The 144,179-nt window shown below is 47.4% G+C and overlaps 1 protein-coding gene across 1 annotated transcript; it reads right to left on the reverse strand.

Annotated features, from left to right (window-relative positions):
• Positions 1 to 13,658: 13,658 nt before the first annotated feature.
• On the reverse strand, positions 13,659 to 85,326 carry EMC7 (ER membrane protein complex subunit 7). Its single transcript, XM_085627469.1, has 5 exons — positions 84,906 to 85,326; positions 66,923 to 67,042; positions 55,183 to 55,321; positions 26,682 to 26,762; positions 13,659 to 14,098 (listed from the first exon to the last, which is right to left on the reverse strand). The coding sequence occupies exons 1-5, from the start codon at positions 85,103 to 85,105 to the stop codon at positions 13,946 to 13,948; spliced, it is 693 nt and encodes a 230-aa protein (XP_085483595.1). The 5' UTR covers positions 85,106 to 85,326; the 3' UTR covers positions 13,659 to 13,945.
• Between the last annotated feature and the right edge of the window lie 58,853 nt (positions 85,327 to 144,179).

Here is a 144,179-nt window from a genome sequence, read left to right on the forward strand (position 1 = left end):
CAAGCCGAACAGTAGCCCGCACGATGAACTAGAGACAGGCTAAGGTAGCAAACCTCGTGGAGGTCGGTTATCAGGTACTTGGCTTGGCAAGTGGAAGAACTGAAATGGAGTCCTTTACATTATCAGGACATTCTCAACGGAAACCACAGGAGTTGAGAGGCTGTTGATCAACCCGGAGTAGAAGGAACACAACAGTGGAGACCGATGAAGAGCAGGATTATTTTTTAAGAACGGACGAGGAACGGATCCGAAGGCCAGTTGAAAACACCACGTGGCGTTGAACTGGAGCTCACTTCAACATATCTGAACCAGACTGCAGAGTTCCCCCTCACTGGCTAACAATTGGCAAACAATGGATGCCCATGTACAATACTACTAGCATGTTGAGTCACTAAATTGTGACTCCAAAAGACTTACTATGGGGGGGGGGGGGAAACAAGCTGTACACGTCCAGGCCCAATACTAGATGGCAGAAGTATGCACAGCATGCGTATCTACAGACACATGCCACCAACATAGATGAAACTAACCAAACGGAGGCCAGTGCATAACAAGAGTAGGATCAACGAGAACATAGGCACATTAGGGGTCTTATAGGAGTAAAAGGAATAAAGAATCCACATACACAGGGGACTCCACCGCCAGCCGAAGGTGTGTATCATAATCATTTCTTTACAAGAGATGTCAAGATTGGAAAAGGAGGCGGTCTACAAGGTGCTAGACGCTTGGGGCTTTACCTGGGAAGTATCGCCATCATTTGTTCCATTTCTTAAACAGAGAAATGGAGACACCTTCTGCCTTGCGAGTTGAGCAGGCACTCAAATATAGATTTGAGAAAGCATCTGGCGGTTTTGAGATGTAAGACTGTAGGTGCAGCAGGAAGCGTCTACCGTGTGCCATTTCTGGTGGGTAAGAGCAGAATAAATCTCTCTTACAGACAGCTTTTACTTGTGGGTTGTTGAAGATCTATTGTGAGCAAAACCAGAACTTGCAGTAGGCTTTGGGTCAGACTATGGCTTACCATTGGTTAGCTTTCGGCTAAAACTCTTGCTTATTTCTCTGGTTGATAGCTTACCTTCTGCCTGTTTTTCCCTCCCCCGGAACATAGCATCTTTATCACCCTTTCAAATAAAGACTTGTATCCTTCTTTTACCACTTCATGTTAAGGCATGTGTTTTCTTGTCCTCAGCCTTGTACTGCTTCCCCACTGAAATCTCCCTATTCGCTTGAACTGTTCCCCTCCCTGTTGGTTTTTACTGACCCTTCCATTCTGTGTCTCCAAACCTATCCATGTTGCTTTGCCCTTCTCCCTCTCATCTGCTGCTTTTACCAACATTCTTGGTTTTTGATTTTTTTAAATCCTCTCTTCCCCACTGAGCTCCTGTACTCTTCCTCACCTGCTCCACCTCAGCCGCTCACTTCATGCCATATTATTTTCAATACACTTTTTGGGAGGGCCCGCCAGTTGCAATTTTTGACCTTGACCCACAATTCTAGAAAACAATGTACTTTGTTGCACTTGTATTTAATTATTTTTAAAAAAAGGAAAACGCTACTTACCCAGTAAGCATCTGTTCTGTAGAGCTGTAGATTCACATGTTTTGCATACTCCTGCCGTCTAGTATTGGGTCTGGATGTTTGCAAGTTATTTTTGTTCTAAGAAGTCTTTCCAGTCACAAGGTAGGTGACTCCTTCCGGTGATACTGCGCATGTGCCTCGACTCCATTGTTAGATTGTTTTCCCCGCAGAGGGTGGGAAATAGAGTGAGGATGTGTAAAATAGAGATGTCCATGCGTTTGAATGTAAATTAAGAAATTCAACCACTACAGGAGACCGGGGAGGTGGGTGGGTGCATGTGAATCTACAGCTCTACATAACATGAACAGATGCTTACTGGGTAAGTAACATTTTCCGTTCGAGGTATATGAGCTGTAGATCACACGCTTTGCATAGACTACATTGCAGTAATCTCCCAAAGCCGTGGCTTACCTGTAGTGGAAGAGGTGTGGCACAGCGGCCAGGGCGACTAACTCTGGAACCCGGAGGCTCGTGGTTCGATCGCCGGTGCCGGTGGCAGATCAGCCCAGCACCATGCGACTCTGGGCAATAGCTCACTTAATCTTCCCAATGGCCCCCAGCGCCATGACACCTTCGGGTAATTGTTCGCACTTTACAAATACTGGACATTTACATTTAGTAGCTGTAGTTATTTGAAACAGTGTTTCAAGTATTGCTTGGCCTACATTTGCCTGTTATCTTGACAACACATCTACACAATAGTGTTTGATGAATGTGTGCGGTGTAGACCATGTTGCCGTCTTACAAATGTCATGCTATGGGGATATTTCCCAAGGCCATAGTAGCCCCTATTGTGCGAGTGGAATGCGCCCAAGGGGGTACTAACAAAGTTCTCTTTGCTTTAGTATGACACGTTTGGATACATTTTACAATCTATCTTGTAATACCCGACTTAGAGATAGGATTGCCCTTGTGAGGGGAGATAAAGCAACAAATAGCTGTTTTGTTTTCCTGAAGTCTTTGGTTCTTTTTATGTAGTAAAGAATATCTTGCCTAACATCAAGTGTATGTAGAGCTCGTTCTGCTACAGAATCAGGTTGAGGAAAGAAAACAGGTAATTCAACTGATTGATTGATATGAAAAGCAGAAGCTACTTTAGGGAGAAATTTAGGGTTAGTACGAAGAACCACTCTATCCTTGTGAAGTTGAAAGAAAGGCTCTTGTATGGTTAATGCCTGGAGTTCACCAACTCTCCTTAGTGAGGTTATCGCTATGAGGAAAGCGACTTTCCATGATAGGAACTGTAGTTGACATTTGTGCAATGGTTCAAAAGGTGGACTTATTAGCCTTGCAAGAACTGTTTAAATTCCACTCTGGATCAGGTAGAATCCTTGGAGGTATTACTCTTTTAAATCCCTCCATGAATGCTTTAATACCTGGTACTCTGAATAGAGACAGATGCCGTCTGTTTTGTAAGTGTGCAGCTAACAGCTGCTAGATGTAAGCGAATGGATGCGTTAGCTAATCCACATTATTGTAAATGCAACAAATAATGCTTTGTACAGAAGCATCAAGTGGATTGATAGGATAGTTGTTACAATAGACAACAAACCGTTTCCACTTGGCTGCATAACATGCACTAGTAGTCGGCTTTCTAGCCTCTTTGAGAATATTCATGCAGTTGTAAATAACCAAACTCCATGACTTCAGGAGCCAAATTGCTAGGTTGAGTTCTTTGGGATGTGGATGTCTGATCTCTCCATGGCTCTGAGTGAGGAGAGAGGATGTGAAATGTAATTTTTGATGTGGAACCACCGAGAGTTCTAATAGGGTGGTGTACCAAGGTTGACGAGCCCAAGTAGGTATCAATGTGAGGGACGTTTTCCTGAGCTTCCGAACCAGAAACGGAATTCGAGGGCGAGGCGGAAAAGCGAATGTAAATATCCCTGACCAATTAATCCAGAGCATTGCCCTTGGATGCTTGATGTTGGAACCTAGATGCTACGTTTGGGCATTTTGAATTGTATTCTGTGGCAAAGATACATTTTGTGATGAATCGCCCAATTCCAAATGCTTTGTGCAAGGAGCAACAGTTGGAGAGAGTGTGTCCCTCCCGATTTCTGTAAGTAGTACATTGCTGTCATGTCTGTGCAGACTAAGCCTTGCCTACAACTTGGGTGAGAAAAGCTTTCAGTGCTAGAAACACTGCTAGCAGTTCTAGATAGTTGATGTGAAGGCATTTGCGATTGTCCGACCACAGCCCTTGTACTGTGTGATGAAGATGGGCACCCTAACCAGTTAGACATGCGTGTGCTGTCAATACAATCTGTGGAATCTGGTCTATGAAGGCCGCCGCCTTTCCTAAGTTTTGAGGCTTCCACCACTGCAGAGAGCGATGGGTGCGGCTGTCCACCAACACTGGATCGGTTAATAGACCCTGTGATTGATTCCACTGACGCACCAGACATTCCTGCAGAGGACGCATGCGGAGTCTTGCATGAGGAATAATTGCTATGCAGGAAGCCACCATTCCCAGGAGTTACATGAAGACTCTGGCTAGTAATGCTTGACTGGGTTGGAAAAGTAATATTGTGGCTTGAATAGTGTGAATTGTGGCTACATTGGGATTGGCCAGAGCTTGGAGAGAAGCTCCTAGATAAGACTGCACCTGTGCCGGACACAGGTGAGATTTTTGTGCATTTATTGTGAACCCCCACTAATGAAGTAGATGTACTGTGGTCTGAGTGTGGAACATACAGGTTAGGTAACTGCTTGCTTTGATAAGCTAGTCGTCCAGGTAGGGGGAAGACGTGTATACATTGTCTTCTGAAATGAGTGGCTACTGCAGCGAGACATTTGGTGAACACACTGGGGGCTGTGGTGACGCCAAATGGAAGTACTTTGAATTAGTGATCTTTGCCTCCTATTACGAATCGGAGGTATTTGCGATAAGCGGGATGAATTGGAATACGAAAGTAGGCGTCTTTCAGATCCAGCGTAGACAAAGTCACTCAGCTGCAACAGGGGAAGTACTTGTTGAAGAGTGACCATGTGCAAGTGTTCTGACAATATGTATTTGTCCAACTCCTTGAGATCTAGAACAGGTCTCAGAAATCCGTCCTTTTTGGGGATCAGAAAGTAAAGTGAATAAACCCCTGACCCTTGGTGCTGAAGTGGGACTGGTTCTATAGCCCCTTTTGCAATAAAGAAAGCACCTCTTGCTGAAGTAGGTGTTGATGGTCTGGTGACATTTTGTGGGATCGAGGAGGAACGTTTGAAGCATTGTTGGCAAGCTCCAGGCAGTGGCAATGTTGGATAATTCCAAGCACCCATTTGTCGGATATTATTAACTTCCAAATGGGGAGAAAGTTTTGAAGTCTTCGGCCGACAGGTGTGGAAGTCGTCGTGAAATGTTGGGAAGTCACTGCTTGTTTGAGGGAGGGGAAGTGCAGGGTATGGTGTTTTTACCTCTGCCCCTACGACTATTTCTCCTGTAACCCCCTCTGTAAAATCCTTTTGTAAAGGAGGATTGAGAATTGCCTTTGTAGGAGGAAGTGCTCTGGTCAGTACCACTAGATTTGGACCCTCCTAAAGAGTGCCAAAAGAAACCTGTTTGAGGGAGATTGAAGTGCTCCCACTCATTTTGCCGTATCAGTATCCTTTTCTCTTTTATGGAGTGCTAAATCCATATCAGAGCCAAAAAAATGTTTATCAAATGGTATATTTAAGATGGATTGTTGGACTTCATGCTTGAATCCTGAAATCTTTAACCAAGCATGGCGTCTTAACAAGATGCTAGTATTTACTTTTCTCGCTGCAGTGTCCGTATGCCTCAACATACGCTTTTATCATGGGGAGTGTTTGGTTAGATTTATCTGTACCTAAAGTGTCAAATAGAATATCTTCTTCTAGAGACTCTCTACGAAGCTCCACCCAGTGTCATTCTGCTGCCCTGGCAATAAGTGGTTGCTATGACAAATTTTGGCATCCGGTGGAGATGGCCTAGCAGGATAAAGAGCAGGGTCTGAATCCTGTGGAGGATCAGTAGTGTAATCCCTCCAAGGATCTGATAGTGGTACATCATCCTCAGTGTCACCGGTATCAAGCTGAGGTGAAGGAGAGGGGCTCGGTGTAATATTTAATGGATCAAGCTGTGGTGGAGAGGGAGGAGGTGGAGATGGAAAAGTATGGAAAGGGCACGTGCCTACGCCTTTATTTTGCTAAGGAATTTTGTATGGACAGTCCTCATCAGGAAGCTTGTGCTTGGATGGTGTTTTGGCATGAACGTGTCCAGTATCTGGATGGATGTACCGTTTTTTCTATTTTGGATCCTATGCAGGAGGTACAGTGTCTTTATTTGGATCCGGATGTGTTGCAGGCAAGTCTTTGGATTTCGGCAGAAAAGCTTTCGGAGCCCAGCTGGAAAGTCCTTTCGGTGCTGAGGATTTCAACTACGAAGGTTTTTTAGGTTTAGAAGATTTTGATTCCGAAGATTTCGGTGCGGAACCAATCTTGGGTTTGGAGACTGAAGATTTTGTCTCAGAAGTGGGCTTTGGCCGACTCGGTCCCGAGCCAGAAGGCCTTTCTGAGTGTGTTGGTGGCGAGCCATGAGGCGGTGCGTGAGAAACCTTTTCTCGGTGCCGACCTTGGCCTAGATTTTTTGGGGGGGGTATTTTTAGTACTCCTGTCCAATTGTCCTTGTAGTACATCGTCGTCTTCGAGGTCGACCTGTAGGTCCGACCCAGAGTCGGATGGAGAGGAAGCCATCTCTTCTTTTGCCGCCAATACTTCTTCCTGCTCAGATTCTCCACCGAAGAGGTCTGGTGTGACATCTAACCACTGCATCTCTCGACATCGAGCTCGACGATCCCGGAAAGTTTTTTCGACCTGAAAGATTGGCACACGTCTCAGTCTTGTTCCTTGTGCTCGGGGGACAAGCACAAATTACACAACTGATGAGTCTTTGCGTGGATATTTTGCGTGACACAGAGGGCAGAATTTAAATGGAGTCTGCTCCATCGACGAGGAGCCGAACGGACGTGGATGGGCCGGTAAAACCACCCACCGATGTTTCAATCGAAATGTCGAATATTAGAAGTTTGATTCGAACCGTGAAGATAGAAGTGCAATCAAGAACAATACTGTTGAGGTAGAGACAGATACGCACCGAGGGGGAACCAGAGGAATTATTCCGAAGCAGAGCACAGCAATACCCGTCCGAACCCAATGGAGGAAAAAAACTATCTAGCAATGGAGTTGATGCCCATGCGCACTATCACCGAAAGGAGGAGTCACCTACCTCGTGACTGGAAAGATTCTTTGAACAAATCAACTTGCAAACTCCGGGACCCAACACTAGATGGCAGGAGTATGCAAAGCATGTGATCTACAGCTCACATGCCTCGAACATATTTACTGTTCAAAGACTGGCATGATAATTCAAACAAAAATCAAAATGTCCACAGCGTCATGACACACGCATGGTGGCATTATGGCTGCTGTAACGTCTTTATGCATACACATGAATCCTAGTGCTTTGCTTACCAATGCTGAATTGAATCAACAAAAAAGTATTGACCAAGTCAATGGGTCTGCATTGGCAAAGACCAGAGGCATGCTTTACTGGAGAAGCCAGTGCTTACTTGGTACTGGTGGCCAATCTGACACAGCATGAAGGGCAGCACTTGCAGGTGTGTGTCTGGTTTCTAGGAGGCTGGTAAGGTGGGCGAACCACAGTATAGGCAGGGAGTGACCAGGGGGTCTGCTTCTATCATATCACAGCAAGAGAATCTGTTTAGGTATTTAAGAGTCCGATTTAGCCATTGCTTGATTGTTCTGAGAGGTGAAGGTTTTCAGCCCGAATAAACCTTAGGTTTTGACGTCGTTGGCTAGTTTCGAAGGAATTGCATCTCTTGATGGTTATGCGCCAAAGCAAACTTTTGCTGGGTGAGATTTTGGGGTGAGAAGGCAGCATTCAGCCCTCAGGGTTCTATGCTTTATAGGGTTTGTCCCATCCCCTTAGGAATGTGCTTCAGAGAATATCTAAATGTGTAGACACATTTTGGGGAGTCCAAGTGGAGATTCATAGGTCTGTCATTCGCATACTATCACACACCGTCAGCTAGCCCATCACAGAGCAATGAGCTGTATCCCAAGACACGACAACCACCACTCAGGTGTCATCACACACTACACTTCCCACATAGGATCAAAACAAAGACAGCACCCTTCCATCCCCTCACCCTAACCAGTCTAGCTCCTATCAGTGTACAAATGCTACAATACCGATGGAAGTAGATACACTGTGACTGAACCCTCAGGGACTCACAAAACAGAAGTGAAAAAACAGAGAAAGAACACCTTACCTCCAAGATGTAACGTACAAACCAGAGACAGAACAGGTTACCTCAGACATGTAATGTACAAATCAGAGACACAACACCCTACCTCGAAGATGTAATGTAGAAATTGAGAAAGAGCACCCAACCTAAAAGATGTAACGTACATACTTGAGACAGAACAATTGGTGCTTGGTCCAACCTTCTCCTGACGTCAGATGCCAGTCCTTGGAAGCCTCTGCACATGGTCACCATCTTCAGATTATTTTTCTGGCGATTGGCCATTAAATGTTAAGGAGGCTTCCTCTGGACTTGTTCCTCAATTATGCCCTTGTTTACTTTGCCTTGCCTCATTTCTGTGGAGTTGGGTGGGTCACATGTAAATCCAGAAGATTCTTCAATCTGCAACACCACTCATACTGGTAAGTAACCTTTTTGTTTTGCAGCATTTATCATTTCTGGATTCACATGCTGTGCATCGATTTCGCAGTGGTTTCTTCACTGTGGTGACTAGGTTGGCGATCAGGTTGAACTTGCAAATAAATGCCTCTGTACTCTTTCCCGACTTGTGCTTCCTGGTTTACCTAGATGTCGATTTATCCATATTGCGATGGTGTTCTTGGTGACTGGTTATCCTTGGTTATGTCTGCAAAGGATACAAAGAACTGATACAAAGAACCAGTTCCCTCTCCAGATAGGTTTTGTTCTTTCCAGGTAGTACATTATCGCTGCGGGTGTCCAATGTATGCAGTACTTTTTCAGCCTGGCTCTTTGGTTCTTGAAAGAAATTAGAAATGTGGATTGTTTAATGTATGTGGAAATGGGATATGACATTTTGTAGGAAGTGTGGGTTGGTCCTCATGGCAGCCCTATCCTTGTGTATTTGCAAGTATGGCTCTGGTATAGTGAGTGCTTGCAGCTCGCTTACCCTGCGAAGTGATGTCATTGTTAATAGAAACGCTGTCTTGAGCATGATGAATTGTAAGTAGCCCTCTAGAGTGGTTCATCAGTTGGGTAAGCACCACCTTCAGGTTTCCTTGGCGGAGCTCTCTGGCCCCTTCTAGGAACCTTTTGATTACAGGTGCAGAGAAGAAGCTCTTCCTATATATCCCCTTGTGCAGGAAACAATTGCTGCTTGATGTACCTTTAGTGACGCATCGAATAGACCACTGTCTAGCACATGTGGAAGATATCTGATGACCATGCCCTTCCTGGAAAAGGCCACATAAATGGAACCATCGTGTGGAGCTCTCCCATTTGGCTCTGTAGCATGTCCTTGTTGTCCGTCTTTGTTTCCCTGAGGACTACCATTACTTTCTCCGGAAGTCCCAGATGACCGAACTCTATGGCCTCAGGAGCCATGCAGCTAGACGCAGTGTATTTGGTTCCAGGTGGGGACTTCTCTACCCCCCCCCCACAACACCACTGCATGGAACGCAGGTTGTGTGACGTTGTTGTGTGCGACCTCTATCAGATCTGAGAACTAGGTTTGTCTTGCCCACTAAGGGGCAATGACTACCAACGCCATCCATGACTGTCTGAACTTGCAGATAAGTTGTAACAGTAGGTTCGGGGAGACAAGCGTATGCAAATTTCCCTGAACAGTCTATCGACAGTGCATTCCCCAAGGAGTGGAAGTGTCCGTATCTAGATGAGAAGACCTGACATTTTTAGTTTTTAATATTGTGAACAGGTCTCCACTTTTTGAACAACTTCTCAATCACTGCCCGACTCCGCTTCCACCTGTGTGAGGTGGATGCTTGTGTCATCAGTTTGTCCGCTTCTTCATTGTCTACCCCTGGTAGATGTAGCAGCATTATGGTCAGTCTCTGTAGATGACCCACCTCCATATCTCCTGTGCTAGCTTTGATAGGCGAAAGGACCATGTTCCCCTTTGTTGAGGAAGTACATGGTTGGTGTGTTGTTCCTTTGAACTTGAATTGATTTGCCCCATAGCTGCTTCCGGAAGACTTTTAAGGTTAGGACCACAGACCTTAGTTCCATAAGTTTATGTATTTTATTGCTTGTTCTGGTTTCCGGATTCCTCAAATGTGGAGGTCCCCATATGAGCCCCCCCATCCCATGTGTGAGGCATGCGTGGTGACGGCCACAATTTGAATTAGTAGCATGAAGGCTCTTCCTACAGTTCTATTTATCTTGTTCCACCATGTCATTTCATCCTGTACTCTTTTCGTGAGGACCACTAGATCTTCCAAACTCCCCATTGCTTGTGACCATTGGCTCCGGACCCATTTGCGGATCAATCTCATGACTAGCCTTGCATGTGGTATTAGTGGTATGCAGGAAGTCATCATTCCTAGCATATTCCCCACAGTCCTCACTGTCGGACTGAACCTTCTTGTAGTGGCAAGCTTCTCGCTTAATCACCAGTACCCGGTTTCCGAATGGGAACCTCCCCCTCTTGCGCTGTGTTAATTCTTGCTTCCAAGAAGAGCTTGTCTTATTCTAGTATGGGCGGTGATTTTTCCCAGTTTATGGAGAATTCCAGACTGGAGTGCCGTCCTCACTGTCTTTATGCTGTCTCTACACTTGCGGAAGGAATTCGTCATTACTAACCGGTCGTCTAGGTAGGGTTACAGATGTATTCCTGTTCTTCTCAAATGTGCTGCAACAGCCACTAAGCACTTTGTGACTAACCTGGCTGCTGATTTTATTCCACATGGTAGCACCCTGAATTGGTAGTGTGTCTTGTCCATTACAAGCGTAGAAACTTCTTGTGTCTGTGGCTCATTGGGGGGTGTACATATAAAAATGTGTCCTTTATATCAATGGTCACAATGTAATCTTCCTGCCGGAGCTGCGGGTCACCTTCTTGTAGCGTTGTCATTTTGAATTTCTCTTTTTGAACAGAGGTCTAGTGTGGGCCACAACTTCTCGTCTGGTTTTGGTAGCAGGAAAAATGCTGAGTCGTCTCCCTTAATGATTTCCTTTAGGGCACTCTATTGCTTTTCACTGTAAAACTTTTGGCAGTTCTCGTTGTAGAAAGTTTGTTTTTTCTCGTTTTGTATACTTCCTTTTCTGTGGATCTCGACTCGCCGGGTGTTATACCAGTTTTATGCAATAAATTTGTTGTATGAATTTCCACCGCTTTGCTCCTGAAGGAAGGCTTCTATTTTCCCTCCCTTTCTGGGCAGCTGTCCTCTGCGGCACTTGATATTACCATTGTTGCCTCGCTATCTGCGCGTGGCTTGTGTATTGTGGCGATTTAAAAGCCCCCTTTTCCCGCCTGTCTTCCTGTGGGTGCGACTCCCCGCTCTGTGAACTGCCAGGCTCCCATCAACTTTGCTTTGTCATTGTCTTTCTTTAATTGCTGCAGTGTCATCATTTGCACTGCCAAAAAGGTGTTCCTGGTTGAAAGGAGTGTTGTTGATATTGGCCTGAACTTTACTTTGAAGCCTGAAACCCGCAGATTTTAGGTAAGTGTTTCAAATGTTCTTCCCTTCTTCCACGAGGGTAGTCACTCTTTTGATCTTGCTCTGGCAGAGATTTCATTATTTCAGCTATCTTCTCCCATTGTTGGTAGGCAGATCTATTAAGCAGGGCTTTCGAATTTGCAATGAACCATTATGTTGCAGCTTCCCTTTTAAATGTCCTCTCCACCATTTTCGTTCTTTAGCACTTGATCTGGGAGATGGTCTGGAGGGATTCGGCACATCTGCTCTTTTCCTGGTGGTGTCCACAATGAGCCTGCTAGCGCATTACCATGGATATAGGCGGGATCATTCGAAGAGTGCTTACATTTCCTTTCAACGCAGGGTGTCAACGACATTCAGGTAGCTGCCTCTTTGAAGGATTCTGTTCCCCGTCTAGGACGCTTGGAAGCATGGGCTAGTACTGGCTCTTACTTTGTGAGGGTAGCAGTCTCCAGCAGAAAGCACGTCTGTGATCTTCTCACCTCCAACTGCACCCCATAATTGTCTGCTGCTCTCTTTACTATTTGACTGTACATGTCTTCTGGAGGCGAAGGCCTAGACTAGTATCCATCTGCTCCCTCCTCAGGAGAGCCAACATTGAATTGAAATCCCTCGATTGCTCCTCGATGCTTTCCGAGCCTATGATGTCTTGGAACAGACCCTGTGACTCTGGGTCCTCTTTCTCATAGAAGATGTCCTGTTCCTCTTTCTCCTGTGGTTCTAGAGGCATTGGGGGTTCTACTTACAGCAGAGTCCTTTTCCTCCTGTGTATATTCCGTCAAAGGTCTTGACAGAATCCGGAAATTTCAGAGGAAGGCATCGAAATCCTACTACTTTTGAAGGATTGTGGCCATGTCAGACTAACAGTCTTTTCTTCCGCTCCACTGCACGTTCTTAAGCATAGTGTAGCCGCTGGTCTCTTTCAGCATCAAGGTCTCAGCGGCCCTTTTAGGTTTCTCTCAACTTGGGTCATCTTTTGAAGCCGGCTTTTTATCCAAGGATTGTCTGCCTGCGGTGTCCTTGGTGTGGAACCCTAGGGGCTCTTTCATCCTCCCTTCGGTCAGTGAAAACTTTAGCACAGAGGCAGCCTTTTGGGCTTTAGAGTCCTCTGTTGTGGATTCGCTCGCACTTTTTTTCTTTAGCACTACCGGTGCCTGCTTTTCCTTGTGCTCCCGCTCAACATCTGAGCCCTCTCTCGACGGTGTTGTCCTCCTCCCTGCTCGACAGTCCAAGGCCCCTCAGCAATGGAGTTTCCTTCTGTCACTGCACGGTGTAGTGTGCCTGCCTGTGCTTCACCCTAGCTTTCAGTATTTTGGGCTTGAACCCTACACAAGCCTGTGTTGTGGTCATGCGATTACACACCTGGTGGTTGTCCTTCTGGGCAAACTTGTGGCAGAAGGGCGTGTAATACTTGTCACCCAGAGCAGAGGCGCTCCCCCTCCCCCCATGCAATCTGCGACCATCTCTCGTCAGATGTCCACGTGCTCCCCTTACTACTCCGGTGTCCTTTGGTGGAAATCGGTGGGTTCTTTTAAACCAAACCCCTCTCTGACTGCTGCAATGTTTCTCCTCTAGAACTCATAATTCCTCTTCAATGGTCTCATTTTATTCTTCTTTCTTACGACTATTGGAGAACCTTCGTCAAGGCTTCCAGACCCAGAGGCAGAAAAAGAATCTGAAGATGGCGACAACACGCAGAGGCTTTCGGGGACAGGCATCGGACGCCAGGAGAAGGTTGGACCAAGCACCAAATGGTGAAGACAGTTTACACCCTGAAAAGAAAAACAAAAAGACTACTACAAGAGGAGAGTTCCAGACCCAATGAGTAGATGGCGGAATAATGCACAGCTTAAGAAATGGGACGGTTACAGCTAGTGTAGATGATAACTCCATGGTACGCAGCTTCCCTGAGGCGTGTCGGGTGAGCTCACAGTACAACTCATGGGGTGTTAATTTTACAGCTAGTGTGATAGTTAACCCCTTGGTACATTGCTTCTCGGAGGCGTGTTTGGAGAAATCACAGTACAACTCATGAGATGGGAAGATTACAGGTAGTGGGAATGTTAACCCCATGATGCACAGATTCCCTGAAGCTTGTCAAGTGAGCTTGCAGCACACAGCTTAAGAGATGGGACGAGTCAGATACTTTGAAAGGTAACCATTGATTACCACCTCTTCAATGCAGGAATATTAGGATACAAGGTTTAGTAACTCTGTAAACCATTAGCTGGGTGTCCATATGAGTGATAAATAAATGACATTCATTAGGTGTCTGTGTGCTGGATAAATATGTTACTCATTCAGATCACACTGCCTGGACTCTCACCCTTCAATCCCTTCCCAGCTCAGATAACACATGGACAGGGAGCAGTGATAAGATTCTTGTTTATTACACATCCAGGTACAATGTTCATATAAGTTAATTCCTTGTGCATACGTATCTATGAACCGTGAGAGACACCCACTGCCATTGCAGTCCACACGCTGGAGTGGAGAGCGAAGTTGGATGCCCACCACCATCTTAAATAAACTAAAATCTCCGACCGTATCCCACAAAGTCCAAATGAGCCCTTACGCGACAAGATGAGTAGAGCACCCCTTTCAGGTCCGGTGCCGCTCCTACATGCCCACAGGTGCTCGCACCAGAACACGCGACTACCTCCGCTTGCCCGGACCGCTCTTGCTCACTTTATTGGTACTGCTACTAGACTTGCTGGAGGACTTGGAAGTGAAGAGCTTGGTCATGAATTCCGACACATCCGGGAGTTCAGGGTTCGAATTCAACATGTTCATCGATTGCTCCATTTCCTAGAAAAAGTAAGAGAAAAATCATTACAATATTGCACAAGAAGCCACGAAAACAGTCCATTAGGAAGGACTAGCTGCTCATCCCACTTAAGGCACCTTGTTAAAGTCAAGCCGTACTCTCCACAGTAAGAGCACCTTCAGTGTCCCTGAGTCACGACTAGTGGGCTCGCCACATCCACATCACACACGTTTCAAGCTTCGATGGACTCTTCCCTTGTTGGGCCCATCTAAGCTGCTCATGCCTTGCCACACAGACCCAACACGTTGCATGTGTGAGTCTTAGACAGTTACTTCACCCTTTTTGTCCCGGGCCACTGAATTTATTCCTATTACACCCACCAACAATCCTGCTGGAGACAGTCCATGCATTCCCTTCCATTATAAATTATTGTAGTGTTACTCCTGAGCCTCTCCCCTTAGTAGTATCTATAAGTAGTAGCTGGGTAACAAAGAGACCCACTGACAGTAGCACAAAAAGCTGCAGAGCTACAAAGAGAAGCACAACTCCAAACACAGGATGCAGCACACTTGTCCACCGAGTAAGAGTCTCCATATTGCATGAATGTTTTTATGGAACACACCGTTGAGTGTCATGGCATTGTTAGGTGGTTGGTGTGTGCTCTCAGGGGTGAGTAGACCGTGTGACTCAACCTGTGTCTTCATTCAAACTCTGACGTCAGTGGCTCCATCTGAACCACTGTCCATGTTTTGTGCTTCGGTCTCTGTACCACTGTCCCTCTTTCGTGCTTCAGTGTCTGTGCCTGTACCACTGTCCCTCTTCCGTGCTTCAGTCCCTGTGTCTGTACCACTGTCCCTCTTTCGTGCTTCGGTCTCTGTACCACTGTCCCTGGACAGTGGTACAGGCACAGAGACCGAAGCATTAAAGAGGGACGTGGTACAGAGACCGAAGCACAAAGGAGGGACAGTGGTACAGGCACAGAGTCTGAAGCACAAAAGGAGGGACAGTGGTACATTTTGTGCTTCGGTCTCTGTACCACTGTCCCTCTTTCGTGCTTTGGTCTGTGTACCACTGTCCCCCCCCCCCATTTGTGATTTGGACTCTGTGCCTGTACCACTGTCCCTACTTTGTGCTTCGGTCCCTGTGCCTGTACCACTGTCCCTCCTTTGTGCTTCGGTCCCTGTGCCTGTACCACTGTCTCTTTCGTGTTTCGGTCTCTGTGCCTATACCTCTGTTCCTCTTTCGTGCTTCGGTTTCTATGCCTATACCACTGTCCCTATTTCGTGCTTCAGTCTCTGTGCCGATACCACTTTCCCTCTTTTGTACTTCGGTCTCTGTGCCTATACCACTGTCCCTCTTTCGTGCTTCGGTGTCTGTGCCTGTACCACTGTCCCTCTTCCGTGCTTCAGTCCCTGTGTCTGTACCACTGTCCCTGTTTCGTGCTTCGGTCTCTGTACCACTGTCCCTCTTTCATGCTTTGGTCTGTGTACCACTGTCCCCCCCCCCCCCCCATTTGTGATTTGGACTCTGTGCCTGTACCACTGTCCCTCCTTTGTGCTTCGGTCCCTGTGTCTGTACCACGGTCTCTTTCGTGCTTCGGTCTCTGTGCCTATACCTCTGTTCCTCTTTCGTGCTTCGGTTTCTATGCCTATACCACTGTCCCTATTTCGTGCTTCAGTCTCTGTGCCGATACCACTTTCCCTCTTTTGTACTTCGGTCTCTGTGCCTATACCACTGTCCCTCTTTTGTGCTTCGGTCTCTGTACCACTGTCCCTCTTTCGTGCTTCGGTGTCTGTGCCTGTACCACTGTCCCTCTTCCGTGCTTCAGTCCCTGTGTCTGTACCACTGTCCCTCTTTCGTGCTTCGGTCTCTGTACCACTGTCCCTCTTTCGTGCTTCGGTGTCTGTGCCTGTACCACTGTCCCTCCTTTGTGCTTCGGTCCCTGTGCCTGTACCACTGTCTCTTTCGTGCTTCGGTCTCTGTGCCTATACCTCTGTTCCTCTTTCGTGCTTCAGTTTCTATGCCTATACCACTGTCCCTATTTCGTGCTTCAGTCTCTGTGCCGATACCACTTTCCCTCTTTTGTACTTCGGTCTCTGTGCCTATACCACTGTCCCTCTTTCGTGCTTCGGTCTCTGTACCACTGTCCCTCTTTCGTGCTTCGGTGTCTGTGCCTGTACCACTGTGCCTCTTCCGAGCTTCAGTCCCTGTGTCTGTACCACTGTCCCTCTTTTGTGCTTCGGTCTCTGTACCACTGTCCCTCTTTCGTGCTTCGGTCTCTGTACCACTGTCCCTCTTTCGTGCTTCGGTCCACATCTGCTCAATTAGCCGGAGGAGATGCAACTGCAGCCTCGCGGACTCCTAATGAGCGCTAGGTGCACCTCCCCGGGGCCAATCCAGGCACTTCTCTCAAACTAACATAGCAGCAAGGGAGCAGCACCTGGATTGGTTCAGGATACACCGCTGGGACTCCCCTCCAGTGGTCGGAACATGCCCAATCACTGTACGACTTCTTATAAAGCCATGCAGTGACTGGCCCTTTCTGTCCCTTGCTTTCTTCCCGCTTTGCGATTGTGCACAATGTTGGAGACGAGACTGGGGGGATTGGTAATCTTTCTGATGCCATAACTTTCTTGTGGAGAGCGAGGAGCACAGCCATAGGAAGGAGTCTGTAGAATCTGGCGAGCTCTCCTTCATGTGGCCCTTCGCTGCAGCATAAGTGTACCTTTAGATTTTTTCGGTCTGCCACATCAATGTGGTTTGCCAGTCATAACATTTGACTGACTGAAACCCTATGCGAACAGGGAGGAATGGAAAAATAAAGCAGTGTAAAACGCTATGTATATCTTGCAAACGGATTAGCCATGTGACATTAAATAAGTAACTTTGTTAAGTGCCAGCAACACATCTAACTCTTTAGAACAATTATAATATTTTATCTACTGCGCCTTCATAACCTCTATATTTGTTGTTAAGTAACATGAAAAGTATACTGTAAAATTAACTAATTGACCCTGGTTTTAATAAATTCCCTGGGTAGGAAGATGAAGGACAATTGCCGACCCTCCAAGACGAACACCGAGGAAGAGAGTTGGATCATTGGCTTTGCTCATTTATAACAATATGAGGCAGGTATTACGCCTCACCACTTTCAAAGTTCACCAGCCACCACTGAAATGGATATCATAATTATACCCAATTAAATCTTAAAGCTAACGAAGACAGGTGCAGCTACATTCACATGTCGGTATGCTCCTTCTAAAGGCAAGAGGAGGGGAGTAAACAGTGCCTATACCTACCTGGGGTCGACGAGGCACGGCTTTGGCTCTAGCTCTTTGTTCATCTTGAAGCCAGAGTAAGTGAGAAGGACATTAAATTGCTATGCTCGCGAACAAAGTTCACTCTTCTAGCTGCCCAAAGAGGGAAGTTCCTTTTTCTTGAACTCAGAAATAATGCTCCTATTACTTGTAAACTGTCCGGTTTCTCCCTTCTAACCTCTGAGAGGGTAAATGACCCACTATTCTCTATCAAATCAGGCTCCCCTCCCTCTGTACTTCATATGGCTTCAGACAGGGTCAGCACCCTTTTGGCCCCACTCCTGAATAACATTCTTAAGTCAGGTATCTTTCCCACTTCTTGTAAGAAAGCTTGTACATGGCCCATCTTAAAAAAGACCCTCACTAGATCCATCTGAAGTCAAAAATTATAGACCTATATCTTGCTTACCCCTCACGGCTAAAATTCTAGAAAAATCTATTATTCACAAGCTGGCATGCTACCTCGCATCCAATGACCTCCTAGACACCACCCAACATGGCTTCAGACCACTTCACAGAATCAGCCTTATTCAAGGCCACCAAGGAGATACGCGAACAGCTGGAAAGTAGGGGGGAGGGCCGTCCTCATCCTACTGGACCACAGCAGCGTCTGATCCTGTTAACCATCGGGTACCAACGCAGAGGCTGAAGTTAGTCTGAATTGAGGGGACGGCTCAAACCCTGCTCACATCCTTTCTTAGCTCTAGGGAACAGAGGTTGTGCTGGGGTAACCTTACATCGGAGGCCTTTTCACTCCCTTGTGGAGTTCCTCAAGGCTCAGCACCCTAACCGACCCTGTCCAACATCTACATCACTCCTCTGGTAAGCTGATCAAAGCACATGGGTTCTCGTTGACGTCACTCAGATAGTCTTATCTATAGATTCTAAGGCAGAAATAGTGGCTAGGATGTTTCACATCCGTCTGAAGCACATTATTGGGTGGATGCATCAGAATTATCCTACATTGAACACAGATAAAATGGAGGTGGTGGAGCTCGGAAAGGGACCATCACTCTGGAATCATTTGTGGGGCCGGCAGAGGCAGAACATTGTCCTGACCCCACAGAAAAGGTCAGAAGCTTAGGAGTCCAGTTTGATGATCAGCTTCATTTTGCAGGTCAGAACAATCTCCTGACCTCCTCGTGCTTCTTCCTCCTAAAGATCCTGGGGGGGGTTGGGGAGAGAAGTCTCTCCCATCGGGCAGCCAAGCTCTGGAATACGCTGCCAGTTGTAACTAGGTTACAACCAAATAGACTCCTGTTTAGGAAGATGCTTAAGACCTGGCTATTCCTGGCCAAGAAAGAATGAAATACTTCCTTTTCTGAAAAAGCTTCTCGCTACTCGTCACAGTTAGCGCCAAGACGACTCGGCATTTTCGCGCTTTACAAATGTCTTACATACTTGCCTTCGATTGAGAACTAGAATTAGAAGGAAAGTTTCTTTCCCCACTGTGGGATATTCACCAAAGTTCATGGATAGTAAACAGATCAGCAAACTCTCATCCCGGCGCTAGGAGAGTAAAGCAAAGGAGCCCATGAGAGATTCTCGTGTGGGTTTATGTCCGGCACAAAGGAGGTCCAAAGGATTTGTAATACAACATGAAGATCGTACAGAGGAGAGGAGCTCCTTCTGTATCGCTACAAATCCTTCACTAAAACCCTCACTAACTAGTAAATCACTGTGGTCAGTAGAACAGTTAACAAAAGCATGTGGGTTGGGCTTTTCCTGTATGATGCAATGGAGGCTGCGTGCTTAAAGTGACCTGAAGGCAAGACTTACGGCAATGCCATTTCTTCTTCACACTTCGATGGAACAGAGGCAGAATATCATGAAGGGAGAAACTCTGAAGGCGGTCTCTTCGATAGTTAGTGAAAGCACACACTGTTCTGCTAGAAGCTGGAGTGTCCGCTCCAAAGTAATTCAGGAAGCAGAAAGTTCAATGATGAAACTTTTGCGTGGAAGATCTTCCCTACAGTTCCTGTGCGGATGTTCTAATAGGGAAAGCACATCCATATATGAGTCGGCAATTGCCGGTCTATTCCAAAGTAAGCAATATTGCCTGGGATACTTGCGCTATACAATCACTTTTGATCTTTGAGGAACCGAAGGGAAAACAATTAATATGTCCCTAACCAATCAGGGTATGGCCACCAAGACTGGCACTCGATGCAGAGTTTAGAAAGTGGACAGGTTCTATCACTGCAATTGGTTCTATTTTGGGTTTACCCCAAAGGTCAATTAGCCGACGTCATCATCGAGGAAGTATCCCTCTCCCCCAAAAGGTGAGCTGGTGTTCCTGTAGCGGAGAGCACGTGTTTACATCGGAAGGGTTACGGACCTCATACTTCCTTTAGTATTCAATTGTGCAACCATAACAGTGTCCGCTTGTAAGGAAATGCCTATTTTGTATAGTTACTCCCCTGTTAATCAACTGATGATGCTGGTTTTTTGACTGGCTATACCCAATTGGAAACTACTAACTTACCTGTAAGTCACAAGTGAATGGTACCCTCGTACCCTGGGCATGCAAGATAAAGGGTTACCCCCGGGCACGCAGCACTGATTGTGCCAACGAGGAGGTGGCCCAAGTAAAACAAGTGCCCCAGTCCGCCACTGCAGACTGGTAGAGCAGTCGGTCACTGCTAGCCCGACCAATAGCAAAGCCACCTCTTCCCCTGAACATGTGTGTAAACCACCCCTCTGGCAGGGTTACTGAGCCCTAAAAGCCAGGGTGCGACTCATAACAAAGGCAAGACATATACATTACATGTCCTGAAAGTAAAACATGTAAAACAACTATTTTGTACTGTGAAAGGCGTGGTCGCCCGAGTGGCGAGTACAGGATTACACACTGACCCTTCAGGTGTGCTAACTCCTGAAAGGTGCGACCAAAGTGGGTACTCCAAGGTATCAAACAACTTGTTACATTAAGCCCGACATGTAACTCAATTCGAAATTAATGTAACTTGTTTCAGTGTGCAGCTTTTGAAAAACTGTCACTTTCCTGCCTTTAAAACTCATGTGCCTTCCCAGGAACACATGGAGCCTGCTCCATTAGATAGATTTCGGTCCTCCTGGAGAGACGTGCTAATGACTCTCAGGAGGGGGAACAATAAGGGGTTGCAGGCCAGTGAGGTCTCACCTCTTTCCCGCAGGAAGCCACTTAGGTGTTAACCCCAGAAAGCAGTCTTCAAAGGTGAAGCTGCTTTTGGAGGGTAGATGCGAGTCACAAGGGGGAGGGCTTTCCCATTGTTGAGGCTGGCACAGGAGGAAGAGAGGGGAAACCAGTTGCCAAACTGGATTCCCCTGGGGCATGTAGCCCTGAGGTAGTCACACCCTGGAAGTGGGCTAGTGAGGTCTGTACACAAGGAGAGGGGGATCACACCACCTCTGGAGTAGGCAGAATTGTGCATCCTGAGATAGCCAGATGCCACACTCCACAGGAAGTGGTCTCCAAGTGGGAGGAAACCTGGTAGCCCTTTGACTACCAACCGCATCCCTCCCTGGGGGACAATTCCAATCATAAAGGTGGCACCCTTGGCACTCAGACTTCAGATCTCGACAGATTGGAAGAAGGACCAAAGAGGGACTGTGCCTGCTGCACCAAGGGACCAGCAAAGAGATGCCGCACCGACGAGGATTGACTGCACCTGCTGCACCTAGGGGTTAGCGGAGAGAGGGACTGTACCTGCTGCACCAAGGGACCAGCAAAGAGATGCCGCACCGACGAGGATTGACTGCACCTGCTGCACCTAGGGGTTAGCGAAGAGAGGGACTGCCCTGCGTCACCAAGGGAGCAGCAAAGAGATGCTGCACAGACGAGGATTGACTGCACCTGCTGCACCTAGGGGTTAGTGACGATAGGGACTGTACCTGCCATGTCCTGCTATGGGAGAAGCTGAAGTCAGAGCCCAGTCAAGAGAACTCCAAGGGCCGGCCAACTGACCAGTTCGCAGCACAGATACACAACAGCTGAAGAAACCTGCTGGGGCAACTTGGTAGCCAAAGTCTTCAAGCTTCTACCACCACCACTGTGCAGCACCTAGAACCAAGAACCGACACACAGCTGCACGCAAGTTTGCTGAGCCATGGAGTCCTGTCAGAGTTGCTGGGACCCTCAGAAGGAAAGTTATCGACCTGGGAAGGAATGGCCGTGACTGCGACAATAAGCGGCTGGTGGTCAGGCGGCGACAGGACTTTGGCCAAACCGGAAAGGAATTTGTGGGACGTCAGGGCTGCAATCAGGACCCCCTCCCCCTCTACATGGACCAAGAATCCCTGCGGGAAGACCCTGCGGGCTGCATCAGATCCACTGCATCCTTACAGCATCTTCAGCATTCTTCATCCCTTGCATTTGCAGCGTTCCCTAGGACTCCACGAGCTGGAACTGTTGGAGGACGGCGTCCACTCTGAAGGGAACTGTTCTTGAGGACCTTGCCTCAGCAGGCTCCTTCAGCGGTTGTGTTCCTGAGCTGCGAGCAGGAAGCCAGTCAGCTGGCCCCTGGTGCTCTCGTGGTTTGACTGGGCTCTTCAAGGGGACTTCTCCTTGTGCAGGAAAAGGCAGGCACAGCCTCTCTGTTCGCTAGCCACCCGGTGCAGCCTCTTTGCTGGTCCCTCAGTGCAGCAGGGCAGTCCCTCCTAGTCAGTCGAGATCGGAGTTCTGGGTGCCAGGGGTGCCCTATTTATCTACAGAAACTGTCCTCAGGTTGGGATGAGGTTAGTAGCAAATGGACTACCGGGTTCTCTCCCTTGTGAGGACTACTTCCTGGGATGTGAGGCATTTGGCTATCCCAGGATGCATCATTCTGCCCCCTCCCCAAGATGGCAAAACTCTTTTCTTGACAGATCTCCTTAGCCCACTGCTAGAGGACTGGCTACCAAGGGTCTACACGCGCTGGAAAAAACGGTTTGACAACTGGCCTCTCTTCTCCTGTCCCAAGTGCCAGAATGTCTACCTCAACAATAGAGCAGCCCTTCCCAAGTGCCAGAATGTCTACCTGAACAATGGAGCAGCCCTTCCCCAAGTGCCAGAATGTCAAACAATAGAGCAGCCCTTCCCAAGTGCCAGAATGTCTACCTGAACAATAGAGCAGCCCTTCCCAAGTGCCAGAATGTCTACCTGAACAATGGAGCAGCCCTTCCCAAGTGCCAGAATGTCTACCTGAACAATAGAGCAGCCCTTCCCAAGTGTTCTCCATTGCCTTTCAGTGGCTACTTCACCTTTGAATCTCACCTTTTGGCTATTCCTGCATGGGGGAGGGAACACATCCTCGGAAGACTGGCCTCTATTGTGTCCTTTCCTATGAGTCGTTAGCACATCTCCCCAGGAGGGCTGAAAGCCGCCTGCAGGACAAGCCCCGTGTACATCAGTAAACGGGCACTGGAAACTGATCAGCTTTAGTGGCAACTACTAAAGTAGCACTTTGCTCATAAGTGAAATTAAATTTGATTTAACTGCTATATCGGATTTAATTCACTGATTCTTTTGAAACTAAATAGTACCAATCTTAGTAGTCCCATTCAGAAGTTAGCAGGGCTGGGGTGCCAGCCTGTAACTCTACTTGCCAATGGGGCTACTAGCCTTTCCAGAGTAAAAAGGACAATTTAGGGTTTTTACTGCTGGAGCATGTAGGATTACATGTTCCACCTTTAAACACACAGCACCCTGCCTTGAGGCTCGTTAGGTCTGCCATAGGGGTGACGTACGTACATATATTAACAAGCATTGGCATAGCCAATAGGTCTCACCTTTGGGACCTTAAAAGTGTTAAGTAATGCAGCACAATATCCTTGGTGCAACAACATCAAGTGTTGCATGGCTAAACACTTATAAGGTCCCAAAGGCGAGACCTATATGGCCAATGCTTGTTCTTTCTACCTATCGAGAAACATTCCTGAAGCATTGTTTGAGGAATGAGCTTTTGAGATATTTTTGACAAAAGCGGCCTTGACATAGTCCTTTTAAGTCGTGCCAAAGCCTGACCAGACAGCACTGGGTGCAAGGCTCCTGGCTGAGGACGTAACTGTTGCCGTGGCATTTTAGGAATACATTGCACAGATTTTCAAGGCAGGATTACGTTGGTTTCTTTGCGCAATTTTGCACCAACGTTTGACGATTACATGCCACGCACTGGTTGGACAGTTTCATTTCACTGAATTTAGGACTAACTGACAGGTGCAAAATGTAGTCTTTTCAATGACTACTCAGTGCAAATCATCGCCACTCGAGCATGGCACCAGTGCAATCACCGTAGTCTAGGAATGAGGGTGCAAAGTCGCATCATCACGAGTGTTTTTTTGTAATACAGTCCCAGGAAATGTTTGTTGTTTTAGCACGTTCATGCTGCCACAATATTTAGAAATGTTTGTAGATGGGGCAGCCAGCCCACCTATGATGTAATTCTCTCATTGAACAGTAAAAACATGTTTTATGTGGAAATAATTTTTTGACTCGCTAGCAAATTCCGTATTCAGATCCCTGGCTCTTGGAGCGGGCCAGTATATTTTAGTAAACAAGTCTTCCAATTACGGAACTGTTCACAAAACACGAGTCGGCATCGACCCGCACTCGGGGGATGGTGCCAGACGAGAAGCGGGAGACCTGCGTTACTTGGCACAGTTGCTCACCGTGGACATAAAAACAAGACTCATGGTTGACTAATCTCTGGCAGGAGCGCCCCTTCCGGCACCAGTTAATCTGCTGTATAGAGAGGCTGAGCGAAAGACTGACCGTTGTTTATCAGAGTCGAACTACTGTCTCAGGCTGAGAAGCAAGGAGGAAAAAAAAAACTACCGCCCTCGACACCTCGCGGAGCTGTTGGTGACTGCTTCATCCGGTTTGGATGGCTGGCACAGACTGCTGGGTTTTTTTCAGGTCTGCAGTGCCACATTGGTTTGCGGCAGCGAATTTGCCAAACTGTGCAGGGGGAAAGGAAATGCATGCTCACCATCCTCACACGGCTCTGATTAATTACGTTAAAGTGAATGTGACGTAAGAAATGTATGGCACAGAAACCCAGCAATGTCTTCCTTCACATCCTGTATTCCGTGTTCACGAAACAACCATTGGCAAAATGGAGAGGATTGAGAGCAAGACCCCAAAAATATTTGCAGGGATATGTATAGATGAAGGGAGGAGAGAGAAAAGCAAAGCGAGATAAAGAGTGAAACGGGGGGTAGGACGAAGGGGGCAGAGGGCGAAGGAACAAGGGAGGAAGAATATACAAGGTTTAGTACAAGAGGCGAGCTCGGGAGATGGAAGAGCAGAGAGCCAACAGAGCGCGAGAAGGAGGAAAAGAGATTATAACAAGCATTGTACGCGCGGCCTTGAAAGTGATCGCGCGCTGTAAGGTTGCCAGCGAGCAATGCGCGGAAAGCCAGATGGTGCCTATGCGCATAACTGTGTGCGTAACTGCACGCTCTAGGCCACACAAAAAGAGTGTGGTTAGATTTTTGAAGCCCACTAACTAAAAGTCTCGCCAGAGCAGCACATGTGCTGGCTCAGGCGAGACCTAAAAAGGGAGGTTTGGGCTTTACCATTACCTTAAATGGCAAAGTTGAGTTAGCAGTTTAAAACTGCCCTTCCAGTCCGCAGTGGCAGACTGGGAGCCATGTTTTACCTGTCCTCATTCACGGTGGCACAACAATTGCTGCAATCCCCGGGGGAGAGTAACTTACAGGTCCTGGTCAGCAGGGATCGGGGGCATTTCAGAGCCATTACACCAGTACCTACTAATCAAAATTGAGGGTAAACCTGCAAAAAGCCTGTTTCCTTACACTTAAGACATGTCATCGATTCTGACTGGCCGAAAATAACTCCTTAGCCGCTTGAGTTTGGCAGGAAATAACCAGAACCCAAGGTCTGCATTTAGTCATTTACTAGAAGTCTCTACAAGCTGCAAACCTATGGAATCTACAGGTGTCAAGTGAATTTTTAAAACATCTCAACCGTTTGAGCAAACCCCTCTCTGTGGAAGACAAAGCAGCCTTGGAGAAGATGACCACACCTGGTAAGTTATTAACTCATACAGGTCACTAAAACCCCAGCCCAATTTCGATCATGGCTATTCACACCACAGGTATCTTGCATTTACAAGACTCTGCATAGGGGTCCAACTAACTCTGGATTCGGCCTCCCTGTGGTTAACAACAGTAGGAGTAGAAGGACGCAGGCTCTGCTGCAAGGGAAGAGAGTCCATGATGCACAACATGAACGAGGAAAGCTGCTGGGGGGGAGGGGGGGGGGGGGGGTTACATTCAAGCCAAATTATGAACTTGCAGACAATCCCTCATTTTAAGGCTTAACCCGGATCACACCTGATTGAACACAGGTAGTAAAATGTGTATCATATTTGAAGCAAGAATAAAGGCTCATATGAGGCAGTGCAATCTCTCCCTCTGGAGGAGACATCTTCCTTACCCAATGGCCGAGCACAGCCATTTTAGCTACTTCTGCACACAGTGTAGGTCACTCCTAGAGTACCGCTCACAGATGGACACAGGGGCCCACTATTTTACAGAGCCGGTACTTGACAGTTGAGCACTATGGGTGACTCAATCCGCTCCTTGCAGGTCTTTGGTATTGGCGCACTTTATGACATTGACGCATAGAATTTATATAATGCAGATCTGAGGAATTAGAAAGTATTGCTTATTTTATGTCTTTTTAGTAATGCAAACATGTGTAATAAACCTGCTATTTTAAAATACTCTCTATTTTCTTTGCAAGTGTAATGGTTTTAATTTACTATGCACTTTAGTAATAAACTTGAATTTGAGCACAATGAGTGCATGAGAGCAGGCCAGGTGCTTCTAGGAAGCCGGGTACTGATAGGAGAATGTCAAGTTCATGATAGCATAATTAAACTAAAAACAATTTAGTAAAACGTACAAACTATTGATCAAAGAGATCTTTAAATGGTCTCAAAGAAGAAGGGACCTGCCGCAAGTTGTACAAACAAAAAAAAAAAAACAGCCTGACACTTCAAGCAGACAATCTGTGTAATGGCTTCACAAATGCAGACCTGAAGTAATGAGATTTCAGATTAATACTCACAATCAGTTATTTAAACCTGAAATAAACAGAAGCACTGTTTACTAAGCAAGACACAAGTGAATCTGTTACTACCAACGCATGGCTGGATACCTCAGTGAAAGTCTGGAATTACTCAAAACCAGCAAATGAAGATATTGTACTGTAGTGCCTTTGAAAGGGTCTTTAGCCAAGAAGAATCGTGCGTTCATAGCAGACCCTTTGGGCGTAGAAGGAGCTTCTACAATACTGTTCACTAAGACATTGAGGACTCACCCGTCTCATCTCAGGGTCACTGGTGTTCACCACTTTAGGCAGCAGCACGAAGATGAGCAGCGGAAGCACCATCATCATAACCTGCCGGGAGAGAAGAAGAGTGATTCCAGGCGTCGCACAGGCGCCACACCTTTCATTCTACGGAGATCATACAACATCCAGGATAAAGAGAACCACAACTACAGCCCCAAAGAGGAGAGACAGGGAGAGGCTTCTGGAGGCTGCTCAGGCAGCAGGGAGCACGCTGGAAACAGCAGCATGCGCAGGGCAGACAAAGCAATCGGCTGCGAGCCGGGATACAACAGCACCACGTGACAGGGAGAGGACAGGTAAAACAAAGGGTTCAGTTGGGAGTCTGGGATACAACACCACCATGTAATATGGAAAGGGCAGGCAGAACAAAGGATTATGATACCACACCGCCATACAATATGCGGAGGACAGGTAGAACAAAAGATTCAGTTGGGATACAACACAGCTATGTAATATGTGCAGGACACACAAAACATAGGATTCAGCTGAGATACAACACAGCCATGTAATATGTGCAGGACAAGCAGAACAAAGGATTCAGCTGCAAATCAAGGATACAACACAACCATGTAATATGCGCATGACAGGCAAAACAAAGGATTCAGATGGGATACAACACAGCCATGTGATATGTGCAGGACAGACAAAACATAGGATTTAGCTGGGATACAACACAGCCATGTCATAAGGGCAGGACAAGCAGAACAAAGGATTCAGCTGCAAATCAAGGATACAACACAAACATGTAATATGCGCATGACAGGCAAAACAAAGGATTCAAATACAAGACAGCCATTTAATAAGGTCAGGACAAGCAGAAGAATGGATTCAACTGCAATCTTGAATCCAACACAACCATCAACAATCCGTTCAGGCAAAAGAAAGGATTCAATTTAAATGTAACTTTATTCGGTCATATGACCATTAAAGTACATAGTAATAAGTACATTAAAACATATTAAAAAAATGATATTCATATTAGAAAGGATTCATGTAACATGGGCAGGAGAGGCAGAACCTACGGCTCAAGCTGTGGGTAGATCCCGTTATCAGCAGCTAGGCTGTGGTTGCGATATGGCTTGTAGTTGTGATTTAATTTAGACATTCGGAATTCAAGAGCAGGAGGCTTGAGGCCAACGCAAAGGATCCCACAGGTTACCGTCTCTTCTAGAGGCAGGCCACGTGAGGCTCAAAGGGTCCCACATTGTGCCACTCTTTCTTGTCCTGGACTACTCTTGCTACTTTGATTTACCACCAGTAGGGGCTGAAAAACACTTCTTCTAGAGTCTTTGTCCACATGTTAGCAATAACTGAGGCATGGCAATACCAATGACAGGACGAGGTGAACTAAAATCCTAACACTGTTGTGACTTTGGTAAACCTATGAATAAAGGGGGCGAGCGCTCCTTGTCACTTCACTCACCTGGAGTGATCAAGAGTGTAGGACCAAAGAGGATTTTTAGGTTCTTTTAGTCTGGGAACTGGGTCATAGCATGGGGCAGCTGTGAAGGGGGTTGGCATGGATTTAGTTTACACAGGGGAATAATCTCTGTTTAGAAAGGAGAGGCCGCTTTCCCTCATCCATTCCAATTCGTTGGTGTGACAGGTTGCAGAGCCTTCCTCAATGGATCATGGCCTGTGCAACAACTGTGCGGGTCTGACTTGGCATATTTAACTCATCAATAACATCCAGAAGAGGGTTTAAGTATGCATTCTTAGAAGACCCTGCACAGTATTTTGTGGGCTGCCAAAGTAAACGGATCCAGTCTTGCAGTGTACAATGTAGGAATACATTAATCTATCCCAGCGCAAGGACTGCAACACATGTGGTCTTTAGGGCAATGGAGTCAGGCACAGTAACAGCTGAACTAATGTAAGGTGCTTTGATCGACAGGCACCACTTTTGATACCCAATCGAAGATATGAGACAAGAGTTGCGGCATAAACCTCGTCCAGAGAAGCCGGTCTCTTAGTCACCATACTTAGTATGACATACCAGAAATCAAGAAGTGTCAGTTTGGCCCCATTAACGGGTTTACATACAGACTGGCTAGGACAAACAGCTGGTTTGTTTTTGTCCAAACCTTAGTTGTGTGGCTACAAAATTATTAAAAATCTTATAAGACAGATCATCTGGAAATGAATTAAAAATTTGGAAAATAAAGTGAGCATATTCCTGGAGATCACCCCTTCCTAAAGAAGAGGTTTAAGAGACTGCTAACAGGGAGGCTAAAGTCATAGTGAAGCCTTTAAGCTGCCACGCCGGTGCAGGGCCAAGGGAGGCCATAATCGCCTCAGGGGATTTAGAGCGCAAGTTCTGAAAGAGAAAAATGTTTGAGATCCTGAAAGTGATTGACGTTTATCAGCCACAACAATCTTTTGCTAATTTTCTCCAATATAAAAATCAATAAATAAGGTTCTGGAGTTCTTTCAGAGACGTTGAGTGGATGTGAAGACTGAGTAAGATTCAGAGCAGATGAGGGAATACTACAAGTTCTAAACCGAATCTTTGCTTTTTTCGATCCTTTTGCTACAGTGGCCCCATATGTAATTATTACATTTCATGATATAGCTGGTAACCCCTCACTCTAGTGACATTTATGAAAGTTTAATATATAATGGGATTATACATGATCGGTGACACTTCATACACATACAAATATTTTTATATTGGAGAAAATTAGCAAAAGATTGTTGTGGCTGATAAACGTCAATCACTTTCAGGATCTCAAACATTTTTCTCTTTCAGAACTTGCGCTCTAAATCCCCTGAGGCGATTATGGCCTCCCTTGGCCCTGCACCGGCGTGGCAGCTTAAAGGCTTCACTATGACTTTAGCCTCCCTGTTAGCAGTCTCTTAAACCTCTTCTTTAGGAAGGGGTGATCTCCAGGAATATGCTCACTTTATTTTCCAAATTTTTAATTCATTTGACTTACAAATATAAATTCTCCGTGAGCATGGGGAATTAGCATATGGCGTTGTACCAATGGAAAAGCTATTTGAATATGTAATGATATTTCAGATGTATAGATGGATATTGCCTTCCTGTTACACTGCTGAAAATTCTGCCAGAGTTTTCAATTTGTATGTGTATAATTATGTAAACGATGGGATTGTTGCCCAGACAGGTATGAACAGCACATAATGGTTGAGATTTATGCTCCGGGGGTGTGGTTGTTGCCTGTGGGAGAAGTGTCTGTGCTACCTACTACAGTGAAATTCAGTTTAGAGGAGGACATCCGTCTCCATATTCACACACCAGTCTAAGATGGTGCGCACACAGCGCTTCTCATGGTAGGTCAGATCAACGCAGTTTGGTCTCTATTCCGTGTTAATGATTCTCGAATTAATGACGTCGTAGTAAGACGCGATTCCTGACAATTTCTGACTCTCCGCAGCGAAGTTCAGCCATATCCCTATACCAGAAAGAAGTTTACTTCTACACGTTTAGATGTTTATCTACATCAGAATGAGGATTCAATGTTTAAATTTCGGATCCCACCTCTTCATACTTTAGGACACGGTGGGGAACAGGAGAATACTGCGTATTAGGCAGTAAATACTCTTATAACCGGGAGCGTGGTTTTGATTGACCCTACAGAAGGGAAATAGAATTGAAGAACACCATGGATGGACCGGGACGGAATTACAACCGGCCGCCAGGTATATATTCAGTATTAAATATTGGGCCGGTTGGCCCCTTAATACGCATTCGTATTGGATTACTGAAATTGCAATGGTCCTTTTTCCAGATCAAAGTTCACTCGGAAGAGATTGACTGGTCTGAGGCTCTCTTTCGGCACACTAGCTCTAATCATTCTTGCGGTTATTACTGACTCTTACTGTAGAGTTCGCTTAGGGTTGGTAAAGAAACAAATAATGGAGGACAACACGGTTCCCAGGTGTAGCTAATCCTTAGGACTTTCCACCAATGATATGGTGTATGATGATATAAGTAATGGATCTGTGGAATAACCCATGTGAAAATATGTAGCATTAGAAATACTGCTGACTTTGCATTGGCCTCCACTGAAGTGTCACCGATCATGTATAATCCCATTATATATTAAACTTTCATAAATGTCACTAGAGTGAGGGGTTACCAGCTATATCATGAAATGTAATAATTACATATGGGGCCATTAGCTGTGTGTTTGTTTTTTTTTAGCCCTGGCGAAGTCGCAAGATTATCCCATTCAACGACGAAACATGCGTTTGCTCTGTGACTAAGAATAAAAGATCTTCCTATATAGTGAATGCCATGCTTTGTGTTCATGTCTATTCATTATATTATATTTTTTTTCGCTCACATACCGGAAGGAGACTCCCCTTTGCACTCGTTTTCAGCACGTATCATGGTGCTGAGTTGATGGCTTTATCTGCTTTGGGCCACCTTAATTGCATGTAACGAGGCGGTTTACTAATTTTCTGATACACTGTGGAATTCCAGCATCTGATACTAGGATATAGCTGTTACAATTTTTGTATACCATATACAGAGTGATCCATCCGTCCCATTTCCAGTTTTATGATTATACACTGATCATCTACATTTGCCAAAGATACAATGGCTCCATATATATGATGACTTCGCATATGCCCTGAAGAAGTCCAAGGTATTGGACGAAACGCGTTGGCTGGTCTACTCTACATGTTGCACGATATGTTCAAATCAAACTGTGATTAAATAAAAAAGAGGATTTGAAGAACAACTTTGGACACAGACCTTGCAATTTGTTAAGATTGTTCAGGTGGTGGTGCACCGATTGCTCTTTCATGTTAAACATATACAGAAAGATATTTAACTCAAACCAGTGTTCCAGGAGTTAAATGATAGCCGTGAAAGGACAGCACTGTGCACAGGCTTTGCTACTTGTAGCACAACTGTCAAAGTGGAAAATCATTGTAACTTGGAGTCCACAAAGGAATCATTGGTGTTTCTTCATTGGCTCTACTATTGCGATAACGGAATATGACCGTTGTACTGTTGTGATAAATGAATTGGCGTTTACTAGTGCACATGTTCGAAGTTATCTAGAATGGGACCACGCTGGTATTTCTCTGGTAGGAATGAATCTGTGTTTATTAGGACACGTGTTGGATATTATCTAGAATGGGACCACTCTAGTTTTTCTCTGGCATGAATGTCTAAATTGGCTGTTGAAGTCACTGTGTGGTTCACTTCCAGGAATAAGCTTTTCTACAGATCCAGCCGTCATTCGGTGAGAATCTCCCTTTGAAGCTCTGCTGTGAGCTTAGAAATGTTTCATTTGGGCCTCTGTGAAGAAAGGATGGTTGTCAGAAAAGCATGCAAATAAATCTTAAAGTCCCAATCCTTTTACATTTTTCGGATAACTTTATGTGAACTTTCTAACAAGTTCTCGCTAAAGGCTTAGGGGTTATGATTAGGGCTCCCGGTTATATGGTATTTTTTTTTTTGTAATTTCCATCTGTATTTATCCATATTTATTGGTTGTCACGTTTATCTGTATTTATCTGTACTTATTATGGGTTTTGTGAAAAAAAGTAAAGCTGATACTGGTATATTTCCATATTTATTTAACCAATAAATATGCGCTCATGCTTGAATGCCTGCCATGTTTCAGTGAAATTAACACCCGCAGAAGAATAGTCAATGCACTTATATGAAAATATGCACATTTCAGTATCGGCCTTGTGCATAGCCACCGCTGTTTAAGCCTCTTTACTAAGATTCCTTTCTTTTTCAACTCCCTTTCCTATCCATCCACGCAGTTATTCGCCTGGCAGTCATGGCAAGTGTGTTTAGAATCACTCTATCACCCAATTTCCGTTTTTATCCACATTTAAAAATAAATGCAGACTAGGAAATAAATGGTTTTCTGTCTGTATTTATTTCTAAAAATCAGTGAAAACGGGGAGCCTTAGTTATGATCAGTGCAGTAGTGACCCTTGTTGTTCCACATTCATACGGAAACAGTACCATAGTTTGATTTTGGAAGAAACCGGGCTTTAACCGGTTTCCCTCGTATCCTTTAGCGCCATCTCCTCCTGTATTCATGTGGTATATCATTGATGATGCTGATTGCGGGCACTCACGCCTCCAAACAAGTCACACTCGCCAATAAAGCACAAGCCTAGTGTGGAAAAGAAAGCGTGCACCGCAGTGGGAAGCTAAGAGTGCAGCAGCAAATGCCGCTCAGTGCTCACTTTTTCTGCCTGAACTATATATAATAAGCCTTCTTGGTTGCACCGATCCAGTATTCAAGCATGCGCTCCACTAGTTGCTTCTCTGAAGCATCCATTCTATCGTTGACCTCCTTGGTATCTTCAAGTTTATAAATATTTGGTCCATCAAGCATCGCCGACGAGGCATACCAGAGGTTGGCACAAGTGTCATCCTTGGCAGTTCTCAAAGGTCTTCTTTGTTTCGGAGCTTACGTAGCACTCAGTCCTGCGGGTACAGTGGGGACTCTATTGTAAGAATCTTATGATGTTTTCAGTGCACCATAAATGGTAAGGTAGGCCAGGCCACAGCAGTAGGGTTTCTGGCAGTAAATAAGCACGCTTACCGCAGTTTCAGTTGAAGCATTATTTGGGGAGTGTCGCAGGCAGCTCGTTAGTCACTAACCAACATGAACTGTCAGTCTAAATCCTACCCGTAGACCAGTGGGGTATTTAACTAGAGAAGTGGTGTGGGCCAATGAGCTGTTTGAGTTGAAGATGGTGCCAGGGTTTTAACTTCCTGAGCAGTGGTGCTAGTGTGCCCATTACTATAAGGACATTTAACAAGAAGAGAAGCGATGTTGTCTAATCAGCTGTTTGAAATTAAGAGGGTAACCTGGGTTTTAGCTTCCTGAGCAGTGGTGCCGGTGTGCCCTGGACCAAGAGGACATTTAACTAGCAGAGAAGCGTGATTTTTCTTCCCATGATGATTAGGATTTCCCTTTTGTCTCCTTTTAGGTGGAATAGGCTTTCTTTTGCCTAATGTTGGATGTGGTGTGATCTTGACAGTTCCAGATATTTGATGGCAACTCTAAAATAATTTGTCAGACAAATGGTTTGGGCGTCTTCTGTGTGCGTCTGGCATGGTCTCTCCGGTTCAAGGCGGACCGCAGTCGGAGCCAGATTCACAAAGGTAAACTTACACCCTTGTGTAAGTTTATGCTTTTTCAGTGTTCACAAAGCTGCATTTTAACAGTAAGTTTAGAAGTACAGAGACTCTGCAGTTGGCGCAGAGAACTCTGAACATAAAGAGATGGGACCGGCCTCAGTAGTTGAATACTAAGGGACACTTCACAGTGATCAGTGTTCATAATGGAGTGCGCTCACAGGTCAGTGAGCGGATCAAATGTAGAGTGCTCCAGATATCCATATCTAATATTCCAATCTCCCCAGGGCTGTCAAAAACACTACTGTAGCAAAAGGAACGAAAAAAGCAAAGATTCGGTCTAGAACTTGTAGTAATCCCTCATCTGCTCTGAATCTTACTCTGTCTTCACATCCACTCAACGTCTCTGAAAGAACTCCAGAACCTTATTTATTGATTTTTATATTGGAGAAAATTAGCAAAAGATTGTTGTTGCTGATAAACGTCAATCACCTTCAGGATCTCAAACATTTGTCTCTTTCAGAACTTGCGCTCTAAATCCCCTGAGGCGATTATGGCCTCCCTTGGCCCTGCACCGGCGTGGCAGCTTAAAGGCTTCACTATGACTTTAGCCTCCCTGTTAGCAGTCTCTTAAACCTCTTCTTTAGGAAGGGGTGATCTCCAGGAATATGCTCACTTTATTTTCCAAATTTTTAATTCATTGCCAGATGATCTGTCTTATAAGATTTGTAATAATTTTGTAGCCACAAAACTGTAAGGTTTGGACAAACCCAAACCAGCTGTTTGTCCTAGCCAGTCTGTATGTAAACCCGTTTATGGGGCCAAACTGACACTTCTTGATTTCTGGTATGTCATACTAAGTATGGTGACTAAGAGACCGGCTTCTCTGGATGAGGTTTATGCCGCAACTCTTGTCTCGTATCTTCGATTGGGTATCAAAAGTGGTGCCTGTCGATCAAAGCACCTTAAATCAGTTCAGCTCTTACTGTGCCTGACTCCATTGCCTTAAAGACCACATGTGTAGCAGTCCTTGCGCTAGGATAGATCAATTTATTCCTACATCGTACACTGCAAGACTGGATCCGTTTACTTTGGCAGCCCACAAAATACTGTGCAGGGTCGCCAGTAGGTAGTTATAGTTAGGACCACGTTTCCATAGGAAATCCGCAACATTCTATTTTGAATAACTTTGGCGCCGGTCGACGAATCCTCGCGAATTTTTCAAAATAGGTGGGGCGCTATGCTCCGCTCCTACCCTGAAAGTCTCGGGGGGATTCGTCAAGCGGGGGCTGAGATAAAAGGGGGGTCCCAAAACGCGTTTTTCCCATGCATTTTTCCATAGGACCTTTAGACACAGCTACAGCCCGAACGGCTGAACAGAGTTACTTGAAATTTGGCAGAGAGGTAGTCCTCAGGTCAAGGAAGTGCCTTTTGTAGGTCTGGTGTAAATCTGTTCAGTAGTTCCTGAGAAAATAGCATTTAAATCAATATATATATCTGAGCCAGCTTACGGTGCGCTTACCGTGCGCTTACGGTAACCTTACCGTACGCGTACGGTGCCGTGCGAGATTCTGATTGGCTGTTAGATCTTAGTAAACATTCGAATCGTTCGAAACCAGGAAGCGGCGGCCGCCATTTTCTCTCTCGCACTCTGACGAGGAGAGGAAAAACAAAGGCCAAAAACATGTAAAGGGACTGTTTAGACAGCTCCTAACCACCTAGCTTTGATGTATGTGTCCCCAAAGTACCCCCAAGGCCAAAAAATAAATTTTAATTTTTTACGAAAAATCGCCGATTACGCTTACCGTACGTGTACGGTAAAAATAAAAAAAATAAAAAAAAAAATTATCCACACTCTCCCCACCCCGTGTGCAAATGTTGCCCGTAGGGCACCATTTATGCACAGCATTCAATACTAATTAGAAATATAAAAGCTTACCTTTCACAACGAAGCGCATAATATGTCCTCCATGTGCGCACGGTGCGCGAAGCGCATCGTGCGTACATGGCCCATCCACGGCACTAACTGTGTAAAGTGGGCGCGCGGTGCGCGAAGCGCACCGCGTGCTCACTGTGCGCGCATGGTGCGCGAAGCGCACCGTGCGCGCACGGAACGAACTGCGTTAAGTGGGCGCGCACGCCACGAATGGCGTAAAGTAACTTAGCATTTAAAAAAACGTACAAATTCACTGAAAAAACCATAGGTTTCACACACGTTATAGTTAGGAATTAGCATTTAAAAAACCTTGCAAATTCAGTGAAAAAACCATAGGTTTCACACATGTTATAGTTAGCTGGACATTTTACTGATAAAAAACCAATGAAATTCCCCCGTTATAGTTAGTGCAGGCAACTATAACTCACGCGACCGCAATCCTCTGCTGATGCTAATACTGTATTTAGACAATTATTTGCCCATGTCTTCTTCCATTAAATTTTAGCTATACATATATTACAAATATTTTTTTTTCATAAAGACACATATGTCATCAGCAGAGGATTGCGGTCGCGTGAGTTATAGTTGCCTGCACTAACTATAACGGGGGAATTTCATTGGTTTTTTACGAGTGAAATGTCCAGCTAACTATAACATGTGTGAAACCTATGGTTTTTTCACTGAATTTGCAAGGTTTTTTAAATGCTAATTCCTAACTATAACGTGTGTGAAACCTATGGTTTTTTCAGTGAATATATATATATATATATATATATATATATATATATATATATATTACCTACTGGCGGTCGCCAGTAGGTAGATATAGTTAGGACCCTGTTTCCATAGGAAATCCGCAACATTCTATTTGGAATAACTTTGGCGCCGGTCGACGAATCCTCGCGAAATTTTCAAAATAGGTGGGGCGCTACGCTCCGCTCCTACCCTGAAAGTCTCGGGGGAATTCGTCAAGCAGGGGCCGAGAAAAAAGGGGGGTCCCAAAACGCGTTTTCCCCATGCATTTTTCCATAGGACCTTTAGACACGGCTACAGCCCGAACGGCTGAACAGAATTACTTGAAATTTGGCAGAGAGGTAGCCATAAGGTCAAGGAAGTGCCTTTTGCAGGTCTGGTGTAAATCTGTTCAGTATTTCCTGAGAAAATAGCATTTAAAAGCATATATATATGTGGGCGGAGCCTAACCACAGATCTCATCCTGAGATCTGATTGGCTGTCAGCACTTCATCCAAGAAGTGTTGGCAGCCATCTTGGGACCAATATACATGATAGCACCTCATTAAAAAGCATTGCAGTTAATAGAAGGTTTTAAGACTTTAGTTACATTATAAATCATTTGTTGATGGTACCATACTCATTTTAGGAATTGTGGTATGTTCTAAGGTGATTTCACCATGTGAAAAAGCCTTCTGCTGGGATATCATGATTGAGAGAAAAATATTTTCTCATGCTTTTACCACAGAGGTTTGGAAGGTGATCTATAGGCTAAACTGAGAGCTTATTTTCTGTAAATTCACATTATCTTTCTCAGTCATGTGAGAATGAAGTCTGACATTCTCAGTAAAACATGTACATCCAACAAGGGCAGAGACTGTCAGTTGATTCCTTTGTGTTCTACTGCAGCTTCCCAGAGTGTTCCAAAGAACTACTAGAGCGCTAACAGTCCTAGTTATGATAAACGTATGGCACACCTGAAGCCATCTTGCTTGGATTAAAGTGGTAACTCTTAAAACATTTAATTTAAAAAGGAACAAAATGAGGGGGTTCATTTTTCCATAAAAAGTATGATTAGTGCTGCAGAAAGAAAAAGTAGGGCACATTTTGAGTGACTTCTCAAATCCTCTTCTATTTCATTAAAAAATTCTGACATGCAGACTGAAACATGCACTTTCAATACCAGCAGCAGTTTTCCCTGGTGAGCAGTAGCTTTACTACAGTGATCTAATGAGCAAAAAGAGTGCTAACATTCTGAATTTATGGCAAATGTGTGACACATCTGAATGCCTTCTTGATGGAATCAAAGTAAAAAACTGAAAGTATTTCCTACTGAGGAGACTGCAGTAAATGAGGAAATTAGGAAACTTCATAACAAATAAGTCTCCCAAGATGGCCACCAGAGACAAAAGAGCCCAAATGTAGCCCAAATATCACCCAGATGTAGCCCAAGTATAGCCCAATGACAGAATGTCCCAGAATGTTCTTAAAAACAACTAGAGCGCTTACTGTCTTCATTATGACAAAAGTAAGGCACACCTGAAGCCATCTTGATTGGAATAAACTGGTAACACTTAAAACATTTAATTTAAAAAGGAACACAATGAGGAGGTTCATTTTGCCATAGAAATTATGATTAATGCTGAAGAAAGAAAATGAGGGCACATTTTGAGTGACTTTTCAAATCCTATTTTATTTCATTAAAAAATTCTGACATGCAGACTGAAACATGCACTTTTAATACCAGGAGCAGACTTCCATGGTGCAGTAGTTTTACTACAGTGATCTAATGAGCAACTAGAGTGCTAACATTCAGAATTTATGGCAAATGTGTGACATATCTGAATACCTTCATGATGGAATCAAAGTAAAAAACTGAAAGCATTTCCTACTGAGGAGACTGCAGTACATGAGGAAATTAGGAAACTTCATAACAAATAAATCTCCCAAGATGGCCACCGGAGACAAAAGAGCCCAAATGTAGCCCAAAATCACCCAGATGTAGCCCAAATATAGCCCAATGACAGAAGTGTGCAAAACACTTATTATTTTGTGTTTTTGCAGTGTTATATAGTGCAGACTTGTCAGGTATTGAAGTGCTTTACATGAGCATTGGTTACATCACACAAGAACAAATTCATTTTGGTTGTAGACATGGAGAGACTAAGTGATTTGACCAGAATCACAGAATGTCGAGCTGAAGCAGAAACTTCAACCTGGTTCCCCAGTTGCAAAGTCTGCAGTTCTGGAAGTAACACCACATCCTCTCCCCTAAGTGCAACATTTAATCAAGTGGTCAACTGGATAAAAAAACATAAAGATAACAAATAATTTAAAAGTGCTTTGTCGCTATTTGAAAACTCAGAAAATATGTCCTTATTTTAGTCTTTTAGAGCACTAACCATAATTTTGATGCCAATAAGACCCTCTCATATATGTAATTTCTAAAGGAAATGCTCTAGGTATTACAGTTTTGATTACATCAAGATGATGTCAGCTGTTCCACACTTTTGTAATAAATATAGAATGTTAGCAATCTAGTTGTTCATTAGGATACTGTTGAGAGGCAGAGGCCAGGGGCACGGACTCTGAAAATTGAAGGCAGGTAGGAGGGTGCAAAGGCAACAATTTAACCACACTGAGCAGGCAGGAAGGGCCGTGGAAGCACAACAGACTATGGAGGGCAGTGGAAAGGGGGGCAGGGGCAACAAACCAACAATACAGGACTTGCAATAGAGACTGTTGTAGGGAAGATCTATTACGGGTCAAGGAAGCTAGGGGCGGTCCCCAGATCCCCGGGAGCCACCACAGAACTGAGCAGGAGAGTGAGTCAGGGACAAAAGGGGCACCTTAATTTGAGCCGGGGTGCCTAGGAACGCTTGCTCCAAAAATGAAGAAAACAGACATATGAGACATGGAATTGGAGGCAGAATACAATGGCAGTTTAATGAGAAGATGCAACTTCAAAGAAACCGCAGAATAGAGACATAAAGTACAAAATACAGAATCCAGATAATCATACAGCTGTCATAATATTCTCTGTATCTCAATTAACGTACTGACAGAGAGAGAGAGAAAACACATCTATAAATGCATCATGAGAAACAAGTTACACCAAGGAAAATGTTACCTAGGAACACTCACGTTTACTCTTAGAGCAAGCATTCCTGCAATTACAATACAAAATCTTTTAAATGCAAAAGTAAAGAGAACAATGGTTAAACATAACATGTCATTTCATATAGGTAAAATAGAATAAGATACTTCAAGCAAAGCAGAGCAAGACATTTTAAGCAAAGGAAGACAAGAGCTCCCAGCTCTTGGGGAAAACCTGCACTGCCTGTTAACCTACATACAGACGGCGAGGTAGTCCGTCGATATCTGTGGGTGCTCCCTTTTTATATCATTTTGTGGGCTCCTTTGCACGCTACATCTACCTACGTATGCTACCCAAAAGCTTCGTCTGCAGATTTTACCAGACATTTCGTCATTTACCCACTTAATGCTGACAATGGACTGGGTGAAAAGGTCAGTCTCTCAGGCCAATCGCTTATCGTAAGTTCCATAGAGCAAGCAGAAAATAATGGGTATTGTACGGGAATTCAATATATTCATGTATAAAATCTCCTCAGTTCTCCTAACTTGACGCTCTGCGGTTGCCACTTCCTTAAAAGCGGGAAACCTGCCCAGGAAGCAAGTACCAGTCCAGGATGCAGCCTACTGTATGTCGACAGCTTCAGGGGGATGTTGAACTTTGATACCGAGCACGGAGCACTCGGGTAGGGTGGGGGCTACTAGTTTGGATCAGAAGGCCTCGCAGACCTGCCTTCAGACTGCTATACACTAAAATTGCAGAGCTATGGTCAATTTAACAAAGAGGCCTACATATTGAACAGAAGGGCCTACACAGGGGTTTTATGCTGGCTGAGTGGTAAGGATGTCTCAGGATAATTATATAGCAACACAGGACCCGCTGGTCAATTTAATACGGCCTACAAATGCAGCTGGCAGGGCAAGGACAAGGGTCTCATACTTCAGGTGTGGACAGAACGGGCCAGGGGCCCCCTGTGATACAAAATCTACCCTCCTTCAAGGCTGTGGCAATGTAATAGACCATTGTGGGCAGAAGGAAGAGGCAATGGTAGTACAACCATACATGCCAACAGACCCGATTCAGCCAGGAAACGTCCAATGTTTTTAAGCTCAAATGGGCTTTATTTGATCTGTCTCCTGTCTACAATATCCTCTTTTTCAATGTAACTCAAAGGGGAAAATCAATACCCCAGTTTTTTTTCAAAATCTCCCTCTTACCAAGTTCAAAATGTTCGCAAGTATGGTACATTGGATCATGGAAGGAAATGGGATAGGGACATGGACTTGGATAACAGAGGACAGGAGGGACATGGAGAGGTGCACCAAACTGACCCTGCAGGGCAGGCATCAGGGTTTGCAGCAGCACAATACACCACACAGGGCATGCAGGACGGGAGTGCAGCACAACAATCCATAGAAAGCAAGAGGGAGGGGACAGGACCATGCACATGGACAACAGAGAACAGAGGGGCAAGAGGCAATGGTAGCTAGCTGACCATAATGGACAGACAGGAGAGAAAGCTGCAGTATAACAGACCATAAAGGGCAGGAGGGACGGATCAGGGGCATTACAATGGAACAGACAAGCCAGGAGGGAGGGAGTAGGGCTGGGGGCAAGGGGGCAGGGCAGGAGCAGCAAGATAGCCATGTAGGTCAGGCAGGATGGGCACTAGAAGCAAGACACACCATGAAGAGCAACAGTGAGACTGTGATGGAATACACACAGACCATGGAGGGAAGGTGGGAGGGGGTCAGGGGCAGCTAACTGACCACACAGGGAAGGTGGGAGGGGCCATGGCAGCACAGAAGACCATGCATGGCAAGTGGGAGGGTTAGTGGCAGCACAATGGCTATGATGGGCAAGAAGGAGGGTGGAGGGGCATGCACAAAGGACGATGGAGGATAGAAGGAAGGGTCAGGACCTGTGCACAGACAAGAAAGTTCAGGGGAAGGGACCTCACAACAGACCACACGGGGCAGGCAGGAGGAGCAGTTGCAGCACAACAGACCAGGGAGGGCAGAAGGGTGTGGCAGTACAATGGACCATGTAGGACAGGTGGAAGAGGATAGGGGCATGGCATGTGGACAGGCAGGGTGGAGGTGGCAGGGACAGGTTACAGTCATCTGACAATGCTAGGCAGGTGGGAGGGGAGTGGCAGCTCAACAGAACACTCAGAGTAGATAGGAGTGGCAGGTCCATGGGACATGGTGGGCAAAAAGGATGGAGCAGGGGCATGCACAAAGACATCGGAGGGCAGGGGGAAGGAGAATAGGGGCAGCAAGCTAAGCACAGAGTTTAAGCAGGAGGTCAATGATGGGGCATAGAATTGGGCAATGGAGGGCAGGAGGAGTGGACTGGTACATCATACTAAATTGAGGGCAGTGGCAGCACATCAGACCATGCATGGCAGGAGGGAGGAGGCTAGTCCATGGATTCACACAACAGAGGATAGGGAGGAAGGGGATGGGGCAGCAAGCTAACTGTTCAGAGAAGGCGGGTATTAGGAACTTTATTGTTTTTAAAACATTGTGTCTGTGCGAACTACTTAAAATATGAACAAGTATGCAGCATAATCTCACTTTTATTCAGGAAGAAGAGGACGTTTGTGACTGTGACTCCGGGCTCACTTGGCAGAAACACCCCCTGACCCTCCACCCCCTATCGCAAAATGTAATGCCCGTGAAAAGGGTAGGTGAACACAGTGTTATATAGAACATAGTCCTGAGAGCACGATTGAAAATGAAAACTAGATATAGTGTATGGTATAAACTATGCACCAAAAAGTGTGATATAAGATGAACCGGGCGTGAAATATAATATGCAATACATTGTGCGCAATGACAGATTCATGGGAGAGCGCGAGATAGCACAGGCACTAGCGCGTGCTATGCGATATGCGCCTTGGAGTGTAATATGCACAGGGCAGTGTTGTGTAACCTAACTAGTCTCTAAAGTTGTAATATAAAATATGTGCTGGGGAGTGTAACGTTGCATATGCACTGTGACAAAGATATGGATCCCAGATTGTAATATGTATGGCATAGCACTGTGCGTTATAACATAGGCATCGAGAAAGGCACGTTAGATGGGGCAATATAACCCGTGCGAAGACAAGTGTGGCATGACATATTCACGGGGTGGTGTTACAGTGCACATGGGCTAGAGAGTGTCATAGCATATGCACTAGCTAGTGGAATACAACACAGAGGTGTGTGGCACTCGGCAGGCAATGGTGGGTGTAACACAGCATTGGGCTCTGTCAGGAGCACGCTGTGACTCTCAAGTGATGTTCGTCCCCTTTCCAGAGAGTAAAATAAAAAGTATTACACATCCGGCAGTGGATGTGTGTTTTATTAACCGTGAGGGGGGTTTCTTGCATAGTTTTGGTCGAATTTTTGTCGAATCCCCTTTGAATGGCTTGGTGTGCATGTGTATTAAATGTGCCCGTCAATAGCTACCCATGTTTGTATAAATAAACGACAAGGGTGTCTACCAGGATTAGGCACGGTAGGGCATCAGACATGTCAGAGCTTCACTAGTGGTGTAAATACATTCCACGTGGATTCATTGCATGCATAGTCACCTTTTAATGAATATCACGCAAATCGTCATGGTGATAGGTACGTACGGTTTGTCCAGCATGTCCTAGGTGTGTCTATAAATATATATTTTTTAAAAATAATAAAAAACAGTGGCCGGCCCTGGGGTTTGGGGTCAAAAAAATATAATTAGGAGACTGGCCCTGGGGGATGGGGTCATCAGGGCCAATAAATTAGAATAAGAAGGGGAACCAAACAGCCCCCCTTCTTAAAAAACTAAAATAAATAAAAGACTGGCATCGTGCCGGAGGCCATGCCCCCTCCGTGCAGCACTCTGCAAACGCGCCCCCAACAGGCATCTCCAGTATGCGCCAGGGAGCTGCGCTGCAGCCAGGTGTTCTGAGGCCAAGCCCCTTTTTACACCTCTCTGCAACGCAGCTCTGTGGCGCTTACTGGAGGTACCTAGTGGTCTAGTTTGACCCTAGGGACCCTTAGGATTCAGGGGGACTTAATCTCTCAACTTAGAACAGCCACAGGGCGCGTTTACACAGTGGTGAAGGGAGGGGACGGGGCCTGAGGTGACGTGTGCAAACACGCACTATGGCACGTTTTAAATTGGGGATATAATTTCCCTTCAATACTGAGGGCCCCTGGGGGCTAACTAGCCCACCAAGTGCTTCCAGTAAGCGCCACTGAGCTGCATTGCAGAGAGGTGGTCCAGGCCGTGCCACTTTTTACACCTCTCTGCAACGCAGCTCTGTGGCACTTACTGGAGGTACCTAGTGGGCTAGTTGGACCCTAGGGACCCTCAGGATTCAAATGAACTTAATCTCCCAACTAAAAACGGACACAGGGCGTGTTTACACAGTGGTGAAGGGAGGGGACGGGGCCTGAGTTAACGTGTGCAAAAACGCCCTGTGGCCTGTTTTAAGAGGTAGTTTTAATCCCCATGCCCTATTATACACTAGGGGCTTACAGAGGAGGTCATGCTAATCACAGGGGGACCCCAACGCATAATGTTCCCTAGTGTATGTAGATGTTTTCACTGTATTCTAAGTGTCTTTTAACATAGCACTGGCTCTAGGACTGGTTAGTCAGACTCAGTTTCCACCAGTATCCGTCTGAAAAAGTTGAGGGTATAGGATGATTTTGCAACAAGGCTTCTTTCTGCTCTTCTTTTTGTTCTTTCTGCACGTTATCCTTCTTCCTGCACTTTTCTTCGTCTTTGAGGACTTCTGTTGCTTCTTTCTGCACTTCTTTTGTTTCTTTCTGTGCATTTTTTCTTCTTTCTTCACATGTCCTATCTCTGTAGGCATAGTTAGAAATTAGCATTTAAAAAACCTTTGAAATTCACAGAAAAAACCATAGGTTTCAGGCACGTTATAGTTAGGAATTAGCATTTAAAAAACCTCAGAAATTCACTGAAAAAACCATAGGTTTCAGGGGTGTTATAGTTAGCTGGACTTTCACTTGTACAAAACCATTGAAATTCCCCCGTTATAGTTAGTTCAGCTAACTATAACTCGCGCGCCCGCAATGCACTGCTGATGACGTCACATATTACATCACTCATGACATGGTCAGTGACATCACTCATGACATCACTGATGACATCTCAAATGACATCACTGATGACATCACTGATGACATCATCCTTGTGATAGAGTGGCAGACCTCCTCTCACCCTAATATAACCTTTGATACACACATTCAAAAATAGAGACTAAAATTTTCAAAACAATGGACATACCAATACCAGTTACAACAACCTCTTCAGTAATTCTAAGATCCACATACACATCCACTCATTCACCAACAGTCCTATACAGTCACTCATACATGTACTCACTCATCATATGTACTCATACACCTATACATCCTGTTACACAATGCCACTCATCCATAGAGTTACTCACACACATAGTCACTCATGCTAATAAAGAATCAAACATACATTTACTTGCATATACAGTTATACACACACCACCATACTTACTTCTACGGAAACTTACACATACTTAGTCTTTTAAACAATCACTTATAGAAACACATACTTATTCATACAGGAACTCTTTCAATCTCTCACTCTCACATATACTCACATATATACACCAATAGTCACATATACTAGTTTAAAACATATGTAGTTACTCATAAAGACACTATTGAGACAGTCATTCACTCACTAACACACCCATACACACACTCATCCACCCATACAGTCCTGCACACATGCTGTGTTCAACACATACTAACAGTGAGTCACTCATTCATGCACCTATGCACTACGTAATACCCCCCACCGAACCATGCAGACACTCAGACTGATACTCAAAAAACCAACTAATAACCTATATAGACACCCATGTAGCTACTCACCAACCCATGCAGCCACTTATACACAAAGTGAGAGACTGATACAGATATTTACATATTTAAACATTACTCACTAAGCCATGTATTCACTATGATACACTTAATCAGTCAGTTACACAATCAATTTTTCAAAAACAAATCATCCATTTAGACACTTATATACCCATTTATTCTTCCATCGACCTTGAGATATACATGTATAAAACATATTTAATTTTCAGAAAAACACACATTCACTGGATGATGTCATCAGTGATGTCATCAGTGATGTCATTTGAGATGTCATCAGTGATGTCATCAGTGATGTCACTGACCATGTCATGAGTGATGTAATATGTGACGTCATCAGCAGTGCATTGCGGGCGCGCGAGTTATAGTTAGCTGAACTAACTATAACGGGGGAATTTCAATGGTTTTGTACAAGTGAAAGTCCAGCTAACTATAACACCCCTGAAACCTATGGTTTTTTCAGTGATATATATATATATATATATATATATATACACACACATTTATATTGATCTTTGTAATGAACCATGTAGGGAACATTACGTAATACTCCACATATTCAAATCATTTTTCTTCACTGGAGCCATCCTATACCATAGCATTATTAGCAGTTCAATGTCAAACAATGCTCTTCCATCATCAAGATAGGATAAATGCATTCATAACCTATTCTGTGCTTTCATTAATGTAACACTTAAATTCTTGAAAGGGTTTATGAGGTGGTAATAAGGAATATGCTACTTACCAGTATGCATCTGTTATTGGCATGTAGAGCTGCAGATCTACACACTTTTGCATAGATCGCCATCTGGTGTTGGGCCCGGATGTTTGCAGTTTGTTTTTCCTCTTGGAAAGTCTTTGGAACTCACGAGGTCGGTGACTCCTCCCTTGGTTCCTATTGCGCATGGGCTTCGGCTCCATCCTCAGATTGTTTTTCGCCAACAGGGAAAGATGGAGCGTAGTAATAATAGTGAAGAAACCCATGTGTGTTGTATCTAAATAAGATAGACTGGAACAGACACAGGTAGCCGGGGAGGCGGGTGGGCGTGTGTAGATCTGCAGCTGTACATGCCAAGAACAGATGCACACTGGTAAGTAGCATATTCCGTTCGAGGCATATGAGCTGCAGATTACACACTTTTGCATAGACTATATAGCAGTTCCCAACCTTAGCGGCGATCACCGGTATCTGTTGCAGTGGTTTGAAATACTGTTTTTAGTACAGCCTGGCCCACACTAGCTTGTTGCTAGGTTTGCACACCTACACAGTAATGTTTAGTGAAAGTGTGCGGTGTTGACCATGTAGCTGCTTTGCAGATAGCATCCAATGGGATGTTCCCTAGAAAACCATAGAAGCCCCTATCTTTCGTATAGAGTGGGCTTTAGGGGGAACAGATAGCGTGCGTTTTGCCTTGTGGTAGCAAATCTGTATGCATTTTACAATCCACCTAGCTATCCCCAATTTAGAGATGGGGTTGCCTTTATGTGGTGGAGAGAAAGAGACAAACAGTTGTTTGGTCTTTCTGAAAGGTTGTGTTCTCTGGATATAGTAAAGTAAGGCCCTTTTAACATCTAGCGTGTGTAGAGCCCTTTCTGCAACAGTTTGAGGTTGCGAGAAAAAAAAACGGTAATTCTACCGACTGGTTTAGATGAAAGGGGGAAATGACTTTGGGTAGGAATTTTGGGTTGGTACGGAGGACAACTTTGTTCTAGTGCATTTGGAGAAAAGGTTCTTGTATGGTAAGTGCTTGTATCTCACTGACCCTTCTAAGGGAAGTGATGGCTACAAGAAAAGCGGTTTTCCATGTGAGAAATTGCAGTTCACATTTATGCAAAGGTTCGAAAGGCGGTCCCATTAGCCTTGTGAGAACTATATTTAAGTTCCACACAGGTGAGGGTGGTACTCTGGGGGGAATTATTCGTTTGAGGCCTTCCATGAAGGCTTTAATGGCAGGCACTCTGAAAAGCGATAGGTGCTGTCTGTTTTGTAGGTAAGCGGCAATTGCTGCGAGGTGTAGCCGAATGGATGTATATGCTAGGTTACACCTTTGTAGATGGAGTAAGTAGCATATGATGTGCTGTATAGATACGTCTAGAGGGTTGATTGTGTTATGCAATAAACAACAAATCTTTTCCACTTTGCAGCGTAGCAGGCTCTAGTGGTAGGGCGTCTAGCTTCTCTGATGACGTTCATACAGTCAGGGGGAAGGTTAAGGTATCCGAATTCTAGGATCTCAGGAGCCAGATCGCAAGGTTGAGCTGAGCTGGGTCCGGGTGTCTGATCTCTCCATGGTTCTGGGTTAGGAGGCATGGTGAGAGGTGTAACTTTTGGTGTGGCACTACCGAGAGTTCCAGCAGCGTGGTGTACCACGGTTGTTTGGCCCATGTTGGAGCTACTAGAAATCAGTGTGAGGGAGTGCTGTTGTAGCTTTCGCACCACTAATGGAATTAGTGGGAGAGGTGGAAAGGCTTACGCAAATTTGCCTGACCAGTTCATCTAGATCGCATTGCCTTTGGACAATGGGTGTGGGTATCTGGCGGTGAAGCTTGGGCATTTTTTGTTTTCGTGGGTGGCGAAGAGGTCTATCTGTGGATGCCCCCACATCTGAAAGAACGGGTGAAGAACCTGCGGGTGAAGTTCCCACTCGTGGATCTGCTGCGTCTGTCTGCTGAGCAGATCTGCCATGGTGTTTTGGACTCCTGGGACATGTTGGGCTAGGAGAAAGATTTTGTGTGGAATTGCCCATCTCCATATGCTCTGTGCTAGTTGAGAGAGCTGTGGAGAGTGTGTGCCGCCTTGTTTTTGAATGTAGTACATGGCCGTCATGTTGTCTGTGCGAATAAGGACTGCCTTCCCTAAAATCTGTGTCTGAAAGGATTTTAGGGCTAGAAAGATTGCCAGTAACTCCAGATGGTTGATGTGGAGTAACTTTTGTTGCGGCGTCCATGTGCCCTGCACTGTGAGGTGTAATAGATGAGCTCCCCAGCCGGAGAGCGATGCGTCTGTTAGGATTATTTGTGGAACCGGGTCCAGGAACGGTCGACCGCTGGAAAGATTTGTGGTGTTCCACCACTGCAGAGAGCGATGGGTGCGACCGTCTACCAACACCAGATCTGTCAGTTGCCTCTGGGCCTGGTTCCATTGGCGCGCTAAGCACTCTTGGAGTGGACGCATCTGGAGTCTTGCATGAGGCACTATGAAAATGCAAGAGGCCATCATCCCTATTAGTTGCATAAACACTCTTGCTGGGAGAGAGTGTTGAGCTACGAATCTTTGACGCAAAGCCTGAATGCTTGCAATCCTGGCAGGATTGGGGTAGGCTATGGCTTTTGAGGTGTCTATGGTGGCACCGAGGAATTGCTTTGTGTGGGATGGTATTAGCTAGGACTTTTGGTGGTTCACCGTGAAACCTAGCTGGTGAAGTAGTTGGATTGTAGTGGCGGTGTGATGTAAACATTGGTTGTAGGACGTGGCTTTTATTAGCCAGTCGTCCAAATATGGGAAGACGTGAATGTGCTGTCTTCTGAGGTGTGCCGCCACTACCGCTAGGCACTTGGTGAATACCCTTGGTGCTGTTGTGACCCCGAATGGGAGCACCTTGAACTGGTAGTGTTGCCCGTCCACTACAAATCTGAGGTACTATCTGTGAGCATGGTGTACCGGAATGTGAAAGTATGCGTCTTTCAAGTCCAGTGTGCTGAAGTGTTACCATGTGAAAATGGTCCGAATGTATGTATGTGTTTAGAGGCCGGAGATCTAAAATAGGTCGTAGAGTCTCATCTCTTTTTGGTATCAGAAAATATAGGGAGTAGACCCCTAAATTTTGCTGATTGGCGAGGACTTGTTCTATCGCATGTTTTGTAGGAGGGAGATTACCTCCTGTTTTAGTAACGTGGAATGTTCTTGTGACATTGGGCGTTGCCTGGGTGGAATGTTTGGGGGGGGTAGATGTCAATTCTAGGCAGTACCCTGAACGAATAATTTGGGTCACCCATCTGTCTGAGGTGATGGTCTCCCAGACGTGAAGGAAATTTTGTAGCCTGCCCCCGACCGCAGTGGGATGGTCTGCAGGGAGCAGGGGGAAGTCATTGGGTAGGCGGTGTGGCAGAGCGGGCGGCATTTGTTTTGCCTCTGCCTTTATTGTTATTGCCCCTATAGCCGCCTCTTTGATAACCCCTTGTGAAGGTGGATTGAGCAGGGGATTTGTAAGAAGTGGATGCGCTATCTGAGGAGTAGCCTCTGGCCATACCCCGAAAGGAAGAGCGGCGAAAGGAGCGCCTAGGAGGGTGTGACTGCAGGGCTCCCATAGATTTTGCCGTATCTGTGTCCTTCATCTTCTCGAGGGCCTCATCTACCTTTGGGCCGAATACATGTTCTTGATTAAATGGATGATTTAATAAGGAGGCCTGTACCTCAGGTTTAAAGCCTGAAACTCTCAGCCAAGCATGGCGACCGTATAGGACGCTAGTGTTAATGGCCCTGGAGGCTGTGTCTGCTGCGTCTAAGGCACAGCGTATAGTGGTGTTAGTTATCGTATTACCCTCTTGAATTAATTCATTGGCCCTATTTTTGTATTTTTCTCGGAGATGGTGCATGATGGTTTGTAGTTCATCATAATGCGCTCTGTCGTATCTGGCCAATAGCGCTTGAGTGTTGGCAATACGCCATATATTGGCTGCCTGTGACGTAGTGCGCTTTCCTGACGCGTCCAATAGCTTTGACTCTTTGTCAGGTGGTGGTGCTTCGCCCGACGCCTGGGAGTTTGACCTCTTCCGTGCAGTGGAGACCACTAGGGAATCTAGTGGCGCTGGCCCTTTGATATGGGCAGGATCTGTGGGGGCAGCTTTATACTTTCTCTATGCGTGGGTTAATGACCCTAGCCCTGACTGGGTCTTTAAAAACATCTGGGGCATGTTTTATTACCCACTTGAGCATAGGTAGTATGGAGGTAGACCTATGTGCGGTATCAAAGGTGTCGAGGAGGAAATCTTCCTCTACCGGGTCAGTGTGTAGCTCTACCCCGTGATAATGTGCCGCCCTCTGAAGTAGGTGGTGAAAACCTAATGAGTCTTCTGGTGGAGATGGCCTGGATGGATAAAGGTCATCTTGTAGGACATCTGGAATGTCTGGATTATTATACTTGTCCCATGGGTCTGGGGATCCTGTAGGGGTGGGGTCTTGTGGCACATCCCCTGGATCGTAATATGGGTCCCCCTGATCATCATGGTCTGGAGACGGGGTCGGGGAGCAATGAGGAAGGGGTGGAAGGGGCGGAGGGGGCGGAGGTGGAAGAGGTGGAGGTGGAGGTGGAGGCGGAGCCCGTTTGTCCAAATGTCTCTTTTTAGAAGAGAGTGCCAAATGTCCAGTTTTTGGATCCTTGGTAAGTGTCTTTTGCAATGGATCCGGTGTAAACAGTTCCTGAGACAATGTTTGTTCCGTTGGCGCCGAAGGTTTCGGGGCGATGACTTTTTAGGCTTGTCCGTGCTGTGCTTTTTTGGAACCTCAGATTTCTTGGTCGGCGCCGAGGTAGGCTTCGGCGCGGGAGTGTCGGTGCCGAGGGCCTTATGGTGTTTGGTCGGTACCAAAAGGCTGGGTTTCGACACCGAGGGCTTTGGTGCGGAGCTCTGTGTCGAGGTAGAGGCCGGTCTCTTTTTCGGTGCCGAAGTGTGTTTCTCGGCACCGCTGGCAGGTTGGCTCGAGCCCGAGCCGCCGGAAGGCTCATTAGGCTTCTTCACCGGGCCCGAAGGTGGGGTGTTTGAAGCAATGTCTTTGGTCTTGCCTAGGCCCGGAGGCGAAGGCGTGACCGAAGCCTTTTTGGGTGTCGGCGCAGGTGTGGGAGGGGGTATAGTGCTCACGACCCTCTGCGCCGGAGTGAGGTCCTCCACACCCGAGTCGTCTGCTTCGGAAGCACTGACGAGGTCCTCTTCGGTGTGCTGCTGTCCCGGAGCTTCGACGTCGTCCCCGAAGATGTCGACTGGAACGGAGGTCGAGGAGTGCGCCATGTTTCGATCTCGAATAGTCTTTTTCGATCTGAAAGACTTGCAGGCGGGACAGTCTCGAGCCTCGTGTTCAGGGGAGAGGCAGAGGTTGCACACCTCATGAAGATCGGTGTGGGGGAATTTGGACCTACATCGAGGGCACTTCTTGAATGGAGTTCTTTCCATCAGCCGGGACCGGAGCTTGGATAGGCCCGAAGGCCGCCGTCGACGACTGGAATCGAAGATGTGTCGAAGGGAAGGTGATTGAGGAGATCAGGATCTGAACAATACCGCGATGAGCAAGGATTCCGCTTCGATCGTCGAACTGGAAATGTTCGGAACCGGAGCGCGAAGTATTACATCCGAGCCCGATGGCGGAAAAAACACAATCGGAGGATGGAGCCGAAGGCCATGAGCAATACGAACCAAGGGAGGAGTCACCGACCTTGTGACTTCCAAAGACTTTCCAAGAGGAAAAACAAACTGCAAACATCCGGGCCCAACACCAGATGGCGATCTATGCAAAAGTGTGTAATCTGCAGCTCATATGCCTCGAACACATATATATATCATCTCCCCTCTGAGTCCGCCATCACCTAGGAAGGATTGCAGTTCGTGATCTGCGTTTAGGCCATTTTCGAAGCTTTGAAGGCATACGATCCACATTGCCTCCCTTCTGCGCAGGGTAAGTTCCCGGTTACCGCTTTGTGGGTTCATGAGAATTGTGCTGATACCATAGAACAGAAGTATATGGTATCCTTTTTGTGCAGGACATTCGGAAATATGTACGGCTATAGAGAAGAATATCATTTTGTTTCACAGCTCTCATTTGTTCACTTATTCTCTCCTTTAACGTTCGAATAGTGCTACCCACATATTTCTGCCGACACTTGCATTTTATAGTGTACACCACATATCTATTATAATTTATATTAGACAGTATCGTATAGGTCATGTTCCACCTGTCAAATTATTTCTTCTTGTCCATCCCCCATTTACACACCCCACAATGTCCACATTTGTGGAAGCCCAGCATATAGGTTCATCCGATGTTCTTGTATTCCTACTACTGGATAACTGGGGCTTAGTAGATTTCTCTGGGAACTACCACTTCCAAAAATAATAGCCGGCCTGGTATAGATAAAACTTTCTAATGTTTTGTGTGCCTGGGGAATATGTCAATGTCTCATGCTACTGGTCGATCTTCGGGATAGTGTAGTCAAGTTCGTAATAAAGCGAGTAACCTCTGTCCTTCTATCTCCCTTACTACCTACCTGGTGTGTCTTTGAAACCATTGTGTCCGTAAAATGGCATTGCACAATGTCGGTTTGCGGTACAAATCTGTTCTCTATCTTATCGCCCTTTATGTAAAATTCCATATTTAAGAATATTATTCTTTTCCTACTGCACTGATGAGTGAATGTAATATTTGTCCCAGTGCTGTTGAGATACTCACAAAACCTTTGTAGTTTGTCTAGTAAGGGAGGCGATGTGGATCTCACACCTTCAAAGTGTGGAGAACGGACTAAACACAGATCACGAACGGCAATACTTCATATTAGTTCTGGAGGAAATATCTGATCCTGCCTCCAACAGGGTGGCTGTGTGCAGCCAAAATCCCACTAAAGCAGCTCTCCTTTGGAGGTGCAGTGGAGTACCACTAGAGGGGACTGAGCTGCACATTGCCTCTGCTAATCTCCATGTATCCTGGAACCCTGGCCTCCGTTATGAAAGCCTGGCGGGCTGGAGGAGGAGTCTGGCATTGACGGGACAAAAAAACTCCCCTGTAGCCACGAAGAGGCCGACATTGCTGGTAAAATTGCCTTGTGGGAGCAGACAGGCAGAAGAAACCTGCTGCGGCTCTGCTCTCACTAAAGCACTCCAAGGCAGAGTTATCTTTATTCTCACAAAGGTGGGTTCCCTCGTTGGGCACCCAGTAAAGATGCTTGGATGTTCCCAGAGAAACCTATGGATCTCCTCCAGGTGTAGGGAAGAATAGCCAAACTAGTGCCCATGGCACGTCCCAAGCAATCATTTGTGTCCAGTGATGAGCGGGTTATAGATTTTGCTGCATTGCAACAGTCCTGAATAGTCTGCATGAGAGAGATGGCCAAAAGTTGTCTGAAACGGTGGTGAAATTTGAGCCACCATTTCCTAAACTGCATGGGAACAACAGCCAAGGAGACAGTTGGTGCGGACCAATCAAAGAGCAAAGCTCATAGAGTAGAATATATATTTGCCAAGTCTTTTGGACCTGCGATCGAGAAGATTGGAGAATATGCTTGGACTGACCCGTCTGGACGTGGAATGCAAGAATAGAAAGGGAGGGTCATCAGGTGCATGCCAACGCTGGCAGGTAACCTGTCGATTGACGGGTGGTCTCGAACAGGGCTCAGTCTAAGTGCCCAAAAGGGCGTCAGCAAGCAGCTCTTTAAGTGGCTCAGTGAGAGCCTGACCAGGCAGGGAACTTTTATGTGCTCCCACCTGGTGAGAGCAGGAAGCTACCCCAACAGCACTCCTGTGGGCAGGGAAACTTAAGAATTGCACCCGCCCGTGGGAAGGGAGCAATGCCGGCTTCAGCTGCACCCAGGATGGGGAGCTGGTGGGGCTGCAGGGTTCTCCCCGGAGCCCACAACGTAAGTAATGCTGTGGGGCGCCCCAAGTGGGCAGCCCACTTATTTCGAATACATTTAAAAAAAGTGTACTTGCAATGCACTGCTAATTACCCCACATATCACATCACTTATGACATGGTCTATGACATCATTGGTAAAATAACTGCAACATCTGAAATGGCATAATTAATGATATGGCTGTGCACGGCGGGGGCGCGAGTTCTAGTTACCTGACAGCGAGTGTTCGAGTTACTAGAGACAACTATAACTGCTGAATTTAAGTGGTTTTCTTAGTTTAAAGCGTGGGGAGCATGGGGTATCAGAGCCAGGAGCAACACATTGTGACTACTATTACTGGAAGCTTGAAGCGGGTTATTCACGTGGGGGGGGGGGGGGGCGGGGGTCATACTCCCTCATATGTGATACTTTGTAACCGTGTAAAATAATCTTATAATGCCAACAAAGTGCGCCGGTGACAAAAGGATGGAGAGATGGCAATACAACTCCATACTACCCAGGTTATCAGTTATGTACTTTTTAAAGGTACACGTGTGTTTTGGGCAGTTACCTTGAGAATGGCATTCCCTTTGTTAAGCAGAGAATGGTTTACCGTAAACAGTAAGTGAAACACTGGCCTATTCAACTGAAAAGCTGTTTTCCGATATGTGCAGGTACGAACGATGGGCACTCAGCTAAATTGAAAAGTCATCATCTAAATGCACTGCAGGGCTTACGAGACGGATTAGCTACAGGGAAGGCAATGGGGCTTGTGATATTCACAATTACTTCATAATTCCTGTGGATTGAGTTTTTTTATACAACTGTATTTTGTGCAATGAATACAACCAAACACAATGGAAAAATATCCATCTATAAACCCAAGTAGATCTACAGATCTAGGTGCATCTACACAGCTTTCACGCATCAACGCATGATCAACGCTGAAGATAAAGTTACTTTAAAAGGTAAACATGAATTTTCTCAACGCTTCCAACCTTCTCAACAGATTCTGAAACCCATGCATTTAGGAGTAATCTGGGCTCCATGCCAACAATGGGCACCTGGGGCAACATGCCTGAGAAGTGGCCCTGTACATACCATTGGGTTCATCAGAAAGTCACTCCATCCCCAGGACTCCCTCTTGATGAAGTATGACGGTGGACCAGAGGATTTCATTTGCAGAGGGTATGGGAGACGTACAACCTCCGAGGTCTTGATGTAATTCACAAACCGGGCCCTAGAAGGAGAAAAAAAAAAAAAAGAACCATGAGTGGAGCTGTGCAGAGGGCCGGGAAGCAGAAGGAGGCGGGGAGTCAGGCTACGGACACACAAATACAACACACATACCCACCCACCGCCTGATAACTTCCAGGACACATTTGGAAGCTAAAGGGACTTTCTGCTTGTGGATGGATGGAGCAATTACGGTCTCTTGGTGCCGCATATCCCTAAGCCTTATTACACACTGCTCAGTCTAAGCAGGGTTTAATGCCCTTTCATGGAGGTCTTAACAATGGTTAATTGACTGCCCTTCAATTATAGGCCTCAGCCACGTACGAAACCATATACTAAAGGGAAGACATTTAAAAGCCATTAACACCCAACATCATATTGGCAAAAAGCCCATTAGCAGCCATGCTCCTCACCTCACCCACACACAGACATGGCACAAGTCCCTGCTTATTATACGCACTTGTTTCACATCTTCACTTTAAGTAAAACACGCAAGCACATGGCAGCAGTTGGTGTCGGTAGCTCAGCACTGCATAGAAGACACAGATAAGAATGTCAGCTTTACAGTCACATAGTTCAAGAAGCAGCACGAGTAACAGCTCAAGGTGAGGTGTAGAGTGTGGACATAGACTAGCTCAGCATGTGGAATGAGCGTCGCTCCTAAAGTAAAGCAAGTTAAATGCGGTGGCTATTCATGTGACAAACACATTCAGAGGGCTACGATAAATGCATGGGTTACTCTCATGGTGCAGGAAGTGGCACAGATGCCTGCGGAAAGGTTACTTACCTGTAAGCATCTGTTTGTGGCATGTGCTGCTGTAGATTCACGTGCTGCTGTAGATTCACATGCTGTGTATACTTCTGCCATCTAGTGTCGGGCTCTGATGTTTACAGCTTGCTTTTCTTCAAAGGACATCTTTCTTTTTGGGACACTGAGCCTAGTGACCCCACCTACTGGTGGCATTGCGCATGGACATCGACTCCATTGCTACACTGTTTTTTCCCGGCACGGAGGGCAAGACTCAAGGTGGAGCACAGATAATACATTGAAGATAATCGTCCAAAGAAAAAGACACAAAAAGAATATAAACTGCAACAACCTCGGGCGACTGGGGAGGAGGGTGGGCACATGTGAATCTACAGCACTACAGGTCACAAACAGATGCTTACAGGGTAAGTAACATTTTCCGTTCGTGGGATGTGTAGCTGTGGATACACATGCTGTACATTAGCTGGAAAGCAGTCCTCCTAAAAGTGATGGCTTAGCCAGAGGATGTTGCAGAAGACTGGAAAAGAGTACGTAGGACAGCCTGGCCGACTCTAGTTTGCTGCCTGGCCAGATCGTCCACACAGTAGTGTTTAGTAAAGGTTTGTGGGGTAGATTAGGTCGCTGATTTACAGATGTCAGCTATTGGTAGGTTACCCAAGTTCACCACTGAAGCCCCTTTCTTTGGAGTGGAATGAGGTCAAGGAGGGGCAGGAAGTCATCGGTTACCTCTAGTATAACAAGTTTGTATGCACTTGACTAACCAATGTGCTACGCCTGCTTTAGAAAGCGCACGTCCCTTGTGCAGCTTGGAGTACGACAGTTGTTGGGTCTTACACAATAGTTTTGTTCTATCAGTATTGTACAGGAGTGCTCTTTTGACTGAGAGTTCTGCTACAGATTCCAGATGCAGAAAGACGACTGGCAGTTCAATCATCTGATTAAGGAGGAAACTAGAGGCCAACGTAGGAAGGAATTTTTTATGCGTTCAAAGGACCACCTTTCTTGATCTACCTGGAAAAGGGCTCTTCTATGGTAAGAGCGTGTACCTCACCCACTCGTCTTATGGAAAAGATGGCCACAAGGAAGGCCACCAGAATTGCAGTGGACAAGAGTGAAGGGCTTCAAAAGGACGACCCTTGAGTCTAGTGAGAACACAAGTTTATGTTCCAAACCAGAGCAGGCAGTGTCCTGGGTAGAATACCTCTTTTAAGGCCTTACATGAATGTTCTAATAACAGGCACTCTGAATATAGAAACCTGTGTTTCTTGGTCGTTCTATAGCTAGGCAGCTATGGCAGTCAAGTGTAATCGGATAGAGGTGTAGGCTAGGCCGGATTTCTGCAAGCGCAGAAAGTAAACAATATCCAGTACTTAGAGAGTTCATGGTTTTTGGGAGGCAGTAGTGCACAAAACATTTCCATTTGGCAGCGTAACAGGCCCTGGTGGTGGGTCGACGCCTCTTGAGAATAGACATACACTCCTATGGTAGGTTGAGGTTACCAACTTCTAAGACCTCAGGAGTCAGATCTCAAGCAGGCCTCGAACAATCATAAAAATGTTAATAGACATGCAGGGCGGGGACAGGAACATTTCTCAGTCATGTTTAAAAACTCACTTTTAATATGTATATTACTAAAGCATGATGTGGTAGTGCACTGTCATTTACAGACAACACATTTTCCATGGAAATGACCACTAACATGCAGCTTTATTGATAAAACTATATAGCGTGCAATGTCCGGAAATTGGGTTTAAAAAAAATATTTATCATTTGCACATCACCAAATAAAGTGCTCTGATTTGTTTCCAGCGTATAAAAATATTTTTTTCACCACACAATTACAAAAATATGCCTTCATAACTACTGAAATAGCACTTATTAGCTATTTCAATGCTACGTTAGAAAAACAGCTCGACATCTTAAAACATTTCATTTCACATGCTTTGCATAGCACGATTGTCACACAGTTCACTTTACAAAATCACAGTCCGAGAAAAAAAAGTAAATGTAGGAAGACAAACTGACAAGATAAAAAGATTTAAAGGTAACTTTATTGTTCATTCACTTTGTGAATGAACAGAACAGCTGTTATTTGCCAGCTCGCCAGAACAGGCGAGTAGGCCCTATAAATAACTCGCCCTGATGAAAGAGCGAGTGTGCGAGTAGATTTCTCGAGGCTCAGCATGGTTGAGTGCCTCAGGGTTGGGATGCATGAGTGTGCCCTGGTTTTGTGCGAGTAGGTTCGACCTATTGGGGAGATTCTCACAATTTCTAGCAGCGTGACATACCATGGTTTGAGTGCCCATGCTGGTGCCGCTAGAATGAGCGTGAGGGAATTCAGAGTCTCATCACAACACACTGTAGGAGTGGGAGAGGCAGAAAAGTGGAGGCAAATATCCCTGACCAATTCATACGTAGTGCTTTCCTTGGCCTGTGGGTGTGGTAGACTAGCAGCAAAACTTGGGCATTTAGAATGTTCTGCTGTGGCTAACAGATCTATAAGTGGCAACCCCCAGAGCTGGAAGTACCGGATTAGGACCAGGTGGTGTTGCTTCTCATTCATGTACTTGTTGATGCATCCTGCTGAGCAGGCCCGCTATTTTGTTTTCCACCCCTGGAATATGTTCCATGAGTAGGTGTAAACTATGATGAACTGTCCGCCACCAGATCACCTTGGCTACTCTGGACAGTTGTGGTGAAATATTTATCGAATTAGAGGCAAAAATTATATAAGATCCAATTCAGTACCTTGAATTGATAATGATGTCCGCTTACCACAAACCTTAAATATCTCAGATGTGCTGGGTGGACAGGTATGTGTAAGTAGACATCCTTCCGATCCAGGGCAGCCATGAAGCCGCCTTGCTGCCAAAACAATATAACGCCCGGTAGAATCACCATATGGAAGTGCTCTGACAGAATGTATTTGTTGAGAGTCCTGCGATCGAGGATGGGTCTGAGGGAGTCGTCCTTTGGGATAAAAAAAGTAGAGGGAGTATAAACACTTTCTGCTGTGTTGTGGGGGAATGGGCACTATGGCCCCCCTGTCCAGGAGGGCCTGTACCTTGTTGTGAAGGAGACGCAGATGTTCTTATATCTTTGTTCATGAGGGGGCAGAGGGTGGTGTTTGGTGGCATTTTTGTCAGTACCAGACATTATCTCTCCTGTATAATATTTAGAACCCAAATGCCCGACAACATTTCTGTCCAGCGGGGCAGAAACCCCCGTTCTCTTTCCCTGACAGGTGTTGTGTGAAGCTGCAGGTTGTCACTGCCTTAGGGGCAGCACCATTACCTCTACCTCTTCCACTATTGCCCCTATAACCACCCCAGTAGAAAACCTGTGAGTAGGACTGCTCTGTTGACTTTGTGATGGTAGAAGAGGTTTCTGGAGTGGGGTCTTGGATGCCCCATGAAACTGCGAGTGCTGAAAGGAACCTGTGGGGGTCTGTGTTTGGATTGGTCCTTTTGTCTTAGCCATCTGTTTTTTTTTCTGTTTCTCAAGCATCTCATCTACCTGAGGGTCAAACAGATGGTGACCACCAAAAGGAGCATCGAGTAGATGCTGCTGTACTTCCGCTTAAAGCCTGAAACGCACAGGCAGGCAGGATGGTGCAGTAGAATACTAGTATTAATGCCGCAGGTGACTTAATCTGTGGCATCCAGAGCACAGTGTTCACTCAACTAAATCCCACCCAAAGATAGGCCGCATGGCTAGAAATTGGAGACATGCCAATTTGGGAGATTTCTGTAATATGCTAGCCCCCACTGCTCCGTCAGAGCAGCAGTCTATGAACAACCAAGTAGAAAGTATCAAATCTTGGCTCGAATCTGCAAGCGATAGCTTTGCTCCTATATAAAAAAAAATTAAAAAAAATAAAAACACTAAGACCTCACAAAGCCCAACGTTGGTTCTCTCACAACTTTAAAAAAAATTGCCCGAGTCAAGCCGAACGTAGCTGGAGAAGTATTTACTCCTCAGACAAAAAAAAAAAAAAAAAAAAAAAGGCATTTGTGGTACAGTTAAAAAAAATACTAAAATACTATTCTGCAAACCAAGGCTGCTTATTTCTCCAATCAACTTTTTAACTATGCTAAGAAATCCAAGGAAGTTTTTGCTATTGTGGATGAACTATCCAAGCCTGATAAGAGTGACAGCAAACCCTGCTCCCACCCAAGCCCTGTGTGATTCCCTCAACACCTACTTTATAGATAAAATCGCCAGTATCAAAGCTAGTATTCCTACAAACACTTATCCAACGGTTCCACCAGCTATTTGCAGTAACCCCCTACTACTAGACCAGCTCCCTCCTATCTCCAGGGCAGTCTTTTTTAGCTTTCTAAGAAAGGTTGGTTCCGGCTCCCCCATGGATTGTTGCCCCGCACATATTACGGAAAGCCTTCCTGATCTGCCCGGACCCCCCACTTGCGCTCCTTAATACCTCCCTCAAGCAGGGTATCGTCCCAAACGTATTTAATATTGGAACAATTTCTACCTCTTTAATGAAACCTGAGGCGGACCCCCTAGCCCTTACAAATTACCGCCTAATCTCTTTGCTTCCCTACCTGGCTAAGGTTCTGGAAGCTCATGTGGCTAGTAGCCTCAGTTCCTTTATCGAAAGCTCTCAATTTCTTGACCCCCACCAGCCCGGCTTCCGACTGGCTCACTCCACTGAGACCGTTAGTCTCACGGTCGTGGATGAACTTAGGAAGGGTGCGGACATGGGCACTACTCAGGCCTTGGTTCTTCTTGATCTCTCGGCAGCCTTTGACACGGTCAACCATGATCTTTTGGTCGATCGTGTCAGCAGAGCTGGGATCCGGGGCCCGGCTCTCGAGTGGATCATATCTTTTCACAACAATCGCTCTCAGGCTGTCCGTCTCGCTCACATTTCCTCCTCAAAAGTAAACTTGCTTGTGGAGTGCCACAGGGCTCATCTCTCTTGCTGCTTCTATTTAATCTGTACCTACTGCCCCTGATCTGCTCCCTTGTAGAAAGGAAGGTCAGCACCTCCAACTATGCAGACAATCTCCAATTGATATTTGACATCAATCAATCGGCCTCGTCTGTTCTTAATTTCCAATCCATCATGCAATTTATAAGTGAGTGGATGAACAGTAACCATCTGAGGCTGAATCCTGATAAAACGGAGCTGATCCTTATCGGTGGGCCAACCAACCCTGGGAACTCCAACTTCTGGCCTCCCGAACTGGGAAACATACCACTCCCAGCATGTCAAGTCTGGGTATCACCATTATCAGTCATCTATCGGTGAAAGCCCAGATTGGGACAGTGGTCTCTTCCTGCTTCTTACAGTCACGAAGGATCAGGAAGATTAGAAGACGTTTTACCATAGAGGCCCTGACCAAAGTTGTCTTGGCTCTACTCATCTCTCGCATTGACTACGCCAACTCGCTCTACGTGGGCATCCCGGCATACCAAATAAAACGTCTGCAACTAGTGCAAAATTAGGCAGCCAGACTGTTTTATCATCAACCCAAATAGCACCATGTTACGCCATTATTGGTCAGACTTCATTGGCTTCCAGTAACCAAACGTTACGTATTCAAGCTGGGGTGCATGACCTCCAAGGCTCTTCATGGCAGCAGTCCAGCATTTATATCCTCACGGATTCAGCGCTATGCTCCTCTCCAGGACCTTAGGTCCTCCCATCTGAATCTGTTGGTCATCCTGTCCGCAAGACGGAAGAAACACGGGAGACTAAGATTTGCGGTCCAGGCTCCTCAATTCTGGAATTGCCCCCCCCCCCCCACCCCCAGCCCCCCCGCAGAGACAAGAACTCTGACCTCTTCTGCTCTGTTTAGGAAACAAACAAAGACCTGGCTGTTCCAACAAGCATATGGCTGAATCTCCTTTGCAGCAGTTTCTCCTGGACTTCAGCGCCATGAAACCACTTGGTGTACGTGCGCTCTACAAGAACTTATAAAATAACAGTGGATCTTAGTGTTAGAGATAATCTTCTCCTCTGCCACTAACTGTTGCCCCTTCTTGCTGTACTGTTCTGAGAGATACTCTACCAGGTCTGCCATTTGATCTCAGTGTGCACGGTCATACCGGGAGAGCATGCCAACTGAATTTGCAATTCCCCAATGAGTTGCAGACTGCGCCACCACTCTTTTTGCCCTGCATCAATTTACTTGCTCTCTTGGTCGGGAGGGGGTCCATCACTTGTGTCCTGAGTGCTGGCACATTTTCTGCATGCATGATGGACCACCAAAGAGTCATGGAGTAATTGGCCACGAACATATAGAGCATCACAAGTGGAGGCTTTATACTGTGTATCCACCCTAGTCGTGATAACTCTCGCATTGACTGTATCCTTGAAAATCTGGGTGGTAGGCTTGATGACACCCTTGAGCATTGGGAGAGATCGAAGGAGAGTTGGGTGGAGAAGTCCACAAGAAAATCATCCTCTTGCTGCACATGGAGTTCTACATTGTGTAAAGTGGCAGCTCAGGGTAACACCTCATGATAAGAAGTGACATTGTCAGAAGGTGATGGCCTAGTAGACTACAGGTCTGGGTCGTCAGGGTAGTCCGCATCATAGTCATCGCATTGGTCTGGACCCTGTGGATCATGAGGGTAGTCATAAGGTAGCCTTTGACTGTCCCACCCTTCGAATGTGAAGGACTTATAGGCGAGTGCTATGGTGACCCTAAGAGGCAAGGCAGGTTGAGGTGGAGGAGGCGGCGGCGGCAGGCAAGGGAGAGGTTTTCCCGTCATGTCTCTTGCTTTTTGGGGGCTGGAAATTCAGGCGTTTGATGGCCTCCTCAAAACCCAGCTTCCTTTTTGTCACATATTAACTTTTTGACAGAATCCGGCCACTGAATGGTTGGATATGCATTTGCTGTTGTCGAGCATCCAAATGTTCCTGCAGCCTCTCAAGAATTGGCTTGACAAATTCCACGGAAGCCACAGAGGATGCCGCAGTGAACGGAGGCCTTGTTGGGGCTGTAGAAGTTTGCCGACCGGAGGGTGCGGAGCTCAAACTCTGCTCTGATTTCTTCGAGTCAACGGGTGTCAAAGACGATCTCCCTCGGCTCCGAATGTTTTGGTGAGGGGTGTTTCGGCTCTGAAGACTTCGGCTTCGAACCTTCTGAGTCCAATGGTGGCTAAAGAGGTGTCTGAGTCCGAAGCCGAAGCAGCGGATGGAGATTCGAGGCTTGTAGTGGGACTTCATCACCAAATTTGGCTTGGGCAATGGGTCAGTCTCCAAATATCGGAGTCCATCATGGCGGGAAAGCAGTGGTGCACTGGAGGCCTCGTAAGCAACTTGGGAGCTACAAGCTTGTGCCTCTGGGTGGCGATTTATGGGAACATCTATACTCAATGGGACCTTCTGAGGGCACTGGATTGACGGAGGCTCTTCAGACTCTACATCCGCTTTGAAACAGACGCTTCCAGGTGAAAAGGGAGCCTCCATTGCGACGCCTGAGGCATCCACTTCCTCGACAGCTTACTCCTCCTGTTCTCCAAAGATGTCGGAGTCTCCTCGACCTTCGGTATATGCATCATGGCAGTGGAGGCGACAACGGGCGCATCTGTTCCAAAGAGTTTTCTTATTGCGGAACACACAGCAGGCCAAACAAGAGCCCTCACGGTTGTTGGGCGAGAAAGTGGTTGCAGACCTCCTGGAAGTCGGATTTCAGATACATTGCCCGACCACTAGTACAGAATCAGAATGGAGATCTTTTCATCATGGGACCATTTTCAAGCCGAGCAGTTGGAAGTCGAGGGTCTTAGATCGACACAGAGTCAAAACCGACTAGAAATCAGGATTGCCTGTAGGTACGAACAAGAGGATGGATTCGAGGGCCCGGCAAGAACACTACGAGGAGTTTAACCGGAGCTTTAAACAACACGTCCGAATGAGACGGCAGAGAAAAAACAATTCAAACAACAGAGTCTATGCCCATGCACAATACCACTTATAAGTGGAGTCACCAGACCCCGGGACTTTAACAAAAACTTACTTCGAAGAAAACAAGTTGTACATGTCCGAGCCCTACACTAGATGGCGAAAGCATGCACAGCATGTGTATCTGCAGCTGCACAGGCCACGAACATATAGTTATGTGGTGCAGAAAATTATATGGAAATGATGGTTGTAGTCACCTGTTAGAAGAAGTCAGTCTCATGGTACAGGATGTAGGATGGATGCTGCAATCAAAGGCATGTCGTGTAGGACACGATGGACGAGGGGTGGATGCTGCAATCAAAGGCATCGTGTAGGACATGATGGATGAGGGGTGGATGCTGCAATCAAAGGCGTCGTGTAGGACATGATGGACGAGGGGTGGATGCTGCAATCAAAGGCGTCGTGTAGGACATGATGGATGAGGGGTGGATGCTGCAATCAAAGGCGTCGTGTAGGACATGATGGATGAGGGGCGGATGCTGCAATCAAAGGCGTCGTGTAGGACATGATGGATGGATGCTGCAATCAAAGGCGTCGTGTAGGACATGATGGATGAGGGGTGGATGCTGCAATCAAAGGCATGTCGTGTAGGACATGATGGATGAGGGGTGGATGCTGCAATCAAAGGCGTCGTGTAGGACATGATGGATGAGGGGCGGATGCTGCAATCAAAGGCGTCGTGTAGGACATGATGGACGAGGGGCGGATGCTGCAATCAAAGGCGTCGTGTAGGACATGATGGACGAGGGGTGGATGCTGCAATCAAAGGCGTCGTGTAGGACATGATGGACGAGGGGTGGATGCTGCAATCAAAGGCGTCGTGTAGGACATGATGGATGAGGGGTGGATGCTGCAATCAAAGGCGTGTAGGACATGATGGATGAGGGGCGGATGCTGCAATCAAAGGCGTCGTGTAGGACATGATGGATGAGGGGCGGATGCTGCAATCAAAGGCGTCGTGTAGGGCATGATGGATGAGGGATGGATGCTGCAATCAAAGGCGTCGTGTGAGACATGATGGATGAGGGATGGATGCTGCAATCAAAGGCGTCGTGTGAGACATGATGGAGGAGGGGTGGATGCTGCAATCAAAGGCGTCGTGTAGGACATGATGGATGAGGGGCAGATGCTGCAATCAAAGGCGTTGTGTAGGACATGATGGATGAGGGGCGGATGCTGCAATCAAAGGAGTCGTGTAGGACATGATGGATGAGGGGTGGATGCTGCAATCAAAGGCGTCGTGTAGGACATGATGGATGAGGGGCGGATGCTGTAATCAAAGGCGTCGTGTAGGACATGATGGATGAGGGGCGGATGCTGCAATCAAAGGCGTCGTGTAGGACACGATGGATGAGGGGTGGATGCTGCAATCAAAGGCGTCGTGTAGGACACGATGGATGAGGGGTGGATGCTGCAATCAAAGGCGTCGTGTAGGACATGATGGATGAGGGGTGGATGCTGCAATCAAAGGCGTCGTGTAGGACACGATGGATGAGGGGTGGATGCTGCAATCAAAGGCGTCGTGTAGGACACGATGGATGAGGGGTGGATGCTGCAATCAAAGGCGTCGTGTAGGACATGATGGATGAGGGGTGGATGCTGCAATCAAAGGCGTCGTGTAGGACACGATGGATGAGGGGTGGATGCTGCAATCAAAGGCGTCGTGTAGGACACGATGGATGAGGGGTGGATGCTGCAATCAAAGGCGTCGTGTAGGACATGATGGATGAGGGGCAGATGCTGCAATCAAAGGCATGTCGTGTAGGACATGAAGGAGGAGGGGTGGATGCTGCAATCAAAGGCGTGTAGGACATGATGGATGAGGGGTGGATGCTGCAATCAAAGGCGTGTAGGACATGATGGATGAGGGGCGGATGCTGCAATCAAAGGCGTGTAGGACATGATGGATGAGGGATGGATGCTGCAATCAAAGGCGTCGTGTAGGACATGATGGACGAGGGGTGGATGCTGCAATCAAAGGCGTCGTGTAGGACATGATGGATGAGGGGCAGATGCTGCAATCAAAGGCATGTCGTGTAGGACATGAAGGAGGAGGGGTGGATGCTCAACACAAACTGTGGTACGCATGTTATGTTATGTATATTTGTTGAGTGCACTAACACCATCGAAGGTATTCTGGCATGGAATGTCTGAGTTGCAGACCCATGGTACGGGGCAAATTAGTAATATTGTGACAAATCAAGTGGTGCATGATATGGCACGAGTTTACTGGGCACTGTCCGGTGTCACAGGGGTCAAGAGGTGGAATGGATTCTATATTTAGAATGATGCAACAGTACTGATGCCATGTCTTGTCTTACATGTTGGGGTGCAGGCTGTAAGACAAAAGTCATCGCCACAGCCGCTTGGAGGAAGCCTCGGCATTAATACTGCATTTATGTGGGTTGGAATCCAAGGTTTTAGTTGCCATTGAAGATGTGGCATCATTGGCACTCTACTGATACCGAGAGCAGGAGAGGAAGTTTCATTTTTAACAAGCCTCAAAGAATACAGCACACAGTTATCCGCACCAAGCAATTCACGTGCATTCTTAATGGGCAGAGCCTCAGCAAGGGTCAACCAGGAACGGACACCAGCACAACTACACCTTCAACTCAGACTATCAATTATTTAACTTTTAAAGCACACACCTGCTTCTTCGTGACAGACATCTTGCAATCATCTCAATAAAGGAGAGGGTACAACTTGACCTTGCTGGAACAAAAACATACTCCCACTGATTCGAGCTGCTGGACACTTACCTTTTCTCATGCAACACCCATATTTGTAAGCTCAGAGGTAGTGTGGAACTTGTTATTCTGTTGTCGCTTGGGACACAAATGCTAACCGCAATCTCCTGGACTCCTAGATCAACAGGGCGGGCTGAAGGGTCTTACCTCATTTTGCCTTTTGAAGTGATGTCCACACGAAGAGGCTCAAATCGGTACGCTGGGGACACAACTTCCACAACATATGAGCCAGAAGGAACATCATGGACCACAAAGCTGCCATCGGTTCTTAAAAAGAAAAAATAATTTTCGCTTTTTAAAATTGTATAAAAAAAACACAGGCTCATTTTCAAAGCAAAAAAGTGAATTCGGAGGCAATGCTCGGGAATAAAGAATTCGTTTAGCTGTCTCAAATCCGCCTCCAGGAAGGAGCAACCAGCAGCTACCGTTTTTATTTTATTCTTCATAGAAGAGGAAAAGTTAACACCAGTTCTTAAAACTATTGCCTGTAAAAAACCGTTACCCTATGCCAATCCTCATATGTTCCATATAGAGGGACCAGAACCCTGTTGCTGAAATAGTCTGGTGCCTGCAAGATTTTAAGAATCTAAAATAACATTGTGTATCACACATATGTAGAAAGCTAAATCTTTAGAGTTTTCTAATATTTATTTTGTTTTACACGACAGCTGAGATTGCTATAATAATTTACATTATTCTAATACATAGGGTTTACGCGATGACTGTACATAATCTCTTATTGTAAAATAAAAGCTGTGTGTGTCTGCTCCCAGAGGCCAGAGTGAGGTTCAAACATAAAACGTTATTCTTCAAAATAGAAAGTTTCTCTGGCAGGGGTGTGGGACTCAACGCCCCGAATCTGGATGATCTCAACTCATCTTAGAGTAGATTGAGAAACACCCATCTGTTCTTCCTTTCTCTGGGCGGAGGGGGAGCATTCCTTACTCCCTTGTGACTAAGCAGATCTAATTGGGCGTGCCCTAAAAAAAACTAGAAGGTTTATAACAGACCCACGGGAATTCAAATCCATGAATTGTCCATATGTATCTATGTGTCCTCAAGTAATGCAACTGGTGCTATGTAAAGCGCTGTGATAACTGATTCGGGTCTTGGTCGCACTATATAAAACTCTGTAAAATAAACAAACAAAATGTGGTATTTACATAGCTCAAAACTAGCCAACAAGCAGCGGAGAGCACCACCGGTTGAAAGGCAAAGATACACACAAGTGACTGGAAGGCTAGGTAGGGTCTGAGAGTGGAAGGAGACGGTCACTCATTTGCTTCCAGTGGGAAAGCACAGAATGTACTGCTAAAGCGAACAGAAGGCTCAAGTTGGAGGTCTACCTTGGATATGACATATTGAAGAACGGGCTTGAGGTCTGAGGAGGAACAAGGCTGGATTTAGGGTCAAGATACAGAAAGATTGCGATAATTTGCCATACGTCCATCCAAAAAAGACTGGATGAGCATGCAGCTATATAACAAAGGGATTAAATCACCCTGTTCTGACTGGCAGTGCCAGCATAATGGAGAAGAAATCAGACCCATTTTAAGGATTTGCTATGGGTACAGTGAGTTCTATGCAGTCTGATTAAACTAGCTTTGGTTACAGCGCAGGTCATTATGGAACATGCATCCATTGATACACTGTTTTTGAAGGTATATTAGATTTACAAACAGAGTTACATTCTTCCTTGTGTATACTTGATAAAAAGGTTCGACGAGTGCACAGGAAGTGATCAAATTTTGATGCTACTTTGCATGTTTTACTAAATTTAACTACCAAATCAACCTTCCCTGGCGTTATTCATGTTCATTTTTAGGCCTAGACTACCAGATAGCGCAAGCTGTCTTGTTGCAAAAGGCCTACTGTGAGCTTAAAGGGGCTTACAGCCTGCGATTGCTACCCTTGGTTGGGTTTATTGTCACTCATTTGCTGGTTTGGTATAGGATGCCTTGCTTTCCTTTCCTCCGTCCCTGCAGCTTATCCTCTTTACCATCCTTTTGATTGGCTAACTTGTATCCTTCCACTGTGCACTCCTAGGGAACTACTTTTTTCTGTTTGGTTAAACACTATGCGAGCACAAGTTGTGCAGGTCTCTCCCTGGCCAAATACCCACCCCTTTGTGTTCACTCCCTCATGAGCTTCCCTCTGTGTTGCTCGCCCACCTCCCCGATCCTGCACTCTATATTGCTCTCTCCATCGTAATCTTCTCCACCACCTGTGTTGGTCTCCAAAGAGTCCCTTTACTTTATCTTCATTGCCCCAACCCAGAGATCTTTTTTTATTCTCGCACAAAAAAATATTTGATTTAAAGATCCAAATAAAATCTTCTAACTTGGAGCAGTAAATTTGAAGGAACAAGTAGGAAAGGAAAACCATGCCCTTGTTAAGCTGTAGGCACATGCAGACGTGGTGACAAACATGTACGCATACAGAATGATGCAACTGCATTTTGCCAGTGTTGCAAAACAGCATTGACAAACAACAAATTCAAAAGGCAAGTCTTACTGGCTTTGAAAATCCTGATTTCTAACAACCGCCTTTAACTTCAGAAAGTTATAACATGCATTGTCCGATAATTTAAATTCACTCTGGAGCAGGGAACATGTTTTCGGCTACTGATCGAACACCAGTCACCAGTTACACACCTTTACCTTCATGTGTTCCAAAGAACAGATTTTCCTCTGCATTTTAGGTTCTTCCCCTTTTCCATGATAAATTATGTTTGGATTCAGCGAATGTGTTCATTAGATTTAGCTCGATATTTAGTATGACAAAGCAGCATACCTACGGTGGAGTCTGGGGTAGTTTATGGACTGGTTCCTCAAGGTATACCAGGGAAGCACAATCCGTCTGTACCTAAAGCCACTGACATCTTTGAAGTTTACACCAGTAGTCCACTATGCTGTAGTTACCTATTAACCACACTATATAACTCAACTCAAACTACTACCGATATGTCTGCATTAAAATAGTAGGAGACGAGGGGGCTTATGTCAGGATAGCCAAAGTCTTACCTTTGCTAAGCTCCCTTATATGCAGCTTTTTATGATAAGTGTGCCATGGTTCACTCCTGCCTCAGCTTCAAATTTTCAAGATTTGCACCTTCCAGAGTGAAGCTATGGTGAGTGCTGAGGCCTTATAGGACTCAAGAATAACACACACACGTAAGTTAATCAACTCCAATAATAATACCAATGATATCTTTAAAAAGACATACTCAAACACAGATCATTTGTTTTCCAGGATGCTTTCTGGAGCCAAGACAAACTGTGCTGTTCTTTTTTGCTCCTTTCCACTCTTCTTCGCTGCCCGCCTCCTCCGCGAACATTCACAAAACACGTCACTGGTGAAGACTTTAGCCCACTACATGGACTCTAAACTGTGATCTACTGATTTAATTTTAATCTTTTATACTGATCACACCCAAATTATTTTTCACCGTGCGAGCCTTCCTCGTCAGCCTTCTTTCATCCGTGCGTGCTTTCGTGGTCACGTGGATGACCACGAATCTTAAGATAAAAAATGACAAAACCGAAACAAACTTTCTTCCCATCACTCCTTTCACTCTCATGGTGACCAACTAAGCTCCCTTCCCACCCCGTGGCAGGTGTGCAGAACTTGGGTGCCTGTTTCGACGAGTCCCACTCCTCCACTCATGTAAGCGGAGTTTCTTCTTCCTGCTTCTATCGGAGTCATCTGCTGAAGAAAATTCTTCATATTCTTCCTTTATTATCTTGCCAACTCACAGCCCTGTCAATCATCCTCTGCGGACCAGACTTCTGAAATCTTCTAGATCATGGCCCACCTGTCCATCGTATTCATCGCCTCGCTCTCATTACATATGTGGCTGCCAATCTTACAGCGTCCTTCACGTCTCCTCTTCTAGTCTTTTGGCCATTGCCAAGATCTACTGCTCCAGAATAAAAGAAACTCACCTTTTCCTCTCGCATCTAAAATCCAGAAGTCTCTTGCCCTTGTTAAGGCCGACTGATAATCTGGTCATCTGTAAAACCTTCCAATCCCACCCATTTGACTTTTTCTGATCCATTGCAGCGTCTTACCAGCTGTCGCCCTTCTAGTGCCGGGAAACCTTGCTGGGAGATAGCAAGAAATCTGGAAGGCTTACCGTAAAGAGCACACTAAGACTACTTCGATATCCTACCACCAGAGTGATATGCTCTTCAATGGTTTGATCAGGATTCTAAGATGTTACAAGGAATCCTTCACTTTGGAATAGTCTGCCAAATGATCTTAACACTGTCTAACCAATTATAGTCTGGGAAATTTCACAAAAACCTGTTTTTTTAAAAAAAATAGTCATTTTGCCTTTAACGGCTTTTCTGGATCAGATGCAACAAATCACTGAAATTTGCTAGTTATGATAACCACTGCACACAATACACGCCACAACTTGTGCAAACCGCAATGTTAAAAATACCAATTTACAAGAGGCACGAAAACAAAGTAAAGATCGAACGAGAGAGCAACATGGCAGGTGGCACGAGCTATGACATGAATCGTGTGCATTGGTAACGATAACTAAAACTAGCAAATGTCAGTAGTTTGTCATGTATGAGCCAGAACCGTAATTACAGCTTATTTTTCCACTATATATTCACACGTGTCAGAGCAACGCCCAGTTAGTCTTTTAGAGCGGCATAAATTAATGAAAACAAGAAGTAGAGATCTCTGGGCACTTCCCAGGTTTCAGGTGGAGAGCAGCTCCTTGTTATAGTGCTCTCTACACCACCAGCAACATTCTAAAACCAATCACCGCAAACGTCTGCTGTTCTAGCAGAGCTTTTAGGAATAGGAGTATCTCAGGCCACACTAAGCTAGAAAAGTGACCAACTCTTTTGTAACAAAATCTTTAAGCATTGGATTAGACAGTGTCATTCAAACCAAGCTGAAAAATGACAAAAGCCTTTCACCACTTCTGGTACAGTATTACAGCTTTGGATTGGTAAAATACCATACAAGCCAAGAGGGAATGAAAACCTGTAGTCTCCGACACGTTTCACTTTCGTTAGAACTCCTCAGAGAGACATAGTTGTGTCCAGACACAAGGGAGCATCCAAAGCAATACCCCTTCAAGCTTAGAGCGCTGCATAATTATGCAAAAAAGGAAGTAGGGAGCCCTAGTTAGTTACTAAGATTTAGGTGGCGAGCAGCTCTTTATAAAGGGCCATCTACGACACTGACATTAAAACTGCGCACCTCAAATGTCCGTTCTGTGGACAGGTTTAAGCACACGATGAGCATATGGCTATCCACACCCATCAAATTTGATGACCCAGCCACGAAAACAGAAATTGCTGTACCGTTCTCTGCCTCTGAAGTAAAATCGCTAATATGCCTACAACCATCCTGCACGTCCACTGGATGCAAATCCAAGTTCAATTGACAACTATTTGACATCATTTGGGAGGAAGAATTACTTAAAACATCACGAAGACCAAATCTTCAAATCACTTTATGGAATTTATCACTGATAACATAGCCAAAGATTTCTACACACACATACTCCCCTACAAAACCGGTAAAACTCTCGGCCAAGGGACATTTCCTTCAAGTTGGCAGAACTTCACGTGGAGAATTGAACACAGCTGTTCTTGCAGACCGTTGTTTATCTCCTGCATACAATATATAGCACAAGGAGACGTCATGTTTCTGTATATCAGGCGTCATACCTCAGCACATGATGTCTGCAACATACAGAAAGTAGCGGCATACACATTATAGTTGTTTTAGATACTCACTTCATATTCATTTAAGCACACTTTATATTTATTTAGGTAGGGGCTTCCCATGGACACTGCCACCAGACACCCTTTAAAGTATCAGGTGACCCACAATACTGGTAGATAGCAGTTTCACGGGTAGGTTCAATGCCCAGTTTTGCCATAACAATACTATTCTCTTCACTTTTACCTAGCTTCTATGCAATTTATGGTTCTGACGCTGTTGATATGCGGACTATTTAGGTTTAAGCTGTTCATGGACTCTTCACCATATACAATTCCTGGGCAAGTTGTCTTCATAATACTCATACACGAGAACGCTAATGACACTAAAGTGCAATACTTATTAAGTGTACTCACACCCATCCTTATAATAGTAAGTTGTCACCCCACACATTTTATACATTTGGATGCCACCTGAACTATATAAACGGTAAACTGGCTGTTTTACCTTTAGCCAAATTCAACCACGTCTGTGGACTAGCTGACGACCTGAGGATCCTGAACCCAGGAGTCATCATTCACTTCACAGCAAGCATTGTACCCTTCTACTTGGGCGAGGACCTATTACTTTTAGGTTAGCTAGTGTACTAGTCTGTGTTATACTTGCATCTAGCCTTTCTTGGAGGTTAATCTCAACTCTGATTACCCTTACTTATTTCGTTTGGTTACATACTGGAGGAACCAATGATCTGAGGATCCCCTAATGCAGGATTTCTACACACTTCATCACTTATGGCTATTTATCCAACAAGCATTTTAAGTCGGTGCTTTAGGTCTGATATTTTCATATTCTTCTGGCATGTGTACTCCCTGAAATTCAATGTTTGTGATTTTGACCTTTGGTTCGCTCAATAGAGCAGCTTTCCCTTGATATTATGACTTTATTGTGGTGGGTCACTACCGTTACTGCTTCCTTATTACATCCGCCTCTTGAATATTGCGGGTCACTGTTTCGCTCATGCTATGCTCTGATCATTGGGTTCCTTGAGGCGATCCTTCTGGTTTGGGCCACTCAACCCCTCACCGTGTATTCTGTACCCTCCATGATTGTACTTGACAGACATGGTAATACTCACCAAGCATCTGGCGTTTGGTCTTTCATATTCCTCTTTCTTAAATCTTATAATTACTTTTTATGATTGATCATTCCTGTCCGATTGTAATTTGTTTACATATGCAGTCTTGAAAATGTCAGTGCTCGTGACAAAACACGTGCCAGCTTTTGTTTTGATGCTATGAAAAACATGGGGGCCCAAATACAATCACCTAGGGTAATTGACTATTTCTAAAGACAGTGGTCCCTAGACAGTAAATTAAATTAATCAGTAAATATAGACCATATTATATATATATAAAAAAAAATCTTCACTGAAAAAACCATAGGTTTTACAGACGTTATAGTTAGGAATTAGTATTTAAAAAAACCTTAGAAATTCACTGAAAAAACCATAGGTTTCAGGGACGTTATAGTTAGTTGGACATTTCACTCATAGAAAACCATAGAATTTCCCCTGTTATAGTTAGTTGAGCTATCTATAACTCGCGCCCCCGCAAGGCACTGCTGATGACGTCACATATTACATCATTCATGACATGGTCAGTGACATCACTGATGACATCTCAAATGACATCACTGATAACAGACATCACTGATGACATCATCCAGTGACTACGCGTTTCTATAAAATGTAAATATGATATATCCCAAGGTGTATTGAAGAATGAATGGGTGTATAAGAGTCAGGATGGATGATTAAGTAGGTGTATAACTGACTGTATAAGTGAGTGATTAATTGTGTCTTACTTAATTCATGTGTTAGCGACTGATACAGACATTCACACATTTTAGGTTGTCAGTTGGTGTGTAAGCGATTGCATGCATTGGTTAGCAGTTAAATGAGGATCTATATGGCTATTGATTGGTTGAGTATCTGTATGGGTGCCTGAGTGTCTGTGTGGATGGGTGGGGAGTGTGACTGTGCATAGATGTGTGAGTGGATAATTCACTATGTATATGTGTTCCAATCTATATCTGTGAAGGGCTGTATGGCTCGGTGACTATGTATGAGTGTATTGGTGAGTGAATGGATGCCTCAGTGGTACATGTGCGAGTAACTACATATGTGAAAGGCAGTATATATTAGTGTTGGAGTGTATAAATGACTATATGTGAGACAGTGATTGTGAGAGTGCCTGTATGGATCAGTGAGTGCTTCTATTAGTTATTGTATTAAAGTTCAAGTATGTGTCAGTATATATTTAACTCGTTCTGTGCTCATGACGGAACCACGCCGTCATGAGCCACGGTTGCCGTGTGCTCATGACGGAGTGGTTCCGTCATGCTGCGGCCGTTGGCGGCCGCGGCGCTAATTCCCCGCCTGTGCGGGCGATTAGCGCCGTGGGCGGAGTCATGACGGAACCACTCCGTCATGAGCACAGCCCAACCGTGGCTCATGACGGAGTGGCTCCGTCATGAGCACCGCCCCACCGCGCTGCCCCCCCCCGCACCCCCCAGCGCTGCGGCGGAATTTCCGCCGCAGCGAAGGGGTTAAATAAGTGAGGTGGTATAGGTGTAACTGTACAGGTGAGTAAATAAAACTGATTGATTATTTCCATTACTGACTACATGTGTGAATAACTATCATTGAGAGGCGGTGTGTGAGTGTATAGATATGTGACTGGATACGATAATGCTGTATTGATGGCTGACTGTATGTATGAGTGACTGTATGGGTGAATAAATAGATGTGTATGTAGACCTAGGAATTAGTGAGTGGATATGTACTAACTGGTATTGGTGTGTTCATGGTTTTGAAAATTATAGTCTCTATTCTAGAGTGGGTGTATCAACTATTACATTAGGGTCTGATGAGGTGCATCAGATTTTCACGTGGATGATGTCATCAGTGATGTCATTTGAGATGTCAGTGATGTCACTGACCATGTCAAGAATAATGTAATGTGTGACGTCGTCAGCAGTGCATTGCGGGGGCACGAGTTATAGTTAGCTGAACTAACTATAACAGGGGAATTACTATGGTTTTCTATGAGTGAAATGTCCAACTAACTATAACGTCCCTGAAACCTACGGTTTTTTCGGTGATATTCTAAGATTTTTTAAATGTTAATTTTAGATTTTAATATTTTTAAAAACTATTTTTTCAAACTTTTTTGTAATTTTTGGGAATTCTATAAACCTTTTTTGTTTTTAATTTGAAAATGTTTTATATCTTCAAAAAAAAGTATGTATATCGTTTTTTTGGGGGTTTTTTTGGGAGAAAACTGAAGTCCCGTACCAGTAGTGTACCAAGCTCCATCAGCACGCCAATCCCATCTGCCATATTGCTAAACTCGTAAAGATGTACATTTCGTATCCGACGGGTTCGTGGAACCGCGTCCCGCATAACATCATATACGTTTGTGGTCGCGGCTGCTGCTACTTTGGTATACGACATGTACGCAGTACCAAGCCGCACCTTATGTCATGTACGTATGGGCGTCACACCCGCTGCGTATGCGACGAGTGCACGCTGCCAGGCCCTGTGTTACGTCATAGATGTATGGTGTCGCGCCGGGAACGCAATTCCCTCATTTTTTTTGTCTCAAAACTATATCTAAATAAGTTTAAAGTGTATATGAGAACAAGCGACTATCTAAAATATTTTAAACATTTATATATAACTAATAAACTTATATTATGGTAATATTTTCTCAAAATCGCGTCGGGTGCGGCCTCCTTGTGTGCTCGCTGCGCGATTACCATGTGACCTTAAAGAAAAGCATTTGATTGGTTCATAACATTTCCCATTGTAACAGTTGGAGGACCCCACCCATTTTCGCCATTCTCTACAGAGTTTGAGAGACTCCTCTTCTGCTTACAGATTTTTTTTGAAATTTTTTGCTATGTACACATCTGACAGTACACACAACATGCAACCATCATCTTCATCAATATTCATGCTCTGTAAAGTAGCCTTCCACCTGTGATAGCCATGCATCTAAAAGCTACATAACAGAACTTTTCCACACTGCCAGAGGTAACATGGTTGCATACGCTGTCCACAGCACAATGTAATGTGGTACGGCCCAGGGGCAGTATCATGCATACATAATGAACACACGGACACAGATAGATAGTGGAAGTGGGTACGGGCACATGCGCTTGACTTCTTTTTATTACCAGGGTTACATATCCAGTGACGTCTGTGCTGAACGCGTGTGCGGCGAGTGTAAACCAGCCCTAAGGGAATGGTTGATGCTAGCATCAACTACAACAGTAATCATTGGATCACACACAGAGATTCAATGATAAAAGGGTCAATAGTTTGTGCAGAAAAGATTCTATCGTAAAACAACCATAACTTGTGGTATACTGAGATACAGGCAGTAGATCTGAAATAATACACAAAAAGATTGCATCATAAAGAGTCCATCAGGTCTAGTGCACTTAGATAGCCACATCAAAAGCATTCAGCATGTGCACAGCCAGCGATGACGCGTGCTGCGGGCGGGCCGTACTAGGAGCAATGTCTGTTGCCTACAGCACTACATCATCTGCAATAGCGACTCGATCTGAATTGTAAACACTGCTGTCTGCAGTGTAGGCCAGAGAGCGGTCAGCAAGGGCCCACAGCCACATGGCGTTGACTTGAGCTGTCCTGTTTGCTGTACGCGAAGCAACAAAAACCGTGTGCGGACCCTGTGATAATACGTATGCATGGTGCGGACAGAGCGCCCTGGAGCAATGTCTTTTGCCTACAGGACTGCGTCATCTACAATAGCGACTCCATCTGAATTGTGAACACTGCTGTCTGCAGTGTGAATTGAAGGCAGTAGTGAGCACAGTCTTCCATGAATAATTTTTCTCACTTCCTCTTCACAAAATACAACATAAATGACACAAAACTCTGCAATAAATAAATCAAAACAATTCAAATTGCGATCTCTGCTGTCCACTGTGTACACTGTTATTCAGTGTTCTTTACCACTACCAAGAAGAATTTGGTCATTGAACTAGACCTACAAGTCATCTTAAAAAACTTCTTCAAGCAAGTATACTAAAAGGCTATGGTGTATATTTCAATAGACGTTGTAGTTAGTTGCCTACTGGATTCTGTAATGAAACAATAACCACTCCATCTGAATTGTGAGCCCTGCTGACCGCACTGTAGGCCAGAGGCAGTTGTCATTAACACCTCACAGTCACATGCCGTTGGATTCGGAAGCACGCAGTTGGTGGCACCTGATTGGAGCGGGTACACAGAAATCATCACAAACTTTAACTTCTGACATCCTCAATTACAGAATCAACACCCCGTTTCACTGTTCCCACCTGCTGTACCACAGTGTACTCCACCGACTGCAGTCAACCAAGCCCAATAATCATGTGCAGCAGTTAGCAACGGAAGCACAGAGTCTAATGCACCTCAACGGAGGGAGTTCTGTCAAAACCAAGCAGCAAGTAATATCGGACATCGTCCATTTTGGGATCAAGACACCGTTCCACTGTTGGGACCTAGAGTTGGTTGCACCTGGTCAAAGAGACTACCTTCATCTCCACTCTCAGATACAGTTCTAACATCGTCCATTGTAGGATCAAGATCCCGTTCCACTGTTTGGGCCTGCTGTACCACGGTGTACTCCACCGACTGGTGTCAACCAAGCACAATAATCATGTGCAGCACTTAGCTACGGAAACACAGAGTCTGATGCACGTCAACGCAGGGACTTCTGTGAAAATTCACAAGCAGCAGGTAATATTGGACTATGTCCATTGTGGGATCAAGACACCGTTCCACTGTTGGGACCTAGAGTTGGTTACAGCTGGTCGAAAGGAGTACCTTCATCTGCACTCTCAGATGCAGTTCTAACATCGTCCATTGTGGGATCAAGACACCGTTCCACTGTTGGTACCTCTTCGACTACAGTGTTAGTAGTATACAGAGCACTTCATGGTGCTGGGCCTCAGGCTGGGCGCTGTATGTCTGTGTCGCGGTAGCCAGCATTAATCTCAGGAGCCTTCCCAGCTCGCAGACCTCAGCCCAAAAGCTTCCGCCGGCACGTGGTGGACCCTCTTTCACATACGACTATGTCGAAAAGTGAACTGATGCGTGTCACAGCGGCCATGACTGTTTCTGGGTAGCAGCAGGCTGACAGCATTATTCCCGCAGCCACCCTCGCTCACGGCGTCAGCCTCGTGGCGGTGTAAGCTGCGCAGACCTGACAGACGTTCGCCATTCCGGAAGAGAACCACACCCAGAGAAACATGCCTTTTATTCATATCCCTATGCTAGCCTTGCGTAAGCCGAGCCAGCCCACTACGCTAAAGATTTGGGGGGTTGGGGGGGGGGGGGGGGGGGAGAAGGAGGGGGCACATCCGCACTATGTTTTCGTAATCTTCCCTACTGACTGTACTATCATGGTTGCGTCCACTGTCGACTTCACTCAATAGACCATCAGTGTATGTTGACATGTAAATGTCTGTGCTCTGCATACTCTAGTCTCTCCGGCACATCCCCTCAACACTTTGCATTGTATACTTTTATAATCGAGAATCACTTGCCACCTTCGCACATACTTTGCTCCCATCTCTTCCTGCATTCTGCATTGTGTGGCAGAGGTGCCATGCCATGTTTGGTTTGTGTACATGGCTAGCCACGGTTCCCACAGTACGTAGTGTCATTGTGTCTGCTAGGTGTACATGTTCTTTGTCATGTTGTATGTGATTATATAAGGTAGCGCGTTTATTCATGAGCAGTGGTTTCTCCCATTTACATATCGCTGTCTTAAAGAGGATACAGAAGTTTCTCTCACAGGTGAAAAGTGCGACCACAATGGCAGTCATTCATTACTATGCAAGAATGTCCAACTGCACGACGCTTCTAAGCTTACAGCCCCCAATCTTGCGTGCTCTCTTAAAAGCACGCCAACTCCCACAATCAGACCAACATTCACACAGCTTTCTAATGGCAGTTATCTGCTTCTTAATAACATGGACTGCTACGCAATGTGAGCTCGCATACCGTATGTCCTTACTGTTTCAAACCGGATAACTTCCTCTGGCAATCTCTATTCCCACCCACACAAAGTAACTCCCAAAGTTCAACTTGGCCTTCAATACCTACTTTGAAAACAGATATTAAACGGAGCAAACTGAAAGCGCTTTTGTTTCAAACAGAAGTGTCCCTCACTTCTCCAAAAGTAATTTATCGACTGCAGATAGCACAAACTTCAAGTAAACTACACTCCCTTTTAAATACGAACCTCCCATTACACTTTGTGAATTGTTACACAATTTTCAACACATCTGACATTTAAGGTCTGGCACACATTTTTAACATTGTCTCCTCCGGCCTTCTCACAGGCTTTCAAACTGTTTTTAGTCTAATAGCAGAATTCTTTCATTCGATCATCTCTGGAATAACAGCAACAGTGCCCATAATTCTTGCTCTGTTTACGGCCATCCTACTACTTTAGCTTGTTAAAAATGGCTACGCTCCCTGTGGTAACAAGCATGTCCGACAGAATACGCCTCTACGCGAAGCTACATCAATACCGTGAGAAAATGGAACAACTTTTCGGCTGCCTGCCTTTATCTATTATCGGAGCCAGCTACAACATGACATTTATTTACACATATACAATCTGCGTGCAACCATCTTTTTATTGCAAAACTTGCCCGCAAAACTTGCCCAATCGACTGGCGAATGGATCTATGCCTTGCCAACATCCCAGCAAACGCTCCCGATATCCAGCAGGTAATGGAGTATCTTGAAAACCATGAACTTGATTGTTCGGACAGTGGGGCAATGGCGGATGTAACGCAAAAATGTATCCTGGCGGAATGTGATTTCTGCGCAGCCCCGAAAGATCTCCTGCAACGTGCGACCTTTGACATCACAGATTGCCTGCCAATTCAAATTGCCGCTCCAACATTCGAGGAACATTACTGTCCCTTCGAGGATATGAATTGGATCGCTTCGCTTTTCTCACACGATGTCAACAATCGCCTATTGGAACATTACGCATCTCAACCCGCTGAAGAACTTCCGGACTGCAAACTCCAAGACTTGTAAGAAATTAACTTTATTGTTGGATTGATTCTTCCCCACTTTTTTGACTTTTTCCTATTACATTTTTTAATACATTTCAATTGAACTATTTTCATATAATAACTAAGTCTGCTTAGCCATTTGAACTCGGTTTTCATTATTGGCCCTTACCTCTCCACACTAACCAGGAATGGATGATGTATGGCCTATGCAAATACGCTATTTACTTTCTAAATTAGCCTAAACCCGACATCCATTCTGAAACCATATCTATTCTTTGTACACACGTCTTATCCACGAAGCCCTTTCACACAAATTAGCTCATCCTCAGCCTCTGCTCACGAACTGGCGATCAAGATAAAAAAACACAGCATTGTTTAGGAACTGGTTGGCACAGTGTGGCAATCGTATCCTACCTTTACATTCATTCTACAATTTACAGTCGTTCATGTCTAATAGGTATTGTTTATGTCACATGGAACTGTAACATGTAATGTGGAATTGACTGATGCAGAAGCTTAGCTTTGAATACAGCAGAAGCGGTTGGAGTTTGCCTCAGCTGGATGCCTTAGCTCTTGCACCAGTGGTTCCATTTATGGCACTTGCATAAAGACACTTTTTATATAACTTGCAGAGTCCATCGCTTTATCCCACACAACCACTTTCTTAAACACACCTGATTTCACCATTTGTCTTCTGTGGCATTGCAACATTCTGCATTATATTCTTCACGATTATTTCTTTATTCCTGCTTGCTAAAAACACTCCATTCGAGTCTTCAGACCTGTAGGGGTGAGTAGTTTGCTTCCCACTCCCGCTATAGTCTAAACCCATACTAACACCACTTGCACAGCTATGCTACAGCGGCCAGTATGCTACAGCGCCCAGAGCACATCAGTTTGCAGAAATCAGCTCACGGTTTCATCCCCGAGTGTACCGGCACCTCACCCCAGCACCATCTCACTCTGGGCAAAACAGCACTTTCACACTACTAGGGGCGAATGCTTCACTTCATACTCCCTGTATAGCACACCCTAACCACCCCACAGACCTCACAGCGCTCCTACCCTCCTCTTTTCGCCCTTTTTCCCCCCCTTACTCGCTTCAACGGAATCACAAAATGGTGGTCAACACTTCCTAGTTGCAACCGTTCGCAGCACTCGCAGCCAATAAGCAGCAAGCTCGTGCTCGTAACGCCTCAGCCAATCAGATGGCAGAATTCCCAAATATCGATATCTGTAAATTTCGATATTTCACAAAAACTACTGAACGGATTTACACAAAATAAACAAAAGCGTGCTTTCTAGACCAAGACCCTTCTCCCTGCCAAATTTGGGGTAATTCCGTTCACCCGGTCGACCTGTAGCCTTGTCTAAAGTTTCCTATGGAAATTAACATGGAGAAAACACGTTTTGGGACCCCCCTTTTTTTCTCGGCCCCCCCCTTGACGAATCATCCCCAAACTTCCCACATAGGAAATGATATGAACAAAGAATTAGTTTGGAAAATTTCATGAAGATTCATCAAACGACGCCAAAGTTAAAATGCTCTTCCTATGGAAACTTGGATATATATAACTGATTGGGTCTATATATACTGATTAATTTCATTTACTGTCCAGGGACCACTGTCTTTAGAAATAGCTTTTGTTTTCATGACATTCACAGATTATTAAATTCACTATGTATCAATAAACCACTTGAAATTGAATTTCTGCATATCCTACTTTGTGGACTTCACTCAACACATCAAAGACAACGACCACTAGACGTATATAGATCCCATTTCAATCGGGGCTGCAGCACCAGACCAGCACTGCTTCAGGTGATCGATGATACTCAGAGTCCTAGGTTCAGGCAACTCTTGCCTCCTCATTCAGTTCGACTTATCGGCAGCCTTTGATACAGTAAACCACATTGAGGAGCTCCTCTGTTGGGGGTCTGAGAAGTGTGGCTCTCTTCTCAGGGGTCTCTCCACGATCACTTCTCAGGAGTGTCTAGGACAGGTGCCTCTCGGGGGTCTCTCTAGGCTCACTTCTCATGAGTGTCTAGGACGGGTGCCTCTCAGGGGTCTCTCTAGGATCATTTCTCAGGGGTGTCTAGGACGGGTGCCTCTCATGGGGCCTCTCCAAGATCACTTCTCAGGAGTGTCTAGGACGGGTGCCTCTCAGGGGGTCTCTCTAGGATCACTTCTCAGGAGTGTCTAGGATGGGGGTCTCTCTGAGATCACTTCTCAGGAGTGCCTAGGATGGGTGCCTCTCTGGGGTCTCTCTGAGATCACTTCTCAGGAGTGTCTAGGACAGGTGACTCTCAGATCACTTATAAGGAGTGTCTAGGACGGGTGCCTCTCGGGGGTCTCTGAGATCACTTCTCAGCAGTGTCTAGGACAGGTGCCTCTCAGAGGTCTCTCTAGGATCGCTTCTCAGGGGTCTCTCTAGGATCATTTCTCGGGGGTGTCTAGGATGGATGCATCTCAGGGGTCTCTCTAGGATCACTTCTCAGGAGTGTCTAGGATGGGTGACTCTCAGGGGGTCTCTCCGAGATCACTTCTCGGGGGTGTCTAGGACAGGTGCCTCTCAGGGGTCTCTCTAGGATCACTTCTCAGGAGTGTCTAGGACGGTTGCCTCTCAGGGGTCTCTCAGATCACTTCTCGGGGGGTGTCTAGGACGGGTGCCTCTCAGGGGTCTCTCTCAGATCACTTCTCGGGGGTGTCTAGGACGGGTGCCTCTCAGGGGTCTCTCTCAGATCACTTCTCGGGGGTGTCTAGGACGGGTGCCTCTCAGGGGTCTCTCTCAGATCACTTCTCGGGGGTGTCTAGGACGGGTGCCTCTCAGATCACTTCTCGGGGGTGTCTAGGACGGGTGCCTCTCAGGGGTCTCTCTAGGATCAGTTCTCAGTTGTGTCTAGGACGGGTGCCTCTCAAGGGTCTCTCCGAGATCACTCCTCAGATGTCTCTTCTCATGGCTCTCAGTGTGGGGGTGTCAAAGGGAGGGAGGGCTCTCTTCTCAGCATCTTTCGGGGTTCTCTTTCCATGGGACTGAGGAGTGTGCCTCTCTTGACCGGGATCTCGGGGTCTCTCTTCAAGGGTCTCTCAGGGGTGTGTCTGTATTCTCAGGGGTCTCTGGAGCAGGGCCCTCCTCGGGGGTCTCTAGGAAGGGTGCATCTCAGGGGTCTCTCTGAGATCACTTCTCAGGGGTCTTTTCTCATGGCTCTCAGTGTGGGAGTGTCAAAAGGAGGGCTCTCTTCTCAGTATCGTTCGGGGTTCTCTTTCCATGGGACTCTGAGGAGTGTGCCTCTCTTGTCAGGGATCTCGGGGGTCTCTCTTCAAGGGTCTCTCAGGGGTGTGCCTCTATTCTCAGGGGTCTCTGTAGTAGGGCCCTCCTCGGGGGTCTTTCTACTCAGGGACCCCTCTGTGGGCGGGACTCTCTCAGGGTCTCTGGAGCATGGCCCTCCTCTGGGGTCTTTCTTCTTAGGGACCCCTCTGTGGGCGGGACTCAGGGTTTTTGGAGCAGGGCCCTCCTCGGGGGTCTCTAGGACGGGTGCCTCTCAGGGGTCTCTCTGAGATCACTTCTCAGGGGTCTCTTATCATGGCTCTCTCAAGGCTCTCAGTGTGGGGGTGTCAAAGGGAGGGCTCTCTTCTCAATATTTTTCGGGGTTCTCTTTCCATGGGACTCTGAGGAGTGTGCCTCTCTTGTCAGGGATCTCGGGGGTCTCTCTTCAAGGGTCTCTCAGGGGTGTGCCTCTATTCTCAGAGGTCTCTGGAGCAGGGCCCTCCTCGGGGGTCTTCCTTCTCAGGGGCCCCTCTGTGGGCGGTAATCTCTCAGGGTCTCTGGAGCAGGGCCCTCCTCGGGGGTCTTTCTTCTCAGGGACACCTCTGTGGGCGGGACTCTCTCAGGGGTCTCTGGAGCATGGCCCTCCTCGGGGGTCTTTCTTCTCAGGGGCCCCTCTGTGGGTGGAACTCTCTCAGGGTCTCTGGAGCATGGCCCTCCTCGGGGGTCTTTCTTCTCAGGGACACCTCTGTGGGCGGGACTCTATCAGGGGTCTCTGGAGCAGGGCCCTCCTCGGGGGTCTTTCTTCTCAGGGGCCCCTCTGTGGGCGGGACTCTCTCAGGGGTCTCTGGAGCAGGGTCCTCCTCGGGGGGTCTTCTCAGGGGCCCCTCTGTGGGCGGGACTCTCTCAGGGGTCTCTGGAGCAGGGCCCTCCTCGGGGGTCTTTCTTCTCAGGGACCCCTCTGTGGGAGAGGCTCTCTCTCTCTCTCCTTAGGGGGGTATGCCCCGGCGCTGCCGCCGTCCCCCAGGGTCCCCCCTCCCCAGCAGCGGGCCCCTCACCTGATAAAGCCCACGTGCTCCTCGCCCTCCACCAGCACCCTGGCGGAACCGATCCAGTCCTGGGGCCGCACGCCGGGCACCACGGCACGGCCCTCGATGCGGAAGCGCTCGGGGCCCCCGGAGCCCGCGGTGAAGTCTGGTTCGAAGGCGCGCGCGGCCGCGAGGAGCAGCGGCAGCAGGAGGGCGGCGAGGACGGCCATGGCTGGAGGGGGGGCTGACGGGCGGCGGAGGGGGAGGCAGGACCAAGGCGGCTCCGTTCACGTCCGCACCGGCACTGTCAACACACTCCCGTGACGTCAGCGCGCATCGGTCACCCCGGGGTCACTGTCGGCACAGGAAGTGAGGGCGCACATGCGCAGGCACAACATGTCTCGGCGGCTGCCATCTACAGGTCAGGCACGCTTTCCTGCGCGTTGTGAGTGGGGACGTAGGGAACACGAACACGCAGGGCTTGAAAGAACGGGGGCGTGGCCTCTGAAAGGGGCGTGGCCGAGTAGATTCAGGGCGTGGCTTTAAAACACAGAAACTGGAAACCTGTGCTTAGCAGAGAGTGCCCTGGCTGGTGTTCTGCTGCTTCTTTCATTGCATCCTTATATATATAATACAAGTAACATTGAACCTACAAGAAGCCAACTATTGCCTTGCCCAATGGTTGTTAGTTGCAGAAGATAGAGCAGCTATGGGTTCGTTGTATAGATCATCGATAATGCCCCGGTTACTTACCGGTAATCTTCATTAATCCGAGTCAGGTCTTCCTCGCCACAGTAATTACACATGAGCATGCTGCTCCCACAGAAACTGCACGGAAAATCAGTTAGCGTACTAGACTCCCTCTACCCCCAACGCGGCCCCCCATCGTCCTCCACCGATCCTACAAACGGATAACAGACCTGAAACATGTCCTGTACACACAGCCAAAGCCATGAAACACCACAAGGGCCGGGCGGCAAGGGAAACTATACTGTGGCGAGGTTAATCTGGACTCGGAGTAATGAAGATTACCGGAAAGTTACCAGGGCATTACCACCTCATCCGTCTTCCTCGCCACAGTAATAACACATGAGCAGATACCAAGGCAACATCAGTTTCATGGATCAGGAACACAGCTCACACAGTGAGAGCTGAAACAAATTGTTTAATGAAAACACAATACACTTTGAAAAAGAACTCAAGAATTCCCAGAGTCTAGAACCGAAGAGGCAAAGGCAATGGAAGAACCAGTGGCGTAAAGATAATTGAGGGGGCTCTCCTGCAAGGTATGTGGAGGGGCCTCTCTCCAGGCTATTATCAGGAGCTCTCCGGCCGAAGTGCTGTGCTGTGGGGGGCCCCTGGAGCTTGGGGGCACCCCTGCACTGCAGGGACCTGTGTTACGCCCCTGGAAAGAACCCTCCCCAACCTCAAGCCGTTAATGCGACATGAAGGTGTAAGAAGAAGACCAGTGGCAGCCCTGCAAATATCCTCCATGGACACACCCTTAAAAGCAACCCAAGAAACAGCCACAGAACGTGTAGACCGGCCAAGAATAGGCTGCAAGGGAACCACCGACTGAACATCATCAGCCGACAGAATAGCCTGTTTAATCGACCTGCTAAGAGTAGAATGGGACGGTTTCATGCCTTGATGCGCAACACCGAAAGTGACAAATAAATTATCCACCTTACAAAAAGAAGCCATGCGAGACAAATAAATCAACAAGGCACGCCTCATATCCAAAAGATGCAACAGAGACTCCTCCCCAAAAAAAGGATCTGGAAATAAAACAGGGAGGATGTGGAAATGAAGGTCCACACAAAGCATTGAGACACGAGCAGTTTATTCCAACGTCAGATCCCTGCTCTCCACAGCCCAAATCTCAACATTCTACTCTGCCTTCTAGGACGGGCGGAACCAAAAGTAAGTGACAAGGAGGGGTGAGGGAGGGCTCTACTAAGTGGGAGAAAGGGAGGTTAAAGAAAAGGAGGAAAAATACCAGCAAGTTATAAAACATCATCCTTTCCTTAGGAAGCTAACAGAAGATAAAAGATACAATACAATGTATTTCAATACAAAGTCTTTCTGCCATATTGTTCTGTAACTGCGCCTTGAGACCACGCTTCCCGGCCAATCGCTTGACACACTACTTTGTTTGTTACTGGTGGCTTGCTCAGAATAAGGAACCAGTCTGTCCATGCTCCATTTCCTGCCATCTGCCATGGTAACAATGTTTTTACCAACATCACTAATCTTTTAAGGACCATAAAATGTGTTGTACCTACTAGCCCAAGAGATAGGTTTCTTCACCCAGGCTTTTTGGCCAACTTTCCACTCACATGGCTTGGTTCCCCATCTTAAGTCATACTGTTGTTTGTACCTATTCTGATGGCACCGGATCCTCTCTTGAGTAATTTGCTTATCACACACAAAAGTATTATCCTCAAATAATCAGTTAGGCGTAAGTTTGGATCCCATTTTTCTTCCTCTCAAAAGACAAAAAGGGGAATAGCCTGTTACACTGTTCGGGGTTATGGCATGCGACCCAATCATGTCTTTGATGGATTGGATTATGGGTTCGTGGGAAGCTATGGATAACTGCAATGCATCCTTTATCATTCTGTTAAAGCGTTCAACCAACCCATTTGCACGGGGACAATACAACGGGGTAGAAACGTGTTTTATGGCTAAGCTAACCAAAAACTCTTTCATCTCTTCCGAGACAAACTGAACCCCATTATCAGTAATGAGACTATGTGGAATACCTTCACATGCAAATGTGTCAGATAAATAGATTTTAATGGCCTTGGTGTCCACTTTGTTGACAAACTTAAGGGTAATCCATTTGGAGAAATAATCCACTAAAGCTAAAATAAATCTTTCTTGCAGTCCTGTTACATGTAATGGCCCTATGATATCTAAGCCCAAGTTTTCCCATGCCTTAATGGGAACTTGTACTGGTACTAGAGGAGTTCTTCTTGTGCATTTGGTTTTGTCACTTATGCCACATGCATGACATCGCTTGACTAGTTCTTCAATATGGGTGACCATACCAGGAAACCAATATCCTGAGCGTAGTTTACTTTTAGTTAGACTCCTACCCAAATGGCCTTCATGAGCTAAATCACAAATGCATTTCCTGAGGACCTCAGGAGGTATAATTTTCTCAGCCTTATAAATATTAGTACCCACAATGGATAACTCTTCTCTTACATTCCAATAAGGCTGCAACTTATTGGGAAGATTTCCACACTTACTGGGCCAACCCTTCTTGATTAATTCACTTACAGCATTAAGTGTGGAATCTTCTTTACAAGATAAGTGCCACTCATCTTCAAGAATTGCGGGAATGGAAACCTGCAGTACCTCAAAATCCTCTACGCTACTTTCATTAGGCGTGTCAATGGGGAGGCGAGAGAGAAAATCCGCAACCTGATTTTTATTACCAGGCACATACTCTATAGAGTAATTGTAATTTTGTAAAGAAACCAACCATTTACCAATTCTTGGTGTGGTCTTTTCTTTGTCTTTTGATGAAAACAAAGCAACTAATGGTTTGTGATCTGTCTTTAATTTGAACGGTAGACCCCACGGAAAATATTTAAAGTGATTAATGGCCCAAAAACACGAAAGGGCTTCTTTTTCAATAGTAGAATAATTGCTTTCTGCCTCCTTTAGAGTTCTTGAGGCGAAGGCTATTTTTTTTCCTTGCCATTTTGAAACTGTGAGAGCGTGGCCCCAATGCCCCCGTTACTGGCATCTGTGGTTAAGATAGTGTCTTTTGTGCCATCAAAACTACCTATGCGGGGAGCCGAAACGATCACTCTTTTGATATTAGAAAATTCTTGGTCATGAATAGGTAACCAGACATACTTTACATCCTTTTTCAACAGGTCTCTTATGGGTTGTACTAATTCTGAGAAATTTTTAACAAACTTAGACATGTACTCTGCTAAGCCCAGGAACGATTTGATTTCCTCTTTGTTCGTTGGAACGGGAGCTTTTACAACAGCCTCTATTAAATCCATTTTAGGTTTAATCCCTTCGCTTGAGAGTGTGTGTCCTAGAAAATCTACTGAGGCTACCCCAATTTTGCACTTGTAAGACCTGCCTCTCTTAGTTTGTTGCACACCTTTCTCAGATTGGTATCATGTTCAATTTCACTAGATCCATGGATGAGAATATCGTCCTGAAAGCATACGGCCTTATCTATGTCCGCCAAAATGTGTTGCATTATTCTTTTAAAGGCGGATGAGGCAGAAGCCAACCCAAATTGCAATCTCAGAAATGTGTATGTGCCAAACGGAGTGGTGAACGCGGTTAATGATTGAGAATCAGGGTGTAATGGTACTTGATAATATGTCGATGTAAGATCTAAGACCGAATTTTTTTTAGCTGTGCCTGTCAGCGTGTATCTGTAAGAGATTTCTGTGGAAACATAACTAGTCTTGATGATAGTTACTTGAAAACTGGAGCATGAAAGTTATTAATGCACCTCTGTGAAGACGAAATGCAACAGATTGCCTCTGGACTGATTGAAGGGAAAAAAAAATCAGGTGAAAAAGAAAAAAAATGAGGCGCACAAAACTATCCTTAAACATGAACACCACTGGAAAGAGCAAGAAGTTTGAACACAGGGCTCCAAAGAAGAAATAGCACACTGGCGCTAGAAGAACCTGCACGAAGAAAACCCCCAATATGCCAAATCATCTCACAAAACCTTCAAGCAACAGGTCTTGTGAAAAGAAGCGCAGTAAAATTGAGGCGATTGGGGAAGTGCCAAAAACACAGGTACGTGAAGTACTAGGACAATGACAAGGAGCAACCTCACCGAAGCCTAGCGTTGTGTCTTCTCCGGAAACTTCTAGAGGAAAATGAAGGCTGCCCGAACACTGCTGACATGGACCGGAGGATCGCTGCGGGAACGCCTCACAACACCCAGGAGAAGGTGAAGATCACCAAGCAAACTCCGGCGCAGGACGTTCTTCCCCGTATGCAGCCACTACCTCAGGCGCCGAACAGGACAGGACACTGCTCACCATACGCTGCAGCGAAGACTTGCGCAGGCGCTTGAAGAGACACTGCCCGCTTGTAGATGCACATGCGCCGGGGTGGGACACTGCGCTGGAAGCTGGATCGATGAAGGGCGCAGACTCTCTTCAGATTTTGCCACAGGGCGCAGACTCTCCTCAGACACTGCCACAGAAAGGAGAAGACAGGCAGCGAGAAGAGGAAGCCCTCAAGGTGACGGTTGATGAAGACCGAAATGGATGAATACAGGCGGGAGAGCTTCAAAGCAGACGAAACTTGCAGACCAGGGAGGGAAACTGACGCTGTCCCCAGCACAGCAGAAATCGTCGCCAAAAACTGTGGAAATGAAGGTCCACACAAAGCATTGAGACACGAGCAGTTTATTCCAACGTCAGATCCTTGCTCTCCACAGCCCAAATCTCAACATTCTACTCTGCCCTCTAGGACGGGCGGAACCAAAAGTAAGTGACAAGAAGGGGTGAGGGAGGGCTCTACTAAGTGGGAGAAAGGGAGGATAAAGAAAAGGAGGAAAAATACCAGCAAGTTATAACAGAGGACAACCTCCACAGACTGATGGAAGAAAGAATGTTATGTTATGTTATCAGCACTTATAGAGCGCATGGCTGCCCCAGGAACGGGGCGTCCCAGCGCTAAATCAGATAGAGGCGGACAGAGAGGCAGTTGGCTAAAGAATGGAGTAAAGCCACGTCTTAATCATTTTCCTAAAAGCCCAATAGACTTGCATGCCGCGGGCAGCAAGATGGATGCTATTACAGAGGGCAGGTGCCAATGCCCTGAAAGAGCACCCTCTTGCTCTGGTCCTGCGCACCTGCGGGACACCGACCAGGTGAAGGTTTGCAGAGGGCAAGGCTCGAGCCGAAGTATACACCGAGCACAAATCGCTCAAAATTTGCGGACCCAGGCCATGCAGGATCTTATGTGTAGTGTCTGTTGGGTGGGTGGGTCAAATTATCCCAAAATGGGTTTCTGCCCACGTAAAAGATCAAAACAGGTGCCCGCCACAGCCTTGGCCTGCACCCGGAACGAAACGGAGCTGTCTATCAGAACTCCCATATTCTTAACCACGCTTTTCACCTGGGGAGGGGTACCAAGGGCTTTAGGCCACCATTGATTGCCCCATAGATGGGTGTCTCGGCCCACCAAAAGTACTTCTGACTTTGCAGAATTCAATTGCAAGTAGTTGTCGGCCATCCATTCAGAGATGGCCGTAAGGTCGCCTTGGAATTTTGCCTAATCTTGTTTAACGTTGCTGGAGAATGTAAACACCAAATGGGTATCATCTGCATAAGATACCATAGCCATGTTCCGGCTTTGGCCAGAACGGCTAGGGACGGACATAAATGTTAAATAGAGTGGAGCTCAGGGCAGATCAACCCTAGGGACAAAAGTAGGATGGGCCCTTAAGACCACCCTATTCGATAGAATCCTCAAAAACGGATCCGACCTAAAGAAAGCTCCCAAATCACCCACACACCTGGCAGAGGCAACAGCCATCTTCAAGGTAAAAAACTTCAAATCAGCAGACTCCAGAGGCTCAAAGGGAACCCCTTGCAGCACCTTCAAAACCAACGGAAGATCCCATGGAGGAGGAGACAACACAGGACCAGGGCATTGAAAAGCCTGAGACTTGAAAAGACGAGCCAATAGGGGCTCAACCGCCACAAAAGGAGGACCATGAAAAGCCCGAATAGCCACCCACTGCGCATGGAGGGTAGAAAGGGCCAAACCCAAATCAAAACCCTCCTTCATCCAGAACACGAGCAGGAAACAACTCATCAATAGACCAACCATGGCGCAGACACCGACCAGTAAAATTGACCCAATGCTTAGCATAAGACTTCAAAGTAGAAGGGCGCCTGGACCAGTTGGATAAGACGAGAAACCTCCAGGGATAACCACTCTGAATCAGAGAACACCTCTCAAGAGCCAAGCCTGAAGACCCATGGACCGGAACACAGGAAGGGGAACCGGAGGACCCATCAAAGGATATGGATGAAAGAGCAACATCCAACCCGGACGCACCGCCAACTGATGACATCATCCAGTGACTGTGTGTTTCTGAAAAATGTAAGTATGTTTTCTATATATATATATATATATATATGCAATCAAAATGTGAAAAGTCTATAAAATGTAATAAAGTTTGGCCCAGTCATTTAGATATCCATGAGTAGATACAAGGGAGATCCCAGTAATCACATAGATACAAATCAACTGTGGCAATTACAAGATACGATATATTGAGTGACGGGAAACTCAACGAACAACATTATTTTATAATATTTTATTTTATTATCACCGAAAATAATTATTTGCACATTTTTGCACATACTTTGCACAATTTGCACATTAAGGAAAATAGGCACAAAATTATAAATTCACAGCATCAGTACATATTATGTCAGAGAGACAAATAATGAGCAATAAGAAATTATTCAAGTATTATGAATCAATAATCCTCTTTACAAAGGTGATATACTAATCCCTACCGCATTTAAGCAAACACCAAAAACGACGACATCGGATTATTAAAATGAAACAAAAAATTATTGAGACGTAAACAGAAATTGAAATTTCAAGCTGTGATACAACTTCTAGTTAGTCAAGTTGGGGCAAAAAAAGCATAAAACTGCTGTGATTTTAAGGAAAGCATTCGTAATTTATTTACATATTGGAATTTATGACGGTATGATTTTCAAAACGATAAAAATTGCATTTATGCATAACAATGTTATCGATTAGCAATCAAAGTCATAATACAGATGTATGTGCATATAACATTTTAAATGTTTCTTCTATGCCTATGATCACGTGCAAATCATGTACCTATCACCAAGCACAATGTCACTTTAAATATGCAAAAGATGTAAAGAACGTTACCATGTGACCAAGACTCTGAGGAGTTGAAACGCGTAATGGCGGAGGCATCTACGAAATAAACACGCAATTTGCACCAGGAATTTGGTCCGTGTCCGTGTGTGGCTAATTAAGGCAGAGGCGCTGCGGATTCATTTAATATATATATATATATATATATATATATATATATATATATATATATATTACCTACTGGCAGTTGCCAGTAGGTAGTTTTAGTTAGGACCTAGTTACCATGTGAAAATCATAACATTCATTTTCCAATAACTTTGGTGCCGGATGACGACTCTTCGTGAAATTTTCAAAACTGGTGGGGCGCTCCGGTCAGCTCCTATCGTAAAAGTTTCGGGGTGATTCGTCAAGTGGGGACCGAGAAAAAACGGAGGTCCAAAAACGCGTTTTTTCCATGTTATTTCCCATATGAAATTTTGGAACAGGCTACAGCCCGAACTGTTGAACGGAATTACACCAAATTTTGCAAAAAGGTAACCCTTGGTTCAGAAAGAGACCTTTTTTTTAAATGGTGTAAATCCGTTCAGTAGTTTCTGAGAAATTCAAAAAATAGAAGTCAAAAAATCAATTTTCCATAGGAAACGTGAGACATGGTTATAGCAAAAACTGCTGAACGGAATTACACCAAATTTGGCAAAAAGGTACTGCTTGGCTCAGAAAGTGACCTTTTAAAAAATGGTGTAAATCCGTTCAGTAGTTTTTGAGAAATGAAGAAATGAAGAAATAAAGATAGTGATATCTATGGCCGCGGAGGATCCGCACACCCTCCCGATCACGAGCTTCATGCTAATTGGCTGTCAACACTCCAAACCACTCCAAACCAAACCATGGCAGCCATCTTGTGCCTCGGTAGAACCGAGGCACAAAAAAACAGAAAAAGAAACGCGAAAAACAAGAAAAGGGGGCAGGGTAGAAACACCCTGACCCCCACAAGGACCCCAAGGGCCAAAAAAAGCATTTGAAAAAAAAATAATCGGCGAGATTCGCGCACCCAGCGTGAATTTCGGCGGAAATAAAAAAAAACAACTAAACTTGTGCTCCCGCGCTTCGTTAATATTTGGCCCCTGGGTAGGCCAGGTCCCAGGGGCAGAGAAAAAAAAGTGTGGGGGGAGGCCCAATCCCCCCCACACTGCCCCGGGGACCGCCACCTCCCCGGAGCTTTCATTAATTGATTGCGGGGGGCACATGGCCCCCCGCAGCCCCGGGGACTGCCAACCCCCGGGGCTTTTTAAAAAACTAAAAATAAACGTGTGTGCGGGGGCTTGAGCTCCCCACACACCCCGGGGACCACCACCTCCCCGGGGCACTAATTAGTGAAATTACGGGGTCCGTTACGGACCCCTGAACCCCGGGGACCACCACCCCCCGGGGCTTTGCATTCAGTGGGAGGGGGGCCGCGCGGCCCCCCTCCTGGAGCCAGTGATGGCCCTGGGGACCGCCATCCCCCAGGGCCGGCTCCTGCAGTGTCCCGGGGTGCCCATCCCCGGGACACTGCTGTTTGCAATGACAGGGAGGGTGCCTTGCGGCTCCCACCCTGTCATTGCAAACTGCTTTGCTTCATTGAAGCGAGAGCAGACCTGCTCTCGCTTCAGTGAAGCAAAGCAGATTGCTTTTCCACACGGGGAGCTGCATGTTAGCAGCTCCCCATGTGGAAAAGCAATGCTGGCTCCCATAGGACGCGGGGAGCCGGCAGGGACCGTGGGGGCATTGGGGCTCCCCCCACGGTCCCCAACGAGGTTGCCAGGCACGGGGGATGGGGTCCCCGGGGACAGAAGTGGCCAGGGAGGGGAGCCACGTGGCCCCCCTCCCCAATAATAATTATTTGAAGAAAAGAAAAACGCGCAAAGGCCGGCCCTGGGGGATGGGGTCCCTAGGGCCCCAAAAAAGTTAAAGGAAGGGGGGCCATACAGCCCCCCTTTCAAGTTTTTTTAAAAGGACATGGAATCGTGCCCCCTCACAAAAACACTCTTCAAACGCGCCCTGTGGCACATTTTAAATTGGGGAATTAATTCCCCTTCAATACTGGGGGTTCCTGGGGGCCAACTAGCCCACCAGGTACCTCCAGTAAGCGCCACAGGGCTGCATTGCAGAGAGGTGGTCCAGGCCACGCACCTTTTTACACCTCTCTGCAACGCAGCCCTGTGGCGGTTACTGGAGGTCCCTTGTGGGCTAGTTGGACCCCAGGGACCCTCAGGATTCAAGGGAACTTAATCTCCCAACTTAAAAGGTGCCATGGGGCGCGTTTGCACAGTGATGAAGGTAGCGGGCGGGGCCTGAGGTCGCATGTGTGCAAACATGCCCTGTGGCGCGTTTTGAGTTGGGGAATTAATTTCTCTTCAATCCTGAGGGTCCCTTGGGGCCAACTAGTCCACCAGGTACCTCCAATAAGTGCCACGGAGCTGCTTTGCAGAGAGGTATAAAAAGGGACGTTGCCTCTGAACACCTCTCTGCAATGCAGCTCCCTGGTGCATACTGGAGGTTCCTGGTGAGCTAGTTGGTCCCCAGTCACCCTCAGGATTGAAGAGGAATTAATTCCCCAACTTAAAACGCGCCACAGGGAGTGTTTGCACACATGTCACCTCAGGCCCCACCCCCTTCCTTCCTGGTGAGTTGTAAGTTGGGGAATTAATTCCCCTTGAATACTGAGGGTCCCTGGGGGCCAACCAGCCCACCAGGTACCTCCAGTATGCCCCAAGGAGCTGCGTTGCAGAGAGGTGTTCAGAGGCCACGCCCCTTTTTACACCTCTCTGCAACACTGCTCTGTGGCGCTTACTGGAGGTAAGTGGTGGGCTAGTTGGCCCCCAGGGACCCTCAGGACTCAAGGGGACTTAATCCCTCAATTTACAATGCAGCAGGGGGTGCGTTTGCGCAGTGGTGCAGGGAGGGGGCGTGGCCTGATGTCACAAGTGTGCAAACGTGCCCTGTGGCGCGTTTTAAGTTGGGGAATTAAGTCCCCTTGAATCCTGAGGGTCCCTGGGGGCCAACTAGGCCAGCAGGTACCTCCAGTAAGCGCCACAGGCCTGTGTTGCAGAGAGGTGGTCCAGGCCATGCCCCTTTTTACACCTCTGTGCAACGCAGCTCCGTGGTGCTTACTGGAGGTACCTAGTAGGCTAGTTGGACCCCAGGGACCCGCAGGATTCAAGGGGACTTAATCTCCCAACTTAAAACGCGCCACAGGGCGTGTTTGTACACGTCACCTCAGGCCCGCCCCCTCCCTTCACCACTGGTGAGTTGTAAGTTGGGGAATTAATTCCCCTTGAATACTGAGGGTCCCTGGGGGCCAACTAGCCCACCAGGTAACTCCAGTATGCGCCAAGGAGCTGCGTTGCAGAGAGGTGTTCAGAGGCCACACCCCTTTTTACACCTCTCTGCAACGCAGCTCTGTGGCGCTTACTCGAGGTACCTCGTGGGATAGTTGGTGCCCAGGGACCCTCAGGATTCAAGGGTACTTAATCTCCCAACTTAAAACGCGCCACGGGACGTGTTTGCACAGTGGTGAAGGAAGGGGTCGGGGCCTGAGGTGACATGTGTGCAAATACGCCTTGTGGCATGTTTAAAGTTGGGGAATTAATTCCCTTTCAATCCTGAGGGCCCCTGGGGGCCAACTAGCCCACCAGATGCATCCAGTAAGTGCCACTGCGCTGCAGAGAGGTGGTCCAGGCCACGCCCCTGTTTACACCTCTCTGCAACATAGCTCTGTGGCACTTCCTGGAGGTACCTGGTAGGCTAGTTGGCCCCCAGGGGCCCTCAGGATTGAAGGGTCTTTAAGCCTCAACTTAAAACACGCCACAGGGCACATTTGCACAGTGGTGAAGGGAGATGGCGGGGACTGAGGTGCCATGTGTGCAAACACGCCCTGTGACGCGTTTAAAGTTCGGGAATTAATTCCGTTTCAATCCTGAGGGACCCTGGGGGCCAACTAGCCCACCAGGTGTTTCCAGTAAGCGCCACTGTGCTGCGTTGCAGATGGGTGGTTCAGGTCATGCCCTTTTTTACACCTCTCTGCAACGCAGCTCCTTGGCGCATACTGGAGGTACCTGGTGGGCTAGTTGGCCCCCAGGGACCCTCAGTATTCAAGGAGAATTAATTCCTCAACTTACAACTCGCCAGGGGGTGCATTTTAAGAGGTAGTTTTAATCCCCTGCCCTATTATGTAATAGGGACTTACAGAGTAGATCATGCTAATCACAGGGGGACCCCAACGCATAGTGTTCCCTAGTGTATGTAGGTGTTTTCACTGTATTCTAAGTGTCTTTTAACATACCACTGGCTCTAGGCCTGGTTAGTCAGAGTCAGTTACCACCAGTACCCATCTGAAAAAGTTGTGGGCACAGGATGATTTTGCAACAAGGCCTCTTTCTGCTCCTCTGTTGGTTCTTTCTGCACATCTCTTGCTTCTTCCTGCACTTTTCTTCGTCTTTGTGGACTTCTGTTGCTTCTTTCTGCATTTCTTTTGCTTCTTTCAGTGCGTTATTTCTTCTTTCTTCACATGTCCTACCTGTGTATGCATAATTAGAAACTAGCATTTGAAAAACCTCTGAAATTCACTGAAAAAACCATAGGTTTCAGGCACGTTATAGTTAGAAATTAGCATTTGAAAAACCTCTGAAATTCACTGAAAAAACCATAGGTTTCAGGGGCGTTATAGTTAGAAACTAGCATTTGAAAAACCTCTGAAATTCACTGAAAAAACCATAGGTTTCAGGCACGTTATAGTTAGAAATTAGCATTTGAAAAACCTCTGAAATTCACTGAAAAAACCATAGGTTTCAGGGGCGTTATAGTTAGAAATTAGCATTTGAAAAACCTCTGAAATTCACCGAAAAAACCATAGGTTTCAGGGGAGTTATAGTTAGAAATTAGCATTTAAAAAACCTTAGAAATTCACTGAAAAAAACATAGGTTTTAGAGAAAGTTATAGATAGTTGGACATTTCACTCGTACAAAACCAGTGAAATTCCCCTGTTATAGTTAGTTCAGCTAAGTATAACTCGCGCCCCCGCAATGCACTGCTGATGATGTCACATATTACATCACTCATGACATGGTCAGTAACATCACTGATGACATCTCAAATGACATCACTGATGACATCACTGATGACATCATCCATGTGATAAATTGATGCATCTTCTCACAGCCTAATATAACGTTTGATACACCCACTCTAAATTACAGACTGCCATTCTCAAAACCATAGAAACTCCAACAACTACATACCCTCTCACTGATTCTGAGGTTTACACACACACATCCACTCACTCACCCGTACAGTCACTCATACTTATGGTCACTCAGTACAGGACTATCATATGCACTCATACACCTATATAGACACTCACACACTGCCGCTCATCCATAGAGGTACTCAGACACCCAGTCAGTCATGCAAATAATTAATCACACTGCCATTTACTCACCTAGAGAGTTATACACACACCAGCTCAATTACTCATACAAATACTAGCACATTCTTATGCTCTTATAGAATCACTGATACAAGCACACACTCATCCATACAGCCACTCTCACAATCACACACTCTCACTTATAGCCATTTATATACTCCAAGACACATATATACTGCCTTTCACATATGTAGTTACTCACACATGTACCACTGAGATATACATTCACTCACTAACACACCCATACACAAACTCACCCACCCATACAGTCCATCACAGATGCACTCTTGAAACCATGCACCCAGTGAATCACCCACTCACACAGAGTCACACACACCCCACCCACACAAACACTCAAGCAATCAATAACTCATATAGACACTCATGTAGCTATTTGCAAACCCATGCAGCTGCTTACACACCAACAGACAGACGGATACAAATATTCACACAGTTTAGTCACTAACCCATGCAGTCAGTAAGATGCCTTTAATTACTCACTTATAGAGTCAGTCACGCACCTACTAAATCATCAATTCAGACACTTATACACCCACTCATTCTTCAATACACCTTTCCCTATATATATTAAACATATTTAAACTTTACAGAAACACACAGTCACTGGATGATGTCATCAGTGATGTCATCAGTGATGTCATTTGAGATGTCATCAGTGATGTCATCAGTGATGTCACTGACCATGTCATGAGTGATGTAATATGTGACGTCATCAGCAGTGCATTGCGGAGGAGCGAGTTATAGTTAGCTGAATTAACTATAATGGGGGAATTTCACTGGTTTTGTACAAGTGAAATGTCCTGCTAACTATAACTTTCTCTAAAACCTATGGTTTTTTCAGTGAATTTCTAAGGTTTTTTAAATGATAATTTCTAACTATAACGTGCCTGGAACGTTTGGTTTTTTCAGTGAAAATCTATATATATATTATCTACTGGCGGTCGCCAGTAGATAGTTATAGTTACAACCTAGTTTCCATAGGAAATCTCAAAATTCTATTTTGAATAACTCTGGCGCCGGTTGACGAATCCTCGCGAAATTTTCAAAACTAATGGGGCGCTCTGCTCAGCTCCTACCCTGAAAGTCTCATGGTGATTCGTCAAGCGGGGGCCGAGAAAAATGGGGGTCCCAAAACGCGTTTTCCCCATGTTATTTTCCATAGGACCTTTAGACACAGCTAAAGCCCGAACGGCTGAACAGAATTACGTGAAATTTGGCAGAGAGGTAGCCATAAGGTCAAGGAAGTGCCTTTTGCAGGTCTGGTGTAAATCCGTTCAGTATTTCCTGAGAAAATTGCATTTAAAAGCATATCTATATCTATATGCGCGCACCGTGCGCACACTGTGCGCGCACCCTGCCGTTCGCGAGCGCAATTCTGATTGGTTGTTAGATGTCGGTAAACATTCGAAGTGGTCGAAACCAGGAACTGTCGGCCGCCATTTTGTCTCTCGCAGTCTGAGGGGGTGAAAAAAAAATGTGGAGAACGTGAAAAGGGGGCAGAGAGGACAGTTCCTGACCCCCTAGCCTTGGTCAGGGGGTCACAGAAGGACCCCCAAGGGAGAAAAATACAATCTTTTTTATTTTTAAAAAATTGGCGAGGTGCGCGCACCCTGCGCGCACTGCACGAACTGCGAAACGTGGGTGCTCGGTGCGCGAAGCTACCCGAGCGCCCACAGCGCGCGCAGGGTGCGCGCATCTCGCGATTTATAAAAAAAATAATAATAATTCACGGTGCGCGCACGGTGAAAAACCTGGAAAAAAAAATCATTAATAAATACATAACTTAGCATTTAAAAAAACGTACAAATTCACTTAAAAAACCATAGGTTTCACACATGTTATAGTTAGCTGGACATTTCACTCGTAAAAAACCAATGAAATTCCCCCGTTATAGTTACTGCAGGCAACTATAACTCACACTACCGCAATCCTCTGCTGATGACGTCAGATATTACATCACTGATGACATATGTGTCTTTATGAAAAATACATATTTGTAATATATGTATAGCTAAGGATTAATGGAAGAAGACATGGGTAAATAAGTGTCTAAATAAAGTGATGTAATATCTGACGTCATCAGCAGAGGATTGCGGTCGCGTGAGTTATAGTTGCCTGCAGTAACTATAACGGGGGAATTTCATTGGTTTTTTACGAGTGAAATGTCCAGCTAACTATAACATGTGTGAAACCTATGGTTTTTTAAGTGAATATATATATATATATATTACCGCTGCGACTCCCCTTCTCTCATTAAATTCCTCTGGAGAAAGACAGCACTCGCGGGGGGCCGTTTCTGTAATTTTATTAACAGGAAACTTCACACGCTCACAAAACAAAAACAGACGCGTTTCGGTAACAACCTTTTTCTATGTTTACCGAAGCGCCATTTCGCCATGATTTTAAACATTCAACAATTTCATGGATATCAACGAGGGACAACCGTAAATCGCGTTGTCCCAAACATTTCATTCCATTTCATTTCCTCCTCAACATCAGCGCCATCTTGAGATGTCCCGGCCAAATCCCGACATCACAAGAGGCTGGGATGCTCTAACATATGAGTGCTACCCAGTTGAAAATATTTGCAATACAACCTACCGATGGGTAAACCTTGTTTCCAAACTCATATATATAGGTGGCAATTACGATCCTGTAAAAAAATTCCCCGTACGACTCGTATCCGGTCTTTTTACCGTACGAATCGTACAAGTGCCGTACAAACTGCCAAGTACGATTCGCATGGGAAAAAGACCATACCAATCGCATTGGGAATTATTCCCCACACGTCCTTGGGTCGGAAAATGTGTCCGACACATCCTCGGACGATTTACCGTACAAATGTGAAAAGTGAAGTCCGACCGCGCTAGTACGATCCATCCCGTGCGTCCGATGTTACAACCGGATGGAAAAAACACCGTCCGCACCGAACTCCCATAGCAACCATGGAGACATGTGCCTGCATACGCGCCCAACACTCCCCCCAGCCCTCCTATGTACGAGTCGAATCCCCACCCGTGTATGTACACCCATGCATGTACGAGACGTAGCCCCACCCGCGTATGTCTGGAGCATACCCCCACCCCAACCGTGTATGTACGACCCGTACCCCCACCCCAACCGTGTATGTACGACCCGTACCCTCACCCGCGTATGTATGGAGCGTACCCCCACCCCAACCGTGTATGTACGACCCGTACCCCCACCCCAACCGTGTATGTACGACCCGTACCCTCACCCGCGTATGTATGGAGCGTACCCCCTCCCCAACCGTGTATGTACGACCCGTACCCCCACCCCAACCATGTATGTACGACCCATACCCTCACCCACGTATGTATGGAGCGTACACCCACCCCAACCGTGTATGTACGACCCGTACCCTCACCCGCGTATGTATGGAGCGTACCCCCACCCCAATCGTGTATGTACGACCCGTACCCCCACCCCAACCGTGTATGTACGACCCGTACCCTCACCCGCGTATGTATGGAGCGTACCCCCACCCCAACCGTGTATGTACGACCCGTACCCCCACCCCAACCGTGTATGTATGACCCGTACCCTCACCCGCGTATGTATGGAGCGTACCCCCACCCCAACCGTGTATGTACGACCCGTACCCCCACCCCAACCGTGTATGTACGACCCGTACCCTCACCCGCATATGTATGGAGCGTACCCCCACCCCAACCGTGTATGTATGACCCGTACCCTCACCCGCGTATGTATGGAGCGTACCCCCACCCCAACCGTGTATGTACGACCCGTACCCTCACCCGCGTATGTATCGAGCGTACCCCCACCCCAACCGTGTATGTACGACCCGTACCCCCACCCCAACCGTGTATGTACGACCCGTACCCTCACCCGCATATGTATGGAGCGTACCCCCACCCCAACCGTGTATGTACGACCCGTACCCTCACCCGCGTATGTATGGAGCGTACCCCCACCCCAACCGTGTATGTACGACCCGTACCCTCACCCGCGTATGTATGGAGCGTACCCCCACCCCAACCCTGTATGTCCGGACCGTACCCCCACCCCAACCGTGTATGTATGACCCGTACCCTCCCCCGCGCATGTATGGAGCGTACACCCACCCCAACCGTGTATGTACGACCCGTACCCTCACCCGCGTATGTATGGAGCGTACCCCCACCCCAACCCTGTATGTACGGACCGTACCCCCACCCCAACCGTGTATGTACGACCCATACCCTCACCCGCGCATGTATGGAGCGTACACCCACCCCAACCGTGTATATACGACCCGTACCCTCACCCGCATATGTATGGAGCTTACCCCCACCCCAACCCTGTATGTACGGACCGTACCCCCACCCCAACCCTGTATGTACGGACCGTACCCCCACCCCAACTGTGTATGTACGACCCGTACCCTCACCCGCGCATGTATGGAGCGTACACCCACCCCAACCGTGTATGTACGACCCGTACCCTCACCCGCGTATGTATGGAGCGTACCCCCACCCCAACCCTGTATGTACGGACCGTACCTCCACCCCAACCGTGTATGTACGACCCGTACCCTCACACGCGTATGTATGGAGCATACCCCCACCCCAACATTCTAAGTACGGAGCGCACCCCAGGCCCCAACACCAGCACCTTCACCCAACATCGCGCATGCACGAGTCGTACCAAGCCAGACACAAGGACAGCACTGTACAACAAAATTGCCGAAGTACACACCGTACACACGCTAAAAACGCACGTACACAACCAGGACAAAGCACAACAACACAAGAATACACTATTCGAATGGCACAAAGCCACAAAACATGTCCAACAAGCACAAATACAACACATTCACTGACCTGCAACTACCAAAATCCCAAACAGAGGCCCAAAACACAACCACTCCTTATAACACACCCACCCAAAGTTCAAACACAGCCACACCCACCAATGGACCAATAAAAATGGCCCACACACACAAACCATGAGCCTTTGCAACAGACTCACTGCTGCCAGACCCCACAGACAACCTACAGCACCATACTTGAACCTTTACTACACCTTACACTTGCACACCTTCACACACACACCTTCACAAACACCCCCTCATCACATTCACACACACCTGTACAACCACACCCACACACCCACAACCATCCACACCCACACCCCCCACAACCATCCACACCCACACCCCTCACCATGCCCACTAACAAGAATCCAAAGTTCACTAGCCAAGAGTTGGAGGTCCTTGTCGACGAAATCCTCAGAGTCGAGCCACACCTCTTTGGAACATTGGTCAGACAGACCAGCATTTCCGAAAAAACAGCCATGTGGCAGAGGATTGTCGATGCTGTCAATGCTGTTGCGTCCATGTGAGAAGTTGGCCTGGTATATGATGTTCACTAGTTAAAGTGACCACCTTGTACCATGCCAAGCAACCCTTATGGTGTGGTTGTAAGTCAACCTTTTCGGACTAGCTGCCCTAGTGGTAGCGTAGGCTAAGCAGTCTTTGAGGCTAAACTCGTGAAGCGTGTTAAGCCAGCTGTTTTACCAAATGCAACCCCCTTTTATACCAATGAAAGGACACCACACAGATATATATTCAAAATATATATGTATTTATTTCTCAAAGTAACCCCTAGTCTCTTTATGAGCACAGGAGCACAAATCGTCAAACAAGATTACAGTAGAATACACAGAAGTTGCACTTTATATGGATAGGCCCTGGTGGCCGCTCAAACCATATACTAAAATAGTGGTATAAGTACCACGAACAGAAAAGGGAAAAGGCCTAGGGCCTCTAGAATCGCTGGGCCTACAAGGAGCTAACTTCAGTTAGTGACCAGGAGGTCCACGGGTTGCGTGTGCAGAGCAAATAGTCACACGCGTGCTCCCATAGGTTTTCAATGGGTGCGTAAAAGTTACAAAGTTACTGCAAAAAGGATCTTCCGGATGGACTATGAACTCAAGATTGGAAACACAGACACTAGAGATGTTACTCTACACTTGGGCACCGGAGTGCCAGCTTTACCTCACCCACAGGAAGCGGGTGTATAGGCCTCGAAGTGCGTCGGGTTTCTTCTATCTGTTCAATGGAGCCTGTGGACAAAGATGCTGCAGGCGGTCGGTCCGGAAGGGATGCGGTGGATCCAAGAGTGGATCGGAGTTGTAGAAGACCTGTAAGCAGAGGGGACAGTGTTCACAGTCACTAGCCAGTGACCAGCGTGGCACCAGGTGGGTACCAGGCGATGTCGGGTGCAAACAGGAAGAAAGGTGTAGCTTGTCTCTGCAGCCACGTGGTCCCTGAAGGTCGACGACGTCCAGGAGTCGGTTCACGAGCTGTCCCACGCAGGCTCTCGCTGTCGGCGACTTGGTCGAAGCAAACAAGCCTTGGCAAAAGCAATTGTTGTGGAAAACGAAATAAGCTGATGGTTCTGACCAGCAAGGTCAGAGGGACTGCTCCTTTGGAGGGGAGCAAGGGCCAGTTGGAGCAACCAGACCAGCGGTGTAGTTCTTGAAGTTCGTCGCCAAGATGGCCACTAGCCAGCGGGCCAGCAACCGGTTAGGCGCGTCGAGTGGCAAAATGCAGAAGGGCCCCACGCAGATCGTGGAGATGCTGGAGGGCTCACCTTTGGTGCAGATGCTGCTCGAGGGTTGGGCTTCTCAGATCCCAAAGCACAACTTGGAGGGAGCCTCGGTTGTTGCGCTTGCAGCTTGTCGTGGTCGTTTCAAGATGGCTGGCTCCACGTGTCTCGGTGCCTCCATGGGTCTCCTCTTTTCAGGGACTGTGGATCGGGCGGTGGGAGGTCTGGAGGTCCAGGTCTTGTCAGTCTCTGGGCTCGGGCTCCGGCGGGAGGCGGCGGCAAAGCAGATGTTGATTCGCTGGATGGTGCTTGCGTTAGCAAGGTGGTCACTCCCTGACCACAGGGGAGATTGGCTTCAGTCCTCTGTGCGGCAGAGCGTCGAAGTTCCCGTCTTCTTCTTAGTTTCAAGTTGATTCCAGGATGTCTGAAGTCTTAGGACACAGCTCCTACCTTTATTCGGATTCTAGGGGCCGGACTACCTGCTAGGTCCCTCCCTAAGGGTGGGACCAGGAAGGGGGGGTGGTTACACCCCCAATCCTTTGTCCAGCTCGCCCCAGGCCCGGGACTGGTTTGCCCCAGGACCGGATTGAACTGGCATATGCACCGAGGCTCCTCGTGAGCCTCAGGCATGTCTGGTTTCTTTCAAGCCCTACCTGACCAATACACAAAATCCTGTCTGGGGTGGTGCACGCACCTCCTCTGGCAGGAAACCCTTTGTCCACACCTCCCAAGCTGGAAGGACTTCCAGCAGCAGGAGGGCAGACTTGTGTCTGTGGTGGCAGCATCCATTTTGTGAAGCTGAGGCTATGTCTGATTTTACCCGGGTTTCAGGTACTGTACATGTCGTGTCCCTCTAGAAGGGTGGAATGCTAACCCCGTCACCAGAATTGGCGAGGGGTTAGTATTCCAATTCGTATGACACCTTACTCGACATGTTTTGATAAAGCCAAACCAAAGATAGCATTTAACCGCGAGGTTCATAATGCACTTAAGAGTATATGGTATGACGATATCTGGAAACAGTAGAAGGAAGTTGTTCCGACCACTGCAGACAGGCTCAGCTCATGCCAGAGCACCATCCCACATGGAACCAAGCACTCTGCCTTCAGGATTGTTAAGGCCTGCCATAGGAGTGACTTATAGGTTAACATGTGTCCCATTTAAGATTAGGTATAGGTATACTACACCTAAGTAAGAGGTGGTTACACCAACTTACCCCAGCTGAGTGATCAGCCAGTTGTGTCAAATTTGTTAGGCCAAGCCTGGGGTGGCATAATACATGCTTCAGCCCCTGGTAGGCCTTAGATACACCAATGCCCTGGGTAACTAGTGTACACTGGTACAGGGGCTCACAGGGTGATCCACTTCCAATTGGTTATGCACCTAGGGTGCATAGTGTAAATTTAGTAGAGAGAACAGCAGGCTGGGGGTCTGATTGGCAGGCCCACAGCCTCAATATGTCAAAAACCAGTGAAGCAAAAAGCAAAAATTTGGGGTGACCATAGGATAGCAGACCCTACTCTCCTACACAACACCCCCCCAAACGCAGGGACATTAAACTAGCTTTGACCAGTCTTGTCTTCATGTCCTAAGTGGAAGCACCTGGAGAGACCATCTGCATTCCCATGGTCAGTACCTGGCCGGTGCTCCACTGTAAAGTCCATCCCCTGTAGGGAAATGGACCACCTAAGCAGTTTGGGGTTTTCACCCTTCATCTGATTTAGCCACAAGAGGGGCTTATGGTCGGTCTGAATCTTGAAGTGAGTGCCAAACAAGTATGGCCTCAGCTTCTTCAGGGCCCACACCACAGCAAAGGCCTCCCTCTCAATAGCTGACCAATTCTTCTCTCTGGGGGTCAACCTTCTGCTAATAAAAGCAATGGGTTGGTCTTGACCATCTACATTAAGTTGTGACAGCACAGCTCCCACACCCAACTCAGAAGCATCTGTTTGGACAATAAACTCTTTGGAGTAGTCAGGACTTTTCAGGATAGGTGCAGAGCACATGGCCTCCTTCAGGTCATCAAATGCCTTTTGACAGCTTACTGTCCACTGAACCTTTTTGGGCATCTTCTTGGATGTCAGATCATTAAGAGGAGTCACAATGGACCCATAGTTCTTAACAAACTTCCTGTAGTACCCAGTCAAGCCCAAGAAAGCTCGAACTTGAGTCTGGGTGGTTGGAGGAGACCAGTCCTTGATGGATTGTATCTTACTCTCCAGTGGTTGAACTTGGCCCCCACCTACAAGGTGGCCCAAATACACAACCTTACTCTGCCCTATCTGGCACTTTGTAGTCTTGATAGTGAGGCCTGCCCTTTGCAGAGCCTCAAGAGCCTTCTTCAGGTGGATCAGGCGATCCTCCCAGGTGGAGCTAAAGACAGAAATGTCATCAAGATATGCTGCACAAAAGTCATCCAACCCAGTAAGGACTTGATTCACCGACCTTTGGAAGGTGGCAGGTGCATTCTTCAGACCAAAGGGCATCACCACAAATTGGTAGTGCCCACCTGGGGTTGAGAATGCTGTTTTGGCCTTAGACTCCTGAGCTAATCTGATTTGCCAATAGCCAGCTGTCAAGTCAAATGTGCTCAAAAACTTAGCAGAAGCTAGTTTGTCTATGAGCTCATCTGCCCTTGGAATAGGATGTGCATCTGTCCTGGTGACAGCATTGAGTCCTCTGTAATCCACACAGAACCTCATCTCTCTCTTGCCATCTTTGGTGTGAGGTTTGGGGACCAGAACCACTGGGCTAGCCCAGGGGCTCTCTGAGGGTTCAATGACACCTAATTCCAGCATTTTGTGTACCTCAGCCTTTATACAGTCCCTGACGTGGTCAGGTTGTCTGTAGAGCTTGTTCTTTACAGGCAGACTGTCACCAGTGTCCACCACATGGGTACACCAGTCAGTTTGGCTAGGTATTAGGAAAAACAGATGTTGAAATGATTGTAGAACTTGTCTACATTCAGTCTGCTGATGGGCAGTGAGGTTGCCTCCAAGGGTCACTCCTTCAACTGAGCCATCTTCAGGGTTCTGAGACAACAGGTCTGGGAGAGGGTCACTCTCTTCCTCCTGTCCCTCATCTGTAGCCATGAGCAAGCCCATGTCTGCCCTGACAACATATGCTTTTAACCTGTTAACATGGAGTACCCTGTGGGGACTCCTGGGAGTTCCTAGGTCCACCAAGTAGGTGACCTCTCCCTTCTTTTCCAGGATTGTATGGGGTCCAGACCATTTGTCTTGGAGTGCTGCTGGGGCCACTGGCTCCAACACCCATACCTTCTGTCCTGGCTGAAACTCAACCAACACAGCCTTTTGGTCGTGCCAAGCTTTCTGTAAGGCCTGGCTTGCCTCAAGGTTTTTGGATGCCTTCTCCATATACTCAGCCATCCTGGAGCGGAGACCAAGTACATAGTCCACTATGTCTTGTTTAGGCTTTTTGAGAGGTAACTCCCATCCTTCCTTCACTAAACACAGTGGGCCTCTTACAGGGTGCCCAAACAACAATTCAAAGGGGCTGTAGCCAACCCCCTTTTGTGGGACCTCTCTGTAAGCAAACAGAAGGCAGGGTAGAAGGATGTCCCATCTTCGCCTGAGCTTTTCAGGTAATCCTTTGATCATACCCTTTAGGGTCTTGTTGAATCTCTCAACAAGCCCATTGCATTGTGGGTGATAAGGGGTGGTGAACTTGTAGTTGACACCACATTCCTTCCACATAGCTGTCAAGTATCCTGACATGAAGTTGGTACCTCTGTCAGAAACTACCTCCTTAGGAAACCCCACTCTGGAGAATACTCCCAGCAGTGCCCTGGCCACAACAGGTGCTGTAGTGGTCCTAAGGGGAATTGCCTCTGGATACCTGGTGGCATGATCCACTACCACCAGTATAAATCTGTGCCCAGATGCAGTGGGAGGATCCATGGGACCCACTATATCTATTCCCACTCTTTCAAAGGGGACCCCCACCACAGGTAGTGGTTTTAGGGGGTTCTTTGTTGTGCCACCTGATTTGCCACTTGCTTGGCAGGTCACACAGGAGCGACAAAACTCCTTGGTATCTTCATTCATGTGAGGCCAGTGAAAGTGAGGGACAAGCCTGTCCCAAGTCTTGTTCTGGCCTAAGTGTCCTGCTAAAGGAATATCATGGGCCAAGGTAAGAAGGAAGCCCCTAAATTGCAGAGGTATAACCAACCTCCTGGTTGCACCAGGCTTGGGGTCTCTAGCCTCTGAATAAAGGAGCCCATCATCCCAATACACTTTATGGGTACCTTGAGCATTCCCAGCAGCCTCAGCAGCAGCCAGCTGTCTGAGGGGTTCAAGAGAGGGACAGGATAACTGAGCCTGCCTCAAGTCAGCCCTTGAAGGTCCCCCTGTCCCCAGAAACTCAACCTGATCAGGTTCAAGCTCTTCAGGGACAGTTCCTTCAGGGTCCTCTAGATCAGCTTCCTGGGAAGGTTGATCATCACTCTGAGGCAGGGGGGAAGGCACAGCCTTGACCCTCCTGTTCTTCTTCTTGGTAGGTGCTTGGTCCATTGTTCCAGGATCCAAGACCTGTGGTTCGGTAAGGCACTTTTTGGCCTGTGACCTGGTCACAGCAAGGACATGTGGTGATATACCTAACATCTCTGCATGTGTCCTGTACTCCACTTCAGACCATAGAGAACTCTCTAGGTCATTGCCCAACAAACATTCTACTGGGAGGTCTGCACTAGCCACAACCCTTTTGAGGCCAGTTACCCCTCCCCATGAGAAGTTAACAACTGCCACACTATGTGAAGTAGTGGCATTGCTGGCATTGGTCACCAGGCAATTCTCAACTGGTATGTACTGTCCAGGGTCCACAAAGCCTGGTGTCACCATAGTGACACTGGCACATGTGTCCCTGTAGGCTTGAGCCACTTTTTCATTAATTAAAGGAGTCTGTCTGTACTTGCCCAGGTTACTGGGGCTCACAGTCAGGGACAAATCAATGTCCCCATCACAGATCAAGACTGCCTGTGTCAGGGTTCTGTCTAAGTCAGAATCTCCTTCAGTTCCCATAGTGATTCCCACTACACCCTTTGTCTGGGGACCAACACTGCTAACAGTAGTACTGGGAGCAGGTGCCTTAGGCCAAGGTAAGAAGGAAGCCCCTAAATTGCAGAGGTATAACCAACCTCCTGGTTGCACCAGGCTTGGGGTCTCTAGCCTCTGAATAAAGGAGCCCATCATCCCAATACACGTTATGGGTACCTTGAGCATTCCCAGCAGCCTCAGCAGCAGCCAGCTGTCTGAGGGGTTCAAGAGAGGGACAGGATAACTGAGCCTGCCTCAAGTCAGCCCTTGAAGGTCCCCCTGTCCCCAGAAACTCAACCTGATCAGGTTCAAGCTCTTCAGGGACAGTTCCTTCAGGGTCCTCTAGATCAGCTTCCTGGGAAGGTTGATCATCACTCTGAGGCAGGGGGGAAGGCACAGCCTTGACCCTCCTGTTCTTCTTCTTGGTAGGTGCTTGGTCCATTGTTCCAGGATCCAAGACCTGTGGTTCAGTAAGGCACTTTTTGGCCTGTGACCTGGTCACAGCAAGGACATGTGGTGATATACCTAACATCTCTGCATGTGTCCTGTACTCCACTTCAGACCATAGAGAACTCTCTAGGTCATTGCCCAACAAACATTCTACTGGGAGGTCTGCACTAACCACAACCCTTTTGAGGCCAGTTACCCCTCCCCATGAGAAGTTAACAACTTCCACACTATGTGAAGTAGTGGCATTGCTGGCATTGGTCACCAGGTAATTCTCACCTGGTATGTACTGTCCAGGGTCCACAAAGCCTGGTGTCACCATAGTGACACTGGCACATGTGTCCCTGTAGGCTTGAGCCACTTTTTCATTAATTAAAGGAGTCTGTCTGTACTTGCCCAGGTTACTGGGGCTCACAGTCAGGGACAAATCAATGTCCCCATCACAGATCAAGACTGCCTGTGTCAGGGTTCTGTCTAAGTCAGAATCTCCTTCAGTTCCCATAGTGATTCCCACTACACCCTTTGTCTGGGGACCAACACTGCTAACAGTAGTACTGGGAGCAGGTGCCTTAGGGGCAACAGTGTTGGGGGCTCCACCCTTCTTACAATCACTAGTCCAGTGAGTTGTATTCTTGCAATGATTGCACCAGGGTTTCTTTTGACCTTCTTTCTTCTTTCCCTTAGATTGTTGTTGGGACCCAACCTCCTTAGCAGTAGTTTGGGGCCCTGTTGAAGACTTCTGGTCTTTAGATTTCTGATCTCCACCCTTCTGGTCTGTTTTCTTCTGATCACCCCCTTAGCCCTGGTTCTGGTTCTTTTGCTTAACCCTGGTTCTGACCCATTTGTCTGCCTTCTTTCCCAATTCTTGGGGAGAGGTCAGATCAGAGTCAACCAAGTGTTGATGCAGTTGCTGGTTTTGACAGTTATTTAAAATCTGTTCTCTCATCATCAAATTGTACAATCCTGTATAATCAGATACCTTACTTCCCAGCAACCAACCCTCCAAAGCCTTAGTGGCACATTCAATGTATTCAGACCAGTCCTGAGTCTGTGTCTTCTGGGTGTCTCTGAACATTAACCTGTACTGTTCAGTGGTTAAGCCTAACCCATCAACTAGGACACTCTTCAGGACTCTATAATTTCTGACATCCTCCTCCCTAACAGTGAGGAGTCTGTTTCTGCCTCTTCCTTCAAAGGAGAGCCAGAGGATTGCTGCCCACTGGTCTTCAGGAACCTGCTGCACTTTGCAGGCTCTCTCAAGAGCAGTCATCCATTTGTGGATGTCATCCCCACTTTTGTAGGGGGGCACAACCTTAGACAGGTTCCTATTATCAAAGACCCTATCTTTGTCCCTAGGGACAATGCTGCCACCAGTGGGTATAGACCCACCCTCTCTAGGTTGCCTAGCCTTGTTCAGTTTCTCTTCCATCAGGGCTACCTCTAGCTGAAATGAAATGAAATGAAATGAAATGAAATGAAAAAAGGTATTTGATAAAGCACACTGTGGCCAAGCGGCTTCCTGGCGCTCCTGCTTCCTGATCCTCAGCTGGGCTTCCTGCATTCTGGCCTCATGCTCCCTCCTCTGAGGGGTGGTCATCCTTCTCCTGGAGTGACCTTAAGAGCCTCTAGAGGCATGAGAAGCATTAGAGTCACCTGAGTGATTCCTTTGCCTCCCAAGCCCCTGGTTAAGTCCACTAGGGAGATCCAATGGGGTGATCCCATTGTCAGTCCCCAGTAGCCTTAGGTTAGCTGGGCCACGTTTAACACTTGGCACTGGGCTAGTTCTCCCTTCATCCTCACTACTTTCTGTATCCTCACCACTTTCCTCCTCTGTAGTATGATTCTCATCTAAGGGATGGCTATTGGAAAGGGGTACTTCAGTAGCATCTTCAGAAGGGGGGCCTCCTGTTCCTGTCCCTAAGGGGCCTAACTGGGAGGCTTTCCTGAGAGCTTTCTGATCTTCATCAGCCTGTAAAAGCTCTCTGAGTTCAGCAGAAGTAGGATTCTTGGGCTGTTTAAGGCCCCTGATATTTGCCAACTGCCTGAGCTCATTTTGATTAAGGGTAGCAAAGATGGATGGTGCCCTCTGGGGGTCACTCTCAACAGAGATGGGTACAGTGGACCCCTCTGCCCCAGCCATTGCTCTTAAGTGTGGGTGGATGTGTTGCAATCTACCTACACTTGGGTTTTCCTACTAAACCTATCTAGTAGTTGTAGTCAGGGTGTGCTACTCCCTTTGCTCTACAACACTAAGTTCAGTAGAACTTAAGTATATCTATTCTTGTTTTATATGTACCTATAGGTACCTATGTGATCTTTCAATTGGTAACCAAGAGATTACAATGGTAAAACACAGCAAGCTCAAATCCAACCGCTGCTCACCAATGTGAGAAGTTGGCCTGGTATATGATGTTCACTAGTTAAAGTGACCACCTTGTACCATGCCAAGCAACCCTTATGGTGTGGTTGTAAGTCAACCTTTTCGGACTAGCTGCCCTAGTGGTAGCGTAGGCTAAGCAGTCTTTGAGGCTAAACTCGTGAAGCGTGTTAAGCCAGCTGTTTTACCAAATGCAACCCCCTTTTATACCAATGAAAGGACACCACACAGATATATATTCAAAATATATATGTATTTATTTCTCAAAGTAACCCCTAGTCTCTTTATGAGCACAGGAGCACAAATCGTCAAACAAGATTACAGTAGAATACACAGAAGTTGCACTTTATATGGATAGGCCCTGGTGGCCGCTCAAACCATATACTAAAATAGTGGTATAAGTACCACGAACAGAAAAGGGAAAAGTCCTAGGGCCTCTAGAATCGCTGGGCCTACAAGGAGCTAACTTCAGTTAGTGACCAGGAGGTCCACGGGTTGCGTGTGCAGAGCAAATAGTCACACGCGTGCTCCCATAGGTTTTCAATGGGTGCGTAAAAGTTACAAAGTTACTGCAAAAAGGATCTTCCGGATGGACTATGAACTCAAGATTGGAAACACAGACACTAGAGATGTTACTCTACACTTGGGCACCGGAGTGCCAGCTTTACCTCACCCACAGGAAGCGGGTGTATAGGCCTCGAAGTGCGTCGGGTTTCTTCTATCTGTTCAATGGAGCCTGTGGACAAAGATGCTGCAGGCGGTCGGTCCGGAAGGGATGCGGTGGATCCAAGAGTGGATCGGAGTTGTAGAAGACCTGTAAGCAGAGGGGACAGTGTTCACAGTCACTAGCCAGTGACCAGCGTGGCACCAGGTGGGTACCAGGCGATGTCGGGTGCAAACAGGAAGAAAGGTGTAGCTTGTCTCTGCAGCCACGTGGTCCCTGAAGGTCGACGACGTCCAGGAGTCGGTTCACGAGCTGTCCCACGCAGGCTCTCGCTGTCGGCGGTGTCGGCGACTTGGTCGAAGCAAACAAGCCTTGGCAAAAGCAATTGTTGTGGAAAACGAAATAAGCTGATGGTTCTGACCAGCAAGGTCAGAGGGACTGCTCCTTTGGAGGGGAGCAAGGGCCAGTCTGGAGCAACCAGACCAGCGGTGTAGTTCTTGAAGTTCGTCGCCAAGATGGCCACTAGCCAGCGGGCCAGCAACCGGTTAGGCGCGTCGAGTGGCAAAATGCAGAAGGGCCCTACGCAGATCGTGGAGATGCTGGAGGGCTCACCTTTGGTGCAGATGCTGCTCGAGGGTTGGGCTTCTCAGATCCCAAAGCACAACTTGGAGGGAGCCTCGGTTGTTGCGCTTGCAGCTTGTCGTGGTCGTTTCAAGATGGCTGGCTCCACGTGTCTCGGTGCCTCCATGGGTCTCCTCTTTTCAGGGACTGTGGATCGGGCGGTGAGAGGTCTGGAGGTCCAGGTCTTGTCAGTCTCTGGGCTCGGGCTCCGGCGGGAGGCGGCGGCAAAGCAGACGTTGATTCGCTGGATGGTGCTTGCGTTAGCAAGGTGGTCACTCCCTGACCACAGGGGAGATTGGCTTCAGTCCTCTGTGCGGCAGAGCGTCGAAGTTCCCGTCTTCTTCTTAGTTTCAAGTTGATTCCAGGATGTCTGAAGTCTTAGGACACAGCTCCTACCTTTATTCGGATTCTAGGGGCCGGACTACCTGCTAGGTCCCTCCCTAAGGGTGGGACCAGGAAGGGGGGTGGTTACACCCCCAATCCTTTGTCCAGCTCGCCCCAGGCCCGGGACTGGTTTGCCCCAGGACCGGATTGAACTGGCATATGCACCGAGGCTCCTCGTGAGCCTCAGGCATGTCTGGTTTCTTTCAAGCCCTACCTGACCAATACACAAAATCCTGTCTGGGGTGGTGCACGCACCTCCTCTGGCAGGAAACCCTTTGTCCACACCTCCCAAGCTGGAAGGACTTCCAGCAGCAGGAGGGCAGACTTGTGTCTGTGGTGGCAGCATCCATTTTGTGGAGCTGAGGCTATGTCTGATTTTACCCGGGTTTCAGGTACTGTACATGTCGTGTCCCTCTAGAAGGGTGGAATGCTAACCCCGTCACCAGAATTGGCGAGGGGTTAGTATTCCAATTCGTATGACACCTTACTCGACATGTTTTGATAAAGCCAAACCAAAGATAGCATTTAACCGCGAGGTTCATAATGCACTTAAGAGTATATGGTATGACGATATCTGGAAACAGTAGAAGGAAGTTGTTCCGACCACTGCAGACAGGCTCAGCTCATGCCAGAGCACCATCTCACATGGAACCAAGCACTCTGCCTTCAGGATTGTTAAGGCCTGCCATAGGAGTGACTTATAGGTTAACATGTGTCCCATTTAAGGTTAGGTATAGGTATACTACACCTAAGTAAGAGGTGGTTACACCAACTTACCCCAGCTGAGTGATCAGCCAGTTGTGTCAAATTTGTTAGGCCAAGCCTGGGGTGGCATAATACATGCTTCAGCCCCTGGTAGGCCTTAGATACACCAATGCCCTGGGTACCTAGTGTACACTGGTACAGGGGCTCACAGGGTGATCCACTTCCAATTGGTTATGCACCTAGGGTGCATAGTGTAAATTTAGTAGAGAGAACAGCAGGCTGGGGGTCTGATTGGCATGCCCACAGCCTCAATATGTCAAAAACCAGTGAAGCAAAAAGCAAAAATTTGGGGTGACCATAGGATAGCAGACCCTACTCTCCTACACAACACCCCCCCAAATGCAGGGACATTAAACTAGCCTTGACCAGTCTCGTCTTCATGTCCTAAGAGGAAGCACCTGGAGAGACCATCTGCATTCCCATGGTCAGTACCTGGCCGGTGCTCCACTGTAAAGTCCATCCCCTGTAGGGAAATGGACCACCTAAGCAGTTTGGGGTTTTCACCCTTCATCTGATTTAGCCACAAGAGGGGCTTATGGTCGGTCTGAATCTTGAAGTGAGTGCCAAACAAGTATGGCCTCAGCTTCTTCAGGGCCCACACCACAGCAAAGGCCTCCCTCTCAATAGCTGACCAATTCTTCTCTCTGGGGGTCAACCTTCTGCTAATAAAAGCAATGGGTTGGTCTTGACCATCTACATTAAGTTGTGACAGCACAGCTCCCACACCCAACTCAGAAGCATCTGTTTGGACAATAAACTCTTTGGAGTAGTCAGGACTTTTCAGGATAGGTGCAGAGCACATGGCCTCCTTCAGGTCATCAAATGCCTTTTGACAGCTTACTGTCCACTGAACCTTTTTGGGCATCTTCTTGGATGTCAGATCATTAAGAGGAGTCACAATGGACCCATAGTTCTTAACAAACTTCCTGTAGTACCCAGTCAAGCCCAAGAAAGCTCGAACTTGAGTCTGGGTGGTTGGAGGAGACCAGTCCTTGATGGATTGTATCTTACTCTCCAGTGGTTGAACTTGGCCCCCATCTACAAGGTGGCCCAAATACACAACCTTACTCTGCCCTATCTGGCACTTAGTAGCCTTGATAGTGAGGCCTGCCCTTTGCAGAGCCTCAAGAGCCTTCTTCAGGTGGATCAGGCGATCCTCCCAGGTGGAGCTAAAGACAGCAATGTCATCAAGATATGCTGCACAAAAGTCATCCAACCCAGTAAGGACTTGATTCACCGACCTTTGGAAGGTGGCAGGTGCATTCTTCAGACCAAAGGGCATCACCACAAATTGGTAGTGCCCACCTGGGGTTGAGAATGCTGTTTTGGCCTTAGACTCCTGAGCTAATCTGATTTGCCAATAGCCAGCTGTCAAGTCAAATGTGCTCAAAAACTTAGCAGAAGCTAGTTTGTCTATGAGCTCATCTGCCCTTGGAATAGGATGTGCATCTGTCCTGGTGACAGCATTGAGTCCTCTGTAATCCACACAGAACCTCATCTCTCTCTTGCCATCTTTGGTGTGAGGTTTGGGGACCAGAACCACTGGGCTAGCCCAGGGGCTCTCTGAGGGTTCAATGACACCTAATTCCAGCATTTTGTGTACCTCAGCCTTTATACAGTCCCTGACGTGGTCAGGTTGTCTGTAGAGCTTGTTCTTTACAGGCAGACTGTCACCAGTGTCCACCACATGGGTACACCAGTCAGTTTGGCTAGGTATTAGGGAAAACAGATGTTGAAATGATTTTAGAACTTGTCTACATTCAGTCTGCTGATGGGCAGTGAGGTTGCCTCCAAGGGTCACTCCTTCAACTGAGCCATCTTCAGGGTTCTGAGACAACAGGTCTGGGAGAGGGTCACTCTCTTCCTCCTGTCCCTCATCTGTAGCCATGAGCAAGCCCATGTCTGCCCTGACAACATATGCTTTTAACCTGTTAACATGGAGTACCCTGTGGGGACTCCTGGGAGTTCCTAGGTCCACCAAGTAGGTGACCTCTCCCTTCTTTTCCAGGATTGTATGGGGTCCAGACCATTTGTCTTGGAGTGCTGCTGGGGCCACTGGCTCCAACACCCATACCTTCTGTCCTGGCTGAAACTCAACCAAGACAGCCTTTTGGTCGTGCCAAGCTTTCTGTAAGGCCTGGCTTGCCTCAAGGTTTTTGGATGCCTTCTCCATATACTCAGCCATCCTGGAGCGGAGACCAAGTACATAGTCCACTATGTCTTGTTTAGGCTTTTTGAGAGGTAACTCCCATCCTTCCTTCACTAAACACAGTGGGCCTCTTACAGGGTGCCCAAACAACAATTCAAAGGGGCTGTAGCCAACCCCCTTTTGTGGGACCTCTCTGTAAGCAAACAGAAGGCAGGGTAGAAGGATGTCCCATCTTCGCCTGAGCTTTTCAGGTAATCCTTTGATCATACCCTTTAGGGTCTTGTTGAATCTCTCAACAAGCCCATTGCATTGTGGGTGATAAGGGGTGGTGAACTTGTAGTTGACACCACATTCCTTCCACATAGCTGTCAAGTATCCTGACATGAAGTTGGTACCTCTGTCAGAAACTACCTCCTTAGGAAACCCCACTCTGGAGAATACTCCCAGCAGTGCCCTGGCCACAACAGGTGCTGTAGTGGTCCTAAGGGGAATTGCCTCTGGATACCTGGTGGCATGATCCACTACCACCAGTATAAATCTGTGCCCAGATGCAGTGGGAGGATCCATGGGACCCACTATATCTATTCCCACTCTTTCAAAGGGGACCCCCACCACAGGTAGTGGTTTTAGGGGGTTCTTTGTTGTGCCACCTGATTTGCCACTTGCTTGGCAGGTCACACAGGAGCGACAAAACTCCTTGGTATCTTCATTCATGTGAGGCCAGTGAAAGTGAGGGACAAGCCTGTCCCAAGTCTTGTTCTGGCCTAAGTGTCCTGCTAAAGGAATATCATGGGCCAAGGTAAGAAGGAAGCCCCTAAATTGCAGAGGTATAACCAACCTCCTGGTTGCACCAGGCTTGGGGTCTCTAGCCTCTGAATAAAGGAGCCCATCATCCCAATACACTTTATGGGTACCTTGAGCATTCCCAGCAGCCTCAGCAGCAGCCAGCTGTCTGAGGGGTTCAAGAGAGGGACAGGATAACTGAGCCTGCCTCAAGTCAGCCCTTGAAGGTCCCCCTGTCCCCAGAAACTCAACCTGATCAGGTTCAAGCTCTTCAGGGACAGTTCCTTCAGGGTCCTCTAGATCAGCTTCCTGGGAAGGTTGATCATCACTCTGAGGCAGAGGGGAAGGCACAGCCTTGACCCTCCTGTTCTTCTTCTTGGTAGGTGCTTGGTCCATTGTTCCAGGATCCAAGACCTGTGGTTCGGTAAGGCACTTTTTGGCCTGTGACCTGGTCACAGCAAGGACATGTGGTGATATACCTAACATCTCTGCATGTGTCCTGTACTCCACTTCAGACCATAGAGAACTCTCTAGGTCATTGCCCAACAAACATTCTACTGGGAGGTCTGCACTAGCCACAACCCTTTTGAGGCCAGTTACCCCTCCCCATGAGAAGTTAACAACTGCCACACTATGTGAAGTAGTGGCATTGCTGGCATTGGTCACCAGGTAATTCTCAACTGGTATGGACTGTCCAGGGTCCACAAAGCCTGGTGTCACCATAGTGACACTGGCACATGTGTCCCTGTAGGCTTGAGCCACTTTTTCATTAATTAAAGGAGTCTGTCTGTACTTGCCCAGGTTACTGGGGCTCACAGTCAGGGACAAATCAATGTCCCCATCACAGATCAAGACTGCCTGTGTCAGGGTTCTGTCTAAGTCAGAATCTCCTTCAGTTCCCATAGTGATTCCCACTACACCCTTTGTCTGGGGACCAACACTGCTAACAGTAGTACTGGGAGCAGGTGCCTTAGGCCAAGGTAAGAAGGAAGCCCCTAAATTGCAGAGGTATAACCAACCTCCTGGTTGCACCAGGCTTGGGGTCTCTAGCCTCTGAATAAAGGAGCCCATCATCCCAATACACGTTATGGGTACCTTGAGCATTCCCAGCAGCCTCAGCAGCAGCCAGCTGTCTGAGGGGTTCAAGAGAGGGACAGGATAACTGAGCCTGCCTCAAGTCAGCCCTTGAAGGTCCCCCTGTCCCCAGAAACTCAACCTGATCAGGTTCAAGCTCTTCAGGGACAGTTCCTTCAGGGTCCTCTAGATCAGCTTCCTGGGAAGGTTGATCATCACTCTGAGGCAGGGGGGAAGGCACAGCCTTGACCCTCCTGTTCTACTTCTTGGTAGGTGCTTGGTGCATTGTTCCAGGATCCAAGACCTGTGGTTCAGTAAGGCACTTTTTGGCCTGTGACCTGGTCACAGCAAGGACATGTGGTGATATACCTAACATCTCTGCATGTGTCCTGTACTCCACTTCAGACCATAGAGAACTCTCTAGGTCATTGCCCAACAAACATTCTACTGGGAGGTCTGCACTAACCACAACCCTTTTGAGGCCAGTTACCCCTCCCCATGAGAAGTTAACAACTTCCACACTATGTGAAGTAGTGGCATTGCTGGCATTGGTCACCAGGTAATTCTCACCTGGTATGTACTGTCCAGGGTCCACAAAGCCTGGTGTCACCATAGTGACACTGGCACATGTGTCCCTGTAGGCTTGAGCCACTTTTTCATTAATTAAAGGAGTCTGTCTGTACTTGCCCAGGTTACTGGGGCTCACAGTCAGGGACAAATCAATGTCCCCATCACAGATCAAGACTGCCTGTGTCAGGGTTCTGTCTAAGTCAGAATCTCCTTCAGTTCCCATAGTGATTCCCACTACACCCTTTGTCTGGGGACCAACACTGCTAACAGTAGTACTGGGAGCAGGTGCCTTAGGGGCAACAGTGTTGGGGGCTCCACCCTTCTTACAATCACTAGTCCAGTGGGTTGTATTCTTGCAATGATTGCACCAGGGTTTCTTTTGACCTTCTTTCTTCTTTCCCTTAGATTGTTGTTGGGACCCAACCTCCTTAGCAGTAGTTTGGGGCCCTGTTGAAGACTTCTGGTCTTTAGATTTCTGATCTCCACCCTTCTGGTCTGTTTTCTTCTGATCACCCCCTTGGCCCTGGTTCTGGTTCTTTTGCTTAACCCTGGTTCTGACCCATTTGTCTGCCTTCTTTCCCAATTCTTGGGGAGAGGTCAGATCAGAGTCAACCAAGTGTTGATGCAGTTGCTGGTTTTGACAGTTATTTAAAATCTGTTCTCTCATCATCAAATTGTACAATCCTGTATAATCAGATACCTTACTTCCCAGCAACCAACCCTCCAAAGCCTTAGTGGCACATTCAATGTATTCAGACCAGTCCTGAGTCTGTGTCTTCTGGGTGTCTCTGAACATTAACCTGTACTGTTCAGTGGTTAAGCCTAACCCATCAACTAGGACACTCTTCAGGACTCTATAATTTCTGACATCCTCCTCCCTAACAGTGAGGAGTCTGTTTCTGCCTCTTCCTTCAAAGGAGAGCCAGAGGATTGCTGCCCACTGGTCTTCAGGAACCTGCTGCACTTTGCAGGCTCTCTCAAGAGCAGTCATCCATTTGTGGATGTCATCCCCACTTTTGTAGGGGGGCACAACCTTAGACAGGTTCCTATTATCAAAGACCCTATCTTTGTCCCTAGGGACAATGCTGCCACCAGTGGGTATAGACCCACCCTCTCTAGGTTGCCTAGCCTTGTTCAGTTTCTCTTCCATCAGGGCTACCTCTAGCTGAAATGAAATGAAATGAAATGAAATGAAATGAAAAAAGGTATTTGATAAAGCACACTGTGGCCAAGCGGCTTCCTGGCGCTCCTGCTTCCTGATCCTCAGCTGGGCTTCCTGCATTCTGGCCTCATGCTCCCTCCTCTGAGGGGTGGTCATCCTTCTCCTGGAGTGACCTTAAGAGCCTCTAGAGGCATGAGAAGCATTAGAGTCACCTGAGTGATTCCTTTGCCTCCAAAGCCCCTGGTTAAGTCCACTAGGGAGATCCAATGGGGTGATCCCATTGTCAGTCCCCAGTAGCCTTAGTTTAGCTGGGCCACGTTTAACACTTGGCACTGGGCTAGTTCTCCCTTCATCCTCACTACTTTCTGTATCCTCACCACTTTCCTCCTCTGTAGTATGATTCTCATCTAAGGGATGGCTATTGGAAAGGGGTACTTCAGTAGCATCTTCAGAAGGGGGGCCTCCTGTTCCTGTCCCTAAGGGGCCTAACTGGGAGGCTTTCCTGAGAGCTTTCTGATCTTCATCAGCCTGTAAAAGCTCTCTGAGTTCAGCAGAAGTAGGATTCTTGGGCTGTTTAAGGCCCCTGATATTTGCCAACTGCCTGAGCTCATTTTGATTAAGGGTAGCAAAGATGGATGGTGCCCTCTGGGGGTCACTCTCAACAGAGATGGGTACAGTGGACCCCTCTGCCCCAGCCATTGCTCTTAAGTGTGGGTGGATGTGTTGCAATCTACCTATACTTGGGTTTACCTACTAAACCTATCTAGTAGTTGTAGTCAGGGTGTGCTACTCCCTTTGCTCTACAACCCTAAGTTCAGTAGAACTTAAGTATATCTAATCTTGTTTTATATGTACCTATAGGTACCTATGTGATCTTTCAATTGGTAACCAAGAGATTACAATGGTAAAACACAGCAAGCTCAAATCCAACGGCTGCTCACCAATGTGAGAAGTTGGCCTGGTATATGATGTTCACTAGTTAAAGTGACCACCTTGTACCATGCCAAGCAACCCTTATGGTGTGGTTGTAAGTCAACCTTTTCGGACTAGCTGCCCTAGTGGTAGCGTAGGCTAAGCAGTCTTTGAGGCTAAACTCGTGAAGCGTGTTAAGCCAGCTGTTTTACCAAATGCAACCCCCTTTTATACCAATGAAAGGACACCACACAGATATATATTCAAAATATATATGTATTTATTTCTCAAAGTAACCCCTAGTCTCTTTATGAGCACAGGAGCACAAATCGTCAAACAAGATTACAGTAGAATACACAGAAGTTGCACTTTATATGGATAGGCCCTGGTGGCCGCTCAAACCATATACTAAAATAGTGGTATAAGTACCACGAACAGAAAAGGGAAAAGGCCTAGGGCCTCTAGAATCGCTGGGCCTACAAGGAGCTAACTTCAGTTAGTGACCAGGAGGTCCACGGGTTGCGTGTGCAGAGCAAATAGTCACACGCGTGCTCCCATAGGTTTTCAATGGGTGCGTAAAAGTTACAAAGTTACTGCAAAAAGGATCTTCCGGATGGACTATGAACTCAAGATTGGAAACACAGACACTAGAGATGTTACTCTACACTTGGGCACCGGAGTGCCAGCTTTACCTCACCCACAGGAGGCGGGTGCATAGGCCTCGAAGTGCGTCGGGTTTCTTCTATCTGTTCAATGGAGCCTGTGGACAAAGATGCTGCAGGCGGTCGGTCCGGAAGGGATGCGGTGGATCCAAGAGTGGATCGGAGTTGTAGAAGACCTGTAAGCAGAGGGGACAGTGTTCACAGTCACTAGCCAGTGACCAGCGTGGCACCAGGTGGACCAGGCGATGTCGGGTGCAAACAGGAAGAAAGGTGTAGCTTGTCTCTGCAGCCACGTGGTCCCTGAAGGTCGACGACGTCCAGGAGTCGGTTCACGAGCTGTCCCACGCAGGCTCTCGCTGTCGGCGACTTGGTCGAAGCAAACAAGCCTTGGCAAAAGCTATTGTTGTGGAAAACGAAATAAGCTGATGGTTCTGACCAGCAAGGTCAGAGGGACTGCTCCTTTGGAGGGGAGCAAGGGCCAGTCTGGAGCAACCAGACCAGCAGTGTAGTTCTTGAAGTTCGTCGCCAAGATGGCCACTAGCCAGCGGGCCAGCAACCGGTTAGGCGCGTTGAGTGGCAAAATGCAGAAGGGCCCCACGCAGATCGTGGAGATGCTGGAGGGCTCACCTTTGGTGCAGATGCTGCTCGAGGGTTGGGCTTCTCAGATCCCAAAGCACAACTTGGAGGGAGCCTCGGTTGTTGCGCTTGCAGCTTGTCGTGGTCGTTTCAAGATGGCTGGCTCCACGTGTCTCGGTGCCTCCACGGGTCTCCTCTTTTCAGGGACTGTGGATCGGGCGGTGAGAGGTCTGGAGGTCCAGGTCTTGTCAGTCTCTGGGCTCGGGCTCCGGCGGGAGGCGGCGGCAAAGCAGACGTTGATTCGCTGGATGGTGCTTGCGTTAGCAAGGTGGTCACTCCCTGACCACAGGGGAGATTGGCTTCAGTCCTCTGTGCGGCAGAGCGTCGAAGTTCCCGTCTTCTTCTTAGTTTCAAGTTGATTCCAGGATGTCTGAAGTCTTAGGACACAGCTCCTACCTTTATTCGGATTCTAGGGGCCGGACTACCTGCTAGGTCCCTCCCTAAGGGTGGGACCAGGAAGGGGGGTGGTTACACCCCCAATCCTTTGTCCAGCTCGCCCCAGGCCCGGGACTGGTGTGCCCCAGGACCGGATTGAACTGGCATATGCACCGAGGCTCCTCGTGAGCCTCAGGCATGCCTGGTTTCTTTCAAGCCCTACCTGACCAATACACAAAATCCTGTCTGGGGTGGTGCACGCACCTCCCCTGGCAGGAAACCCTTTGTCCACACCTCCCAAGCTGGAAGGACTCCCAGCAGCAGGAGGGCAGACTTGTGTCTGTGGTGGCAGCATCCATTTTGTGGAGCTGAGGCTTTGTCTGATTTTACCCGGGTTTCAGGTACTGTACATGTCGTGTCCCTCTAGAAGGGTGGAATGCTAACCCCGTCGCCAGAATTGGCGAGGGGTTAGTATTCCAATTCGTATGACACCTTACTCGACATGTTTTGATAAAGCCAAACCAAAGATAGCATTTAACCGCGAGGTTCATAATGCACTTAAGAGTATATGGTATGACGATATCTGGAAACAGTAGAAGGAAGTTGTTCCGACCACTGCAGACAGGCTCAGCTCATGCCAGAGCACCATCTCACATGGAACCAAGCACTCTGCCTTCAGGATTGTTAAGGCCTGCCATAGGAGTGACTTATAGGTTAACATGTGTCCCATTTAAGGTTAGGTATAGGTATACTACACCTAAGTAAGAGGTGGTTACACCAACTTACCCCAGCTGAGTGATCAGCCAGTTGTGTCAAATTTGTTAGGCCAAGCCTGGGGTGGCATAATACATGCTTCAGCCCCTGGTAGGCCTTAGATACACCAATGCCCTGGGTACCTAGTGTACACTGGTACAGGGGATCAGAGGGTGATCCACTTCCAATTGGTTATGCACCTAGGGTGCATAGTGTAAATTTAGTAGAGAGAACAGCAGGCTGGGGGTCTGATTGGCAGGCCCACAGCCTCAATATGTCAAAAACCAGTGAAGCAAAAAGCAAAAATTTGGGGTGACCATAGGATAGCAGACCCTACTCTCCTACAGTCCACCAGAAGGACCAGGCATGAATGCCAAGCCAGGTGGTACGATCTGCGGAGGAGGGTCCGAGCCAAAATGACCGACGACCACAACCAGGCCAACATCACAGGAGGAGGGCCGCCCCGCAGACCCGTACAATACCATCCCTGGGAGGAGAGGGTGATGGCCATACTGCCGGTGGTGGCAGTGGACGGATTAGAAGGACTCCGAGACCCGGGTGAGTACACAAACAACTCACCTCACATGGAGGGAACGTCATCCACAACCAAACTCACAATCAGTCACGCAACCACCCCAAGCTATCGCATGACTCAACCACACTCCATGAACACGCACATGCCACTAGCGCCACCATGCCCCATGCACCCAGCTGGACAATGCCAAGTCACAGGCCAGAGAAAACACCAACACAAGACACGGTAAGCCGGATGGTGGGAGTGTGGGCCCCAAAAATCACATAGTGCAACTCAGAAGCAGACAACAATGCCCTCTGCCCATATGGCCTAGGTCACAGCCAGACACACAGGAAAGACTTGCCAGCAAATGGCGGACGCCTTGCATTAAGACATGGGGGTGAAGGCAACTTTTGCACATGACAGCAGCTAATGAACAGCCAACACTGTGAAAGAGTGGCAGCACACACCACCACAGCAGCAGCGCAGACACAGACACTACACCCAATGGGTGCCTGGAGATCAGAAACAAACTCACATCAACAAGCCAAGGGCCATTCAAAGATCTGCTAAAAGTGTGTGCCTAGGAAGCTGGGCTGAGGTGACAGAGGGTGACACACAGAGGGAGGGAGAGGGGGAGAGAGAGGGAGGGAGACACAGGGAGACGGACAGAGGGAGGAGGCTGACACAGGGAGGGAGGGAGAGGGGGACAGAGAGGGAGTGAGAAAGGGACACACAGGGAGACCAATTCAGCCTTGTGGGGTGTGGGAATGTCTGCTCGTCAGCAGGTGGACTGCGCGCATGTAGACAAGGGTGTCCAGTGCCTCAATCCCCCTCTCTTCTCCATGGCAAAACACTGGGCCATGTCTCAACCTGTGCACCAGCACAACGACAGCAAACTGCATTATATAAGTGTGTGGAACAACTCCATGTGCCCACGTACAGTGCAACACGGAAGGCGCCAATGCATGGCTCGCCACACCTGCTCACTCCACTGCTGACTGCAGTCACAATTGACAAAGCAAGTAAGACTGTGCCACACATAGGTAAAGTCTCAAAAGCTGTGGCCAAGGGACATACCCATGCACAAGTGCACTGTGAGTGGAATGCAAGACATATCTAAATTCCCAGAGGAAATGTGCCAACTTTGAAACGAATGAAACATGGATGTTGCATGGAACATAAATAACATTGTCTCTCTCACACACAGGTCAACGTCGTGGATCACCCCCCAACACTGGGGGGAAGACTCACAGGACCCGGCTCTGCGGGATGCCGATCCCACCGGCAGCGACGACTCTCACCACTCTGTGGACGACCCCGCCAACCTGGCCCCTCTGGTGTCCAACCACCTGCAGCACCTGCGTCAGGTACAACTGGGCCAACCACCACCCCCACTCCTGCCACATCCCAGGAGACACCCAGGATCCCTGCCCCACCACCACAATGCAGCCAGGCTCACCAGGAGGGACACGGTGTACCGGGCACCCAGGAGGAGGCAGGCGACAACGCTAATGCCACCCCTCAGGGGTCCCGGAGACCCGATGTGCCCACAAGGGCAGGCCAGGTGCAAGTGGGCAGGGGTGGTGGGAGTGGAGGACGGCGGAGGCGCGAGCCTGACCAGTTGGCTGCGGAACCGGTATATGCCCATGTCAGAAACATCCTGGACACATACCGGCAGGACACCACGGGCATGGCCCAGGTTGTGTCCATCCTCGAGGAGATCAAGACCCAGCAGGCCCAGCAACATGCGGAGCAACATGCCTGTCTACTGCGACACCAAGGGCGGATGGAGGACAGACAGGCTGAGCTCGTGACGGTGTTCAGGGGAATTCACAGTACACTCCGTCGGATAGCCGACAACATAGGCAACCCTCCCTGTGCCGCCAGGCGTAGAACATTACCACCCACAGGTAGGGATCAGGAGGAGGAGGAGACATCCGATGGAGCATCCCAAACCTTGTCACGGCCTGCTTCGGAGGGTTCCCGCAGGAGGGCGGGTCATCCACGGAAAAGACCGTGAGGGTCAGCGCAACAGCACCATCTCCCAGGACACCTGGCCTGGCACCTGGCCCACTGGACCAACAGCAGCTCATCAGCAAAAGACATTCTCTGCCACATGGACTTGCTGGTCACTGTCTGACCAATGTTGACAAAGACTGTGGCATGGACTCTGAGGATTTCCAATGGCAAGGACACCAACTTCCCCAAGTGAACTTTGGATTCCACACACCCGGAAAGCCCCTCATGTCATACCCCCCCCCCCACGTACCCCAACAAAAATAAATGTTACACGATAAAGAGATGATGCCTACATTTTGCATTATTACCTTACATGTGTCTTGTTGAGTCTAACCATGCCAGAGTTCTCATATGACTCCAACCATCCACACCCTGGGGCCTGAGTCTGGCACAGGACACACATGGGTCACAATGTATTGGGCAAGACACACATGGAGCACCATACACACCCGTGATGGGCCCAACCAGCTGAGGGGGTGGCCGCACAACCGTGCCGACAGACATATTGAGTACAGCGACAGCCATGCACAGAGGTCAGGGATCATGTGGAGTGTCCTGGGGGGCACCCAGGTACGTGTGGACAGGTGGCAGAACCATGTCCTGCAAGCTTGAGTCAGGTGGATGCAGAGAATGGTGGCCTGGCCAACGTTGGATGCATGGGGATGGCACATGTCACAATACCCACACAGTCATGGACATCATGCACAATGCACAGTCTAATCCCACACAAACAGCTTGCATCTTGCTACTCAACACATAGACACATAGCCACTATCACGGAAAACCATGCCAGACATGCTGTATGCACCGTGGCAACACACCAGCATTGACTGAGAATAGGCACCTTGGAGGCATAGGGACACCTTTATTATTCATGTATTCGGGAATGCAGAGGCAACTCGGAGTACACATAAACAGGTCATGTGGAGTAACATGTGGGTCCAACACTGGAACCCCCTTCTGCTGCACAAATGTGTGATAGCCATGGAACTGGCACACAAGTGTCGGCCAAGAGCTAAACACCCCCTGCTGCTCACGGAGAGGCTGCCATACACCATTGATCCTCTGATGTGGAAGTCCCACACCATGTCAAGCCAATGCAAACCGTATGTGACCGAGGGCAGTGTTACACACATTGATGCCATCATCACAATCCACTATCCCATCACAGATGACTGTCAACAAGTCTGACCATCTCTTCAGGTGTACCCAGCTACATGTCATGTGTCCCATGGTGATGCGACATGTCTGCAGAGGAACCAAACTTCGACAGGGGCAGTGTGCACACATCAGAAACAACAGCCACACCCAATACACCCCTGATTCATCCCTTACCCTGAGGAGACTTCCAAACTTGTCCGTGCGTGTAACGCTGAGTCAGCACACGATGACGTGTCCATGAGGAATAGCAGTGCCACAACCATGCAACCAGCAGACGGCATGCGCAAGTACCTGGGGATGAGAGACACACAAGAAGTCAGCCACAAAAAGCACAGCAACTTGCATGTGCATGTACTCGACACATGTAAGGATGACAACATGCTAGGTCACAATTATGACTGTGGAAATACACTCATCACTGGCTCCATCACTCCAGTGACACATCCACACACACCTCTGACTCACGTGGCATACATGCAGATGGACACACACATCGCAACACATGCCACACGGGGACCAATGTGTGCACACTCAGACCCTGGTACTCACCACTAAGCAAAGAAGTCGCGTATGAGCCGAGTCCGGATGTCCTCCTGCGGCTCCACATCCTCCACATCACTAGCCCCATTGCCAAGCCCTTCGTCCTCCACGGGTGGATGGTCCTGATCATCTTGATCCAGGATGAGTGGCACAGCTTTCTCAACTGCCATGTTGTGCAGCATACAGCAGACCATGAAGATTTTGCAGACCTTCGCCGGGGCATATGGGAGGGCGCCGCCGGTCTTGTGGAGGCATCTGAATCGGCTCTTCAGGAGGCCAAATGTCCTCTCAATCACTCGCCTTGTCCGGCCAAGGGCAGTGTTGTAGCGGAGCTGGGCCGGCGTGATGGGGTGGCGGAGAGGTGTGATCAGCCATGGCATGTTGGGATAGCCTGCGTCCCCTACATGGAAACCACATGGACATGAGTAGGACAGGAGAAGCGGTCGAGATGTATGTCTACGCAAAATACAGGACAGACAGAGTGTACCCACCAACAACACATGCTCGTTCGTTGCGCAGCTGCGTCATCATTTCAGGCACCCTGCTACGCCTCATGATGTAGGCATCGTGTGCTGATCCTGGAAAACGAGCACAGACATGTGAAATCACCATGTTGGACAGACACACCACAAGGGCATTGATGGAGTGGTAGTGTTTGCGATTCCTGTACGCTACCTCCTGCGCCTGTGGTGGTACCAAAGCCACATGTGTCCCATCTATGGACCCAATGACATGGGGCATCCCTCCCAGGGCATAGAATCCACGCTTGACCCCAGTCAACAGTTCAGGAGTTGGGAAATGGATGAACTCATCCAGGTGAAGCAACATGGCCTCTAAGAAATCATGCAGCACACGGCTGAACATGCTCTGGGACATGCCACCAACATGAGCTATGGTATATTGAAAGGTACCCGTGGCAAGAAAATGTAGGGCTGCCATTACCTTCAGCTTGGGTGTCAGTGGAGTAGGATACCTGTGCAGCGGTTGCAGGTGTGGTGCCAGCCTTGCCGTCAACTCCTCAATCAACGGTTGGGGGAAGCGGTAGCACCGGATACAGTCATTCTCCCGCATGTCAGCCAAGTCCGGAATTGGTCGGGGAAGAGGCGGCGCTCTGCAGTAATTTGGAAGTGACAAGGAAGAGTGAGTGCACTACAACAACAATTTATTTGTACTGAGCACATGTTAATCTGTCAATACACATATGCGACATACGGAGTCAGGTATGTGCCACATGCCCTGGACACATATGTCTGCCAGGTGACACTCCTACCAAGACCCAGCTACACACGGAGATTGTGAACCTCCACATGCCATGGCATGGGATTAGCTGTGTCCCAGTGTAAGTGAACAGCCAGACGCAGCACAGGAGTGACATACATCAACACATCAGCAGAAGTAGGGTGTCGATTTCAGAGACAGGTAGCGGAACACTAGAGCCACAGGTCACATGACATTACACTAGGACAACCCACACACCTTGCCAATAAGGTGTACATGTAATGACTCACCACACATACATTGAGAGGATGCAGACATGTCCTTGTCACGCTACTCCGTGTCCCATGCATACATACGCACCTCACATCCGATACCACATGTGGCCTGGTGTGCGTAACAGTGTGCCATGTCCATCTACACACAGACACATGTTGGTTGCTGCAACAGCTGATGCATTTGAGGGAGCACCAACATCAAGCTAATGGGAACACACCACACATACATGACATAGACACATCGTGCACCGTGGGTAGTCACATGTCTGGTGCGGTAACCCCTGTAGCGGGCATCAGGGGACACTTGCGTGTGTTGTTGACTGTGCCATGCCAGTGACGCTCATCCCAAGTGTGCAGTACGACATGCACACATGTCAAAGGAGTTAAGGGCATGCCTGGCACACATTGCACCGTCACACATGACATCTGTACACATCTCATCATACATCTGTTGCCTCCTCGACTCAGGAGTAATGTGCCACATCACAGACTTTCACACCTGTGCCCCACACATGTAGTAATGCCCAGACAATGCCTTGATGTCCATCCATGGACAAGTATGTCAGCTCTATTCCTTCCTGTGTGCTGCCTGTCACCACTGTGATGTGTGAAAGGCACCGTACATTCGCTCAGAGGGCCTGTGTACGTTCCCTATCACTATGGGTGTGCTCGTGTATGCGTACCCATAGTGATAGTGAGCGTACAGGCGTGTGTACGGTCCGTATCACTATGGGTACGCATACGCGAGCACACCCATAGTGATACGGACCGTACACACGCCTGTACGCTCACTATCACTATGGGTACGCATACGCGAGCACACCCATAGTGATACGGACCGTACACACGCCTGTACGTTCACTACCACTATGGGTGTGCTCGCGTATGCGTACCCATAGTGATACGGACTGTACACACGCCTGTACGCTCACTATCACTATGGGTACGCATATGCGAGCACACCCATAGTGATAGTGAGCGTAAAGGCGCGTGTACGGGCCGTATCACTATGGGTACGCATACGCGAGCACACCCATAGTGGTAGTGAGCGTACAGGCGTGTGTACGGTCCGTATCACTATGGGTGTGCTCGCGTATGCGTACCCATAGTGATAGTGAGCGTACAGGCATGTGTACGGTCCGTATCACTATGGGTACGCATACGCGAGCACACCCATAGTGATACGGACCGTACACACGCCTGTACGCTCACTATCACTATGGGTACGCATACGCGAGCACACCCATAGTGATACGGACCGTACACACGCCTGTACGGGCCGTTGCTATGCTTTTGGGGTGCCCTAGGGCCCCGGTACGCACCGTACATGTGTGTGAAACTCCAAATTACATAGGGGACACATGAGGGACAAGTATAAAGGCCTACATGCATGCTGGTTGTCATGGAGACCAAGTTTAAATTTGAATTTTTTTCAGCAGGTGCACAGCAGAAGTCAGTTTGAATTAATCTACTTTGTTGCAATGTGGTTCTGGAGTTGACATCATGCTCAAGAAAAAAACACAATCAGAACCCACTGACTGTGCTAGGTTTGAAGGGATTGGAGGAAACATAGGATGCAAATGTGAGTGACCAATCACTCTGTACTCCTGTGCATGAAACAGGCCAACAAGGCAGATATAAGGCAGCCAGGTCCCATGAGGGAGCACTTGCCTGCACATCTTTGGATTCTACGACCCAGCTGCTGCTACTGATTCCCTGGAACCATGTCAAGGTCTGTGGAGAGGTCACAGCCTTTCACCCTGGAGGAGAACCTGGCATTGCTGGATGTGATCCTCCCACAGTACCCCCTGCTGTATGGGCGACCAGGGTATCAGGTGAGTGCAGAGTCTACTAGCACAGACTGTGTCCCTTGTTTGTGACTGTGACTTCTGGCATTGTGTCCAGGTGTGACACACATGCTATGTACTGTAGGGGGGATCCCGGGGGGGGAATGCCTGATGTCTCCCAGTCAGAGCATGCTGTGGTGCATGTCTGCCGTCCTCACTTGCATTGTGTTTACTGTGACAATCACTGCATGGTGCATGCCACATTCTGCCTGTCTTGTCCTCCTGGGAATGTAGCCTCTACAGTCCTCATGTGATTATGTCGTCAGCCCAGTGTGACAGGTGACTGTACCCACAGATGTGTGTTAGTTCTGTGTACCTGTGCTGAGAGTGTCCACATGATGTGTTCGTACCCTGGACATCGGTGTGTGTGTAAGTCCCCTGTCATGTGGGTGGGTGCATATGTGGAGTGTCGCACCCGGGCTGCATGAGGGATGGATATACCCTGCCCATGTGATGTGAGCAGGGAGCAGTGCTGTGTGTCTGACGTGCAGAGCCAGCCCCACACCTGTGAGCCCCCCCGTCTAGTGGCACATGTGCAGAGTGATTTTTGTCGCTGCATTTGGCAATGGCAGGTGAATGTCCTGTGCCTGTGTGTGTCTGTGTACTCTGCTGAGGTAGCGTCAGTGGCCTGTGGCATGTGACTGCTTAGAGGTGCTGCACATTATCCTGGTGTAGCTTTGATGCACAGTGTGAGCATGGATCATTGATTGTGTCGTTGCCCTCATTCCACCTGTGTACTATCAATGGCACGTACTGCTTTTGCCCTTCCCCAGAGGATCATGTCCCAATGACAAAGGTGCAATGCGTTGGATGCATACTATGCCTTGTTGTAAACAGCAAATTTGTTCTAATATGTGTCTCTGTGACATGTGCCAGTTGTATTGATGTAGTGTCACTTGTTCATCCTCACAGGTAGGCGCCTCTGCCAAGAAGCAGATATGGATGAACGCCGTCAGTGCTGTGAGGAGGACGGAGGGTCGCAAGCAGCGCCTGGCCCAGGTGAGGAAACGCTGGCAGGATATCTGGTGCTGGACGCGGAGGATCGCACGGGTCCTGCTGGGGGACTCACCTGAGACCCATAAGAACCGCGGGCGCCGCCGTCTGACCCACATCCACAAGCGTGTGCTGGCGTTGGTATTTCCAGACTTGGACAGGAGCTTACAGGAGAAGCAGCAGCGGGAAGGGGGTAGGTACATGTGTGTTTGTTGTGTGTCACCAGCATTTGTAAGTGCACAGTTGCATGGATACACTGCCAGGGTTTAAAGGTGCTGTGCAGATCCTGTTACCCACAGTATAGCGGTGCTCTCCTGCCTCCCTTCCCCTCCTTGCAATGTGTTCCCTGGTCTGTGTGTAGTCACTCCTTCACAAGGTTATCTAGGCTGGCTCTTTCTCCACGTGAACTATGCCTGTAGCATCATGTGTGGGGGTGGTGTGTAACAGGTTTTGGGACCTTGCCTGTGCCCTGTCCAGTTCAGTACTTGTGGGTTCCATGTCAGTTGTCACTGATGCTGAGTCCAGACATGGGAGTTAGTCTCTCAAGTGTCATGCCTTACAGCACGCATGTCCTATGTTGTGGCCTGTGACATGATGTGCATGAGTGTGCGATACGCATAGTGCAGGGATGGTGGCGTGTGTTGCAGTCATTCTTATTCAGGACCATGGAGTTGTGTGGCCACTACTCTCCCCTGGGGCATATTTTCCTAGGTGTCATGTGTGTCATCACAAAATGTGGACACTCTCAGTGTCTACAGCATAGGTTGTGCTCTGTGCCATTGTCCCCTGGCACCATGTATATTGACGTAATATGCAGTACAAGTGTCCACTGTACAGCCTGACCTGATTTTCCTTGTTCATACTCACGGTGGCCAGTGCCTGTGTGTCTTGTTACAATCATCTGATGATGACCATTTGTACATGATTATTTGGACAGGCACACCTTGGGTATTTGGTGTCCAATCTTGCATTTATGCAGCCCATGTGTATTTCACCCAGACTAAGAGATGTAAGTGCTTCCTGTGTCTCAACAAATTGTCTCATGTAGGGGGTGGTTGGTGCGGGCAAAGCCTACATGTCAAAACCTGATGTCTCCTTGCTAGGTCTGGCCAGTGTGTGATGGTTGTCTGGACATACACTCAAGGTGCAGTGAGCCAGTCATGGTGGGCATGTTTTCAGTATTACCTATGCAGCATGTGCCTCAAGTTCATGGATCCCTGCTCATCCCTATTTTCGGCAACGCTGTGTGGGGCAGATGCAGTGCTGGATTGTCCCCAGGGCCTGGCTCCTCTGTCAAACTCCATTTCATGTCATTTGCTATTGTGTCATGCTCTCCATGGTTTTTCAGTGGCATGGTGGGTCAACCAACTGTGTGTTGCATGCCCTACAGCTGTACCTTGTTTTGTAGATGTTACTGATCTTTCTTTTCAGGCTATGCACTGTAACCTATGTAGATTGTACTCATGTGACATATGTATACAGGTGTATGATTAATTGCTGTCTCTTCACCTTGCCCACAGCATCGTCGGGGGACACGGAGGGTGACATGAGCACAGACGGAGCGGAGGGACCGAGCACCAGTGCCAGCGTTGACATCGTGGCTGGCACATCGAGTGGAACTGAGGCGGAGGAGAGTGAGGCCGAGGACCTGTCCACTGGCACGACAGAATATGAAGCTGACGGGTCCGAGGATGATCTCTCCGAGTGGGCGGAGGCTGCACCAGCAGCTGACAGCGGCACAACATCTCTCCCCGCCCCCTCCATTGCCATCAGCCGCCTCCCACTTGCTCGTGTCCCTTCCCAGCGTGCCCGGTCACCACATGTCTCCTTCCTGCCAGGCACCGCACCCCCTGCCCCTGTCTCCACTGCTGCCGCCAATGCCGAGTCTGTGGACATCCAGCGGCAGTTGCAGGTTGGTCAGGCTGCGATCCTTAATGTCCTCCATGGCCACAGCCAAGTGCTGCACAACATGGAAGTATACTTGGAGGGCATTTTTTCATCGCAGGCTGACCAACGCAACTTGCTGAGGTCCATTGACTCCACACTGACTGCAGCACTGGGTCTCCTGCAGCGCTACGTCCAACCCCCTACCCCTGACCCATCCACACTTCCCACTCCCATGCCTGTCCCACGTACACCCAGACGTCAGCATGCACCCACCACAACAGACACAGGCACCACACCAGCAGGGAAGGTCATACGCACACCTCCTGGCACGCACACACAGGGTGAAGTAGGCACACCCACTGGGTCGGGGGGCAAACGTAAGACACGCAGCCAGAGTGGGAGTCCGCATTCCACCAAATCCACTCCCTCCAAATCCCCTCCCCTCAGCTCTCCTGGCCACATATCCGGCAAAGACTCCTTCATGGCCGCTCTGTCCCTGAGCCCCACTGTGACACCACCCTGCAAGCGGTCAAGGGAGTCCCCAGTCAGGGTGGTTGAGTCCCCCCCCTGTCCACACCCTCCCCCAGTGGCGCAGCGACCCATCCCTCCGCCCCCCCCCTCCTTGGGGCCTGTGGTTCCTTCGGGTGCAGGGGAGTCGCTGGAGGACCTTGCAAAGGTGTGCAGCGCCATCCTGGCCTCCGCCTTTGGCCCTGCCCCACCCCCTGTGGTGGAGTCCTCCATCCCTGCACCCACGACGCCTACCCTTCGCCCTCATGTCCCTGCAGTGCCTGGTCCTTCCCCCCCACATGATGCCCTCCCCGCTCTGGAAGACGAAGGAGTCTGACTGTGCAGGCAAGCTAGGGGACACGCGTCCCACTGTGTCCCCCAACTGTATTTGAACTTTGGATTGCCCTATGGGCATTGTACATTTTGAACTTTCAAGGGACAAACAGATATTTGGATGCTGAATAAAGCAATTTAATTTTTCCTTAGTACACTACTGTCTGTCTGGTATTGCTGTTGGTGGACCTGCCCCATTATTTTGGGTGGGGATTATGTGTTGGGTGTGTGGGAATTGTAGTCCTGTGCTGGTCATAGGGTGGATCCTGGTATCTGTGTGCCATCACAAGCTGTTGGCTACATAACTTTATTCATGTAAGCAGTTACTGCATGGTGACATCGTCCCAAGGTGTGTTCCTTCCTCTGTGTAACCTGACATCTTCCCTGCAGGGTCTTTCCAATATGTGGTGCTGAGCTGTGTCTACATTGGCTGTGTGTGTGACGGACTCGTTAGACTTGGGCCATGCATGCTGAGCGATGTCTCCACCTGCATCATTCGTGGCGTCCTTGGTGGTCACTGTACTTGTGTATGTAGACTGTTGTCATGACTTCATGTGTACATGTTTTCTTTTTGGCGCTATGCATGTGTATACTCCCAGCCTCGCACACATGTGGTACATGTACTGCAGGATCTTTGTGCACCTGACTGACATTTGTGGGCATTGGATCTGTGGGTACTCCACCCTTTTCTTTGCAGGGGCACTGCTGTGAGTGTTAGGCACCCACCCCTCCTGTGTCTGGGCACTGCTGGGAGGACTCTGCACACACCCCTCCTGTGTCTGGGCACTGCTGGGAGGACTCTGCACACACCCCTCTTATGACTGGGCACTGCTGGGAGTGTTAGGCACCCACCCCTCCTGTGTCTGGGCACTGCTGGGAGGACTCTGCACACACCCCTCTTATGACTGGGCACTGCTGGGAGTGTTAGGCACCCACCCCTCCTGTGTCTGGGCACTGCTGGGAGGACTCTGCACCCACCCCTCCTGTGTCTGGGCACTGCTGGGAGGACTCTGCACACACCCCGCCTGTGTCTGGGCACTGCTGGGAGGACTCTGCACCCAACCCTCCTATTTCAGGATATGTACGCTTGGAACATACACAGGTGTGGGTTCGCTCCATGCATACGTGGTGGGGGTACGGTCCGTACATACACTGTTGGCATGGGGGGTACGCTCCATGCATACGTGGGTGGGGGTACGGGTCGTACATACACGGTTGGGGTGGGGGTACGCTCCATATGTACGCGGGTGAGGGTACAGATCGTACTTACACTGTTGGGGTGGGGGGTACGCTCCATACGTACGCGGGTGAGGGTACGGGTCGTACTTACACTGTTGGGGTGGGGGGTACGCTCCATACGTACGCGGGTGAGGTTACGGGTCATACTTACACTGTTGGGGTGGGGGTACGCTCCATACGTACGCGGGTGAGGGTACGGGTCGTACTTACACTGTTGGGGTGGGGGGTACGCTCCATACGTACGCGGGTGAGGGTACGGGTCGTACTTACACTGTTGGGGTGGGGGTACGCTCCATACGTACGCGGGTGAGGGTACGGGTCGTACTTACACTGTTGGGGTGGGGGTACGCTCCATACGTACACGGGTGAGGGTACGGGTCGTACTTACACTGTTGGGGTGGGGGGTACGCTCCATACGTACGCGGGTGAGGGTACGGGTCGTACTTACACTGTTGGGGTGGGGGGTACGCTCCATACGTACGCGGGTGAGGGTACGGGTTGTACTTACACTGTTGGGGTGGGGGGTACGCTCCATACGTACGCGGGTGAGGGTACGGGTCGTACTTACACTGTTGGGGTGGGGGGTATGCTCCATACGTACATGGATGAGGGTACGGGTCGTACTTACACTGTTGGGGTGGGGGGTACGCTCCATGCATACGGGGGTGGGGGTACGGTCCGTACATATCCGTACCCACGCTATGGAATGCTTGTGCGGCCCGTACCCAGGCCTTTGCCACGTGGGTACAGCCGTCCTGCCATTGTTGGGGTGACGTAGGTGTGGGCGTGGTACGACTCGTACCCATGCTCTTAAGGCGTGGGTACGGGACGTACCTGTATTGTTGTGTTGCCGGTTCGCGTCGTCAAGCACTTCCGTTGTGGCAGACGCTGGCTTTGCTGGACACGCCCCCACCCCCTCGTAGTGACCAGGGCCTGGGGGTCAGGTATGTCCAGGGCATGTGTGCTGTGTGACTTGGGTGGGGGTTTTGTGGCCTGCCCCTGCTCCTGCCCCCCCCCTTTCCCCCCTCCCTTTGTTGTTCTGACCTTCTGCGGCGTCTGCGTCATAACCTGTAGAGGAGGTCGACTGCTATGAGGGCTGGGATAACACGTAGGTTCGGGTCCATGTCTGTCCGTCGTGTGCAGGTACTCCTTGTTCGCGTCGTCCTGATTTCCCGGCAGTTTTTGGCTGCCTGAAAATATTGTCCGTGCGGGATGACGTCGGTGCGAATCGTACTTCCTGGTTCGTGAATGGCAGGCTGCGTGCGTCCCGACGTCACGTCGGCGCTTTCCCAGATCACATTTGGATGTATATTTTCGTCGGTCGGGGTTTTGTACGATTCGTACGGAAATAGTATTTCCGTGCGAATCGTACTTCCATGTTTGTATATTGTTGCGACCGGGTACGTGTCGGACGGAGAATATGCTCCGTCCGACGGCTCGTACCCGGTTTTTCCAGGATCGTGATCGGCACCATAGTGTATAAGAAACATTCACATCATAAAGCCCTGAATGGGCAAAACCCCGGAGGAAAATAAAGACTTCCAATTCTAAATCATGACTCAGGCTGCCTGGTTATACATTCTACTAAATGTCCTACATAAATATCTATAAACAAATGTACAAATTTACAAGTGGGCTCTCGCTAACCTTCAAGATGATTCCTTTTAAAGAAAAAGAAGAAAAAAGAAGAAGAATTAAGAGTTATAAATTTAAATTGTAAAGCAGAGGAATTGAAAGAGAGAACAGCACAAAAGATCAAGTTCTAATTCATCCAATATATACAGATATACATGTATACATGTATATACCCATCCTATGCATCAATCATAGAAAATTCATCCAGCCACTGAGGCTAAAATTCCATCAAGCCACTAAGGCTAATCACAGCAATAGATGTATGAAGCAATACTATTACTATTACTTCTACTCCCCCAAGTGGATGGCCAGCTCTTCACTACTGTTAAGTCCCCAGGGTGTTTTCGTCTGCAGATCGATAATGTACCGCGACTCCAACCTCTGGAGTCTCAGTATCCTATCACCTCCTCTGGGATTTATCGGTACATGGTCAAGACATAAATAGCTTAACTGATCCCTATTGCAATTTTGCATTTTGTCAAAATGTCGTGCTACGGGATATGTCTCATCACCTTTGGCTATAGCCCGCATGTGTTCCAGTATTCTAATCTTTGTGGGATGAATAGTGCTGCCCACATATCGTAGGCCGCACGGGCATGTAAGACAGTATATTGTATAAGGCGTGGTGCACGTCAAAAACTTTCTGATATTCCTGCTAGTACTTATGCTTGGGATATCATAACAAAGCACCCTTTTACTACCTCTACATGCTTTGCACTTGCCGCACGGGAAGAAACCTTGCAATGCACCAAATACTGATCTTGGGGTGTCACTTAAATAACTACACACTAGATCGTTCTTAAGTGATCTTGCTTTCCTGAATGTAATTAGGGGGTTAGATGGAAGATCTCCCCCTATTATACTATCAGTCTGAAGAATATGCCAGTTTTTTCTCATGATTCTTTTTATATCACTAGCATTCTTTGAGAAGGTGGTGATAAGCCTAAATTTACCTTCACTAGTTTCGTTATCTATGCCCTGTGTCTCTTTGTTCTTCAATAAATCTGACCTTTTGGTGGCAGATGTATAGACAGACCTCAGGGACGGCCATGGGTACCTGCTTCGCCCCCAGCTATGCGAACTTGTTCGTAGGCTGGTGGGAGGAGCAGGTAGCCTGGGATGTATCCAATATGGACTCGACGAATCAGGTGGTACCGTTTCATTGATGACTTGTTCATCGTGTGGAACGGTGTACTTGACACGGCTAGAGATTACATCAGGGTCCTGAATACTAACGAGGTAAACCTCGAATTTACTGGCGAGGTAGATGCAGTGTCAGTTAACTATCTTGATTTGAACATCTATGTGGAGGGAGGACAACTCAAAACGAAACTTTATCGGAAGGAGACTGCAGGGAATTCTGTCCTGCATGCCTCGAGCAGTCACCCTACTAATTTGGTCAGGAGCATCCCCTATGGGGAATTACTCCGGATTAGGAGGAACAGCTCGGATGACAGGGAGTTTCAACAGGCAGCGAGTAACAGCATCAAACGTTTTGAAGCACGAGGTTACAGGAAGGGAGTCCTGGATGAAGCTTTTGGGAGAGTTAATGCCACCAAAAGGTCAGATTTATTGAAGAACAAAGAGACACAGGGCATAGATAACGAAACTAGTGAAGGTAAATTTAGGCTTATCACCACCTTCTCAAAGAATGCTAGTGATATAAAAAGAATCATGAGAAAAAACTGGCATATTCTTCAGACTGATAGTATAATAGGGGGAGATCTTCCATCTAACCCCCTAATTACATTCAGGAAAGCAAGATCACTTAAGAACGATCTAGTGTGTAGTTATTTAAGTGACACCCCAAGATCAGTATTTGGTGCATTGCAAGGTTTCTTCCCGTGCGGCAAGTGCAAAGCATGTAGAGGTAGTAAAAGGGTGCTTTGTTATGATATCCCAAGCATAAGTACTAGCAGGAATATCAGAAAGTTTTTGACGTGCACCACGCCTTATACAGTATACTGTCAAACATGCCCGTGCGGCCTACGATATGTGGCCAGCACTATTCATCCCACAAAGATTAGACTACTGGAACACATGCGGGCTATAGCCAAAGGTGATGAGACATATCCCGTAGCACGACATTTTGACAAAATGCATAATCGCAATAGGGATCAGTTAAGCTATTTTTGTCTTGACCATGTACCGATAAATCCCAGAGGAGGTGATAGGATACTGAGACTCCGGAGGTTGGAGTCGCGGTACATTATCGATCTGCAGACGAAAACACCCTGGGGACTTAACAGTAGTGAAGAGCTGGCCATCCACTTGGGGGAGTAGAAGTAATAGTAATAGTATTGCTTCATACATCTATTGCTGTGATTAGCCTTAGTGGCTTGATGGAATTTTAGCCTCAGTGGCTGGATGAATTTTCTATGATTGATGCATAGGATGGGTATATACATGTATACATGTATATCTGTATATATTGGATGAATTAGAACTTGATCTTTTGTGCTGTTCTCTCTTTCAATTCCTCTGCTTTACAATTTAAATTTATAACTCTTAATTCTTCTTCTTTTTTCTTCGTTTTCTTTAAAAGGAATCATCTTGAAGGTTAGCGAGAGCCCACTTGTAAATTTGTTTATAGATATTTTTGTAGGACATTTAGTAGAATGTATAACCAGGCAGCCTGAGTCATGATTTAGAATTGGAAGTCTTTATTTTCCTCCGAGGTTTTGCCCATTCAGGGCTTTATGATGTGAATGTTTCTTATACATTATATATATGAGTTTGGAAACAAGGTTTACCCATCGGTGGGTTGTATTGCAAATATTTTCAACTGGGTAGCACTCATATGTTAGAGCATCCAGCCTCTTGTGATGTCGAGATTTGGCCGGGACATCTCAAGATGGCGCTGATGTTGAGGAGGAAATGAAATGGAAAGAAATGTTTGGGACAACGCGATTTACGGTTGTCCCTCGTTGATATCCATGAAATTGTTGAATGTTTAAAATCATGGCGAAATGGCGCTTCGGTAAACATAGAAAAAGGTTGTTACCGAAAAGCGTCTGTTTTTGTTTTGTGAGCGTGTGAAGTTTCCTGTTAATAAAATTACAGAAACGGCCCCCCGCGAGTGCTGTCTTTCTCCAGAGGAATCTAATGAGAGAAGGGGAGTTGCAGCGGTAATAGATATGCGGGTACACCCCCGCACTGAGAAGCACCCTCCTGAGAGTGCACCTGACTGGTGTTTTGGAGCAGTAATATATATATATATATATATATATAAATATATATGTATATATATATATATATTTTTTTTTTACACGCCAAGGTGTATTGAAGAATGAGTCGGTGTATAAGTGACTGAATGGCTCATTTAGTAGGTGCATGACTGACTGTATAAGTGAGTGAATAAATGTGTCTTACTGAATTTATGAGTAAGTGACTAATCTGTGTGAAAGTCTATCAGTCTGTTAGTTGGTGTGTAGGTGGCTGCATTGGTTGGGGAGTAGCCACATGAGTGTTTATATGAGTTAATGATTGGTTTTGTGTGTACAACTGTATAATGAGTAAACGGCAGTGTGATTCATTCTTTCGGTAACTCACTAGGTGTGTGAGTACTATGGGTGAGTGGCGGTGTGTGAGTATCTGTATAGGTTTATGAGTCCATATATTAGTGGCTATATTAATGAGTGACTGTGTGTATGAGTGACTGTATGGGTAAGTGGATGCGTGTAGACCTATGAATCAGTGAGCGGGTATGTACTAACTGGAATTGGTATGTTTATGGTTTTGAGGATGGTAGTTTGTATTTCAGAGTAGGTGTATGAAAAGTTATATTAGGATGTGAGGAGGTGCATCAGATATTAAGTGGATGATGTTATCAGTGATGTAATTGAGACGTCATCAGTGATGTCACTGACTATGTCATTAGTGATGTAATATGTGACGTCATCAGCAGTGCATTGCGGTGGCGCGAGTTATAGTTAGCTCAACTAACTATAACGGCCGAATTTCTCTAGTTTTGTACAAGTGAAATATCCAGCTAGCTATAACGTCCTTGAAAACGGTGTTTTTTTTCAGTGAATTTCTAAGGTTTTTCAAATGGTAATCTCTAACTATAACGTCCCTGAAACCTATGTTTTTTTAGTGAATTTCCAAGGTTTTTTAAATGCTAATTTCTAACTATAACGTCCCTGAAACCTATGTTTTTTTCAGTGAATATCTATGTTTTTTTTAAATGCTAATTTCTAACTATAACGTGGTAGTCGCGTTAGCAGAGTGGTGCAGAAAGGGGCCTGGGCCTCAAACCAGCGCTCAGCAATTCCGCTGTGTAGGACTTACAGGAGGCACCAGGAGGACTTCTTGGCCCCCAAAGTCCTTCAGGATTAAAGTGGTCTTCATCCCCCAACCTGTAATGTGCCAGGAGACGCGTTTGCAGAGTGGTGGAGAAAGGGGGGCATGGCCGCCGAAGACCTCTTAGCAATCCCACTGTGTGAGACTTACTGGAGGTAACAGGGGCTCCCAAGGACAACCTTGGGGGCCAACTACCCCTCCTATTAGCTCCAGTAAGTCCCACACAGCAGGATTTCTAAGTTCGCATAGTAGGCCATGCCCCCTTTCCCCACCACTTTGCAAAAGCACTCCCTGGCGCGCTCTTGGATGGGGATTAAAGTCCCCTTCGCTGCTGGGGGTCCTTAGGAGCCAACTAGCCTACCTGATATCTCCAGTATGCACAAAGATAGTGGGATTGCCTCCTGGCGCGCACTTGATTGGGGGATAAAGTCCCCGTGCCTCCAGAGGGTCACTGGGGGCCAACTAGCCCTCCTGTTATCTCTTGTAAGCCCCACACAGCTGGATTGCTGAGAGTGGTCTGAGGCCACGCCCCCTTTTTACACCCCTCTGCAAACGCACCTTCTGGCGCACTGCTGCTTGGGTAATGAAGTCCACTTTAGTCCTGATGTCCTCAGGACACAAGAGGACCTTTACGCCCAACAAGCAATGCGCCAAGAGGCGCGTTTGCAGAGTGGTGTAAAATGGGCCGTGGTTTCGGACCACTTTTCAGCAATTCCACTGTGTGGGGCTTACTGGAGGTACATGGTAGGCTAGTTGGCCCCCAGCAATGCCGGCTCCTGCAGGAGGCGGGAAGCCAGCAGGGACTATGATCACATTCGGGCTCCCCCTGCGGTCCCCAATGTGAGGCCAGGCTCCGGAGGATGGAGTCCCCAGTGCCAAAAGTGGCAAGGATAACATCTAGCACCATCCTGTTCTGCAAAGTGACTAATCTTGTAGCCTGGCGCTCAGCAGTGATATTTCTCATTATCCCAGCAGTTGTATTGATAACCCCTTCAACAACTCTTGTTAACTGACGAACTTGAAGACTATTAGCCATGGGGCCCCAAAAAGGTAATAGGCCCTTCCCAGCATCTCCAAATTGTTGTGCGGTGATGTCTGTCTGTTCTATATCCTTCGCGTCATTAACCCTTTTGGCTCGGTCCAGGAAGGTACTTCTACGTTGCAGCTGATGATTTTTATGATAATTAGACGGGGCGACATATACAGGGGGAAGAAGGAAGAGAGATAACATGTACTTGACTGCTGGAGCGGGTGATAAAATATATATATATTTTTTTGTATACCCTCTCCATACTGCATGTTTATATTAATTTGATTAATTAACTAATAGTAATCTTATTGATTGGTTTGCAGTGAATATTTATCAACCTTACTAATATATGAATTACACGTAGGATTTGCATTTGCATGGCCTATTTAATACGTAAACTAAAACATGTACGCATACTAATGATAGTCAATTAGAATATTGCATGGTATATGTTGCTTGTGTGATGTATTT

This window comes from Triturus cristatus, chromosome 9 (genome assembly GCF_964204655.1).
Source record: "Triturus cristatus chromosome 9, aTriCri1.1, whole genome shotgun sequence".
NCBI classification, from domain to species: Eukaryota; Metazoa; Chordata; class Amphibia; order Caudata; family Salamandridae; genus Triturus; species Triturus cristatus.

Bases quoted from the DNA above. Each gene is read 5' to 3' on its own strand.
- EMC7 (XM_085627469.1), bottom strand. From the start codon at position 85,105: ATGGCCGTCCTCGCCGCCCTCCTGCTGCCGCTGCTCCTCGCGGCCGCG. The intron at 26,763-55,182 runs GTATGTACAGGG...CTCTCCCGGCAG, and splicing joins ACTTTCTGATGAACCCAATG to GTTATGATGATGGTGCTTCC. The intron at 14,099-26,681 runs GTGAGTCCTCAA...TACTTTTTCTAG, and splicing joins GTGACCCTGAGATGAGACGG to GAAATGGAGCAATCGATGAA.